This window comes from Akebia trifoliata, unplaced genomic scaffold (genome assembly GCF_017979445.1).
Source record: "Akebia trifoliata isolate Shusen 1 unplaced genomic scaffold, ASM1797944v1 Contig01006, whole genome shotgun sequence".
Classification (NCBI taxonomy): Eukaryota; Viridiplantae; Streptophyta; class Magnoliopsida; order Ranunculales; family Lardizabalaceae; genus Akebia; species Akebia trifoliata.
This window is the reverse complement of record NW_028237412.1, coordinates 692,293-836,471: the sequence shown is the minus strand read 5'-3', so window position 1 is coordinate 836,471 and position 144,179 is coordinate 692,293. Positions and strand designations below refer to the sequence as shown.

At 35.1% G+C, this 144,179-nt stretch overlaps 3 protein-coding genes and 1 pseudogene across 7 annotated transcripts in view; 3 read left to right on the top strand and 1 right to left on the bottom strand.

Annotated features, from left to right (window-relative positions):
* The window catches only part of LOC147380772 (eukaryotic translation initiation factor 3 subunit I-like), a 5,884-nt gene extending 5,336 nt beyond the window's left edge, over positions 1-548 (top strand). The window contains exon 5 of the mRNA XM_086431301.1: positions 278-548. Coding sequence (XP_086287427.1) covers positions 278-353 — 76 coding nt within the window. The 3' untranslated portion in view covers positions 354-548. The remainder of the gene's footprint in view (positions 1-277) is intronic.
* Positions 549-7,518: 6,970 nt separating this feature from the next.
* On the top strand, positions 7,519-35,429 carry LOC147380771 (protein RETICULATA, chloroplastic-like). 2 transcript variants are annotated; one of them, XM_086431259.1, is made up of 7 exons: positions 7,520-8,346; positions 8,456-8,554; positions 8,982-9,202; positions 10,331-10,400; positions 10,584-10,663; positions 31,395-31,459; positions 32,947-35,423. In XM_086431259.1, the coding sequence occupies exons 1-7, from the start codon at positions 7,765-7,767 to the stop codon at positions 33,138-33,140; spliced, it is 1,311 nt and encodes a 436-aa protein (XP_086287385.1). In that variant the 5' UTR covers positions 7,520-7,764; the 3' UTR covers positions 33,141-35,423. The 2 variants fall into 2 exon arrangements, with proteins under 2 accessions (XP_086287386.1, XP_086287385.1); XM_086431260.1 differs by lacking the exon at positions 8,456-8,554 and having other exon boundaries at positions 7,519-8,346; positions 32,947-35,429.
* Positions 35,430-47,074: 11,645 nt separating this feature from the next.
* Positions 47,075-76,633, bottom strand: LOC147380770 (serine/threonine-protein phosphatase PP1-like). Of its 3 annotated transcripts, XM_086431258.1 has the most exons (5): positions 76,027-76,132; positions 61,911-62,020; positions 58,909-59,468; positions 58,605-58,831; positions 47,075-47,514 (listed from the first exon to the last, which is right to left on the bottom strand). In XM_086431258.1, the coding sequence occupies exons 2-4, from the start codon at positions 61,987-61,989 to the stop codon at positions 58,640-58,642; spliced, it is 831 nt and encodes a 276-aa protein (XP_086287384.1). In that variant the 5' UTR covers positions 61,990-62,020; positions 76,027-76,132; the 3' UTR covers positions 47,075-47,514; positions 58,605-58,639. The 3 variants fall into 3 exon arrangements, with proteins under 3 accessions (XP_086287384.1, XP_086287382.1, XP_086287383.1); XM_086431256.1 differs by lacking the exon at positions 61,911-62,020 and having other exon boundaries at positions 76,027-76,633; XM_086431257.1 differs by lacking the exon at positions 61,911-62,020 and having other exon boundaries at positions 47,075-47,490; positions 76,027-76,633.
* Positions 76,634-100,870: 24,237 nt separating this feature from the next.
* LOC147380769 (protein TONSOKU-like) lies at positions 100,871-119,068 on the top strand (annotated as a pseudogene). The gene is made up of 17 exons (XR_015175122.1): positions 100,871-101,264; positions 103,447-103,559; positions 103,641-103,723; positions 103,827-103,913; positions 104,235-104,363; positions 105,595-105,829; positions 105,938-106,646; positions 106,759-106,802; positions 106,943-106,965; positions 107,072-107,171; positions 107,269-107,423; positions 108,077-108,196; positions 109,300-109,400; positions 109,474-109,579; positions 109,781-109,890; positions 118,546-118,582; positions 118,708-119,068. The product of XR_015175122.1 is annotated as a protein TONSOKU-like (transcript).
* The last annotated feature ends 25,111 nt before the right edge of the window (positions 119,069-144,179 follow it).

Sequence of the window (144,179 nt, the reverse complement as noted above, 5' to 3'; positions counted from 1 at the left end):
TCTTTGCTCTATTCTCTTCCTGCATGCCAGTGCTATTTTGGGTGCTTCTTCCGATTATTGGGAGATTAATTGTATATATCAATCAAAAACTATATTTGTATTTATCAAATATTTGCATTATACAGCAATACATTTTCTTTGTGAAGGTCTCAGCCCCCATCGTTGGCTTGATTAATAAAATTATCTTTATCGATCAAAATTTTTTTCTTTGTGAAGGTTTCATGATTGATGTCTATTTCGTAGAATTTGACATTTTGTATTTTGTTTCCTTGTGTAGTTTCTCTAGCGGAGGTGAGGATGGTTACGTCAGGTTACATCACTTCGATCCCGATTATTTCAATATCAAGATGTAGATCCAGAACCTTGTATTGATACTGATAACTGTTTTATTTTTATTTTTTTCCCGGAATTTAGTGATGTTACCGAGTTATCAAGCAACAATTTTGTGATGTTCTGTAGAATCTAGTACTCTTGACTGCAGGATAAGATTTTTAGATTCTTTTAACTCCGTATGAATTATGATTGATGGAAAATTTTATTTCAAGCCACTTCTCTCTGACTAGAGCTGGTAGTAGAACAATTTTAAATACTTAAAACTATTTTATGTGCCCCCGGTGTCATCGTCACTTAGATTGAGAAATTGTGCTTTTCATTGTGGTGATGTTCCATGGATTCTAGTATTCATGGAGTACTGAAATCTCAGAAAATTCATATTAATTTTACTCATATGGACATGACTCCTACTCTTATTGCAAGGTATGTGGTGTTCAAATATTTGAGACTCGTGGTTTTGTTGTATTTGTTGCTGAATGGCTTAAATTCGATTTAAGGTGAGAAAAAATGGTGGGCACATTTTCTCACTTTTCCAAATGGATTGGGTTTTCCCAAAATTTGTTATGTTCTTTATTCCTAAGGTGGAGTTGCACGTTATTTTTGGTCCATCGTTCTATTTGTAGTTTATTGGGGACTTTGGATGGAAAGGAATACAAGAGTCTTGTACACTCTGTTTGGATTGAGAGCAATGGAGAGGAGAAATGAATCAGTTTTCTCTCCATTTCTCTTGTTTTGAGGTTATATTTGAAGATTGAGAGAAGTGGAGAGAAGAGAATCTCAATCTCTCCACCATGTTTGATTGACAGGAGAGAACTTGGGACAACTTTGGAATCTTAAAATATCTTAAAAAAGATCTAGGGACGGAGTAAGAATTATAAAACATTTTAAAAGGATTTCTTTCCTGTCTCACCTTTTTTTCTCTCTTTTCTTCTCACTTAACAATCCGAAGAAGAGAAATAGAGAGAAATTCATTTATTTTCTCCTCTTCTCTCTATTTCTCTCAATTCAAACACAATGTAAGTGATGAGAGAAGAGAAAGTGGGAGAAAAATGCCAATTTTTGTTCTTCCCTCAAATCGAAAAGAAAGTTACTTTCTCTTCTCTCAATCCAAACAGGGTCAAGGGAAAGAGATTTCTTCTTATAATGTGATTTTGTACTTGTTATTTTGCTGGTGCAAATTAAGTAGGGATTTTAAATGATTGTTCTTTGCAGACCTTCTTTTCATATGGGATGAAGTATATATACTCTTTGTCTATGTGCTTAGTAGTCCTTGTATTTTCTTTGCTTTTTTTTTTTCATTGTTTAGCTACTTGTACTTAAAAAAGGGGTTCATCTCATCCTCCTGTTTTAAAATTATACTCATTAAAAAAATGTGGTTTAGAAGAATTTTGAACACACGTGCACGTACGGACTCAAACATGAGAGATCTCGATTCTCGACTGTGTGAACATGATATTCAACGGTTGAGATTCATACGTAACCTAATCACACACCTTAAGGATTTTATAATAATGAATTAAATTTTTTACATGGTTGGGATCTCATGTTTTTTTGCAAGGAAGACTAATGGTTGAAGGTTAGGGTTTTTAAGTCAAGATCAAGGGGTGCATCCTTTGAAACACAGGGACACACCAAATATTCCCCACGAGCGCCTGCTTCCAATAGTCAAAGAAACATTCTTCTTTGGGAAAATTACTTAAAGGATCCTTGCGGAAGGGTAGCTTGACAGGACATCTTAATAGTCCTTTGTTTGTATTATCGAGTTCAAAAATTTTATTGTTGAATTAGACACTTTTTTATTTAGTGTCGAGTGATGACCACTTTTTATTTACTGTCGAACTTGGCACATTTTAATTACTGTTGAGTTCACCACTTTTTTAAATAAAAAGTGAACTCAACACTAGTAAAACCAGTTTTTAATTTTTGAATTTTTTCCGACTAAAATACATTGAAAGATCAACTAAAAACTTGATATAACGACTTGTTTAAATGATTTCAACTCAAAAGAATCATATTCTTGATCAATTTTTATTCAAAAACTAAGAAAAAAAAGGAAGTGAAAAAACCCTTATTTTTTACATACATCTTCAAAATAGTTGAAAATATCTTTTTCTTCTTTTCTTAAATCCTTTCTGATAGAATGAAATCTCTGAAACTTGATTGAGATGTCAAAAATCCAATTTTTGGATGAAAATGATGAGTTTGAACTTTTAGTGCATTTAATCGTGACAAATGTGAGAGATGAGGTCCAGGGACCATTTAGAAACTAAAAGTTTACTAAATGTCAGGGAAAAAGTTTACTAAAGTAACTATTGGCAACATAGGAGACATTTAGAAAGAAACCCTTCCACAAGGGTCCTATAAGTAATTTTCCCTTCTTTACATGATACGTGACTCCATATATTCTCAATTGGTGAATAGTTGAGATTTTCAAAGTTCAAATGATCATTAACCATGGTCTTCTCTTGAGGATTAATGAAAAACCTACCATAAGTCACCATTACAAATAGCAAAGATATATCGTAACACTTTTTTTTTTTCCGATACCGTATGATATCCCACATCCCTTTTGGGATATGGATAAATTTAAATGATTGCATACCACAACACCATGGAAGTTTCTCAACATGAAACAAAATAAATCAAGAGGTCACCCAGTTTCGAATACACGATTAGAGGGAATCCCACATTTGATCAACTAGATTAATTTGTTTAGTTTGGATTTTGATTTCTTTTGCTTTACCAGCTAAGTTATCTGACACCAGCATTATACCTTCTAATCTTTCAACTTCATCTATAGTTATTATATAAGAAAAAAAAAAAAAAAGACTCATAAAATGTATATATATTGGACATGAATGAGGCAACCATATAAATGTCATGAAAGATAAGTTCATCCAACAGCAGTCTATATGAGGATCAAAACACAATCCTACTTAAACAAACTCAGAATCCTACTTAAATAAATGGAAAGGGGGGAGGGGAGGAGAATGAATCCCTAGAACTGGAAGTTAATCCAACACTACATCGACCACATAATGAACTAGCAAAGCTCTACCCAAGTAACAGATTACAGCTAAGATTTTGAACAGTTACTTACCCTTCAATACATACCCCATTTTTCTCTCATCAGTTTGATACCTATGTTGAAGAAGAGTTGATGTCTGGTGAACCATCTCTCTGGCTGGTCCAAAGGCATAGAACCTTTGATTTTCAAGTCTCCAGTTTGTTGTTGTTGGAGTTGTTGCTGCTGAGAGCGAATCTGGAGCTGTTGAAATTGATGGGCAGTTAAAAGATTATACATCGCATGATTGTTGGGATAAAATTGCTGATTGAATCCGAAGGACGACCCAAAGTTCATCATGGACCCACCATGATTGGGGTTTTGAACCCTTTTGAAATACACCTTAGGTCAAGCTCTTTTTTAAAAGGTTTTTTAATGCTCTCGGACTTGGTCTAGGTAAAAATGGGATGTCTACAACTACCTCTCTTTGTGAGAGTTGTGTGCAACGAATCACAAAGATGTGGACTCGAACTCCTTTAAAAAATTGGTTTTAAATTCTTTAGAAACTAAATCCTTTGATCACTTTTGATTTTTAGAGTTTGACACACTATCCATGTGAATTCGACCAGTAATTGCCTAGCACTTGAGGAAATTTTTATTTGTTTTTTGTTTTATGCATCAAGCTACACATATATGCGGCGAAAAAATTTGCGTCATTGTTGGGAAAGTGCCTTGAGCTCAAAATTAAGAGAGTATTCAATTTTTTTGTTTATATTCTGTTCTATCATGTTTTTGTTTTTGTTTTAAGAGCTTTCAATTGAGATCTGAAGACAACGAAATGGGAAGAAATAAGAGAAGGAATGATTGAGAGAGTAGAATTCTAAGGACGAGGAAGTGATGGAGCTCAAAGATTTTACATGTTTTCTGCTTACTTCTTACTTTGACTATATGTCTACTCAAACCCATGTGTACTGGGAGCAGCTCAAATTAGAAAATAAAACTTCTATTGACACCCCAACTTGTTCTTATTACACACCAATTAAATTTACAAATACAATAATTCATAGGTGCAGGGTGGACCTAAAAGAGTTCACTTGCGGGGGATAATTAAGTGTATATAAAATAAAATTACATATATAGATATATATGGGACAGTTCATGGGATAATAATTGTGACAAAATCTGTGATAATGATTTTTTATAAATCACTTTTAATGGGGTTAGAAGTTTAAGAATGGGCTGATTTTTTACGAGGATGATTTCTATTGTGAGGAAATCATCCTCACCAAAAATCATCACATTTTGAAACTTCATTCTAACCCTAATGTACAAGTTGAAGAATTGTGGACCGTCAATTTTTATGTGAACAAGTTTTGATGGGGTTAGAAATTTCGGAATAAGTTGATTTTTGGTGAGGATGATCTTTATGATGAGGATATCATCCTCACAAACAATTAGCCCATTCCAAAACTTCTAACCCATATAAGACAAAAACTACCGTCCCCATATCTATATATATATATATATGAGTAGCGTTTGGAGGCACTAAAGAGAGCTAACCATTTTTTTCAATGTATGAGTTAGAAGTTTTGAAATGGGCTGATTTTTTTTTTAGGATGATCTCTACGATGAGGAGATCCTCCTCTCCAAAATTAGTTCATTCCTAATCCCATCAAAAGTGATTTATAAAAATCAGACAGTCCACGATTCTTCAACTTGTAAACTATAAAAAATTCAGAATAGGCTGATTTTTTGTGAGGATGATCTCTATAAAAAATTAATGGGAAATTGTTTGGCTCTCTTTAGGGCCTTGGAAAGCTTCCCCATGTATATTATAGAAGTTGTATTACATATTCTTTTTTTTTTTTCTTCACAAAGTTTGTTTTTAATGAGTTCAATAAATTGGTGCTAGCGTGATTTGAACCCAGTTCTTTGGTATCATCACCCAACGACTTTACTAACTAAGGTTAGATTATATATAAGTTTAAGGTACTTTATAACCCATTAAATTCTTTACAAAAATATTTGTATCCAACTTTGGTATAGATATTTACAAAATTAAAAAAGAAGTATCTACTATCAAAGCTATAATCGACGCTCTTTAAAGAGACAAATCTGAGGGAAAATTGGGAAGTATGGGGTATTAAAAGTTAGGTAAAAAAATAATGACACCTCTCTCACCAATTAATAAAATACAATATTGTTCACTAGTTAATATAATATAACATCCTTATAGAGAAAGTAGAGTGGAAGGAGCTACTAAAATTCGGATCTCACCTTTCTATTTAAACAAGACCATTTTGGTAAAAAATCAAGAGAATTACAATCACATGACCCTGTGATTATGTTGGTTGTTTTCAAAATTACAAAACGAATCTTTTCACTATGTAATGTTAAAATCCCATCAATTAATATTTTAAATTAAAAATAAGTATATGCTTTTGCATATGATCAAAAACACTTTCCTTACTAACTTAGTAAGACTCTAAGGGTCGTTGAGCTCAAATCCTGTTTACAGCCTTCTAGATTTCATGGAAAAACTCAAATCTTAAAAAAAATCAAAATAAATAAAAATGTAATTTTTGTTTTTGTTTTGATCCAAGGTTTTGAAAACATATTGCTACTAAAAACATATGTGAGAAACTTATTTTAGTAGTAGTATGTTTTCATGAAAATCTAATTTGTTTACAGAAATATTTATAAAATAATATATTTTAAAAATTTTGTGGGGGCCATGACCCCCCTAGTCTATGTAATTTTGCCCATGATAAGGTGAGAATATCATTATCTCACTTTAGAAATAACGTTAGCTCTGGATACTTTCTTTCCTTCAATGGAAAAATATCAAAGAGTGAAGAGTTACGATGATCAACCTCAAGAGGTCATAGAAGATACCATCGTTGATGTCAACTTCATATTTTTAATTTTTATTTTTTGAGTCGATAGTAGTAATTTGCGGCCTTTACATCTTCTGTAAATATTATTAATAAAAATTTGATGTAAAAATGTTAACTCCTATTATAAATGGCATGCAATAACTTTTATTAGGGAAGTGATAAATTGTCAATTAAATTTCTCATTACGAAATTACCCTCATTAGGTTTAAATGGGGATGTTTGAAAAATAACTTCAGAGATTTGATTCCTCCATAATCCTCTGTAGGGCTTAAATGGGTTGGGTTTGAGCCGGATCTAAATATATCCATATCCTGATCTGAATTTTTTAATCATATATGTAGTCGATTCCAACTTAGATCCTACAAGCTAAACAAATATCCAAACCATTTTGCTTTCACTAAATCCAATCCGACCGAATTACTTAATTTGGTTCAGTCATGTTGGATAATTTTGGATCGTTCAACATTATTTTTGTTATATTTCTTTTTTAGTTGGTCTATTATTCTATTTTACAATTATAATTTAATTTAATTTATTTTATTAAAATTCATGTTACATTAAATATTATTAATAAAAATTTGATGTAAAAATGTTAATTCCTATTATAAATGGCATGCAATAACTTTTATTAGGGAAGTGATAAATTGCCAATTAAATTTCTAATTGCCAATTAAATTTCTCATTACCAAATTACCCTCATTAGGTTTAGTGTGATTGATCATCCACAAGCAAGCAAACACAAGTACATGACACTATGCTTTCCATCTTGTAGGGCTTAAATGGGTTGGGTTTGAGCCGGATCTAAATATATCCATATCCTGATCTGAATTTTTTAATCATAAATGTAGCCGATTCCAACTTAGATCCTACAAGCTAAACAAATATCCGAACCATTTTGCTTTCACTAAATCCAATCCAACCGAATTACTTAATTTGGTTCAATCATGTTGGATAATTTTGGATCGTTCAACATTATTTTTGTTATATTTCTTTTTTAGTTGGTCTACTATTCTATTTTACAATTATAATTTTTTTTTTTTATATTAAAATTCATGTTACGTTAAAGTAGTTAAAAAAAAAATATTTTGAATATCATTCGGATCTCGGCGGAGGGACGCCAACCCATATTTAGCCCATTTTTTTTTATGGGGTCTACTCTAAGGGTCCAAAGTCCAAACCTGCTAAATTCGGTTTCTGATCATTCGGATTTCGGATAAAATCCGAACCATTTTATGAAATACACTGCGCTGTTAGTTACACACTTTACACTCACTGACTCCATTAGTTCCGCCACATTTTCATGCCCACACTTTTCAGAAAATCGAATATGAAAGGTAGAATACCCATCAAATCGAACTAAAAAAAAGAAAAAAAACTTTTATATGATTCATTCCCCTGTTTCGTCGTAGATGTTTTTCTATCTTTTTACAGAGAATTACGGAGGAATCAAATATCTGAAGTCTTTGAGATTCAAATCTGTATTCTTAGCACCATTTGTCTTCTCAAAGGATCTAACAGTAAGGATTCGTAATGGCGATTCTTTCATTAAGATATGGTTTGTCAAACATCTCCAATTTATCATCTGATACTGATTCTGTGAGCAAAGATTTGATTTTTCACCTAAATACACTTCGATGTTCCACAAATCGTAAAATCGAGTTCAGAAATTCTGCAAATTCTTCTAGATACAATGGATTTACAAAGAGAGAAAAGCAGAAATTTAAGCTCTCGAGCATGTTAGAGCCAAATATCGAACCAGAGTATTATGATTCCGAAGTTGCTAAGTTACATAGTGAAGGAGAAATTTCCTTAGAAAATGATTCTAGGGTTCTTGAGGCTAGTTTTTTGCCTGATACTGACAGTGGAGGCGGTGATCGAGATTCTTTCGATGGCAGTGATGGTAATGGTGATGGGAAATTTCCATCTGGAGGAGATGGTGGTGGTGATGATGAAGATGGTGGAGAAGAAGAAGAGTTTGGGCCAATAATGAGGTTTGAAGAGGTGATTAAAGAGATGGAAGCTAAAGGGGTTAGTCTTCCTTCGGATATGTTAGAGGCGGCGAAGACTGTTGGAATTCGGAAAGTTCTTCTTCTTAGATACCTGGATTGGCAGGTACTTTTGATTATGATGAAACCCATTTTTTTTTTTTTTTTTAACTTTACTATTGCAAATAATTTGAGTTTTTTATATATATATATATATTTTTATAATTGAATTGTAGGGGGCAGTTTGGCCTTTGGGTGTTGGGATGAGGTCTTGTTCTTTGCTTCGTAATCGGATGCTCGCCGATCCTTCTTTCCTTTTTAAAGTTGGAACAGAGGTTTGTCAAGAAAACTGAATTTGATTACAGAAAGTAAATGTGGTAGAGTGAAGTTCTACAGAGTTTAATCATGCCCATGGTTCAAAATATCGTGTCGTATCTTGAATGTAGACTTGGTTGAGACTGATACAAAACATCAACTCTGATTGAAACAGTATTGTTTTGGTCAAGACAGAATTGTATTTTCTCTTGATTGAAACATTGCTTCGAGATGAGATTATAAACCTTGCTACTCATGGGTATGTTTTGGCCCAAAAATTTCACCACCCAGGAATTGAAAATCCACTAAAGGATGATCTAGAGCTAAAATTGAATGACTCATAAAAATGTGATCAACAGTCAACATGTACGGTGTAAATGAAGTCACTACCAACCTCTATGGTGATCAGGGCTCCCATCCATCTTAACTAATGTTTCAACGTTGCAGGTAGTTATTGATTCATGCTGTGCAACCTTTGCGGAAGTTCAAAAGAGGGGAAAAGATTTCTGGGCGGAATTTGAGTTGTATGCAGCGGACATTTTGGTTGGAGTGGTTGTTGACATTGCATTAGTTGGTCTATTAGCACCATATGCTCGCATTGGACAGCCATCTTTAGCAAAAGGATTGTTTGGACGCATCCAACATGCTTGTGGAGCTTTACCTAGCAGGTTACTATTTCATGCTCCTTGTGATAAGTTCATGAATTATTCACATACCTTACACAGTTTTTTTTTTTTCCTGATTTGAAGGAAACATATGATATGACAGTTCAATTTAAAGAAGTTTAGTTAAGGAGTTTTTGGACTTAGAAAAATAACTTTTCTATTATTCTTGAATTATTAAGATTTATATTTTTAATACAAACTGTAGAGGCATTTTCCTAAATATGCTTTGAACACCTCAAAGTTAGCTTTGATGGTGAATTTGCTTTCTTTCGCTGAGCTGGGGCACTGGTGTGGTACCTACCAAATACCCTCCGACACTTGAGTTAATATCAAAGTTGCAGAAAGTAATGGCTTAAAAGTTAGACAACCACCCAAAAGTCCTTTCCTGTGTGACCGCTTCTTCTATTTATAGGCTAATCCCTTTCCTTAACCCCCTCTCAATACACGTCACCCCTTTCCTTAAGGGGATTCTCGATGATCCCTTCGTGGATTTTCGGGTTCATTAAGGGAAAGCCTTTGCAAGTAGAAAGTTATCTATTTAGGAAAGAACGTGATTAATACGGTCAACCATTCCTAGATTCTTGGGATACTCTCCCATTCCGACTAGAGACATGGTTGAGCTCATCCCAACCACCTGTTTTGCTCATCCAAATAAGTAAGCAGCTCAGCTTAGCCAAGCTAAATTGATTTGGACCACAAGTACCCTGGGGTGGACTATACCGGACTATGATCTCTCCTGCCCTTCCAACTCCCTGCCATGTGTAGGGATATGATTCAATCTACATTCTATCCCATACACAAACATTACGAAGATACTCAATTTTTATCAACGTTTTTTTTTTTTTTTTGCTGAATTTTTTTTATAAAACCCAAATTGATCTTAAACTTTTTCCATTTAGAATTTTTGCTATATCTGATCCGATCAACTGGTTTGTGCCAAAAGGTATTCATTCTAATTGTAATCTTAATGAAGATAATTTGGTTCACTTGTTCTAGCTTGTTCTGAATCTGAAAATCCCCTTAGTTAGTGTGTCATGCTTCTTGGCCAGATTCATGTTGTGCTTGTGATTTACAATTTCATAAGATATTGAAGAAAGTTTGTTCAATGTTTCAAGTGCTCTTCCCATGCAGCGTCTTTGAAGCTGAAAGGCCAGGGTGTAGGTTTTCAATACAGCAAAGGGTTGCGACCTACTTCTATAAGGTAACTCATTTCCTTCTAACAGTTGGCTAGACTACAGGACCAACTTTAATTTCAGTTTCTAGTAGCATTTTTTATTATCAGTTTCTTGTAGCGTTTTAATGATCAATATGAGTTGTTGTTTATGTTTCTTAATGTTGAAAATTATTTCTTATCATGCATTATATTTACATATTCTGGATTCAGGGCGTGTTATATGGATCTGTTGGGTTTGTGTGTGGTCTTATTGGACAAGGCATTGCCAATTTAATCATGACTGCCAAACGGTACACTTCTATATTGACATATCCTGCATACGTTTTTTTTAGTTGCCACATTGCCTACTCCCTTAATGGTTTTGTACTGAAACACATTATTTAATTTGCTTATAATGTTATACATTTGAGCTTCAGCTATTTTCAGCCATTTTCTTGTAGCTCTTATGATTCGTTTGTCAGAATGGCCGTTGATCTATATTTCTATTGGTTGCTTTAACTTTAAATAAAGAATTGATAATTTACATGTTTTAAAGCGTAACCCTCAGTTCAGGTTTGCTTAAATTTCGTTCATATGAAATCATATGCGTGGTGAATTATGTTGAATGGAAAACTATTTTTCAGTGACAATATCTTCCTTTTCCTCTTTATGTTTAACCTAGAGAAATATGATACGTGGATTTTGAAAATCAAGATGTATTTTCTGTTCATAGTTTCTTAACATGACACATTGCCACTAAGGAAGAAATTATTTGTGCGGAAACAAGCTATCTTCTTAAATTTGATATTATTTTGGTAGGCCTCTGACCTTGAAGATCTTTGGTCTTTGTGGTTTATGGGTCTTCTTATTAATTGGAGGATAGTGAAAGATAATGTGGAAATTGGAATTATTGATACCACCTTTTGAGAAGATGAGCAAATGTATTGTTCTACTAGACTATATTTCTGTTGAATTGGTAATCTAGGTTCTGTTCAGTGATTGATGATTCTCCTCATTCTCTATAGAATTTCTAGAAGGCATAGGGCCTTTCAATGTTTGACAATTTGTAGCATCATCAATTCTTTGAGTTCACTATGGGCTTGGATGTCTCGTTTATATACACCTTCTGTATGTCGTGAGGGCAGCTTGGATGGAAATGAGCTGGCCATCCCTGTAGTGACAAGTTGGGGAGGCATTAGATGCCTAGCCCTTTTGGGAGGGCAGTTAGACTCGACCCACGGGCTTGATGAGATGGCAAACAGGATGGATGGGGCCATGTTGAAATTGTTTAGGTTTATGTCATCTTGGTTGCAGGAGGTGTGATGTTGCTATGGGTACTGGAGGGTTTAGTAGTTTCGGGAGTGTGGGAGGATGTTTCTTGTGAGTGACAGGAGAGCGTTTCTCAACCGGAGCTGCGGAAGTGGTTGCAGTATTGTTGATAGCTGTGAAAAAAGGATCAAAATTAACGTCATAGTAAAAAAGTGGCGATTGAAGGTAAATCAATTGTTGAAAAGAAAATTATTTACCATTGAAATCTATTTGGACAGCAGGGCCAACACACTTGGGACGAAAGCCAAGTTCCTAGTCCCCGAAAACAATAAATGGGTCTTTAAACTAGGTGTTATCAGAATTAGGAAGGCTTGTGACAAAGGTGTCTTGGCTGGAGTGAAGGGATAGAAGAAATGCTCAGGTCTTCTGACGCAATTTAAGAATGTACTGCAGTCCAATGTCTTGGCAGGAGATGTTTTGACAGGGACATCAGGTCCATGGGCCAGTTTTAGGCATTTAGGTTTTATTTTATTATTTTTCAGCTAGCGATATTTTTGTTATTTATTTTCCAGCTATAGGTTTATTTACTATTATGATAGTTTTAGTGGCTTAGAACTAATTTTTATTAGTTGTAGGGAGTTTTAATTAAATAATTTATTTTTTTAGTCATGTTATGCTTTAATTTTGGCCATAGATTAGTTTTAATGGTTGAGATTAGTCCTAGGGTTTTAGAAAACATATAAATATTGATTGTAGAGACTCTTTTTGCGGGAATGAATGAATGAATATGCAGGTTTTCTTGTGGGGGTACATGGTGTGAAACCATCACTTGTTCTTGGTGTGAAGCCAATGTAAGTTCAATACATATTATTCTCTTCCTCTTCCTCTTCCTCTTCCTCTTCCTCTTCACCTCCTTCATTTTCTAGTTTTGTTTTTACCAGCACAAACTGCTGAACCTAATAGCCAATCCATCCCCACATCTAAATTCCTTGCTGTTGTCCCTACACAATCACAAATCCAGACCACCCCAACAGTTCCTAGTGCTGCCAGACTGAACCAGGTCCATCTATTATGCTGCCAAACCAGACTCGATCCATCTACTATGTTGTCGAACCCTTTTATACTCTCCTTGTTGCTGCCTGACCTCAATAACAGAACCATACTGCAATTAGATTTAGTGTTGTAGCCCCTCTAAACCCCAACCGGCCCAAAATCTTACCCTAACCTATTCTACACCTAACCATAGACCAACCTACACCTTTTTAACCCAACCAAACCCTATCTAGGGTCCATTAAACCAACTAAAAATTGCAATCCGCACACCTAAGTTTTCCCTAATAGTTGGCCCCAACTTTTCTTCTCAAAATCCTTGAAAGATTAAGAGACACACTTGGATTAAAACTGAATTCTAATCGAATGGAGGTCCAATCTTCCATTGGCATCTCTCCTCTTCCTATTTGAAGGATTTTGTTTGTGGGATTGTGAGTGCCTTGGAAATTTTAATATAATTATTCATTTGATATTCTTGTGTTTTTAGGTGAATCAGGGTTACTTTATGTTTTCAATTGCTTTTCGGTAATCTTATCTGGATCTCTAATCATCCGTTTAGTTAGGCATCATGTCCTACGTCATGTTCACTCCTAACTGGTTCATTTCGATAATTTTGTTGGCATATCTGTAGAATTACCAGCCTTTTGTCTGGAAACATGGTTGTAATGACCAAAAAGCTCCCTGATAAAGAATGGGTAGGAAAGGACAAACCATCATTTAATTGGCTACCATAGAATTTGTTTGCCCCACATACCAATTGGCTAAAGGCCCACCAGAAATTTACTCCGATTGGACTATGGTACTTCATCGTAAGCTTTTCTAGTTTATTGTGGCTCATAGCAAAGGGAAATAACAATTACAAAAAGTTAGTTATCTGAGGACAAAGAACTAGAGCGGCAAAAGAGAACTATGAGAAATCGGATAAGAAGAAGAGAGAATGAGTATGGTGATGTAAAGAATGGAGAAGTCAGGTATTGACTCATCTATTTATAGAGGAGAATGGATAGGAAGTGAAAATGTCACCACATGGAAGGCATTCAGCCACGAAAATAAAGTCTCATCATGGAGACGATTTAGAAATCAGTGTGTTGAAAAACATGAAGATAGTTGTCACCTTGAAAGAAAATAATTGTTAAGGCGAGTGTCTGTAAGGATTCTCAAGGCCCTAGATATCTTCTGCCACCCTAAGAGAGGGTAGTTGAATGAACAAAAGTATACAATGTGCCTTAGCTGGACACATGTCTCTTAAAGACCTGTGTTTAATGGAGGTGGATAATTTCCCATATGTGACTAATGGTTTGGCATGGGAAACAAGTGGTACCTTGAGCTTAACGGCATTTAGGCACAACCCTTCGTATGTGATGCCTGGGGAAGCCCAACAAGATGTGTTGCTATCATCATCATTTTCTGAAGGCGATGAAGTACATAATAGATGGTGTGAATCTTATAAGAGGATAAATACAAATTATTAATATCGAAAGATGATCATGGGGAGAAATTTAATGGTAGGAAATTGCTAAATTCAGGTTAATGGAGTTGGGACCTATAAATAATGTAAATTGATGCTTGTTCAAAGAAATTGGATTTCTTATTGAAAAATTATGAATCTAACTTGAGCATTGGAGGATATTTACTAGGTACCGCTGATAATGACCAATTTTGTTCATATCATCCCAATTATCATAAGGGTATTGTCGGCATTCTCTTACATAAATCTTCCAAATTACATGAAAACCTATGCATCATCACATTGTAGACTCTTTTGCAGATTTTGAGGTGTATTTGGACATTTTCATGTAGGTTTCATGCAAAGTCTAATTATCCTAATTGAGGGTTTTAAAAAAAATAAAATAAAATAAAATGTGGAACATTAAGAGTCAAAGGATCAACCTTGATATACATTGAGGTAGGGATCATCTAGAGGACTTCATGAGCATCATCTCTAGCTATGTGGATTCATCTCATCCATTCATTTTGAGCAGATGTCACATTTTCTTTTATCTACCCATTATTCTCCTTTTAACTCCAGTTCATTATCTCTTTTGAGTTATGTTTTTTCCCCTAACATTATTTTGGGAAACTTTGGAGAACACCTTTGACTCTCCTTACCTATCTCTTGTTTTCTTTTCACCAACTCGTTTCTCACTTTTTACTTATCAAGCTTTTGGTAGGTTCTCATTTCCTTCTCCCCCTTTTGCCCTTCATTTTGAATTTTCCCTGCTTCTATCTATTTAATATCTTCTTCTCACCTCTTGAGGGAGCCATCTTTTCACATTTTTCTCTATAAATCTCTCTTCTTTTCAAGAGCATCTTCTTCTTCAGTTCTCTACTTGCTTCTATGGTTAGTTCTATCATGACTAGCTAAGCCTTTAGTTTGGATTTGAGAGGATGTCAATTCCCTTTTTTCCTTTTTGTGAGATTTTAAGTGTATTCATAACCATGGAGGTTTGATTATACAAGAATTTCTTCCACTTTATTGATGTTTTGAGGTATCTTTTACATTTTACATCATTTATGTTTTGTTATAAGAGATCTTGCACATTGATGGAATTTTGAGGTGTTTCATTTATTTCTCTTGTAAGTTTTTGTGTACCTAGTCTTTGACTTAGTCTATCAAGTATCATAAGTATTTAGAAAATACACAAAATACCTACACGCTAGATTTTTCTAATTTGGTCTTTATAGCTTAAAGTACCTTTGTGGAAGAAATTTACCTTGTTTATTCTTTTATGGGCTTAATGCTTATCTTTGGAAAGAGGACAACTCTTTAGTTGGTCCTTCCCCTTGTTATTTGTACTAAACAAGTATTAAAAGGAGAGTAGTTAGACTAATCTCAATGTCTTAACACCTCTCATCCTTAGTTTTATCCTTAAACTACTTCCATTTAATTTTTTACATTTTTTTTTTCGTTATTCCCATTCTCTCTTTTATATATATTTACATTTATATCATAGTTCACACCATTATTTTACACTTCACCCATATTCTTTTCCATTTCTTTATTTTTCACTTGTACAAATCCTTAATATCTTGTTTACCACCCCAATCCTTGTGGAAATGACATTGGGTACTCTCAAGTATTAATTGTCTATAACTTTACACCCTAGTTAGCATCCCCATACTTTGTTACATCGTCTTTTATTTATTGTTTAGGGAATTTAGTGTTTTATTCATAAGTTATTGAGTTGATAGATGCATACTTATATTTTTTTTTTGTCATTAAGAATGCGCACATTAAAGTTGTAACAAGTATTTACGCCCTCCAACTTGGATCTTACTCATCCTCAAGTAGGCAAAGTAACAATGAAATATGCATTGATTCCTCTTCAGAACACATCTTCATCTCAAACTCAGGAGAAGATCAAACACTAATAATTGAAAAGGAATTCTAACTAGGAAAAGAAAACAAACAAGTATGGAGGTATTGCTCTCAACTAGAAGTGAAGCTAAGTGTCCGATAAATCAATAAGATCCAAAACTTGGGGGGCACATTGTTATGAAATATTTTTTTGGCCAAGAATCCAATTCTCAATATTAGTAATCAAGGCAAATCCCACTCACTATTATACTTTACAAGATCTCAATAACTTTTTGAACTTGAGTGCATAGTGAATTGTAGGTTGACGTAGCGGAAGTGTGTGAATCAATAAATTTGGTTGATAAACAAGAAATAGCTTGAAAAAATATAAAGCAAAGAGCTAGAAAGGAATTAAGATAATGTAAAAGAGAATTAAATTGATTGAATTTCGTTTTGGAAGTTCCTTACGTAGATAACTTCATCATAACAACTTAGAAATTTTCTAAACTACTAAATATTTACATTCTTAATCTATCTATAACATAATAACAACTTCTAATTATAGCCTAAAGAAAAAAAAATGAAGTTAGACAAAAAAATAGAAACTTGAAAACAAATTAGAAATTTCCTACTAGAACTAGAAAATAGAAATCCTACTAGAACTAGAAAGTAGAAATCTTACTAGATCTAGAAAATAGAAACAAAAAATAGAAACAAATCCTAATAGAATTCGGAAACTTCTTAGATTGTAGATGTCTTACAACAAGCCCTTGTTCTTGAAGAGAACTCTTCCTAAGTTCAACATAGATAAAGAAACACCATCGTCAAGATAGTAAGGAAATATGTGCATATCTTCCGATAAGTCGACAATGTAATTATTATTGCTAATTTTCTTGAGGATGCAGAATGGATCTATCGTCTTGAACTTAGTTTGTTGTAAGTACCTATTGGAAAACAATCCTTACTATGGTAGACTATCGCCAAATCTCTTTCTTCATAGGATTTGGAACGCCTATGCTTTACTCCAAGAAACACTCCATAGTAAACTACCAATCAAGGAAATCCTCAATGTAGAGTTGGCCATTGAATTGTGGAATGTTCGTCTTAAGCCAATATTCGATCTGATGGATTCCGGTGAGACAGGGATCGTTTTCATCCAAAAATTAAAATATATTTTTGGATATTGATTTGTGGAGGATGTTGGGTGTTGGAAAAAATTCCGGAAGGGTGCACTAGATGGGGAAGGGTATGGGATGGTTGAGAAAGCATGTAGGAGTGTCATAGAGGTGAGACCGCAAGGTGGAGGGGTTGGGATATTTGTGTGAGGATTGCAACATAGTTGAATTGGCCTAATTGTGAGTTTGGCCAGGTGTTTTGGGGTTGGGAAATGGGATTATTGGAAGGATTTTTATGGGATGGTGATGGAGTATAGGTTTTAGGGTTTAGGGGAACATGGGATGCAACTTGAGAGGGTGCAATTTGAGCAAGATTGGAATTTTGGATAACGTCTAGGTTTTGAGGGAATTTGGCCTATTTAGAAGGGAATTCTATTTAGCCATAATTCTAGTCTCAAGCCTCTCAAATTGAGCTTCAAATTAAACTTCTAGATAAGATTTTGTGACAAAATCACCTTCACCATCTTTTGTGGATCTTAGAAAGAGCTCTGATACTTGACGTAGCGAAAGCGTATAAATCAATAGATTCAATTGATAAACAAACAATAGCTTGGAAGAAAATAAAGCAAAGAACTAGAAAGTAATTAACATAAGTAAAAGAGAATTGAATTGATTGAATTTTTTTTTTGAAGCTCCTTATATAGCTATCTTCATCATAACAATTTAGAAACTTTCTAAAATACTAAAATTAACATTCCCAATCTATCTATAATATAATAGAAACTTTCTAAACCTATTATAACTCAGTTAGGATACTTCTAATTATAGCCTAAAGTATAAAATGAATTTAGACAAAAATAAAAACTTGAAAACAAACTAGAAACTTCCTACTAAAATTAGAAAATAGAAATCCTACTAGAACTAGAAAATAGAAATCTTACTAGATCTAGAAAATAGAAACAAATCCTAATAGTATTAGGAAACTACTTAGAATTGTAGATATCCTGCGTCATGGGCTCACACGATCAAGGTTTGGTCCTCCTACCTTACTTCAAAAGTAACAACCACTAAGGATTGATTGGATTGACCAAAGGCATTGATTTAAAACCACTTTGATTTGTCCAAAATAACAAATAGTTTGGATGTTTGCTTTGATACCTCGCGGGTTTATTTGCGATATCCCAACTTGCCAACGTTTTTACAACGACTTTTATCCTACTTGTTTTTATTGGTCACAAACTAACACTAATCAACTTTGAGCATCTCATTCGATTCTTGTTTCTTTATTTCTTATCTTTCTTTATAAATGACCTATACAACGGTAACCCTTTTTGGTGTACTTGGTCAAATTATCTAGTTCCTTCTATTTTTCTAGTAATCCTAGTTCTGTTTTCTTCTCCGAGAACCAAGTGAACAAGACGGTCATGGTTCATTGGGCTTGGTGTCTCTTAACACTCTAGGTGATCATCAAATCGACAATTATGGTATTATACCTTGACCTACAAGCGTGAGCCACATGTGAAGTGTGAGTTTTCAAGATTCAAGAGTTTTTGCACATTGTCTAGTAGACAAGTAGTGAATTGGACTCATCCTGAAATTCACAAATTGAATTTTCTATATGCCTAATATTGATTTTTCACCACATGCCCTTTCTCATTATGGAATTCAATGACCTTTCAACAACTTAACAAATGAGTTTTTTTTTTTTCTTTTTTTTTTCAATTTTGAACACCAAAAAGAAAAAATTAAGGAAAAGTTTGGAATGGAAGATGAATCACTGCAAGAAGTGTCCCTCCTCCACCTATACTTGTTCCTTGTCCCCAATGAATGGACAAGGTAGGACTCATACACATTCATTAATAGATGGGATTTAAAGGACAACATTCATTCAAAAGGACTAGAGAATGGGAGAGACACAACCTAAGGTTTTCTTCAATATTAGCACATGTACGCATTCCAAAGAGATACAATAAGCCTCAAGGGATGCAAGAAAAAGGGCATGAATCTTGATAACAGGATCATAGAGTAACAATGAAACAAACTCAGAAGTGAAATCCTCTAAGTAGGGCTTCAAACATTTGCCTTTGACAGTGAAGGATTTGCTAGTCTTTGGGTTATCCACCTCCACAAAGCTATGTGAGAAAATAGTCTTGATAGTGAAGGGCCAATCCACTTCGATTTTGGCTTACCAGGGAATGGATGTAACCTTGAGTCATGAGTAGAACTCTATTTCCAACTTTGAATGACTTCCTGAGAATGTTCTTGTCATGACAATCTTTCATTCTATCTTTGAAATCCAGGCATTCTCATAAGAGTCATTTCTAATTTTTTCCAATTCATTTAGTAGGAGTTTCCTTTGAACTCCATATTGATCTGGGCTGAAATTGAGTGTCTTGATTGCCCAATAAGCTTTGGGCTCCAACTCAATTGGCAGATGACATGCTCTTCCAAAGACAAGGTGGTAAAGAGGCATCCCTAATGGAGTCTTATATGCAGTCTTGTGAGCCTACATCACTTCGAATAGTCTCATAGACCAATCCTTATGATCTGGGTTTACTGTCTTTTGAAGGATGTTCTTGATCTCTTTGTTAGAGATCTCGACTTGTCTGGTTCTCTGAGGTTGATAAGGGTGACTACATTCTGGGTAATGTCATACTTATGCATTAGACTTTTAAAGGGCCTGTTGCAAAAGTGAGTTCCCCCATGACTTATGATGGCTCTGGAGGTGCCAAATCTAGACAAAATGTTCTCTTTTAAGAACTTCAGGATAACCCAATGGTCGTTTGTTTTGCATGGAATGACCTCTATTCACTTGGATACATAGTCTACTTTCACAAGGATATATAAATATCCAAAGGTGGGAGGGAAAGGGCCCATCGAATTGATGCCTCAAACATAAACATTTCAATGAGTATTGGGTTTAGGGGCATCATGTTCCTACGACTTATACTTCTCAACTTATGGCATGTATTACATGAAGAACAAAACATCATGAAACAAAGTATGCCAATAAAATCCTAATTGTGAAATATTGAAAGTCGTCTTCTTGGTAGTGAAGTGGCCTCCACATGAAACAGAATGGCTAAAAGACAAAGTGGACTAGAACTCAGACTCAAGCACAAAACGTCTAATTATTTGGTCTGATGAGTATTTAAATAAATACGGTTATCCCAGAAAAATTTGTGCTCTTAAGAAAAAAGCTTCTTTTGATCTTCTGTAGTCTAGTGGGAGGGAATGTGACCAATGACAAGGTAATTGGCTATATCAGCATGCCACAATACTTAGGAGACTCATTTGGGAAGTCTCAGCCACAGAGGACGTCTCAAAGGAGGTACTAGGATTAGTCTAGAGAGATGGTTGGCTACTACATTCGCCATGGCCTTTTTGTTCTTGATCTTAATGTCAAATTCTTGCAAGAGTAGGATCCATCTACTGAGTTGCGGTGAAGCATTCTTGGATAGAAGGTACTTGAGAGCCTCATAATCAATATATATATTACTTTGGACCCTATGAGGTATGACCTAAATTTATCCAAGGCAAGACAAATCGCTAGCAACTCTTTTTCTATTGTGGAGTAGTTGAGTTGAGGGTTCGGCTAGCATAGTAGATCACATGGGGTAACTTGTTCCTTCGTTTTCCTAGGACTGCCCGTATGGCATAGTCACTAGCATCGCATATCACGTCAAATGGGATTGTCCAATTAGGGGGTTGGAAGATGGGTGTTGTGCTCAACAGGGTCTTCAACTTTTCAAAAGTTGTGATGATTCATCAAAGAGGAATCCAGTAACACACTATCCTTGGATAGAGGTTGCATAGGGCTTGGAGATCTTGCTAAAGCCCTTGGTGAATCTCCTACAGAACCCAACGTGCCCCCAAAAGGACCCAATGTCTCTAATATTCTTAGGGATTGGCATACGAGAGATGAGGTCGATTTCAGCTTTGTCTACCTCAAGCACTTGGAGGAGACGATGTGTCGGAGAACAATTCCCTTAGATACCATAAAATGGCATTTCTCCCAGCTCAACACCAGATTCTTCTCTTCAAGCTGAATCAAAACAAGTTCTAGATAATGCAAGCAATCATTAAAAGAATCACCAAAGATTGAGAAATCTTCCATGAATGCCTCCAGGAAACATTCAACCATATTAAAAAAGAGGCTCAACATACTTTTGGACCGAGGCGAGGGCATTGCAGAAAGGCATACTCCTATATGCAAAGGTTCCAAAGGGGCATATAAAGGTCTTATTTTCTTGGTCCTCAAGTGCAATCTCGATCTGGTTGTAACCTAAGTAACCATCCAAGAAACAGTAATGACCATGCCTAGCTGATAAGTCTAAGATCTGATCAATGAAGGGTAGGGGAAAATGGTCTTTCTCGTGACCGCATTCAATTTACTGTGGTCGATGCACATCCTCCAATCGATAGTATGCCGAGTTAGAACCAAGTCAATTGTGCTCATTTTTCATGACTGTTATCCCATACTTTTTTAGTGACAACTTGGGTTGGACTTACCCATTGACTGTTAGAGATGGGGTAGACATCTCAAAGCTTGAGGACCTCAGCCCTAACGACACCCTTTGTGTTTGGATTCAACCACCTTTTCTCTTCTTAGGTGGGTTTGACATTTTCTTCAAGGTGAATCCGATTTGTGCAAATTGTGGGGTTTATTCTCTTTAGGTCTGCTATAGTCCACCATAATCCGGTCTTGTGTTTTCTAAGGACATCTAACAATCTAGCTTCCTGGTCTTGAGTAATCTCAGATGAAATGATGACTGGAAAGGTCTCCTCTTGGCCCAAACAAGCATATTTCAGCTCAACAGGTAAGGGCTTAAGGTCAAGTTTTAGAAACTCGATAGAGGATAGATGCTTGGTCTCAGTTGTGGGTAATCGTTCAAACTTGGACCTCCACCTATTAGTATCCAGCAAGGGTGTAGATTCTAAGAGGGCAATCATGTCTCTCATGGACTCCTCATTATCAAAATCCTAGAAGTCCACCAGGCATACTTCTAAAGGGTCCATGGAACTTATTTGAGGAAGACTATCTTGGGCAAAAGACTTAAGTAGATTTATTTCTTGGATGTCCTCATGGTCATTGGGTAGCCTGCAACATGGAAATGTTTAACTCAACTGCCATATTCCCAAATGACAGTTTCATTATCGCATTCCGACAATTGATGAGGGCATTGGAGGTGGCAAGAAAAGGCCTACCCGAGATGACAGGAATTTGTGAACTAGCATTGTGCATCAGTTGAGTGTTCAGCACTATGAAGTCCATCAGAAAATACAACTTGTCAACTTGGATAAGTACATCCTGAACTATGCTTCTTGGGATCTTGACTGGTAAGTCTTCAATTTGCAAAGTCACCTTGGTTGTCTTCAATTCTCCCAATCCTAATTGCTCACTCAAAAAGTAAGGCAATAAGTGAACACTCACACCAAAATCAAGCAATGCTTTCTCAATCTGGTAATTCACCAATTACACAGGATGTGGTGGGTCAACCCGGATCCTTGTATTTTGGTGGGCGGTTGTGTTGAATTAGCACACTTACTTGTTCAGTTAGAAATGCTTTCTTCTGAGCATTCATCTTTATTTTGACGGTGCATAAGTCTTTCAAGAATTAGCATATGATGGTCCATGTTTGATTGCATCAATCATGGGGATGTTCACCTTGACTTGTTTGAAGTGCTCTAAGATCTCTTGATTTTGGATTGTTCTTTTCTCTTGGTACAATCTTTTGAGGAAATGGAACAATTATAGTGACTAATTTCACTTCCTCGAGGTTGGAAGTATTGGACTCATTGATTGAAGCTTCGTATTGACCTTTCTGAATTTGGGGTTTTTGGGTCAGGCAAGGGTTAGGCAGGAAATGTACCTTTTCAACCTTTTCCCAACTTTGGGCATTCTCCACAAATGGTTGAAAGAATTCCCAAGCTTCATCAGCTATTTGGTTAGGAATTCCTCATAGCACATGGTCTCAACCAATTGCAAGGTGGAAGATGCGAGTCCATTGTAGAAGAAGCCAAGGAAACTCCATTGGTTAAAGTTATGGTGGGGGCATTTTTGGAGAAGCTCTTTAAAGCTATCCCAACATTGGAAATATGACTCATGTTCCTTTTGGGTAAAAGTCACAAGTGCTCTCTTGAGGGCATTGGTCTTATGAGTGGGAAAAAACTTCTTTAGAAATTCTTTTGTCATATCTCCCCATACCAATTGATCTTGGTCTTAGGAAGTGAAGCCATGCTTTGCTTTCTCCTTTAAAGGAGAATGGGAAGAGTTTGAGGCAGATAAAGTAGTCAGTTATATTTTGAAAGTGCACGGTGGCACAAATCTCCTCAAACTCTTTAAGGTGGAGATAGGCATCTTCAAACTCAAGCCCATGAAATGTAGGGAATAAGTGGATTACTCCTGGTATAATATCAAAATTGTGACCTTGATTGAAGGGGGGAGGACAATGCATGATGGAGCACTAAACCTAGTGGGTAGTAGGTAGCAAGCATGGTTTAAAATCTCTTTTCAATCCTATGTTTTGAGCTTTTCAACAATCGAAACATTCCCGATACATTGCCGAAACATTAGATACGTTTGGCACATTAATTTTTAGGTTTTAATAGAATTCTTTTATAGAAGACTATGGTCAAGGGGTATGCAACAAGTTTGAAAACATTGGGTGTATCAAATATTTATTAAAATGGAGGGATTTCATTTAAATAGTGCAGTCTTTCATAATAGACAAAGGTTAAGGGCATTGAATTGTTCATCGTTCAAAAATCAAAACAGCCCAGCCCTTCATTTCTCTGAGAATGTAAGGAAAAATAGAAAAAACAGAGAAGAAGAAGAAAAAGGAGGAGGAGGAGGTAGCTAACACTGAGAAGAACTCGACGTGACTTCGGCGTGTCAAGGTATCTCTTTCTTTCTCTTTCCTTTCTTCTTCTCCCCTCTCCCTTTCCTTTTCCTTTTTGATTTCACACAAAAATCACCGAAACCACTTAATATTTCGTTTTCTCTGTTGTTTCGTCTCGGTATGCCAAAAAACTAAAATGTTTTGTACGAAACATTACGAAATGGGACGATATTTTGAACCATGGTAGCTAATGCGGAACACATATCAAGTCAACAATCAAGGGTTCTGATGAAAATTTTGTAATTATTTAGGTTTTCACTTATTTGGGTCTAGATTTATCATTTTATAGTTCTGGGTTATTTTAAATTAATTATTTATTTAATTTTCTGTTTTCGGGCTTTAATTTTATGTTTTTCGGGTTCTTTTGATATTTTATTGGCCCATGGTCTTAGTATAATATTGAGGAGCAATTTAGTAATTTAAGTTTGTCTTTTATTTAAGTTTATTACGATTGAAAATTTAGGAGAAAAAAATTGCGAAAATTAGGTTATTTATTTGGTGTTTTAGTTTGATTAGGACTCTTAAATTTATTTTCTTTATATAGATTGTATTAGTGTTTATTTATTTATTTATGAAGTATGATGAATAAAAAGAGAGCTTGAACTTTATCTTACCAACAATGAGTGTGGTGTGAGGCCATTTTGGAGTGAGGCCAATATAACACTCCTTTCTTTTAATCTTTATTTTTTATTTTTCTATTCTTTTGTTTTTTTATATTTTCTTTTAGTTCCTTGTTCTTCATTTTTGAAACCCCTTTCTAGATTCTTGAAACCTACAAACCTCGACCCTTAATTATTTCCTTACCTACAAACCTTTAATCATTTTCATTAGGATTGTGATCATACTTGCAAAAAGTAATAATTAAATTACACTAAACCTTACCTCCAACTAAATCTCTTAAACTTTATCCTAATCCCTAGACCTTCCCCTAATCGAAATTTCAAAATGTTGTAATTGGAAAACTTTGTGTTTTACATTTCAACATATAGCCAATTGAGATTTCGCTATTGTTGCCCAAATCCGAAACCAAATTCCCTAAGCCCTCTTATTTTTCCCCCCCTCACTATCTTGCATCAGTAGAAAAGTTTAAAATCTCGTTTCGTTGTTTCTATTTTTTTTAAAATCAAAACGATACCAAAATATTCCGAAGCATACGAAACATTCCGAGACATAAACTTAAGCATTTATAGTGGTCTTTCAGAAGATATCTAAGTCAAGGGGCATGCCATTCGTTTAAAAACATAGGGGTATCTTAAATATTTACAAAATGTGAAAGGGGGTTGTATAAATGAGTTAGTCTTCAAGAGAAAACCAATGTCAAAGGCACTTATAACCTTGAGAACACGGGTTTCACTCTCTGTAGACACCCCATTTTTGCGATTGTCTGATTCGACAACTCGTCACCCAATTGTCACAGATCCCTAATGATGAATGCATCATACATGCGAAGAGCTAAAAGCTCGTGATAAGTCCTTTCCCAGTCCTACCCTATTCTCTCTCTTCTCGGAACGCGCAACTTAGAAATTACGCACTCTTAGGATCACTGCAAATTCAAACTCGACGTAGAAAGTACGCTTAGGATCGTCACCCATTTCGATGACCTAGAAACCTCGCAATACTAGGAAAATACAACATTGAGACTTACAAAGAATCACATTGCGACCAAACAAAATTGTTCACCAAAATTCAGAAAAATTGACAAAATGATGTAAATACCCTTCGCGGGTCCCATAGGCCTGTTAATAGATATTCGAAAATCTGAATTCGATTCGAAAAATCGGATATTATTCGAATTTTTCGGATATCGAATTCGAATTCGGATGTTATTTTAAGATTCGAATGAGTTTCGGATACGAATTCGGATGTTATGAAATCTGATTCGATAGTATCCGCTCCGATTTAAATATATATGTTATGTATTAATGTTACACAACTAAACCTATCTTTCAAATCTTTATCTTCTCTCTCAACCAAAAACGCAAGAACCAGCAATGGTGGGTTTTGACTATGCGGGCTCCATTACCACCCTCTTCTTCGACCGGCGAGCATCCAGGTAGATACTTCCCCTCTCTCTCTCTTTCTTAAAGTAAAATTAAAACCCTATTTTTTCGATTGTGCGAGCTCCATAAGCATCATCTTCTCCGGCTTGTGAGCATCGATAGATACTTCCTCTCTCTCTCTCTCTTTCTCAAAGTAAAACCCTATTTTTTTCCCTTCAAAATCCATCGGCTTCAACCTCAAACCAAAATAATCTTGATTTATTTTTTGAAAATCCATATCGTCAATGTTGATGTAAAAAATACTTGATGTTTTGTTCGAATTTTTCATCATTTTTTTTCAAAAATCAAAGTTTATTTAATTTTAAGACTGAAATAGGTTGAAGATTACAACTTTTGAAGTTGAAAAGAATAGGAAAATCGATTTGTTTTTTACAGATTGAAGATGATGGTATAGATCGAATCAAAATTTTGTAGGTTTTTATCAGATTGGATATTATCGAATATTCGATATATTTTTCAAATTCGAATTCGAATCTTGGTTAGTGATATCCGATAGGATTTGAATTCGAATTTAGATAGTAATATTTTTTTCGGATTCGAATTCGGATATAGCACTATCCGATCAGATACCTATCTGTTGACAACCCTTGGGTCCCATACCCACAGGTGACTTCCCTTCCATCCTCCTTTATCTTCCATAACCCACACCTCAGCCTTTATTCTTCATGATTAACATCCCTCCATGACCCCCACATTCATCATCTCTATCTCCTTCCAGTGCTCCAGTAGCAGCCCCGACCTTTCATAGCTCCTTCTCACTCTCTTCCTTACAGTTTTGCAACCCCCCACTCACCTTATTTGACAACAATTAACGTTCCTCACAACTCCTTCTCAGACCCCACCTCCATTAGCAACCTTACCTTCGGCTACTCCTTTTGACAACAACCTACCTAGACACTCTATTCTCCCTTCTCCTTTCTCTTTTATTCCCATCTGAGCCAACCACATCTGACTTCACCTTTGCATAGCAGCCACAGACCTCCACTTAATTCTCTCAAATTTTTATACCCAACCGAACCTTCCCACCACAAAAAATCATAGTAACCATCATATGTACAGCAGCCCTTTCGACCATCATCAACTCTTACATCACCTCAACTTTTTAGCTTGGCCTTGCTCGGTTTTTGCACCCAAGCCATCGCAACGTTTTGCCTTGGCTTTTTCTAAAGGGATCCTCAATAATCGGACCTCAAGGTGAGTCACCTTTATTTTTATATTATTCAAGTTATTTTTACCGATTTAACTAGGTGCAAAAGATACCAAAAACACAAAAAAAGGGGGGAGGGAGTAAATTGTTTTTAAAACTTAGTGAGTCAACTCACTATTTTGATTCATATTCAAGATTTTTTTTATTTAGAATTTTTTTTCTCTTCTTAAACTCCAATATTTATCAAATCCAAAATCCCGAGTCAACTCCTTGACTTCAAAAAGTTTTTCAAAATTTCATCAAATCGTGTATTTCAAATTACGTTCGGTTTGATCCCAAAAGATATCTGGGGTATATAGGCAACCTGGGAAGTCACTCCAGGCCCGACCACACCAAAATCTTTTTTTTTTTTTTTCCATTAATTTTCTTTTTATTTTATTTTATTTATGAGTTAACTCGGTAGGTTTTTTCAGTTTAATTTGAATATCTCAATTAGACTTTGACCAAGGTCTTTCCAATTTGACCTGAACTTTTACTTTTAACTTTAGTTCCCCCGTTGACTATAGGATGGTCTTGGATAATAGTAGAGACCAATTTCTTGATCGGGCGGGTTCAATGCCTAACACCTTCTAAAGCCCGTAATCTGACCCTTTACCCATTGTCTTTATCATAGATCGACCTGAATTCCATTCAGAGTCATTTTATGGTTCCTAGACCTAAACTAGGTGATGACTCCAAAACACCGGGATTCGTGTTTTCTAACGGATTTTCCCTATGGGCACTTTCACTCTGAAGTCTCATTTCGCAAACATCAAACCAGAGAAGAGAAAACCAGAAAAAGAAAAGGAGGGAAAAAGCTTACCTGAATTTCGGTGATCCAGGTTTCTCTCTATATCTCTTTCTCTATAGATCTCTCTATCTCTGGATTTATCACTCTCAATTTTTTCTTTTTTTCTTATTTGGGTTTTTAGGTTTTGTTTCAAACGAAACATTTCGATACAAACAAAACAAATCGAACCATTGGCGGATCAATAGATTATTGCATGTTTCGTTTTGGTAAGTTGAAATTCCGAAATGTTTTGTACGAAAACGAGACGAAATTTAAAACCATGGTAGGTAGTCTCTCAATGTTTTAGGTTCATACCTTACAAATGAATTCTCCATTCTTGGCAGTGCTTGCCTTCTAATTTGGGGCCTAGCCTCCTCACCTTGGTTACTCTCATGGTACGACATTGTTGGAATATAAATTGAATCCCCACTTCCCGAAATAAACAAATTATCAAAGAGACCATCAATAGTTTTTTCTTGATTTCTTTGCAACCTATTTTTACAATCACGTACCCATATGTTCATCCAAATAGTGTTACAACCAAGCAAGTTCCGCTGCTTGCCAAATGGGCTATATATATAAGGTCAGGTTCGGCATCCAACATTAGGGAGCCAATTTTGTCCTATGTGGCCTAAGTTTCGGATTGAGCTGATTTTTTGTGAGGATGATCTCCTCACCATAGTGATCATCCTCACAAAAAATAAGCCCAATCGGAAACTTCTAAGTTGATCAAAAGTGGTTTACAAATTTTCAGTAAAAAATCTCCTCATCATAGAGATCATCCTCACAAAAAATCAGCTCAATCTGAAACTTTTTAGCCACATAGGACAAAATGTTGGCTCCCTATTGTTGGCTGCCGAACCTGATCCATATATATATATATGGGGTTGGGATCCGTTGACTCCTAAGAATGACTCATGAAAAAAATGCATGATCCCAAGTCCCAACCCTTTAAACACAAAATCCAATGGTTGAGATTTATGAGTATCTTGATAACAAAAATCTTGGAGATACTTATCCCGAGGATAAATCTCAACCATTGGATTTTGCATCTGAAGGGTTGGGATCATGTGTTTTTTCATGAGTCATTCTTAAGAGTCAAGGGATCCTGACCCATATATACATGTAAGTGGTGGATGTAGTAAACCCTTGTTCTTGAATACTTGATTGTCAATCCCCAGCAACAACGCCAAAAGCTTGTTACAACTTCAATGTGCACATTCTTAATGACAAAGAAATACAAGCATGTATCCCTCAACTCAATAAACCATGATTAAAACACTAAATTCCCTAGACACAAAATGATGATGTAATAAAGTCTGGGAGAGCTAACTATGGTGTCAAGTTGTAGACAAGTAATAACTTGGGGAGTGTTAACTATGTTGTCAAGTTGTAGACAAGTAATACTTGGGAGTACCCAAGGTCATTTCCACACGGATTGAGATGATAAATAAGATACTAAGGTTTCCTACAAGTATAAAACAAAGTGAAGTATAAAATGTTGGTGTGGGGTGTGCTATGAATGCAAATAGATAAGAGAGAATGAAATTAGTACAAAAAATGTAGTAAAAGTAAATGGAAGTAGTTTAAAGATAAAATCAAGGATATGAGGTGTTAGGATATTGAGATTAGTCTAACATTTCCTTTTTTAATACTTTTTGAGTGAAAATAACAAGGGGAAGGAGCAGCAAAAGAGACGTCTTCCCTCCAAAGATAAACATTAAGCCCATAAAAGTGTACGGTAAATTTCTTCCACAAAGGTATTTTAAGCTATAAAGATCAAACTAGAATATATATATATATATATATATATATATATATATATATATATATATATTTTGTTACAATGAGGGTGTCTGAACTCGTAAGTCTGACTACCAAGGGGAGGCAACTAGCCTCTTTGAGCATTATATCTTGCCCAAATCTCTTGAGTACATACAATACCCCACAAATCATACATGCTAGGTAAATCGGGATAGATTTCTGTGGGTACTCAAAACATCAATAAAGTGAAAGAAATTCTTGTACAATTAAACCTCCATGGTTGTGAATATACTCAAAATCTTATAAAAGTGAGAAGGAATGGTCATCATTTCAAGTCCCAATTAATAGGTTAACTAATCATGGTGGAACTAGTCGCGGAAGCAAGTGAAGAAGATGTTGTAGAAAAGAAAAAAGGAGATTTGTAGAGAAAAATGTGGAAAGATGGCTCCCTCAAGAGGTGAGAAGAAGAGATTAAATTAAGACAACTGGGAGAAATTCAAAATGGAAGACAAAAAAGAGAACTGGAAATGAAAACCAACCAAAAGCTTGGTAGGTAAAGAGTGAGAAAAAGGGTTTGTGAAAAGAAGACTAAAGAAGGGAAGAAATAGTCAAAGGTGTTTTCCCAAGTTTTTCAAAATAATGCTAGGGGAAAAAGAGAGCTCAAAAGAGATAATGAACTTGAACTAAAAGGGGAATAATGTGTAGGTAAAAAGAAAAAGTAATGTCTTCTCAAAATGAGTGGATGAAATGAATCCACATGGCTAGAAATGATGTTGATGAAGTCTTTTATATGATCCCTAGCTCCATGTATTGCAAGATTGATTGTTTGCCTCTTAGTGCTTCACATTCTCCATGCACCAAAGAAAATTTCTCAATTAAGATAATTAGGCTTTGCATAAAACCTACATGAAGTGCATAAGAATGCCTAAATATACCTCAAGATTTGCAAATAAGTCTGTAATGTGATGGTGCATGGGTTTACGTGTAACTTGGGAGACTTATGGAGAGAATATGCCATGTATCCATTCTTATTGGATTAGTCCTTAAGAACCACAAGCAACTAATAGCAGATAATTTTATCTTGTTTTGATTGATCGATCATTTTATTCTCTTCCTTAACGATATATCCGCAGGGAAATAGAACCGTAGATTTAGTTCTCTTGTTGCAAACTAATCACTTCAATGAGCTCTAGATCTTAGTTTCTTAGCATCTTCTCAAAGAAGATGACCTAAAATTGCCCACTGCACACCTTTTTTCTTATCATATCTTTTGATCAAATGGGGCAATTTTGGATGATTCTATCGTCAACTAGATTATTTGGATACTATTTGTGATTCAAATACAATGTCCTTATTGGTTGAAGAGGTTCCTGTACAATGTGATCCCAGTCATATAATTTTGACCATGAACGTATGATTTTTACCATAATTGAAAGTAACATCATTTGGTTTTCAAGATTAGAAGCTGATTGTGAAAGATTCATAAGACTTCGTATTTGTATTCAAATATACACACTGCAAAATTGTTTTTTTTCCTTTTTTTGATTTTCTGATTTTCTTTTTCGAGCACAGTTGATTCCTCACTATATTTCCTTTTTACGTTGTCAGGAACATAAAGAAATCAGAAGAAGACATACCTGTGCCACCTCTACTGAAAAGTGCAGCTCTTTGGGGTATGTTGACTCATTTTTAATGATAATTTGCATAGGTGTTACTTTTTTTATTTATTTAAATGTTAGGATAATCTTGAATCAAGTCTTAGTCAACGAGCTGATGTGGACATAATTTTTCTCATTACTCATCCGTCACTTTTCTAATGCTCTGTAAATAGTTGTAATAGTTTTGGGTCTATTTGATTAGGCTTTTTTACAATTGATAATTATGACCTTTTTACTGCTCACATTTCTAGATGTTGCATTAACTTCAACAAGACATAAAAAATAATCGTTTTTTGGGAATAAAAAAGATTAAAGAAAAAAAAAGGCAAATAACTGAGGAACTAAAAACTAAAAGATGGGTTCAATAATAATGTGTCAACTGATCTACAAATTAGATGGTTAGGTACTTAGGTTCATCCATTTATATCCAGAGAAAAAAAAATTCTACAAATTAGATGGTTACAAATAAGATCAACAGTTTGATTCTCTTCCACAGCATGGGAGACTCATAGAATGTAAGCCACATCCTGTAGAATGTAAGCCACATCCTGTTGAATGTGTGCCAAATGTATGGGACAAGCTGGAGTGGTGGACTTCATCTCCCCTGCTTGTCCTGAACCAAGTATTTCACATCTGATATATGTACTCGACATGAAACGTTTTAACTACCAAGTAATGAAGTGGGCTGCCTTCTGCTTCTCTACTCATTAGATAGCAAACAACAAAGATGGTGCTATTTACCTGGGGTTCCAGTTCTTCTGTCAATATGCTTTCTGGGTTTATAATATGACCGAGTCTTTTAGGTGCTTGGGATCATTGTCACCAAGTCGGGGTTTGGGAATAAGTCGGCAAGGGAAAATTTTGAAAAATACAGTAAAATTGGAAAAATCGAGCTAGGTTTAGGACCGTGTAATTGTTCCTACTAGGTTGTGTTCTCATATTATGTAATCAAATACCATGATAAATTACAACAATAAATCACTAAACCCCATATTAAATTAGAACAAGCAACCACAGGACACAATTAAGGTCTGTATTGTTCAAAATATAAAAAAGATTACAATAATGAGTGCAAGCTAAGATTCGTTAACCGTTCAAAATCAATGTTGTCTTCATTTGCATCCTTATTATCTAACACTACATCGGTAAAATGATCACCACCGTCTTTATCATGGTCATCTCTTACTAGTTGCATCAAAGGTCATCTGTTTTTTTTTTCTTTTTCCAATTTAGTCACAAAGTTCGTGATTTAATCGTGAAGTTTGTAAATGTCGAGACTTAATGAAAAAGACCTGTTTAAATCAGTGAACGAAAATCTCATGATTTAATCGTGACTTTTCAAAAAGTCGTAGATTTTGGCGACTTTGCTTAGATATGTTAAAGTAGTAATATTTAGCTAATTCAACCTTGGTGATCCATTTTATCTATTAGGTCCAATGCTGAAATAATATTTGTGGGTTTTTAAAGACATTTCTAACTCATTCTTTACTAATTGACTTCAGGTGTATTTCTCGCGGTTTCTTCAAACACTCGCTACCAGATTATAAATGGACTAGAACATGTTGTTGAATCATTGCCTTTGGCAAAACGGGTTCCTCCTGTTGCATTGGCATTTACTGTAGGTGTCCGATTTGCTAACAATATTTATGGTGGCATGCAATTTGTAGATTGGGCCAGGTGGAGCGGCTGTCAATAACAGTAAATATTTGCATTTCTAGTGAGGTTTGCAAAAAACTAAGAGAAGAAGTTGTATACTTAAGAGGGCTTAGTTTGTCTTAATTGATCATGCCTGCTTTTTAGTGGGCTTTCAATTAGTCCCATAGTATGAATCGTTCTAAAGAAGCAGGAATTTTTGAAGTTCTTTGGGGAGTGGTGTGAATTGTTTGCTATGTTGGTGAAAGACATGCTGAGATTAGGAGACGGTGCGAATTTGATGTTGTCTATGCGAGCAGCATGAGACACAATTTATGAGGTTTGGCAAGATGATGTTCTTTCACCATTACCCTGAGAATCAATTTTATTATCAGTCTCACTTCCTCAGAAAGAAATTTTATATTTTCCTCGTAGAATAATCGGAGTTTGTTATGAATATGTACATTATACAATTGTGAAACTTCCCCTAGGGTTGATGGTTGCAAATTTGAGTAAAAGAGTCCTCAAAAAATATGGATCAGGTATCCACCCCAACTTGGGCAAGGGCTGAGTCATTCCCCCACAACTTCTTAGTCGATTCAATGCAAAGTTATAACGGTAAGTATCACTCCTTGGTGTATGTTTCCTTTCTGCCAACACAAACATAATGTCACCCACTGACCCCATGCACATCTGGTCCACCTAATTCAGTTGATTGGTGATTTGTGGCCATAAATTCCGTCTTTTTTCATGGGTGTTCTTAGTAGGGGTGTACACGGTTTTGGGTTGTGGAAAATAGGTTTTTCCCCCAAAACTAATCGCCAAACCCATCATCCTCAACAGATTTTTCAAACACAGTTGGATAAAAACAATGAATTTTTTCGGATGATTTAGAAATTCCCTCCATGTTTTGCCAAGTATTAGAGATACTCATAAGTTTTAAAACTGATGACATACCACCCTTGACCTCATTCTCCTTTGAAATACTTTTATATAATGACTTAAGGCTCCCATCTTCAACTTCTAGCCACAAATCTTCAAGCGTCTGAACCTCATCTTCAATTTCTTTCACTTTCCCTTCAACCTCTTTTGGAAGACCCTTGATTTTTTTTCACCCAAAAATTCATCTTCTTTACTTTCCAAAAGCCCTATCCTTGTGTTGAGGCTTGAAGATTGAAGGGCATCCATGAGCATCCATTACAGCTCTCCAATTCCCAACCTTCTCTAAACTTAGTTTCATGTTGAGGATGCAAGCTCAAACCCTCTGGTTTGATCTACATCTGCAAGCCTTGCAATTACATTCTCCATATCTCATGATCTTAGATGCCTAAGATGATGGGTTTGGGAGAGGTTGAGGATGGTAGGTTTGGAGGGAAAATCTGCTGAGGACGGTTGGTTTGGTGACGAGTTTTGGGGAAAATTTTGTTAAAATCAGATCATCACCCTCTAAATATTATCATAGGAGGAAAAAATTGCATGCATCCTTGTGGATTGGTGTTAGTTACAGAGAGGACTTGAAGACGTATAAGATCTTTTGAAGACTCCACATTGGAAATTACATGTGGGTTGCATTTGGATAAAGCTGGGTTTGTTGGTTTAGTTAGAATGATCAACATGTGACCATTGTGTTATAATACTGGATTCATTTAATATTATGTTTTGGGCTTTACCGTGGATTTTTTTTATGTTTTGGATTTATTTTTATATTTTATTGGCATGGTTTTAGTATAAATGCTTGGGGTAGTTTAGTAACTCTAGTTTGTCTTTTATTTAAGTTTTAAAGTTTGAAATTTTATGAGAGAGAAAGTTACGAATATTGGAGAATTTTCGTAATTTATTTTTCACTTAAGGGTAGCTTAGGTCTTTTTGGGTTAGGGTTTTGTTTTACTATTTAAACACATCTTTATGTTATTTTATGAAGATTTTTAATGCAATTTATAGAATTTTTGGTTTTCCTAATTAAATGTTGGGGCATTCATCTTGGTGAGTAAGAATCATCAATATCTTCCATTTTCTTTTTGGTTTGCAGTTATAGTCTAATTTTCTTCTTTTTCTTCATCATTTTTTCGTAGTTTTTTGTAATTTTCTATTTCTAAACCCTAGGTCAGTCCTTACTAATCTCTTTTAGAGATCTTACACATAATGGAACCTATCAAATCCTCTCCCAAAACTACTATGTCACTGTGCTGTCCAAACTAGCCCCAAAACCCTAATCGAATCAACCTAAATCAGCACAAAATCATTTTTACTTACTGCCCAATAATTTACAGTAAGCTTAAACCATCCTAAAATTTTATTTTTATTAATCTAACCTTATTCCTACTCCAGATCTAACTTTAGGATTCCTAATTTTTTTTATATCTTCTCAAATTGTTAAATAAGTCTGTAGGGTTATTTTAGTCTTTTCACTTCATTCTCTTATGTAATACTTATATAGCCTAATTAGGGCTAATCAATCTAATAACTTTTTCTCTCTAATATTCAATTTGGTATCAGAGCAAGGCTCTCTCGATTTCAACTACTGCTTCATCTACTACACCTTCATCATCTTCCTCTTTCTTAAATCACCTCCACACTTCTCGTCTTCAATCCCCATCACCCCTACGGGGGTTCTCCTCCACTCTACACCTAATCGCATCATGCGATAGGGGTTCTAGATCTGTTTGAAGCCTGTGATCAGGCTGTTCTATCAGCAAGGTTGTTGTTTGGAGTTAACAATAACAACAACATGATAGTATAGTGTTTGTTTGTCATTCACGACAGCAGCAGAAGTGCTGTTTGGCTTCCACGAAAGCAGCAGCAGTGCTGTTTGACTTCCACGACAGCAGTAGAAGTGCTGTTTGACTTCCACGACATCAGCAACAGTGTTGTTTGACTTCCACAACAACTGCAGAGGTGCAGTTGGGTCTTACGATCACTATAGAGATGCAGTTTGGGTCTGGCGAATATAGCAGAATCCTTATTTGAGGTTTATCATCACTGCAGAGGTGCAGCTAGGTGTCCACGATCACAGCAGACCCTGTGTTGGAGGCTGCAAACACCTACAATCACTGCAGAGGTGCAGTTTGTGGTTTACGATCACAGCAGACCTTATTTTGGAGGCTGCGATCATTGCAGATTTATTCTCGGGAGGCTGCGATCACTCCAGATGCTGTTTATTGGATTGCAGCAACAGCAGTTGATTGGTTCTTTGGCTGCGGCAACAGCAGGTGCTGTTTAGGAGGCTGCAACAACGACAGTTGCTAGTTGTTTGTGGCTGTCAGGCCATCGTTAGTGGGGTACATCAACAGCAGGTTGCTGTTTGGGAAGTTCTGGGGCACATAACAGCACCTGGACCCCTAGTTGAGGCCTACGACAACGGCAGAACCACTCCTTGGTGTCCTACCATTGATTTGATGGTTGTTTGGGTCACATACAACAGTGTTTAATCATCTTTCACGCCTCTTACGATCGTGTATTGCACCTTTAGGGTGCTGCGATCAGTTTCTTTTTCAAACTAAAGCACATCTAGTCTTTGATGGCTTCCGAGACGTCTTCTTCTTCAATCACTGGTATTAGTAATGGATCGAGTGGTCTTCCCTCTAACTCAACTGATTTTCCAGGTATTCAGATCACTACCGTAAAATTAGATGGTCCTAATTATCTCCTTTGGGCAAGATCAGTTGAAATGTTCATCGGTGGAAAAGGGAAAATCGGCTACCTCACTGGGACAGACAAACAACCTGCACAGACTGACAGTTCTTACTCCCATTGGTTTGCTAATGATTCTATGGTCCGTTCTTGGTTGGTTACTTCTATGCAACCACACATTGCGGCTGGTTTTATGTTTTCTTCTACAGCAAAACAGATATGGGATTCCGCAAAGAGTATTTACTCACAACGTCAGAATAATGTCAGAATCTTCAATTTGGAGCGTGAGATTTCTCGTCTTTCCCAAGGAGACTCTTCAGTTACCACTTATATCTCACAGCTACGTGCTCGGTGGGAAGAGCTGACTTTCTATTTCTCATCCTATGCTTGGAAGGACCCCCTTGATGAGACATTATATTCGTCAATTCTGGATAAGAATCGGGTTTTTCAGTTTCAGTTTCTAGCGGGTCTCCGGGACGAATTTGAGTATGCGCGAGTTCATTTATTGGGTATGGATCCTTTTCCGTCGCTACAGACTGCTTATTCATATGTCTTAGCGGATGAGAGTCGTCGTGCAGCTGTCCTACCTCATTCTTCAGGGGATCATTCTGCTATGTTTACTCGCTTATCTTCTACACAACCCCCCAGTGGGTCTATGCCTACCCGTCAACGACATAAGTGTGATCATTGTGGAAAGTTAGGTCATGTGAAGGCTCGATGTTATGCACTTCATGGTCATCCTAATCAGCAACGTAAACAGTCTCAACGATCTTCAGCTCATATAGTTTCTCAGTCGACTACTGATTCAACACCTCTTTCAGTTACTACATCCTCATCAGACTCGGTATCTCTATCCCAAGCCGAGCTTGACAAGTTCAGAAAATTCTTCAATCAGATAGAGACTTCATCTCAGCCGGTTTCTACCTTTGCTCACTCAGGTACCTTTGCATCTGCACACAGTGTTTCCACCACTCCCTCACCATGGATCATTGATTCTGGTGCCTCAGATAACATGACCGGTATGTCCTCCCTATTTCAACCTATAGTGTTTGCTCTGGTCATCGCAAGGTTCGCCTGGCTGATGGTTCTTTGTCTTCCATAGCTGGTCAAGGTCTTTTACCTGTTACATCCTCTTTATCCTTAACTAACACACTACATGTTCCTCAACTTACTACTAACCTGGTATCCGTTAGTAGCCTTACCAAAAATTTGAACTGCAGTGTAACCTTTTATTCTTCTCATTGTGTCTTTCAGGATCTGGAGTCGAAGAGGACGATTGGCACTGGACGTGAAGTGAATGGATTGTATCTCCTGGATGTTCCCGATTCCCCTAGCACCCATTCTGCTCTTCAGCTTAGTAGTATTAGTAGTCAATCTAATAAGGCTCTTGTAATGCGTTGGCATTTACGCTTAGGTCATATTTCTTTTGGATATTTGAAACACATGTTCCCTAATTTATTTAATAATAACAATGTGCTTGATTTTTCTTGTGAAACTTGTCAATTAGCTAAACATGTGCGTTCTTCTTATCCTATTAGTATGAATCCTACTACACCTGCTATGTTTGACTTAATTCATTCTGATGTGTGGGGTCCTTCCCCCGTCATATCCACTCTTGGTTTTCGCTATTTTGTCTTGTTCATTGATGATCACAGTCGTACCACTTGGGTTTATCTTATGAAACACAAGAGTGAGGTTTATGGGATCTTTAAGCAATTTCTTGCTATGGTTCAAACCCAATTTGGTCGTACCATCAAGACCTTCCGTTCTGATCATGGTACTGAGTACACTTATAGTGAGGTCTTGAAACTTTGTTTAGAGTCTGGCATTGAGCATCAAATGTCCAATGTTAAGACCCCTCAGCAGAACGGCCGATCAGAAAGAAAAAATCGCCATATTCTAGAGTTAGCCCGTGCCATTTCGATTGGCATGAACGTGCCCCAATCCTATTGGGCTGATGCAGTTCTTACTGCTGTTTACCTTATTAATCGGACCCCCTCCAGTGTTCTTCAGTTTGTCACACCCCTCTTTAAGCTCTCTCCAGATCGTCCCGTGTTTCCACTTCCTCCGCGTGTTTTTGGGTGTGTCTGTTTTGTTCAAATTCTTGACCAAAATCGTTCTAAACTTGACCCTAAGGCCGTCAAATGTATCTTTTTGGGTTATTCCTCTACCCAGAAAGGCTACCGTTGTTACCATCCTCCTTCTCGACGACGTTTCATTTCTCGCGATGTTTCTTTTTTTGAGCATACTCCTTACTATAATGGGTCCGTTGGCATTCAATCTGAGTGGTTTCCTCTAGATTCACCTGATGATCATTTTCCTTCTTTATTTCCCCTTCCCATGCCTGTTCCTCCCTCTCCACCCCCCGTCAGTTCGTCCTCTCCTTCATTGCAGGTTTACACTCGACGTCCACGTGATACTACCATCACTTCTATGTCCGACCAGCTCGCCTCCTCGCCTCCAGCTCCGCCTCCGTCTGTTCCCTGTGATGATCGTCCTATTGCCACTCGTAAGGGTAAGCGCACTTGTACTTATCCCATTTCAAATTATATATCTGACTCTGCACTATCACCCTCCTATCGGAGTTTTCTTGCTTCTGTTTCCGCTGTTTCTCTTCCTACTACTGTTGCAGATGCTATTGCTCATCCTGAGTGGCGCGCAGCTATGATTGATGAGTTGACTGCTCTTGAAAAGACTCAAACTTGGGAAATTGTGCCTCTTCCGTCTGGAAGGAAAGCTGTGGGTTGTCGTTGGGTATTCACGCTTAAGCATAATCCGGATGGTTCCATTGCTCGTTATAAGGCCCGTCTGGTGGCCAAAGGTTATGCTCAGACTTATGGGATTGATTATCAGGAAACTTTTGCTCCGGTTGCCAAGATGACCACCATTCGCGTTCTCCTTTCTGTTGCTGCTATCGAGGATGGCCTCTTTTTCAGTTAGATGTCAAGAATGCTTTTCTCAATGGTGATCTTCAAGAAGAAGTCTATATGGTCCAACCTCCTGGTTTTCTTTCTTCTGCTTCTCCTGCACATGTTTGTCGTCTTCGCCGGTCTCTTTATGGTCTGAAGCAGTCTCCTCGTGCTTGGTCTGAGCGCTTCACTAAGGCCATGCATCAGTTTGGTTTCCATCAGAGTTCTGCTGATCACACCTTGTTCTTGCGTCACTCCCGAGGCAAAACTGTTGCTCTGATTGTGTATGTGGATGATATTGTTCTTACTGGAGATGATGCCGATGGCCTTACCGAGGTCAAAACTTACTTAGGACGTCAATTTGAGATTAAGGACCTTGGACATCTTCGCTATTTTCTGGGTATTGAGGTTGCCCGGTCCCGGTCTGGTATATTTATTTCTCAGCGTAAGTATGTTCTTGACTTACTCAGTGCCTCTGGTCAGCTTGGATCTCGTCCAGCTGATACTCCTATTGAGCAGAATCACAGGTTGGCTGATTCTGAGGGGGAGTGTGTGTCCGATATTGGCCAATATCAGCGTCTTGTGGGAAAATTGATCTACTTGTCTATGACTCGCCCTGACATTGCCTATGCTGTTAGTGTTGTAAGTCAGTTTATGCACTCGCCTCGAACATCTCATCTTGCTGCTGTTTATCGTATTCTTAGATACCTTAAGGGATGTCCTGGTCGAGGTATTTTATTCAACAATCATGGTCATCTTCGCATTGAGGCATGGACAGATGCAGATTATGCTGGTTCAGTGACTGATAGACGGTCTACTTCTGGGTATTGTACTAAAGTTGGTGGTAACTTGGTAACTTGGCGTAGTAAGAAGCAGGATGTGGTTTCTCGGTCAAGTGCTGAGTCAGAATACAGAGCCATGGCACTTGGAATATGCGAGTTGTTGTGGCTCAAAATCTTACTAGCTGATTTATGTCTTCCTGTGCCGGTCCCCTTCTTACTATATTGCGATAATAAATCAGCTATTAACATAGCTGCAAATCCGGTTCAGCATGACAGAACGAAGCACATAGAAGTTGATCGTCATTTCATTAGAGAAAAAATAGTTTCTGGACAGATTTGTACTCCCTTTGTCCCTACCTCTCAACAACTTGCTGATGTTCTTACTAAAGGTGTTAGTAAAACCTCATTTGAAGATGTCTTGTCCAAGTTGGGCATTGTTGATATCCACGCACCAACTTGAGGGGGAGTGTTAAATAAGTCTGTAGGGTTATTTTAGTCTTTTCACTTCTTTCTCTTATGTAATACTTATATAGCCTAATTAGGGCTAATCAATCTAATAACTTTTTCTCTCTAATATTCAATTCAAATATTATTAGATTAATGTCTAGGTTAGTTGGAAGTTCTACCTTCGATAAGATCCCTTAATTTCATATTTTAGATTCAAACATGAGCCACTTTTTTGAGTGGCATGAGATATTTGAAGGTCGAAGAGTGAGGTTTGCCAAGATGAAATTAATGGACCAAGCCAAACTCTTTTGGACTAGTGTTGAACGAAGAATTGAGAGAACTAATGAGTATATCCCATTGTCAATTGGGCTGAGATGAAAAAGAATCTCAAGGAAAAATATCTTCCCTTATACTATGAGACTTCTAGACCAATGGCAAATCCTTCCACAAGGATCTATGATTGCCAAGGATCACAAATTTTGATGAGTACATGATGTGTTGTGATGTCAATGAAAATCCTTGCGTGATCTTCTCTAGATTTAGGATGGACTTACGTCCAGAGCTTTAGAAAGAGCTCATACCCCATGATGTGAGTAGTTTAGACCATGCTTATCAAATTGTGCTAGAATTAGAATGGTACATAAAATAGCAATTCGTGAGGAGAGTTGACTCCTGTGAGACTATTGCCAAGTCTGTCCCTTTGAGGGTGAAACCTATTTTCGGAAATCAACTACCTCGAATGAATTCTAGTAATCCACCCAATGTTGGAGATATCAAAAGGAAGAGAATAACTAGTAGAAGTTTCAGGGAAAATGATCAGTTACAATGTTTTAATTATGGGGAGTTTGGATACTTTCAAAGCAAATTTCCCTTGAGAAGTCCCAACAAAGCGTTATTTGTTTAGGAGACAAAAGAAAATGACCAAGGAGAATTTGATGAAGTTTATGAGCCCACGGGAGGAGCTAGTGATGAGAATTGTGAGGACATTGAGGATCTCCTGGAAGACATGGCCATGGTTACAATTGTTGGGTTGAGCTAGGTCAGATTAGAGAAAATGATGATTGACGGAGGTCTTCTATCTTCCACAACTACGTCAAGTGTGGTGATAAGAATTGTAAGTTATTCATCGACAACGGGAGCTGCACAAATGTAGTAGCTTCCTCTACTATTTCCCATTTAGGATTGAAGCCAGTAGCTCACCCTCAGCCATATCGAGTTGCGTAGCTTGACACATCATCTGTCCCTGTTTCCCAACAGTGTCAGGTTCCTATTGAAATTGATTCTTACAAGGACACAGTGTGGTGTGATGTTGTGCCTATGGATGTGGGTCACATCATTTTGAGTAGGCCTTGGTTATATGGTAGAGATGTAATACTATTTGGCAGGAAGAATTCGTGTCCATTCATCTATGAGGGCAAAAGGATTAAATTGAATCCTCTCCAACCCAAACCAACCACTGTGGGAAAGAAGCACATGAATAAGGGGGAACAAAAATAATAATTCTAAAGCCCTTCATATTATTAGTACCACATAATTTGAGAGAGAGAAAGGATGAGGATACCATTTATGTTCTGGTCACCAAAAAAGTTTCACCAGATTCCCATTTGGAAGTACTGCCCACTTTACAAGACTTACAAGGTATCTTCTCTGGTGAGTTGCCTATGAACTCCCTCCCATGCGTGACATTCAACATGAAATTGATCTAATCCCTAGAGCAACTCTACTCAATTTACCACATTATAGGATGAATCATATTGAACATGTAGAGTTGAGGAAGCAAATCTGTGAACTCATACAAAAGGGATTTGTGAGAGAAAGTATGAGTCTTTGTGTCGTACCTGCTCTCCTTACACCAAAGAAAGATGGATCTTGTACGTGTATGGATAGTAGAGCAATTAATAAAATCACGGTCAAATATCGGTTTCTTATACAGAGACTAGACGATATATTGGATATGATGGCGGTTGCCACAATCTTTTCAAAGATTGATCTTAAAAGTGTAAACCACCAGATCTATATTCAACCTGGGGATGAATGGAAGACTACTTTTAAAATGAAGATGGTCTTTATGAGTGGTTAGTAATGCCCATCAGGTTAACCAATGTCCCAAGTACTTTTATGAAGATATTGACATAGGTGTTGAGGCCTTTCATGGGCAAGTTCTTGGTAGTTTACTTTGACGATATCTTGATTTACAATAAATCCAAATAACAACACCTAGACTACTCAAGGAAAATTTGTGAAGTTCTTTGAAAAGAAAAATTATTTGCAATCCGAAAGAAGTGTTTATTAATGTCCAATCAAGTTATCTTTTTATGTTTCATAGTTTCTTCTGAAGGAATGTGGCCATCATCACCTTCTAAATATTATCATAGGAGGAGAACATCACAAGCTTCTTTGTAGATTGGTAATAGCTATGGAGAGGACTTGAAGACCTCATGTGTAAAGATCTTTTGAAGACTCCATATTGAAGAGTGCATGTGGGTTGCATTTGGATCACGGAGGACTTGTTGTTTGAATTAAAATGACTAACATGTGACCATAGTGTTAGAATACTTAGGATTTATTTAATTTTTTGTTTAGGGCTTTATTTGGACTTTTTTATTTTTATTTATGTTTTTGACTTATTTTCATATTTATTGGCCCAAGGTCTTAGTATAAATGCTTGGGGTAATTTAGTAACTTTACTTTGTATTTTATTTAAGTTTTTAAAGGTTGAAATTTTATGAGAGAGAAAGTTACAAAAATTGGATAATTTTTGTAATTTATCTTTCACTTAAGGGTAGCTTAAGTCTTTTTTCTCTTTAGGGTTTGTTTTACTATTTAAGCACATCTTTATGTTATTTTATGAATTTTTTTAAAGCTAATTTAAAGTATTTATGATTTTTCTATCTTGAATGTTTGGGCATTCATCTTGGTGAGCAAGAATCATTGATATCTTCCATTTTCTTCTTGGTTTGAAGGTATAGTCTAATTTTCTTTTTTTTTAATCATTTTTTTCATAGTTTCCTGTTTCGGAACCCTAGGTCAGCTCTTACCAATCTCTTTTAGAGATCCTACACATAATAGAACCTACCAAATCCTCTCCCCAGACTACCATGTTGCTGTCCAACTTAAACCAGTCCCAAATCATAACTGAATCAACCTAAATTTACCCAAAATCATTCATACGTGTTGCTCAACAATTTACAGCAAGTTTAAACAATCCTAAAACTTTATTTTTATTAATCTAATCTTAGAAGTCTTAATTTTCTATATTTTCTCAAATATTGTTAAATTAATACCCTAGGCTAGTTGGAAGTTCTGTCTTCTATAAGATTCTTTAATTTAATATTTTAAATTCAGATCGATCGAACTAAAACATTGCTTAGAATTATTTGTTACTTATTTATTGGATTTTTTCTTATTTCTTTGAAGTAGAATCTAGTAATTTACAATATTCGTTGTCCTTGATAAGTTTTTTTTTCGTAATCTTAGAACCATCATTTTAATTAGTTGCACAAGTCTTGCATCATAGACTTTATTTAAATATTTAATATAATAAATAGATGTTCATTTCTCTATATGGTTTGATTCTAGGACATTCTTGAACTGAGAACTAAATTGGATCAATCGGTTTTTCAAATTTTCAACCCAGAACTGAATCAATTATCTATAAAATCGAAGCCAACTAACCCTAACGACACGGGATCAGTGTGGTTCTTGGTTTGGCCTGATCCAATGTGCACTGCTAGTTCTTAGCCATGGAATTTTGACATATGTATATCATATTTGATGGTTAAGAATCACCCATAGAGCTTTTTGTTTTTTGATAAAATAAAGAATTTATTGGTAAAAGCAGAGTAAGGTCAAGATGAAAAACTCAGGAAACAGGACTCAAAAGGACAGACAATTACATCGATTCAATTTGACAAACCCAGTCCCACCTTCAAAGAAATCCTCAAAAAATATCCATCTGAATGCATTATAAAAAAGTGCTCCTTTTCTTTGAAAATTCAGTTGCTTCTTTGTGTTTAGCTCAACCTAGTGGGAGGATTCGCATGTAAAGTTACTTTTCTGGGTTTACTGACAACAATCCAAAACTCAGCCTGATTAGTAGTTTTTAACCACTGAATTCAAGTTATTTTCTTCTCCCATCTTGTCACTATTGATTAGGGATGCAATTTGGTTCGGTTTGAGGCCAAATTGGAACCAAACCAACCTAGGTCAGTTCCAATAAATGAGAGTCAGAACCAAACCGAACCAAATTGCCATAGAACCAAACTAATCTGAACGAGTTAAGGTCGGTTTGGTTTGATTCGATTATATGAGTTGCCAATATCTTAAAAACATAGAATCAACATATTTTTAATAAAAATAAATAAATATGGATATGAAATCTCATATAATGAGTTATTAATCTATACATCCCTGGGTTACCTAATTCTCTATTAATATACTGAGTTGCTAATCGATTTGAACCGAACCAATTTGTGGTACGATTTGCTCAGCGTTCGTGTAGTTCAGCGAACGAATCCGGTTCCTATCCGTTTGGTTCCATTTTAGACCTGGCTCTAATGGATTCCAATAAAAAGGGAACCGGAACCGAGGTTTCAGTTCCGATTCATTTTCGGTTAAATGGGTACCCATTGACACCCCTGAATACCATCATCTTCAACATGTAAATGAATAAATAAAACCTTTATTTTTGTTTCTAAAATTTGCCATCTTCCAACTGTCTACCCCAACGAACCAGGTTCATTCTCAAGTGGTGAACTGCGTACCTGAATTCGTATTGAGCAAACCCATGAATCGGGTAACATAGATTCATCCATAGAAAAAAAATGTCATTAATCTATACATAAAAATAAAAATAAAAACAATTTATCCATAAAAATGCTTATAATATATTAAATAGATTAATATTCATAATTTTATTAATATAACGATTTTGTTCGATTCTATACAAGGCATGAACCAAGAACCGAACCAAATTGGTCGGTTCTCTACTTCATTAACCCAGAAGCGAACTGAAATTCATTGTAAACTAAACTAAACCAATTTGATTGAACCGGACTAAATTGCACCCCTACCATTGTTGACTGTTGAAGGGAAGTGCAAATTTAGATGCAATTTGAGCCAACTAATCCTGTAATATGTAAACAACTTCGTTAGATTTACATATATATGTGTAGCGGTCGGCAGCCAACGTTGGGAGCCGAACACCTTTGTCCTATATGGATTAGAAGTTTCGGATTGAGCTGACTTTTTATGAGAATAATCTTTATGGTGAGATCATCCTTAAAAAATAATAATAATAATAAAAATAATAATAATAGCGCAATCTAAAATTTCTAACCCAATCAAAAGCAGCTTAAAAATGTGGATTTTTGATTTTTTACCATTAATTCGCAAGTCACTTTTGATAGGGTGAGATCATCCTTACAAAAACTCACCCAATCCAAAACTTTTAGGCCATATTGGACAAATTTTAGCTCCCAATGTTGCTGCTGAACGCTACCCATATATATATTTCCCTATATATATATATATATATATATATATATATATATATATATATATATATATATATATTGTAGATTTGAATAACAAAAATTGAAAATTTATCAAATTTAGTAATTAGAAATCACCAATCAAATTAAATGTTTATCACGTAGAGATCCACCTAAAGATTCTATGAACACTCCACATGACTTCTCATTCTAGGAGCTCTCATCAAACTAAGACTCAAGTGATCCTTGGGGCAATAATTTTTTAATTCACCTTCTCTGCATCTCCAGAAAAATAAATTGAAAACCAAAGACTGCTATCTATCGCTGGCAAAGGTGCCTGGTAGCAGTGCAGCTTAAGAAAACAATCAGCATGTCTCTTGTGTTTTAAAATTTCCAAAAACTATTTTCCTGCAATCAGTGAAAGGTAGGTTCATCATCAAAACCTTATGCCATACATTACAAGGTTAGCTCTAAACATGATATAGATGGATAATTTTGGAGAGCACCAATACTCCACAAAAACCATGACTGACAACAAACGTGAGATTAATTCCTTCATCTCATGGAGTCCAGAGTACCAGGTCAAGGCATCCCCTAAGTAGGTCCCATCTCATGGGCCACCCCCATCACAGGGCTCCACCTTGTGGGTCACCACATCCAACATGGAGTTGCTCCTGGATCAGCCAGCTACCAGAATTGGTCGTATTCACTCTTCATGGGTAAAGAAAATCCCAAACACAAGAAAAAGAAAACCATATATTGCATGACGAAGAAAGTAGCTTTGACAATGTGAAATTTCCGACGACTGAACCAAGAATCCTTTAAGAAGAACCCATGAAGTTTCAGTCTGACTACATTGACCATTCAGTTAGAAATTGAACACTCCATTTGTCCAATCTACAATCGTGTGATCATTTGCAAGACCAAATGTATGTACACATGAGCATCATTTTCATACAAAAGGATACATTAAAAAAAAAAAAAATTAAAAAAAAGTAAAACACATTCGCAGCACCATACCAGAGTTGCCTCCAGACCCGTAATTCCTGAAACCTGTAACCTCACAAAACAACTGAAACAAGCAAAAGATGGTTGTGCTACGTACATCACTTGAATTCGAAGAAGCTTCAGAGGTCACATCTTGGGCAGGTGTTCTTTGGCAGACCACAGAAGAGAGGCTACACCAAAAGAGATCGTGTCAACACCAACAAAGATAAAATTTAAAAGGTATGCATAAGAATGAACAATACAAGACATACTTCAACTTTCACAGTTTAGATGCAAACTGAAGTTTGTGCCAAAGAAAAATAAAACTGAGCATAACAGCATTCATAGGTGATAAGTGGGAGAGCGATCAGAAAGATCATCTCAGGTACACCAATTAATAGATATGAGAGGATGAATGTCAGATTCCCAAGGAAATTGATTTACCCATGAAAAGGAATTTACATGAAGAATGGATGGGGCCAAAAGGGCTTTCTTTTTTAACCCCTTTGTGTCTGTATGAATCTGTGACTAGGGCAGAATGTCCATAGCCAATTTTGGATTCTGAAGTCAGAAGGTGCCTTTGGTACTACTTGGGTTACAGAAGTGGCAGAACCGTCACTATGAAATTCAGCTCTCTTATTTTCAAGTTATTACAATATATACTTTTTTCTATAAGTAGGTTACTACAATATATACTCAAACTTTGGTAAGTTCTTTTTCTTGATAAATACAAATTTTATTAAGAAAGGAGGACGAAATGACCTCCATAGATAACGCAAAACATGGATCAACTACTACCCTTATAAGCCAAGTCCCCACCAAAAAGATAATCGACCCAAAAATACAAGTCTAAAACTCAGGAAATAACTAGCACCAAAAGATCACTAACCCCAAGGTAGTAATAATGACCTCCAGAAGTGAATGCTCCTTCCCTTTGAAAGTCCTACGATTCCTCTCCTTCCAAAAACCCCATCAAAGGATAAAAGGAATAAATTTCCACAAAAACCTCCGTCAACCATAGCCATGGATCGCCAGGGAAACAATGTGGACTTCTTGTGATAACGCCAAACGATACTCATCTAGATAGGCCGGATCACTTTCAGATTCTTGATTTTAGTTATCAAGAATTTTCTTGAAACACATGTCGAGACTCGTCGGTCAAGACGAGAGAAGTAAGAACTTGTAATTTAACTATTTCATGTTACTTTATTGGTTATACAACTATTAGTCTCAACAGGTATGATTATACAATAATAACCATGTATTTCACTAATTCCTCGAGATACGCACTAAGATTAGATAAGGATTAAAGGTAACCAAGGAATTAATCAAGCGTACAAACATCTCCAATGATTACTCCTCAAATAAAGAAAAATAAATAAAACTACTTGGGATGGATTATAAGATCACGTAGATTGAAGTTGAAACGAATCTCAAGGAATTACCTCGAAATACGTACAACAACAAAAAATCTGATCTGATTGAGTATGACCAATAGAAAGATATAGAGAAATCTAGCAAGATAGAGTACTAGATCGCATAAATTGGATCTCAAGGCATTGCCTCGAGATTCGCATAACGTCTTATACAACGATCTTTGATCAGAGCATCATCGATGAGATCAAACTATACCATTGCGTAGATCTCATCGAATAGATGAGAATTGATTATTGAATTGCCAAAATCAGACTCAAAACAAGCCCGGAAGAGCGATCCAAAATCTCGTCCATCGGGAGTAACTTTGTATGTTACTACATGTAGCATACAATAGAAAAATCCGTCCCTAGTCACCTCAAAGCAACATCATTGTTGCAAATCATTACATATGATCTTGCATGCAAGACTTGGTTGTCATGTGTCCAACTCACCTACCATGCATCCAATCACACTAATCACTTAAAAATTTGACCCTCATTGCTATCCACCTCACCATAGCTACCACATCAAATTTTCACTCAAAGATACTATGTATTAGCTAAGCAACATGTGTCTAGTTAACCCGCACATATTACCCTAGTTAGAACTTAATTTGACCATGATTGCTTTAAACTTTAACCAACCCCAACCACCCATTAACTAACATGAAATTCTAACTAATCTTATTTAACTAATTTGACCCTAGTTAGTTTATCTCCACCCATGATTAAATCTCAGCCTATATGATCCTATGCAAGCTCTTCTAACAACTTGACCCCATCTACTTAGTCCATATGACTCCATATTGCCACCTCAACTCATAGTTCTCTCCATTATATAAAAATTAGGTAAATTTCTCTGTCTCTACTCTTTCATGCATTCTCCATTGCCTAAGCATCTCTAGAGACCTCTCATCTCCTTCAATATCCTCCACAAATCTTCATAACTCAAGTCTAGTGTATGACTCTTCTAAAGCTCTTTTCTCAACACCATTAAAAAGTTCTAAAGGATTCTTGAAGAAAAATCAGCAACCTTCTTGTGTCACCTAGTTTAGTATTTGAGAAAAACTCTTCATTCAATACTTATTAAGGTAAGTGGATTCTCACTGCTACATATTCTTCTATATTTTTTATTTTCTTTTAGCCAATTCTTATTCCTACACCATTCTTGCTTATTAGGTTCTCCCTTCACTTAGAAACTACAACATCAATTCTTCTAGGAGAGTCCACCTTCAAGCATTTTTGAAGAGGAACACATATAACTTTAGCTAAAATCTATTAGTAAAGGAAACTTTAGCTAGAATATGAACTATAGACATGCATACTTAATGAAGTCTGAAGTCTTTTTGTATTTAAGTCCAAAAAAAACTCAAGGTAGCGGAACCGGAACACGAAACCGAGACTGAGGAATGGGGTTTTTGCGATTTGAGAAGGTATGTACCTTCTCACTAGGTCGGCCACCCGGCATGTTTCTAAAATACTTATATTGCTGATTTTAAAACTAATAATTTTCAAAATCTACTTCACTCAACTTATTTGACATAAGAGGGAAAGGTAGTGTGCTTTATATTTCACTTGCCATATGTAGAATAATTTTCTTGGCTTAATTATACATGACTTGGTTATTTGATATGAATTATTAGAGAAGAAAGTTTCATCCTTAAATGTTTATATACTTCTAAATTATGGACTATTTTCATCATCTTGTTAGACACTAGGAACATAACTATTTGAAGAAAAAACATACCTAGAAATCTTACAACCTACCTCTCATAATTGTTATGTAATATTTCTATTTTATAACATAGAAAACTCTTATGTCATTCATGTAATATTTCTATTTTATAATATGGAAGTACATCATTGTTACCATGAAATGTTAATATGAAGTATATATGTATTATTATGTACAAAGTTCTCAATATTTTTGTTTTATAGACATTCATACTTAATGAAGTCTTTTTATATTTTAGCGCAAAAAGAACTCAAGGTAGCGGAACTGGAACATGGAACCGAGATTGAGGAATGGGGTTTTTGCGAGTTGTGTTTGCGGTTTGAGAAGGTATGCACCTTCTCACCCTAGGTCAGCCACCCGGCATGTTTCTAAAATACTTGTATTGCTGATTTTAAAACTAATAATTTTCAAAATCTACTTCATTCAACTTATTTGACATAGGAAGAAAAGATAGTGTATTTTATATTTCACTTGCCATTTGTAGAATAATTTTCTTGGCTTAATTATACATGACTTGGTTCTTTTTATAAGAATTATTAGAGAAGAAAGTTTCATCCTTAAATGTTTATATAATTCTAAATTATGGACTGTTTTCATCATCGTGTTAGACACTAGGAACATAACTATTTGAAGAAAGAACATCAGTAGGAATCTTACAACCTACCTCTCATAATTGTTATGTAATGTTTATGTTTTATAACATAGAAAACTCTTATGTCATTCATGTAATATTTCTGTTTTATAATATGGAAGTATATCATTGTTACCATGAAATGTTAATATGAAGTGTATGTTTAATTATCTACAAAGTTCTCAATATTTTTGTTTTGCTATATAAATACACATCACTTTACCATGAAATGGTTATGTTTTATTACCTAGAAAACTCTCAAATATTTCCATTTTTACATCAAACAAATACCTTATTTTTATAAAGAAAATTTTTGTTTTGTAACATTGATTTATAATCTAGAACCACCTTATCTCACCCATGAAAGGTTTTGTTTTGTAAATCGTAGTAATGTTTCCTATTTACCATAAGAAATTTATAATTTATAACTTAAAACCTTTTATCTTTGATAAATTTGGGGGTCCAACTCAAAACCAATTGGCAATGAGTGGAGAGGCCCAAGGTCTTATAACAAGAGAAACAAGGCAATTTGTATCCGATATGGGACTAAACTCAACAACTATGAGATATCATGTTTAGTAACTTAAAAATATCTCATTTTCTTATCAAATACTTATATTTTGGAAACAAAGAAACCTCTTCTATTTTCCAAGTTATCAATGATATAAGTATGTGCATTTACTATGTATAGCTGACTATTGTGAGGTGTCCTTGTCACATGAATACCCGGTGATGTAGTTTAAGAGTGATATGGTGGACGATCAATCTTGGATATGGATAATACATTGCTTATGATTATGGATGGATTATTTAATGAGTACATCGAGATGAAACATGACATTGGAATTGACGGGCAATTTCTAGGTATCCAGGGAACGACTTGTAATGTTTTGTTTTCATGTTTTGGTTTTCTTTTTAACAAACAGGAATTAAAACAATTATTATACCGATGATTTAACATCTCACCGATTTCTTCGAGATTTCTTGCAAATAAAACACATACTTATATTATTTTAGTATAATTGATGAGCCGGAAAAGGACCGTGAAACTACCTTGCGGGTAATTCCTTGGCTCTTCCAAAAATGAGGAATTACCTTAAGATGTTGATGGATTTGACTTACTCCCAATGGTATGGGAGGCCTTGGAAATAGTCACTCCCAATGAAGTCTGGAAAGTACTGGTTATATCTTTTTCCGATAAACCTTGATTTTGATTGTAAAGAGGTTGAGGTCAGTAGCTAGAAGGATTTGAGATTGCATATACGCTGATAGGCATTAGACGCGAGGTTCATACCTGGTTTAGACATGGATCCATCCTAGACTGTAATCATCGAATGGTTGACTACCATTAAGTTTAGTTGGGTCGTTAACCCTATTGTCAAACGACAACCTAGTACGAAAAAAATGGCATATTGCGAACGACCCCACACTCTCCATGGGAGCCACGATTACCACATCAAAAAATCAGGACAAGTGAATACGCCCGACCCATGTTAAAAAGCCAACGATGTTAGGATCCCTCATTAGTAAATTAATGGGACCTCAGTTCTATTCTACATAGGTACATAGTAGAACTCTGCACAACTGGACAGGCCAATCTTGATTGGAAGATCAGTCGCAAGTTTGGACCCACTAGAAATACCCCTCACCTCATGTATTGTAATGTGATATTGTATGTATATTTATTATGTCATTATATAACTATAACTGAACTAAAATCAATTGATTATCATTGCAATGCTTTAGATATGCGACTATCAGGAGATTTACTTGATTTTTTCTATTAGTAGATGACATATAGTAGATGCATTTAAACATAGTTAGATATAATTCTTGATTTTTGCATCATGATTTTCATAAATAAAACTCATTTCACACACCGTATTTTAAAAACACAAAACTTAGTAACTAAATTGTTTTCTTGCCCCTGGGAGACTAGCTTAGGGTTAGTCGAAACGTGCTGGGGCAACTTTGTCGCTCATACCATTTTTCCACCTTTCAAGTTTCCCTATAGAGGACACCTTCTTGGTGGAGGAATACGTTTAGGAGGAACCATATTGAGAGCCGGAGTCAAAGCCTGATCTTGATTCAGAGGTTATGCCTTGAGGAGTCATCTGTTTGTCGTTGCTACGATCTGCTTTCCCCGATAGTAAGTTTTTTATTAGATGTCAGGATGTCTTTTGTTTATTTATATCTATTGTCCTTCAGTACGTACTTGGTTTCTTACTTTTGTTATACCCAATGTACTATCGTTATGATATGTTATGTCAATGAACATCTTTATATAATAGTATCACCTATGCTTTAGATAAAATTCTTGTGTTACAAATTATTAGTTTGTAGAATAATTAATTCTTTCTATTGCTAAGAAATTTGAAATTTCTTTGGGTAGAAAGGTCTTTGAGTTACCTCAACTCTCGACTCATACCTTGGGAATCACAGGAGTCCCAAAGAGTTGTATTTAGACCAATAAGCTTTAGGTGTTAGCGGATCTCTCCCTCGCGTAGTATTTGAGGTTTATGCTCAAGTTTTGGGTTTGAGGCGGGGTCAAGTATCCCTTAGTCATGGTGTCAAGTCGACATATAGTTGGATTTGGGGCATGACACTTTTTTAGTACTAAGGAAATCTCATTGCCTAGCAGCGAAGATCCTATAGGTGTTCTTGAATGATAACTGGAAGAAACCACATACTAGTTTTATAAAAATAAATATTGGAGATATCCCATTCAGTAATACCAACTAGACGGCCTTTATGAGAATTTTCATGGACAGTAAGAAAATTAAATGAAGTGGGGAGTAAGAATCTTCTCAAAAGGCAATCAGTAAAATATTTTGTTCTTTCCTTACTATGAATTCAGTTTGATCTTATGCTTGACACCATATTATTACTTAATAAAGGGAATTTCTACTTTCTTTTATAACCAAAATCTTTTATTAAGGGAAGACAAGATATCCTTGAGAAGCAAAATAAACAACTAATTCCTCTTATCAATTACAACGTCCTGCCTAAAAAGAAAATTGGAGCAAAATAGCAAAATACACAACTTATTCCTCTTATCAATTACAATGTCCCACCTAAAAAGAAAATCCTCAAACAAGAAACCTCTTGAGTCCCTATTTTTTTAACACCAATTGTAGATAAAACCCAAATCCTCAAGAGTCTGCTCCTTCTCGTTGAAAATCTTCCTGTTCCTTTCCTTTAAAAGATGCCAGTAGACAATAAAAGGCGTAAGGTTCCACAGAAAAATTTCTCTACCAACGATGTCCAATGACCTCCAACTTCGGAAAACGCTAAGAACCGATCTAAGGAAACACCAATACACATGAAACAGGGAAGAACAAAAGACTACACATAATGGGAAAAACCACACTGAAGAAAAAAGTGGTCCACAAATTACCTCACTAGCTTTAAACATGAAACAAAAGTCCACATAGATAAATCCCCTACCACTAAGATTAGCAAGAGTAGGAAGTTTTGCCTAAAAAGCAAACCACACAAAGACCGAAGCTTTGGATGGAATCTTGGGATGCCAAATTGCTTTGGCTAGGAATGAAGGACCAACTTCACCCTCAAGAATGTGGCAGCAAGATCTCACTGAGAATTTACCGTCACAAGTACCTAAGAATTTCTACTTGCACATAATTGACGGTATATAAGGTGAACTCGGTATATGATTATACCATAGTATTGTGCAATGCACAGAGTCTACAAAACCATGCCATCAAAAACTTTGAAGACAAATCACTTAATCAATTTAAGACTAAGAATCAAAAGCATAAAGAAAATGATTCTTTACAAGTGGTAAGATGGAATTATCCCCATTATTTCAAGTCAACCACAAAAGTCAAACATTCCAAAAACATCCATCAAAACCAGCAATATTATAGACAAATATTAAAAAGTATGTTTAGGTTATTAAATGAATCTTAAAATCATTTATGTTAAATGTATCACAACTTTGTCAAATTGGTACTTGCTGCTAGATGCCGATATACCGAGGATAGGCAAAGTTAGATTGCTCAAAAGTGTCGTTAGATACTTATTTTACTCAGTCCCTATACATCTAGTCAAAAAAAAAACAAATGAATTGATTAACTCATGATAATAAGTTTAGTTAAACGTATAGGACAAGGCTTCAATTATGATGATTCAGAAGTAGTTCATAACCGCTTGTCATCATCCCACCACAAGGGTAAGTTTCAAGTGACTGTACATTTTATTAGTAAGCATAACTGGGTGCTTACCCAAGAAGAACTTATATTTGGTGTGAGGCAAATAGAAACCAAGTTTTACTTTTTGGTAGAGTATACCAACACTTACCAATTAAAAAAATGTATATAACATCACTTAAACTTACATTGTTCACTAAGTTGTCAATAGTTTTATCAAGGCGTGCGCCTTGCAGCAGAAGCACCTTAGTTTGGGTCAAGCAATGCAGGTTAATTGAGATGGAGTGAGGCGCATGCCTTGATTTCATCTCAGGCAAGGCTCAAAAGGCACAAACCTGGTTCAAATCCCCATTGAACCCACTTTCACATTGACGACTACCTACCTTGCTTGTCTAGCAAAAAAAAAAGTGGATGCCTCACTTCCATATTAAAAAGTAAATAATTTTTTTGGTTAATTTGTTTTGTTGGGGGAGTGGGATGTTGAGGGAAGCCAATGGATGCTGGGTGTGGAAAGATATCATGATGGTGTTGCTGCAATTCAAGGTTAGGATCCATTTCAAGGTGGGGAAGGGTAATAGAGTGAGATTCTGGGAGGATGTCTGGTGTGGGCATAGGTCGCTTATGGAGGAGTTTCCCACTTTGTGTTCCTTATCTTCGAAGAAAGGCCTCCTGCTGTCAAGGTTCAAGTGTTTGATAGATGGCGTTTGGAATTGGGACTTTGGTTTCCGTAAGGCATTCAATGATTGGGTAGTAGATGAGATTGGGAGGTTTATCACTTGCACGAGTTCCACTAATTGTGATCCGAATAGCGAGGATACTAGAGTGTGGCTAGAAAGCAAGGATGAGATTTTCTCCACCGGATATGCTCTTTGGAGAGCAGGGATACTTCTATATTTCCAGGGGTTGCTATTTGGGGGCTTCATGTGCCCTCCAAAATAGCTTTCTTTTCTTGGACAGCCTCGTTGAGGAGGGTCCAGACTATGAACTTGTTGATGTGGAGAGGGTTCGTGGGGCTATTGTTTGTGTTTTGTGCATAGGGATGGCGAATCAGCCGAGCATGTCCTCTTACACTGTAATATAGCAGTGGAGGTTTGGTCCCACTTTTTCAACGTCTTTGGTATCTTGACTTGCCTCCCTGGGTTGGTTTGAAATCTGTTGGAGTCATGGCTCACCTTAGGGAATTCTTTTTCGGGGATCAATAGGCTCTTGTGGAGTATTACTCACTGCGCAGTATGTCAGGATCATTGGCTGGAACGTAATAGGTGAATCTTTGAAGGAAAATCGTCAAACTCTCTAGATCTCATTAACTCTATTTTGGGTCTAGTTTTTCTGTGGTCTAAGGTCTTCAAAGAACTTACAGGTGTACGGTTTTAGGATTCCGTAGCTGATTGGACGGGTGTTTGTTGTATTTCGAGAGATTGATCATACATACTTGGCCACGTTTGGTTGGTCATCTCCACAGATCACGTTTTCATACTTCTGCTGAAATTTACTTATCGAAAAAAAGATGTCCAGACGCTCAAGGCGTTGATGAGACGTTATGAAGTGTTAAACGGTGTATGCCTCAGTTGAGGCATAGCTGAGGTATAGATTTTACAAGACACAAGCCTTTCTTGTAAATAGAAATTCCTTTTTTTAATCTATTTTTATTCCATTTTAAGTGTTTTATATACCATGTAGGCTGTTCATTAGTTGTAAGTCAGAAATTTCTGCTTTTAAACCTTATTTTTATTTCTATTTTGATATATTTTCTATAATTGTGAGTTAATTTTCTATTGTCATGGTTCCATTGCAATATGCATACATATTCTAAAGTCCTTCAAACTGATTTATAGAGCCAACAAGCAAGTCTTTGATATGGTGGAATATTGAGAGTGATTGGGTCTTCAAAGAGTATTTTTAAGGGGTGGATGAGGACTTTTTATTTTTATTTTTATAGTTGTAGATAGTGGACATGATTACTATGGAGTGGTAACAATTAACTCTTAATTATTACTTATAGGGGATTAAAGCTTGAATTTGATTGTGGATTGAAACTTGAAATTTCAAAATTAGAAATATGTGTTTGTTATCTAATTTTTAGTATAAACTATGTATATATTTTATATTATTTATTTAAAAATTTTATGCGCATAAATTTACATCTTACGCCTCAAGGCACTAAAGATCCCACACCTTGCCTTAAACCTCAACATCTGAAAACATTAGTAAATGGTAAGAAGGATGTGTTTGTCAAGCATCACTGTATCTTGGTCGTTGATTGGATTACAGTTGAGATTCTGAAGAGGGGATAAATGTTTCCTTAGATCATTGCTCACCATAAGTCAAACTCAAACAACGTGGAATAAACTTTGATCAAAAGGTAGACCCCCATTCTTAACCTTCAATGAAAACAATGGTCCTAGAGGTATTCAACGAAGTTGAACTTGATAAATTAAGAAAGAAATCAACAAACCGAAAAAGAAAATATATATATATGAGAATGTTATCGTCCAAAGACCTCATAGGGATGTTCAAATTCTCCACCACATTTTTTTCCAATAATACAGCGACCAATTTTGTCTTCTAGTGAAAAAGACAAGGGTATATTAGTCTTTTTACATAATAAATACTTATTTACATAATAAATGCCCGTCTTTTACATAATAATTGCTAAAGGCGTTTAGTATTTAGATTTAAATGTCTTGTTAGCATTAAATGTTTTGACAATCAGTGCAAAATGTAGTTAAGAATGTTAACGTCCCCATGAAGTCTTGGACGTTAGCATTCCATATATATATATGGAGGCCGAAGCCCTAAAGAAAGCCAAACATTGTGCCAAACATTTTTCAATATGTGGGTTAGAAGTTTCAGAATGGGCTGAGTTTTTGGGAGCATGATCTCTATGGCTAGGAGATCATCCTCACAAAAAATCAGCCCACTCTGAAACTTCTAACCCCAATTTACAAGTTGAAGAATCATGGACCGTCAATTATTTGTAAACCACTTTTGATGGGGTTAGAAGTTTCAGAATTGGCTGATTTTTTTGTGAGGATGATCTCCTCACCATAGAGACCATCCTCACAAAAAATCAGCCCATTTTGAGACTTCTGACCTATATATTGAAAAATGTTCAATGTTTGGCTTTCTTTAGGGCCTCTGAACACTTCCCTATATATACTTTCAAAAAGATGACCTATAGATTATTTTGATTAGCTACAAAATGGTGAATATTAAAAGTCAAATCAGCAATGACTATTAAAGAAATAGCAAACATGTAGTGAATCCATTTAGATCCCATATCATATGAACATTCAAGACAATCAAACTCAGGCAATAATGTAGAACTAACCTTAGGAACTCTAGGGAGTATTGAGGGGTTTGAAGTCATATTATTTTTGCAGATATCATGAATTTTGACTTTTTCTCTGCTGGCTTAAGAATTTGAAAAGAACACATTAAGCTTGCATCAACAGTCATCATTGCACCAGAATTATCAAATTCACCACAATAGTTGGGGGCCGAAAATATTGTAACAAGTTGTCTATCAGCGAAGAATTCATACCCATCCTCTACAACCTGGATAAAATGACATCTAATTAATAGCATGAGTGACAAAGAACAATCCATAATGTAGATTCTGGAAAGTTAATAACCTGATGAGCACGACAGATAAGGTCCAAATCATGCTTTATTAAGAATTCTGACAACTTATCAGTGCCAAAGGTGTATGAGACTCCTCTATCGTTCATTCCCCAACCTTTAACATCTCTACCAGGATCGGACCAGAGTAAATCACAGAGCAAACCGATGTCAGGAACATCAGTTGGACGGGCTATATTTTTTATTTGATCCAAGTTTGTCAAATCTGGGGAAAGGCCACCATGCATGCATAATATTTTGTTATCTATAAGAGCTGCCACAGGAAGGCAATTAAAACAATCGGTAAAGGTTTTCCAAAGTCTCACATTAAACCGACGTTTACATTCATCATAGAATCCATATATCCGATTAATAGAAGCACATTCATGATTTCCTCTTAGAAGAAAAAAGTTCTCTGGGTATTTGATTTTATATGCAAGAAGAAGGCATATGGTTTCCAAACTTTGTTTGCCACGATCCACATAATCCCCTAAGAATAAATAATTGGCATGGGGAGGAAAACCCCCATATTCAAAAAGCCTCAAGAGATCACCATATTGTCCATGAATGTCACCTGAAAATACAGAAGCAATGAAAAACCCAGGGTTACAAACTTTTTCCAGGACAATTATCCCAAGGACATGAAAAAGAATGATCATGGCATCTCTCTAACGTAACAAACCAGAGAATAAAGCTTAGAACAGTCGTCATATTGATTCTAGTTTAAATACCACCTTCACCCACTAACTATTAACCAATAACCTCCTTGGCTAAAAAAAAAATTAGAATTTATAACACCAGCTGCTGTTACTCATCTTAGTCATAACTCGAGTGTGACTATGCTGTTGTTACACTACAATGTCAGTCCCATAGATAAAGGATGCTTGCATCAAGTCCACAGCCAGTGTTAAGAAAAAAAAATCCACTCTCCTAACATGTTCCATTCCATTCATTATAGGGCATTCCTAGAGACGATGTTGCAAATGCAAAGGAGCCCGATTGTAGTGAGAAGTAGGCAAGAGATAGCTAGAGGATTGTTGTGAACCAACACTCACAACTAAAAGTGTCCAACAAGAACTCAAACAAAAATTATATTTCATTTAACTTAAGAAATGTGTCAGGTTGAGAGACTCATGATTCAGAACCGGAACAGGTATAACTTGGGATTTTGGGTTTAGGAGGAACCTCGGGGATTGGCAGCTAGAGTCCATCACTAACCCAATCAATGGCTTATCTGATGTGCATATTGAGCCAATGAATGACGATCGTAGGGTTTGGGATAGATCTTTGGATAGAATTTTCTTTTTCAAATCATTTTATCAAGCTTTATCTCCTCATCCTAGAGCTTCTTTTTCTCATATTGCAGTCTGGGGTCCTAAGATTCCATCCAAAGTAGACTTTTTCATTTGTTGTTGCATTGCACAACGTTGAATAGATGGATCATATCAGTTTCAGAGGAATTGTAGTTGTTAATCGGTGCTAAAAATTGACATGTGCTTTCCATTATCCATATCTTCATTGTTCCAATGATGGTATGACCTGGCATTTCTTTAGAGGGAAAGAATCCTTTGGAGTTTGACTCCATTCACTGTTTTTGTTCCATTTGGAAGGAAAGGAATAATAAAGTTTCTCAAAGGAAAGAGAGCTCAATTCAACAAATGATTGCATGTGCCTACTGTTCTTTTGATGCAAAGTATTCAGGAAGCTTAGAGGCATCTTTTTGAGGACCTGTTGTTTATATGGAATCAAATTTGTTTTATTGAGTTGCAGGGGGTGGTTTTGTGGTGCTCTAATTTTGTTGTTTTGCTTGTACTTCTTTTATTTTTGTTTTAGATAGGTGTATGAGTGTATCAACCCCCTTTCTTTTTTCAATAAATTCTTTACTCAACAAAAAAATTAATTGAAAGGCAAAGAAAGTAGCAAGTGATGGTTCACTATCTTCCTTGTAAGAGTACATATGAAAAAAGGAGAAGAGAAAGATGTTGGAGAGAAAAATAATTTTTTATTCTCTTTACATGACTTAACGTCTTAAATCCCTTTATATAGAAAGGGACCAATATAGAAATTGTACTTAATCAATGTGGGACTAAACTTACTACTAGTAGACTACTTAAGAAATAGTTAGTACAATCAAGCTATATGACACTCCCCCTCAAGCTGGAACGCAGATATCAGATATGCCCAGCTTAGACAGAATACTACCAAAAACATGACGACTAACTGCCTTGGTTACGGTGTCGGCGAGCTGTTGAGAGGTAGCCACATATGGAGTACAAATCTGCCAAGAAAGAATCTTCCCGTGGATGAAATGTCAATCAACCTCAATGTATTTGGTACGAGACTGTTGTACGGGATTGACTGAAATACTGATGGCAGACTTATTGTCGCAGTACAACGAAAAGGGAAAAGAGATTGGTATCTTGATAAGTGCAGTATCAAGATAGTCATAAGCCTTTGAAGATGAGCAACATCAACAAGAAAGAGCGGGCCAAAATCAGAAGAGGTATGTTGCAAGCACGAATCAGAGACAACTTGGGCAGAAGAATGTGAAAAATACTCAAGTGCTGGGTGTAGAGTTGTCTGTCAGAGAAGAGCCACTATTTGGCTTTAAAGGACACTCATGAAGAGACCAACAAATTTCCTTAGCATGGCCCCATCATCCACAATGATAACACCGCTTTCTATAGAGGACGAGATGACAGTTGACTAGATTGAGTCGAACGATCAGGGAGAGGTAGAAGGGGAGGGAAAATAGCCAGAGAGAATGGCCGAGAAAACTGAGTGGCCATAGCTTAAGCGTCTGGAATCCTAGAGTTAATCAATCATGAGATTGTAAAAGAGGTATCGACAAACAATTTTGGATATTTAGGATTATCTTGCTTAAGTTCTTTTACAGCCCTGATAAGGAATCCAACCTTCCCACGACCACAAATAGCCATTTTTGCCAATTGAACCCATGTAACATAATTCAAACCATCTAACTTTACCCATGTTATTTGGAGAACGAGATTCTCACCTTGATTGGATGGAGAAAGGCACATTTCCACCCATATCGTTACCACTATAATCAAAGAAGATGAGGAATAAGTAGACATCTCTTATTCGATAAAAGTCTCAAATCACAATCTGTTAAAGAACACAAAAAGACAGCTGATTTCTAATTTATTTCATAGAAAAAGATTGGAGAGAGAGGTTTCATACCAAAGGTACTAAAAAACATATGGTCTTGCCAGTCACCGGTGAGGTTGTTGGTTACCAGAAATGTCACCCAAGACTATTAGTTGATGGAAATGTCGACGAAGGAACTGCCAATTGTCGAAGATGTCGTCGGTTATCAACTATGTGACGACGGTGGTTGTCAATGTAGTCACAATAGGTGGTGACTTTGATACCAAGATGAAAAGGGAGAAGAAAAAGATATCGGAGAGAAAATTAATTTTTTATTCTTGTTAAATGACTATTAGACTTAATCACTTTATATAACAAGGGACCAAAGATGATTCTTTGTACTTGATCGATGTGGGACTAAACTTACTAATAGTAGACTACTTAATAAATATTAAGTACAATCAAGCTTCCATCTAGCAAAAAAAACGAAACAATCAAGCTATATAGGCTAAGAAGTACTTAGTTATTAAGCTAGAAGATAACTTCTTTCCTACTTACATATATACAGCCTTCTCCACTAAAACTTAAAGCAACTAAAACTTTTAATTAAATCAATTAAAACTTCTAATTTCCTAATACCATGAGATGCATCCAAAGTCACAACATCACTGTCAAATGTGATTGAATATTCGCAGATGCGAAAATCAATCTATAAACCACATATGTGACCCTAGCATATGCAGTTTATAGTCATTGAACTCCATATGTGATTGCATATGGTAATATGTGATGGCATAGTGCCAACACTCATAATTTTGACCGTTGGTCAGCAACTATTTTTTTCTTTTTTTATACACATTTTTTCTTAGAACTAACCCAATTACCCTACTTTTTTTACAACATACTCTCTCTATAAATTAAGCTTCAATACACTCAAAAGAATTAAAAATCTATATAAGGCTTCATTATATCAAGAACAACCTACATCTACTTCTTTCTTTTTATCCTTCCTCTTCTACAATGCTACAACACATTCTTTCTTCTTGTCCTTCCTCAAGCTCAAAGTACAAAGGACCAAGAATACAGGATTTAAGATTCAAATTCAAGAGAAAGCTCAAGACTCAAGATTCAACTTCTTTCTTTATCTAATTATATCGCAACTCTCAGATTGAGTCATTGAGATATTTATACCTTTAATTTATAGTTCACTTACTTTATTACGCGTTTTAAACTAACAAACCACTCAAGTTAGAAGTTTCCTAATTTTTTCTTCATAGTAGACTCCTAATAGTTATATTACTTAATAGATAACACTTATTACTTGATAGTCTAATACTAGTTTTTCTCTTTCTAGTTAGTAGTTATTAGTTAGTTTTCTATTTCTTAGATAGTATTATAGTAAATATTATTTTAGAAAGTAGAAATTTGGATAAACATCTTCTTTTTTTGTTACTTAAATTATAAATTTATAATAGTAAATAATATTTTGGAACTTTTTACTTGTTTGAACCTAATTTAATTTTTGTTACTTATTTGGAACCTTTTACTTATTACTAGTTAGAGAGGTAGACTTGTAAACTTCAATTAAGGTCTTGGTATTTAGAAACTCCATTCTTTAGCTAGAGTCGTAGAAACTTGAATAGTTAGTTAGAGACCTAGAATTTTCACATCTTCTTCGTTGGCCAACTCTTCTCTAAGGCCCAAATCGAATTATTTCAACTGGAAAGACGGTCATTACCGTAGTGGAACTAAAAATAGTCAAGAGGCATAAAAGTACAAAGACTCCAAGTAGAAAATATATTTTTTTGAGTATTTATTTTAGTTCAAAATACTAAATATAATACAAAATAAATGTGATGTACAATTGATTGGTGGCCATAAAATGGAGTTGATTCAATTATAAAGGATACATGTCTGAAGAGATGGCCTAACATGGTATGCATTGGGCTGCAAAAGTAATTAATTTTTTACACGGTAATTATTAATCAACAATTAAATAATGATGGTGACCATTTTACCTGATGAAGCGTTAGAGAATGATATGCAAATGAGGAGATATGGAATTTGATGGTTTTTTATCCATTGATGAATCTTAACTTGGACTCATGATTGCAATCTTTTTATATTTTGAACAATACCTTGAATGTGTTGTGGACCTGTGGTTATTTGGTATGGATGATATTGGTATTGGATTTGGTGATTTATTATTATAATTTAAAAAGGAATTTGATGATATAATATAGAACACAACTTAGTAGGAACAATTACACAACCCTAACTATGGTTATAGGAGGGAACCATTCTAGTATCCTCCTCCCTTTTGCTTTCTCACGTGTTACAAGTTAAAAATCTCGCTGCCAAGCTTCTTTCAAGAGCTTACTACGAGAAAGATTGTTGGTAGAGGTGTTGAGAAATGAGGATTGTATAGAAGCAGACTATGATTTCCTTACTATTGTTGCAATTGTTGCTAATACTATCACTAATGGATCTAGTCATCTTTTTTAATTTGTTTTTTCTTATCCTATTGTAGCAATTTATACTACCTTTTTTTGTGGCATGTTGGTTTTAATCATTTCATTATTGTTTTCCAAACATTTTGCAAGTCTAATAAATTTCAATATGATGTTTGTGAATTTTTTAAATGAGTTACGCATATTGATACTTCTAGCATGCAAAATGTTGTCTCTTTTTTAATTGTTCATTCCGATGCTTTTTGGGTCCTTATCCAATTACATTTCTTGTTGATTTTCAATATTTTGTTACACTAACAAATGATTATCCTCACGTTATTTGAATTTATATTCTGAAATCTAAATATGACATTACTTTAAGTTTTTAGGAATTTCAATCTTTGGTGCATACTCAGTATGGTGCTTCTCTCAAAGCTCTAACGATGAGTACTCTGATCTCCTTTCAATACCTCCAGGAGAATGGTAAGGTCAATCACTTTTTTTTTTCTTAGTCCTTACACTCCTTACCAGAATGGTGTGGTTTAGCACAAGAGTAAGCACCTCATTAGTGTTACTAGGTATTTGTTACGGGGTATGCATATGCCAAAGTCTTATTGATCAATGACTTTGCTCACTTCTTTTTTCTTGATTAACTGAACTCCTCGAATCTTAGATGAGAATACTCCCTGTCAAAATCCCATGTCCCAGGATCTTTTTTTTTATAGGAAAAACAAATGTATTAATAAGGAGGTCGAGGTGACCAATTACAAGACAAATACAAAAGAAACTTATCAAAAAACTTTATAGGGAGCAAAGGGCATCCAATCTAAAACAAATTTCTCAAAGAAAACTCCTCTGAAAGCGACATCCACCTTACACCAATAAAACAACAACCCTAAGATAAACAAAACCATCTCATGGTCAGGCCTTTCAACACCCGGAAACATTCTCCTATTTCTCTCCATCCAAGTGCCCCACAAATTGCAAAAGGGAGCAAGGCCCAAAGGGTTTTTTTCCTACTAGTGAAACCAACCGTATTCCAACTCGTAAAAAGAAACAAAGAGGAGTTTGGGAAGACCCAACTAGCTTTGAACAGCTGCAGAAAATAAAATCAAATCCTTGCCACAAAATGACAATGAAATAGAATATGATCAATGGATTCCCCACTGGCACAGCACAAGGTACAAAAATTTGGTGTTATAAGACCTCTACTAATTAGATGATCAAGAGTGAGTGGTTTACCAAACACCGCTAGCCAAACAAAGAAGGAGATTTTTGAAGGGACCTTCGCCCCCTTAGATGGTGGCCAGTGGAAAAAAACAACCCCATGGGGCTCTATGGTGGTTCTAAAAGCATTGACTGAGAAACATCTCTCCCTGTTGTAGGTCAAATCCCAACAATCACTCCTAGAAGGCAACACACAATTGATCCAGCTTAGAGGATAGATTTGCTATCTCTTGAATCTCCCAATCATCGGAGGCCCTCCTAAATACAAAATCCCAAGAGTTCCCAATCATCGAAAGTCCCAAGTTCTTTTGTTTTCAATTGAGCCTTGAGTTTTTGGGTGTACCTACTTTATTCAAAAACCTCATCCTCCTAGTCTCCAAAATTTGGAAAATAAAGTCATTCGTGTCTTCATTGATTATTCCAATATGTCCAAGGGCAATAGATGTTATAGTTTTTTTTTTATCGATAAAGATAAATTTATTAAAAAGAAAGCGAGGGGGTCGAGGTGACCAACCCAAACACAAAGAGAAACAACAAAGAAAAGACAACAACACAACAAAAGAAGAAAAACAAACAAAACGGGGCCGGCAAGTTAAACTCGCGGCAACGAACAAACCCTATCCCATCACACGAGAAAATCTTCAAAGAAAACCCCCTTGAATTCCTTGTAAAGTTTATTCCAAGAAAACAAGATCTCGAGAATAGAAAGAACTAATTCTTCCCTTGTAGAAATTCTCCCCTCAAAAGTGCAACGATTCCGATCCTTCCAGATACCCCAACAAATTGCAAAAGGGGTTAAGAACCAGAGAATCTGTTTAGAAGACGAGAAAGATGCACCCCAAGCCAACCACGATTCCAAAGCCAACTTGACCGAGCTAGGAAAACAACCCTCTATTCCGAATAGGGACAGGAAGTGCGGCCAAATATAATGAGCCGCCCGACAATGAATAAGTAAATGATCCACCGTTTCCGCCTGACTTCTGCACATACAACACTGATTCGGAGAAATAAAGCCTCTTCTGATCAACTAATCTAAAGTTGCGAGTCTCCCTAAAGCCGTCAGCCAAATAAAAATCGATATCTTAAGAGGTATCTTACCCCCCCAGACAAATATGTAAGGGAAGACCGCTAAACTACTTGGAACAATGCTATCGTACAAAGATTTAACCGTGAACTTCCCATCCCGAGTGCCTACCCACAATCTCTCGTCTTCTGCGGAATTCTGCACATAGTTACTCTCCACCCTGTGGATTAAGCTCCCTAACGTATCCAACTCCCAATCATTAAACTCTCTTCTAAACCCGAAATCCTAGTTTAATGTACCATTTTCGAAGATCTTGAACGCGGAAACGACTTGATTCTTTTTCAAAGATAACTCGAAAAGATCCGGAAATGAGTCCTTAAGAGAACCATTCCCACACCACCAGTCTTCCCAGAATCTCACCTTGATCCCACTCCCCACCTTAAATTTCACCCTATTCTTAAAAACCATAAGTCCTTTAAGAATGCCCTTCCACACCCCACACCCTAGCGCACTTCTCGCTGGACCACTCTCCCAGCCATTCTCTTTAACACCATACTTATCGACAACTACTTTCCTCCAAAGACTTTCCTTTTCCTCCCCAAACCTCCAAAGCCATTTTCCCAGCAACGCCGAGTTCATAGACTTAAAGTTGCGAATCCCCAAACCCCCAGTTCTCTTAGGTAAACATAACTTACTCCACCTCACCCAATGATGTTTTCTCGCACCGTCTTTACAATGCCACAGAAAATCTCGACAGATTCTTTCTAATTGTACTTCCACATTCCTTAGCAAGGAAAATATGGAGAGAGTGTAGATGGGAATGCTAGCCAACGCACTTTTAATAAGTATAATCTTCCCTCCTTTAGATAACAACTTTGCTTTCCACATACAAAGTTTCTTCCTCATCCTTTCTACCATCGGCTCCCAAATGTCCTTGCTAGTATAGCCCATCCCCAAAGGAAGTCTCAAGTATGTGGAAGGAAGGACCCCTGTTTGGAACCCAATCAAGGTCGTCGTTGCTTCCAACCCATCTACCTCACCTACCGCAAATAACTTGCTTTTGCGAAGGTTAACTAGGATACCAAAAATTGCCTCAAAACACCCAAGAATACCGCTTAAGAAACTCAATTGCCTCGGAGAATAATCCAGAAAGATTAAAGTGTCGTCTGCAAACTGTAGATGAGAGACCATATGACCACCCACCTTGGTAGAAAAACCGGTGAGCTCCCCCTCAACTACCACCTTGGATAACATCCTTCCCAAGGCCTCCATGACAATCACAAACAAAAAAGGCGACAGCGGGTCTCCCTGACGAAGACCTCTCGAGCTTCTAACATATCCAGTTGAAGATCCATTAATCAGAATCGAAAAAGTTGAAGTTTAAATGCATTTCATGACCCACCTATCCCCGAAGGCCATCCTCCTCAACAAATATTTTACCAAATTCCAGTTGACATGGTCGTAGGCTTTTTCTAAGTCAACTTTGCAGACTAAACCCGGAATTCGAGCTTTTCTACGCGAATCGATACACTCGTTGGCTATAAGCACCCCGTCCAGTATTTGTCTCCCTGCCACAAAAGCTCCTTGGGCCGGGCCCATGATACCACTTAGCACCGTTTTAAACCTGGAAGCTAAGCCCTTAGAGATAATTTTATAAACTGAGCTCACCAGACTAATCGGTTTAAAATGCTTGATCTCTTCTGTCCCCGACACCTTAGGAATCAAGGCAAGAAACGTACAATTAGACCCCAGATCTAAAAAACCTTCCCTGTAAAAATCTTCAATGGACGCCATCACATCTACCTTCACTGTCTCCCAACAAGCTTTGAAAAAGCCTTGGAAGAAACCATCCGACCTCGGAGCCTTATCACTAGCCAAACTACACACCATTCCCCAAACTTCATCTAAATCAAACGGTCTTTCGAGCCACCTCTGTTGTTCTGGAGTAATGATGTCAAAATGCAAAAAGTCGAGAGTAGGTCTGTCCACGTATTCCTCCGCATACAAATTGCTATAGAACTGCACCACCCCCTCACACACTTCCTCCTCCCCTATCTTCCACGAATCATTTACTTTAAGCTTTGAAATGAAGTTTACTCGACTGTTGAAGTTTGCCATACGATGGAAGAAAGCAGTATTTCTGTCCCCTTCATTTAACCACCGAACTCTCGAATTTTGTTTCCAGTAAATTTCCTCCATTGCGACAAATCTTTGGAACTCAATTTTAAGATTCACTCTTCTTAGCCTCTCCTCAACCCCCAAACCCCCTCTCTCCTCCTTCCCCTCAAGATCTTGCAATTCCGCCAACAAGTTTCTTTTCCTAACATCCACAGACCCAAAAGTTTCTTTGTTCCAGATTTTCAATTTTTCTTTAACAGCCTTCAATTTCAACCTCAATACTTTTCCTGAGCGACCATCGAAGGAGAGCTCGCTCCACCAAGTATCAATCATTTCCCCAAAACCTTGATGCTCTAACCACATGTTCTCAAATCTAAAAGGGGAAGGCCGATTTCTCGCCAACCCAGCCGCCAAAGAGATGGGACTATGATCCGACACAAGGTTTGGCCATTTATCCTGACTAAGCCTCCCAAAATGTTCTTCCCAACCCAACGAAACTAAAAATATGTCCAATCTGCAAAACTTCGGGTCCTCCTGGTTGTTTGACCACGTGGACCTTCCCCCACAAAGCGGAAGGTCTACTAGCTCATTGTGATCAATGAATTCCGAAAACTTGCGCATCTTCGGAGTGATTCTCGACCCCCCACTCTTCTTGAACGAAAAGCGAATCACATTGAAATCTCCTCCAAAAACCCAAGGTCTGTCCCAACGCTCCTTAATGTCATCTAATTCTTCCCAAAACTAATTTCGTTCCCTCTCTAAGGTTGGGACATAAACTCTTGAGAAGACCCAAGTAAAATCCTCTCCAATCAACCTACATAAGACGGAAACTGAAAATGCTCCAATGAGATTATCCTCTACCACCACTGCTTCCTGTTCCACATTAAAACGATGCCTCCCAAAGCCCCCCAAGAAGGAAGCGCACACCACCCAACTGATCTAATGCCCCAAAACTCCTTTATCACCCTGTCATCCACCTTGTCTAACTTCGATTCTTGAAGGACCAACATATGGGGTTTAATATGATGTAAAGTGGCCTTTATTGCTGCCCTTTTTGACGCCGCGTTAACCCCCCTAACATTCTAGGACAGAATTATAATCGACATTTGAACCTACAAAGCGCCTCTCGGCTTTCTTCCCTTTTGTGGCTATGAGTGGAAACTCCTCCACAGATCTCTTGAGTTGAATAATTTCCTTCTTCAACCTTTTATTCCTCTCCTTAACCCATTTATCACAGCCCAATAAGTGTCTCGTAATCTTTAGTCTGGAGAATTCGTACTGAAATCGTTCCCTCAGCGACATTTTTATTCCCCGATTAACTGTGAGGACATCCCCTGAAAGGGGCCATTGTCCCATCACTTTTTGCATGCAAAACTCCACTCCTATACTGGTTTTAAGAGCTACATTAACAAGTAATCGAGACATCTTACCTTCGTTCCTGATGGACATCCCCACTTTCAACCCAGCTTCCAACAAGTTAGCCAAAATTTGCTCAGTTAATTTTCGTATCTTATTCTGATACTCTTCACTGTCATTCCCCACCCTTTCTGGTGTCGCCGACTTTGACGGAAAACTCGCCTTTCCAGGCAAACACCTCAAAACTAGCCTTTCTTTAATAGACCCAGAGAAAAGGTTTTTCTCCACTCTCGTTTGATTGTCGCACCACAGATCATGCTTTTCTGCTATGGGTTCTGCGTTTCTGATCAGTAAGCTCAAGCCTGACATGGTCCCTGGCCCACTATTACCATGCATCGGGGAAAAGGACAAGCAAACCCATGGAATTCACAACCCTGTAGTTCCTTCCGTCAGAACAATTTTGAGACTCCCCCTATCCCGATGCAAAACTCTGCCTCCCAGCAATCAATCCATTGTGGAATTTTCCTTCTAGTATTCCCACTCCCTCCTTTTTTGAAACCTAGAGAGGAGGTAAAAAACCGGTGTCCATGAGTTGTCTCTGTCTGATTAAATCACCTTCGACTAACCCATCTGATACCGCTGTGGTCAGTCCTCGAGTATTCTACTCTTCCATACACTGATCGTCGGTTGCACTGCTTCTCCTCCCCACAGCTCCATCTGCGTTGTCCGGTACACTTCCGTTGCTCTTGGGTGTCTCACCCTCTGTCGCATTCCAACCCAACGAAGACTTCTCCAGAACTTCATTTTTGACTCGTCTGTTACCAGACCTCAACTTAAAAACCTTACTCCTTAGGACCAATCGTCGGGCTTTCTTGATCTTTAAACCAAGCCCCTTAGCAGGCCCGATTGGATTATCGCCCACTTTAGCCCAACTCTCCTTAGACTTTGGATTCTTATTCAACTTTGGGCCCCCATAGATTAAAGCCTCAGTTTCCTTCACCAAGCCAGGGCCGCCCATTCTCACATGGGCCTCACTATCTGGCCTAGACGTAACCCGTCCCTGGCATCTGTTACTTTTAATCCCTTCGTTGACTCTTTGGGCATCCCTACCCAGCCCAACTTCAGTACGATGGGCTTCGCTGCCCAGTCCAACTACACACCCATCCTGGATTTTGGCGTCACATTGTCCTGCCTCATGGAATTGGACCTCCAAGCCTAGCCCGACAGCCGTACAGTGGATCTCGTTGCCCAGCCCACCTGCGTCCTTAACCTGGGTTGTTACCTCAGAAAGTCCTGCGCTCGCAAGATAGGCCTCAATCCCTGGCCCATTATTGGTTGTACAGTGGGCTATTTTGTTGATATTAACTTCAACTCCAAATTTGGTCCCTGCTATCAAAGCCTCCAGATCGCATGCCTTAGGCTCACCCACCGCCCCAATCTTACGTAGCCACTTCTTATACCTTAAGTTTCTAGCTACTATTCCCAATACCTCCACCATATGCAAGTAATCCTTCTCCCATCTTCGAGATTTCCCGCATTTATGACTCTTGCCACGTGTTTTGCTATTGGTGTTTAGCTTATCAATCAAGAAGTTCAGACTTCTCTACCGCACGCCACCTCTTTCTACAGATGATACATTTCGATACGAATCGATAGCTCCAGGTACCTCTGCCACTCCTACCTCCTCCTCTGTCTGAGAATAACTATCCTCCATCGGAAACCAATTTTCCTCCACCTACGTTCCCCTTTCGACTGAGCTGCTAACCACCTTGTCTACACCCTTCTCCAATGTCTCTAAGGAATCTGGAACCACGGTTTCTAGCTTCTCGTCTTCATCTACTACCACCTCCACCCCTAGTGAATATTTACAACCTTTGACCCAAAGGTAGATGTTATAGTTCCAAGTCTCACAATTGTTTACCTCTATGAATATTACCATTTTTAACAAGTTCATCATTTCTCCATTGATCATTCTAAATTTGATTCCATACTTCCTATTCCTTTATCTATCCAACGAATACTCTTTCACCATAACAAAAGGATTATATCACCTATGCTTGCCAAAGACAACATGACCTCCACTATAACACCACAAACTCAATATCCTCCGTGTTGGTAGCTCCTATAGGCATTTCTAGTCTTGTGTTTCATGATACTTCTTCAAACCTTTCCTTACTCCTATTGTTATTTGCAATAGAGTTCGCAAGTGTATGACCCCTTACCCCCTTGCCAAGTACGTGTAATATCAGGTTGTGTCTTCTTCTAATAGGGCTTCTTTTTATTGTTGACATTTTTATTTTACCTCGTATTGTTCATTATGTTGTTCTCCAACCTGCCTAGAAAAGATGCTATAATGGAGGAACTTATTGCTCTTATGAGTAATCAAACTAGGGATATGGTCTTTTTTCCACTAGGGAAGAAAACAGGTGGATATTTGTGTTTCTACTGTGATTTATGATGGTAGTAGCATGATATAAGGCCCTCATATTCACACAAGGATTAACCCAGGCTTATGATTTGGATTATGATGCAACATTTACTCATGTGGCTAAGTTAACCTATGTTCATGTTCTCGTCTCTCTTACCTCCAATTAGGATTGCCCTCTTATCAATTGGATGTTAAGGCAATTGACATAGAAAATCAATAAGGATCCACCTTGCTTTCTACTTCAAAATTCCATCTCTGGTTTGAAGTAATCGCCTCGAGCTTGGTTCCATCGTTTCAACGAAATGATTACTAACATAAGTTTCCAGAGATGCCACTACGATCATAGGTTTTATTCACTTTAGTCCCACTAGCCATACAATCCTCCTTATTTATGTTGAGTATATTATTCCCATTGGAAACGACTCTTCCTTCATTTCCCATGTGAAGTATGAACTTGGCCATGTTTTTGAGGTAAAAGTTTTCGGTAGTTTGAACCTTTTTGAGGTTGCTCATTCCAGGAAAGGGATAATTATTTCTCAAACTATCAAGGAAGGTATTGCCAATGATGAAACTACCAAAAAAAGATGGGAATCAAATGAGAAAAGAGTTATCAAATTGCCTTTGAGAAGATTAAAAAACTAGTACAAGCTCTTACATTGATGTCACCCATAGAAGGAAAACCATTGTTGTCATACTTGTCATTTACTGAAGATGCCATGGGTGTGCTCTTAGCGTAAGATGATCAACAAAATGCCTACACACTACTTAAGCAAATGGTGACTCCTCGCAAACAACAGGTTATGATTGGCTTACATGATCTCATAGGGATTTGGGCATCTTGTCAAAGTTTCCCGATGCTTGTATGGCACACATCGGTCATTGGCAAAAAAGTCCCCTCCAATAAAGTTTTAAAACATGTTCTCCCCTGTATCAAAAGGTGAATTCTTCTTGGGTCACGTGCAATGTTGTTTTTCATCCATTGTCTCATGCACTGGGGCATTAGCCATCAAGTATGTTTCCCATTCTTGAGAGAATCCCAAGATGTCTCACGAGGAACCGAGATGGGAAGTTGGCTCTCCATATTAGTGCAGACTTGAAGTAGAGGATGTGAAAAGCATCAATTAGAATGATTATTTCCTATTTCGATCAAACATATTCAAGGTAATGTAGGAATAGATCAAATATTTAATTAATTAAGAGAAAGATGACAGATATGGTTTGGGCATGCTCAAAGATGGTCAATCATATTCCCTTTTTTAGAAGAATATTCAAGTTAAAGGTTCTAAACAACCAAGAAGACTCAAGATAACGTGGATTGAGATTGTGAAAGTAGATATGAACACTTTCAAAAACTAAGCCTTAGACATAATGGAATAGAGGAACAAAATTTATTTAGACATCCCTAAATCTTTGGTTTTGGATCCTTTAGTGCAAGGTTCCAGGACTTCATCTTCTTCTCAAAAGACTTCCTAGGGTTTCCTAGAAAACTCAAGGTTCTAGGATTAGGGTTTTGGAAAGTAGAACTTCTAGGATTTGGGGCTTTTGTATCTGGTACTAAACTTGAGGGTTGGAAGAGAATTGGATTTGGTTTTCCCTTAGTTAGAAGATTGCTTTGGACATCACAGGGGGTGGAGAGCTATTTATAGATGTTTGGAATGACTCGAATTAGTGATTTGAGTCCCAAATTGAATAAACATCAATATGGACCCTTGGCTTAAGCTTGGAACTTATCTAAATGGTCTAGATAAGACTTAGATCATTGATAAGGGTTTAGATTTGATTAGGAAGGGTTCTAAACCTCTAGATTGAGTTTGGCATAAGACCAAGCTCAAATATGGATAGATGATTATGGACCATCGGATGAAATATGTATTTTTTAAACCCTAAATCTACACACACACACACACACAAAAGTAATCTGGGATTGGATTAGGTGGGCCCCACATTAATTCTAAGTGAGTGGGATAGATCTTATTCGATCAAATCTCATTTGGGAAGGCCGAAGGCCAGTGAGGCAAGAATATAATTAGGGTTAAATGGCTTTGTCAAGACCACGTGCTAAGGGACTGACTACATGGTTGTGACTGGTAGTGTTGTGCCAAGGTTGTGCTTGGGGCTATTTTAGGTTTGCATACGGCTTTGTCAGGGCATGCTTAGGTGTCACGGTATTGTAGGTTCAACAATGAAGGGACAATGTGATACAAAAGACATGGTCCAACTATCGCAAGCCTTGAGTACCTTACTTAGTGCAATGCTTTAGTGCTCCCAACATAGACGCAAATGCCCAATTATGTTGAGGGTTCTCCACACCCACAGGCCACAACAGTGTCATTGGACCATAACTCAAGTGTCTCAAGGGAACATCGGTTCACATGACGCATACAAGGCACCTAATGTGGTCAACAGGCCATAAAAAATCTATCTTTAGCGTTCTGATGCACAAAATTGCCCATAGTGTGCACAATGTCACATGACACAGCACCACCCGACATGTGTCTCAATGTTGATTTCCCAATAGGGGCGATACGAGGGAAGGAACGATCATGACCCACAATGACGGCATAACGAACGCATGTGCCAATCCTCAAGGCCCAAACATGTGTCTCAATGTTGATTTCCCAATCTAACACCGTGTTGGGGCCTTCTCAAGTGCTCACAATACCCCAGGATGATCCCTTCTAGGATTGTTTCAAGCCAACCATGGCTTAAGCCAAGATGTTCCCAGGAACGATCATGACCCAGGATGCTAATTTTTTTATGAAATTAATTAAGGAAACATCAAAACTAGAGGCCAATTATATTATCTCATGAATTGCATTGGGTCATGTCAACATTGTGGGTCCAGCACTAAATACACCTGTTTTGGCCCTGTTGGACCAAACTGGAGGTCATAATCTTATAGCCCACATTAACATGAATTGTGCCAGGCTTTAATATGAGCTTAGGCCTCCAGAAATCACAATATAATTGTGCCAGGCTTTAATATGAGCTTAGGCCTCCCCATGACCGCAAAGGTCATCACATGGGATTTCCTGGTTCAACCTAGAGCCGGCTTGGGGCGAACCTGGAGTGGGGTCGTCTTACAAGGCCATCATGACTCCAAGGTACCTGCATTATCACTCACAATACAAATTTGCAAGAAAATTTTCTTTTAAGCACAAAACACACATACAATCTTAAAAACATCAATAAACAGTCAAACCATCATGTAACATACTTCAAAAATAATCAAGAATATTACGAAGAAAAAAAAACACACAAATGATCTACCAAATGATAAATTCAAATTCCAACAACAAAAAATAAAACAACCAAATCTTGCAGAAATCCCAAAACGAAAACTAAATGGAAACAACAAACAACTCATCCATGACCAGAATATTTTATTTAAAAATTTAAAAAAAAAAAAAAAAAATCGCACCACAGATCTTGATTGGCGCTTCGAGTTCTAACAGATTGGGCTGCTGGAGGAAGATTTCCCTAGAAGCAGTGCAAAGTTGCCGAATCTCAGCTTCCGAGACCTGAACCTGCTTGCCTGGCCTTAACGATCTGACCTCCAAAAGCCGCTTTATGATTTCGTCCAGAACGGCAGGATCGATTCCTTGGCCTGGTAAGGCCATAGATCTTCTACTACTGTTACTTGCTCAAAAAATCCCTCAGTTTCAAGGACCAGAACCCTAGAAACAAAAGAACAAGATTTCTCTACTTCTGTATCCAATTTGGTGAGAGGAGATCATAATAATATATAATAATTATACAAATATAAAAATGATAATTTAATTGAACAATATAAGCATTTTAGGGCAAATCATGAGATCGTGAGAGAGAGAGAGAGGATCGATGCCAACTCCAATGTGGCGACAGCACTATGTATATAATAATGGATCTTTCGTTATGTGCCGTCGTGTCGTCGTTGGAACTTGGAACATTCCAACAATCATTCATTTCATATGATGAATTGAAGGGGGCGAATACGTACACGCCAAAATGCTATCTATATGCATGCACAAACTGACACTAGTGGGCGCGTGGGTGGTTTTGTTTGTGCGTTTTGCACATGATCTACAAATTAAAAAATTAATAAGTAGGAAAGAGAATTATTTTTCATTTTCACGAAAAAGATATATTTAAAATATTAATTGCAAGATTTTTTAAGATTATAAGGATATTTTTATAATTAAAAAAAAAAAATCCTTACTAACTTAGTAAAATTTTAAATCTTATTAAAAATTGTTGAGATCAAATGAAAATATTTGGATAAAAAAATTCAAAAATATATTTTTTTTTCCAAACTTGATCCAAGGCTTTGAATTGACTATCAAATTTAAAATTAAAATTCAATAGTGAAAATATTGTTTCTTTAACATTTTTTTAAGTTAGTAATAAGATTCCAATCTTACTAAATTAGTAAAGTTGGTTGGATGTTATTGAAAACTAAGGGCCTATTTGGATTGACTTCTCTAAGTGCTTCTGACTCTGGCAGGGAGTTAAAAGCACTTGCTCTATCATTTGGACATCCAATGCTTTGAAAGAACAACTTTTTAAAAAAGTCAAAATAGTACTTTTATGAGAAGTACCGAAATTGGTACTTGTCAATTTAGTTTTTGCGGAGAGCAATTTTTCTGTCAAATTTTTACGTGCAATTCCAATTTTACCCTCAAGAGTAAAAAACTCTTTTATCATTTTTTTTATTTCCTAACCACACGAAATAGAAACACGACTCCACACGAAATAGATCGAGACTCCACATGAAACACGAAACAGATCAAGAGGAGATTCTCGTTCGACAGAGCCCTCGAGAGTGATCTCTTTCCCTCCGACAAGTCTTCTCCCTCGAGCGACTACGGTGACTAGTGCTCCATCAACGGAAACCCTTAAGGATCCTAAACAATTTCAAATAGGAGGGAGAGGCAGCAAGAGGAATTGGAATCGGAACTCAAAATAGAAACACCAAAAACAAAACTCTATTTCTCTCTCTCTCTCTATGGATTTGGATCCAGAAGACTTGCTTCGAGATGACGAAGACAACCTAGAAAATGAGTTATATCAGGTTTTTGGGTTCCTCTCTCTTCTCTCTGTATGTTTGTCTGTTTGTATGTCTCTCTCTAACTCCTTTTTGAACAAATCATCCGGAAAGAGATTACAACAAAGAGATGGTTGTGTACCTGATCGATGCATCACCTAAAATGTTCAACCACTCCAACAAATCAATGAGTTTATACTCTCCCCCACACAGTACCAATTATAAATTGAAATGTTTTTTGGAGTATTTATAAATAAAAAAAATGTTTTCTAGAGTGCCACTGCAAATCTCTCACCTACACTGCTACATTTTTCATTGCCACGTGGAGTATAGTTGCATCTGATTTAAATAGCTACATAGTTCCCTCTTCCAAACACCATTCAAGTTTTCCTAAAAAATGTGCTTCGATTGGTAAAGATAAGCCTAGGATTGGTGCTTCGATCATTTTAGTTGGAAATCTCCATCAACTTTGAGCAATATGTAAAAGGTGCAATTATTATTATAAAGAAACAACATTTATTAGTGCTCTGATATAGCTTCTATCTTATGAGAAATTAGAGTCAATCAATCACATCTCTCTTTTGTTGCTTATTCCGTGCATATTCCCACATCTTCAGTCAGTTCTTTCTTTGTTGATTACCCCAGCTAAGTTCTGAAATCAAAATACACTTTTCTTTGATGATTTTGATTTAGATGGAGTTATGGAGATCTATTATATGTTGGGGAGTTAAGTTTCATTTTTGTTTTGTAATCTCTTTAATTCTTTGTAGCTTTCCTTAACCTTTTTGGTTCTTGTATATATCCCGAGGTTCATCCATTTTAATAAAATCATACTTAGTACTTAAAAATGGATGTACTAAAGATCTCATTGACGTATTCGAAGATTGGATGGTTCACTGGCATGACATCAAAATAATATGCCCAATGGATCTAAGCAGAAAAACTATACCTTTAGATTGCTCTTTTGATGTAATTGGGTCAAACTACTCTAGTTGCTCAAATTTTTCGTAAAACTCATTAAGTAAATGCTCTTATTTATTTCCATTGTCCACACAATCTTATTAACATTATCTTGATTTGTCAATTTGTGTAGGAAGATCAGAAGAATGAAACTTATTTTCATAATGTTGTCAGTTGTATCTCCGAGTCATTGAGGACCCAAATTATTAATAGATCTAATGATGAAGTTGCAATATGTTTTTTCAACACTGTAAGATGTCATTGCTTTCTCCAATGTAACACTCTCAAACATGTTTCTTCAACACTCGAAAATGTCATTATAATCATGTAAAACCCCGAATTTTTTATTCGTATCTCGAGAAAAAATAAATAGTGAAAAATTGAGAAAATCTTAAAAATGGGACTTAGGGTAAACCTTTAGGATTATTTTGATCATATTTAATGAAATCTGACCTCACCAGTGGATTCAAGACGGTCATAAAACATAGTTTAGCCTATAAGCATGCTCAAATGCGAGTCCGAACAGAAAAGTTGAAAAATTCTCGATTACACATGGACCAATAGCAAACTCATATATAAAGGTTGGCTGGCTACATCTTCACTTTAAGAGTTGATAATTGGATAATTTCATAGTATCCCCATTGGCGATCACTCTAGCATCCACAAAACTATACATAGAATCAAAAGTTCCTTTTATTGGAAGGGACTACGGCATGGTATTTTTCGTCATATTGTTGAATGTAATGAGTGCCAATAGAATAAGGCTTAAATGGTGGCCACTCAAAGGCTGTTACAACATTTGCCCATCCTTACTTGGGTATTGTGGTGCCCCCAAATCCTAATATGAATCCTCATGATTTTGTGCTAGAATCCAAATGCACTAAATAATACTTCACATACATTATAATAATATAAATAAACAACACAAGTTTAAATGGTGATAGATAGCAACGGAAATAATATAAATTGATAATAAAGTATGTCCACAATCTCACATAAACAACAGAGTAACAAAGTGTACTCCATGATGAAACCGAAATAATAGTTGTAGATATGTGGGCTTCGAAACCTTTGGAGAGGTTTCAACTCATCTACGTGGGTTAAGAACTCTTCAACATTCAATTAAGTATGAATGAACACTATAAAAAGGTTTTTTAAAATCTATTTTTCTTGACTTGTAGTGATTCACATATCCGAAGGATAAAGGGAAAAGTCTACCTAGAAAACTAAGGTAAGGAGATTCGATTGAGGGACAAGGAAGGTGTTAGACAACTTATCCCTCCCATCCTAAGATGGTTACCAATTCTTAACCAAAGGTGAGATGAAAAACTCATTTTTTGGATTTTGAAAATAGAGGGAATTGTCGAGAAAATTTAAGAAAAAATGACTATAGTCTAATTTTAAGAAATAAAAGAAAAGAGGTAATGAGCAAGCTAAAAATGAAAAATGTTGCTTCTTGAAATTTCTTGTGTGCTTGGGATTTTAGTGGGAATCCACTTGAATTCCACCATTTTAATCCTTTAAACTTGAAAAGCCCCAAGTATGGGAACATTGCCCTTTAGACCTAGTTTTTTTTTTTATATATTTGTTTTATTTATTTTTAATTTATTTGATTCGTTTATTTTTGGGATAGTATTATGGTCTCTCGACATCATTATTTAGCGTATTATTATGGAATATTATTTGTTATGATTTAGGGTCATTTGGTATGACCCTAAATAATGCAAGATATTGAGAGGATGGTGATATGGAAAAATGGGTGTTGATCCATTTTTATTTGGATTCTTTTTTGGATTTGTATTATCCTTTATTGGTATTCTTTAGTTCAATTTTGGATACTTTGATTTAGCATATAAATTTTTTTTATGGTTTAATCAAGGGTCATTTGGGATGACCCTAAATAATGAAATATCCAAATTGACATATGAATTGAGGATGGGATGATACTGAAATTGGCTATAAAAGTTTGGAGAGCATATTCTTAGATGTTTTTTGTGTGATCCCAATTAAAGGTCGATTTAGAAGACTCCCAAATAATCTAATGGTTTAAAGAAAAATAAAGAGATAAAATGGAATGAAGGTTGTTGGATCATAAAGCTTTTTTTTTTTAAATAAAAATTTTTTTTTATTTATTTATATTTATATTTTTTAGTTTCTTTTATTTAATTTTTTTTAGGGTACATGCATTGATCTCTGATAGTAAATTTTTAAAAAAAAATGTTTTTTTAAAAAAAATTAAAAAAAAAAGTTTTAAAAAAATGTAAAAAAAATTTAAAAAAAAAAAAGAAAATTTTTTTTCTTTATTTCAAAATTTTTTATTTTAAACAATATTTGGTTTTTCTCTTTAAAAAAAAGGGAACAAATTTTTTTTTACTTAATTCAATTTTTCTTTATTTCTTAAAAAAAACGTTTAAAAAAAATCAATTTCTTTAAATAAGAGAGAAGTTTTTTGGTGTTGCTCAACAAAATAAAATTCAATTTGTTTTCTTAAAAGAAATAATAAAAAATAATTTTTTTTTAAGAATGATCATAATTTATTATCTCGACAATTATCATTTCATTCTTAACTTAATATATTCTTCGAAATCTCAACTTGTTTAAAGTCGCCCAAAATGATATTTGATTGGATCATAAAGATAAAAAAAAAAAAAAATTATTTTGATTCATGCTATGTCGGTTTCAATGTTAAATCTGATTGAATATTCTATGATTGCCTATTTGATATGCCATGATCTGATATATCTTTATGATGTGTATGCTTTGATCTTGAATTGAATATTATGGATGTTTTTTGTATTTTGTTTAATATTTGAAATCCATATTGTGATAATCTGAGTTGGCCCATAGGCCCATTCATATGAAAATGCCCCAGGCACACCCCATCCTACTTTGCACACACCACTAGCACGTTTATTTTGTTGCATTGCACGCTTGCATGTCCCTTCTAGCCAACGTGACACTAGTGCGTGGCCCAGTCTCTTCGGAGATGCTACGTCATTCATGAAAATCACAACTCCAATCACGTATCTTAGGGTATATAAAACTAGGGTACCGTTTGATCAGGTGACTCTGAAAGGTATATTGATGCACCCATGCTGGGATGACCAGAACCTTTTGTCCTATTGTAACCCGCACAGTCACATGTCCCGATTGCCAACGTAGTACTAGTACGTGGTTGGTCCCCTTGTGGGATGCTAAATCATTTATGAAAGCTACAACCCTAGACTTGTACCTATACGGAATATCAAAAATAATCCAAGTTCACCAATTGCACTTCTTGATCAAAATCAGTGTCTAAGCAAGATCCTGCTCCGCTATACCCTACTGTACGAGGGGGATAGACTACGTCTATTCTAGACGATAGGTATTTAAGAGGACTTTTGCTCAGCATTGTGCGCCACCTCTCAACTGGGGATTAAACTGGCTGCTTTTGACTACAGAGAAGTGGGTTTGAGTTTTAGATTATACGGTATATCAAATCAAGTCATCACGTACCGTCTGATTGAGTACGTTCGAGAGGTATATAGGTGCACTTGGGCAGGGTAGCTAGATAAATTGCATTACACGTAGTAAACCTAGAGTTTAAGAACATTCCTATAGGTCACGACCCGAACCGACTATGGGCGTTCCCGGGTTGCTTTAATCAATCCAACCAACAGGTAAGTGGGCGGACCAATCCAAATCATTCAAACTAGACCAGCAATATCGATCCGACCCAATGTGTGAAATGTAAGTCAATTAGCCTTATCGACAAATGGATCAAACTGATCAACATCAAACCGATTGGACTAATTGGTACCAAATAGATGCGATCCTAAGGCCAAAATTATTTCATCTGATCAAAAGTTCTATCTCAATTAGGGACAAACCCGTGGCTAACCTTTTTCAGTTTCTTGGTCACTATAGACTTATAATGCATTTGAATTTAATATTTCCCATTGGATTTGGGCTAATTTCAAAATTTTAATCATGTGGTTAAGAGTCAAATATTCAGAATTAATGGTTAATCTTGATGTACTTCCACTCAAGTAAGAATTGCTCCTAGATGTTTTAAACCCCTATCTATGCCACTTTGGATCAGTCAAAAGAGTCATCTAGGCAAAGTACTAATGTCAAGTCCAAGAAGTCTACCCTTGCACCATAGTATTGTGTCCATCTGCCCATAAGGATCTCCCCGCTTTGTAGATAAGCATCCCTGAGTTTTCTTTTAGTTTTAATTCAATCTTCGTCAGTTATTCAGTTAGTTATTTCAGTTACGTTAGTCTTTATTTAATTTTCGAGTTTCAGAGTTAAGAGTCTATGTTTTTTTTTTCTTCCAATAAATAAAGAAACTTCTGATTATCATGCGTGTAATAACGATTTGAGCATAATATCAAATATGAGGAATGACTCAAGGTTGACAAATCAAACTTGATAAATATTGGGATTAAAGAGTGCACTCAAAAAGTGCAAATTGATACAACATTATCCTCAGGGGAACATGAGAGAATAATGAACTTACTTGAGAAATTCAACAACGTTCCTACATGTTCTCATGATGATATATTAATAGATTACATCAAAATAGATCAAAACATAAAGTCAATGGTGACTTTCAAAGTCAAAGTTTATCGATTAATAATGATACAATTGAAATCATTGACAAATGTGCTGAGACCCACAAGAAGGGATCCATTATGTTTTTCACTAGAGGGAGAAGAGTTCTAATTCACAAAAGAATATGAGATCATTTTCGAAGTTTGGAAAAGGTTGAACGAGTCAATGTCAAATACAAATAACTCAATCACATTCAATTTCATGGAAGAAGACTGAAGATTACTCATTCTCAAAAGAAAACCTGTAGACACTCCATTTTTGCACTTGCCTGATTAATCAACTCGTCAACCCGATCGCAACGGTTCCCAATGATGGATGATTATTCCAATTCTTTATTTTGTTACTAGATATGTTTCAGAAATTCGGTTAAGGTATCTCGAATTGACAAAAAGTAGAAACCGCTCTACGATAGAAAAATATAGTCCCAAAAACTTAGAAATCATCATTTTTCAGACAAAAAGAAGTTTCATGATAAAAATCACTAAAAAATGACTAAATTATCAAAATACCCCTAACCTTAAAATATCCCTAGAGCTTACGTTACGCTTAAGAAAACTCATTCAAACACATAAAACAACAAATCAAAACCAAATAAATCATTTCACCAATTTTCACAAAATTTGACAAAATTACTAAAATACCCCTCATAAAGTCCACGATCATTCCACACAAATTTTTTTATAAATGACACATACCAATATTTCCATTGAATTCCTTATGAAAAATCGATTCTAAAACATCCTAGAACATCAAAAATCGACTTGAAACACAAAAAGTCCTCTCTAGGGGCAAAATGGTAATTTTACAATTTTTATAATTAAAATTTTTGAAATTAATAAATAAAATATTAAATAATTAAACTGAAATATTAATAAAATTAATTTAAAATTTTAAACCAAAAAAATCGATCAATTAGGCTCTCAAGCAAAATTGTTGATGGTTGCCAAGATATTTATTCAAGGACCCCTCCATTTGGGGGTCCAAAGAATTAAAGATATAATAGAAAGGAGTTCTCCAAAATATTAAACTCAATCAAGTAAGACTAAATTCAAAATATTAAAGTCAATCAAGTGAGACTAAAGTCAAAATTAAAGTCAATCAAGTAAGACCAAAGTCAAGATATTAAAGTCAATCAAGTAAGACTAAAGTCAAAATCTTAAAGTCAATCAAATAGGACCAAAAGTCAAAACCCTAATAGAGTTCTAATTAAATAATAACTCTATTTAATAGAGTTCTAATTAAAATATAACTCTACCTAAAACAATTCTAATTAAAATATAACTCTAACTAAACGAATTATAATTAAACACTAATTCTATCTAAACCAACCCTTAAAAAAATCTATAAATAGGGGTCCTCACACCCTATTTTCGTATTAAATAATAAATCCTAAAAGAAATAGGTTAAAAAACTTCCTTAGCCTTCCATAAATCCTAATTTTAAAGTCCCAACTCCTTACCTAACACCTATACTTCAATTTTAGCCTGAAAAACACCTAGAAGTCCTTCAAAAGTACCCAAAAATCCATAATTTTTTTTGAAGAATCCAGATCTAAGAAAAAGATACATTGCCTCGGAGATTAAAAATTAGATCCAGAGAAAGAACGAAACAAGAAGTACGGTACAATGAGCGATTTTATCAGATCTAAGGGAATAGAATCGTTGCGTTCGAAGGTAAAATTTCTTTTATTTTTTTTCTATCTAGGTTTTTTGTTAGCAATGTAATCTTATTTGGGATAAGTAGAGACTGGCATTGGCCGGGTGGGGTTGATGCCTAACACCTTCCAACCCCGTAATGTGATCCCTGAATTCAGTTTTTTTCGTAGATTAGTTTATTTATCTTTTAGAGTCAAAGTTCAGTTCCTAGACCGTAATAACTAGGTGGCAACTCCCAAACCTCAAAGGTCAAAAGCGGATCCGCGCACCTCGAGGATCAAGGGAGCTTTCAAGACCGTACTCAACAGAACAATCAAGACATCGAGTTCCTATAATCTTGATCAAATCAATTAGCATTTCACCAAAGGAAGCCTCCTTTGGTTAAACCATTTTCTTGTATTACTAAGAAGAAGATAACCTTCTTTAGCCCCTCGCAGTCTTTAAAAAAAAATCAATAGCCTCTTCTTTCTAAACCACACCGACCAACCTTGGGAGGGAATCTTAGTATGAACTACGTTTTGACCTGATCTCAAAAGAAAAAAGAAATATTTGGGATATGTAAGCAACCCGAAAAGTTACTTCAAGCCCGGTCACGCAAAAAAATGTGTTATCTTAAGAAAAGTGTCATCTAAAATGAAATCCCCTATTGAAATGTTCAAAAAAAAAGAATGCCAAACTAAAGGCATTAGAAAAAGAATCAAAAGAATTGATAAAAAGAAAAGAATGTCAAATTAGGAACATTTAGAAAAAATTAAAATAATTGATAGAAAATAGAGAATATCAAACTAGGGGCATTTTGGAAAGTTGAGCCTTATATCTTTTCTTTCTACATCATATCCTAAGCCCACCTATTAAGTTCTCCTGAATGCTAATTGACTCGGTTAAGGTGCAGGGAACCAAGAAGTTGTTAAGTTGGTTATTCAAGATCATCAAGAAGAAAGAAAGCCCGCTAAGTCAAAAATCCAAAAGGGCGACTTTGACAAAAATTAGAGTATAACTATAAAAAAAATGGCCTGCTATGTTGAAAATCTGAAAAAAGACCTAAGCAAAAATTAAGGCATCATCAAAAAAAGAAAAACAAAGCTCGTTAGATTAAAAACCTATAGAGGCGATCTAGGAAAAAATTATGACATTATCAAATTAGGGGAAAGGTCTCATCAAAAAGAAAAATTCAGAAGGAAGCTTGTGTAGAAATTAGGAAATGCAGAACCATTCAAGTCACAACATTCGATGAAAACAATGTTGAAGTCGAAGAAACTTAGAAGTCATTTTTAACATTGTTTAGGAATATGTTTACTTGTTCAAATGTTCGCCAAAGGAAAATGTAGAATCATCGACCACTTTGAAGAGAAAGATATTTTATTCTAATAATTATCAAGATTTTAAGTTCAGCTTAAACATTTCTCAAAAGAAAATAATCAATCCCTTATTACACATATGATAATCTTAAGAGTCTTAAATTTAAGGGAATGTCAGTTCTTCTATCTGTCATACATTAGAGTCCATATTTTTCAAGTGTAATCCATTCCATCAATCTCGTAGTCAAGTTCCAGTTAAAGTCAACCTTGAAACTAGGGACATTTTCGAAAGTCATTTAATTTCAAAGTTTTATTCTTAATCACATGGTAAAAAGAAAAATCTTACTTAAAAGTCCGATGAAGTCCAATGATAATTATGCATCTAGATGCATGATGAGCCAATAAAGGCCCGATCTTTCAAACTTTGAGCTCGATTTTAAATCATATAATGAATTAATAGGTTTTTTTAAGTTCCTATAAATTTAAGCCCGAGAAACGTTACTTAGTAAATTCGAGTCCGAGAAACTAGACTCCAACTTTTTTTGAATCATAGAATGAATTAATAGGATTGTTTAAGTTCCTATAAATCTGAGCTCGAAAAACATGGCTTAGTGAGTTCAAGTTCGAGAAACGAGACTCCAACTTTTTTTGAATCATAAAATAAATTAATAGGATTGTTTAACTTCCTATAAACCTTAGTTCGAGTCCGAGAAACGATACTCCAACTATTAACATGATTATTTAAGTTCTTGTAAATCTAAGCCCGAGAAACGTGGCTTAGTAAGTTCGAGTCTGATAAACGAGACTCCAACTTTTTTTTTGAATCATAGAATGAATTAACAGGATTGTTTAAGTTCCTATAAACATTAGTTTGAGTCCGAGAAGCGACACTCCAACTATTAACATAATTGTTTAAGTTCCTATAAACTAAGACCAGGGTCGAGAAACGAGACTCCAACTTTAACAAGATTGTTTAAGTTCCTATAAATCTTAGCTAGAGTTCAAGAAACGAGACTCTAGCTTTGTTTGAATCATATAATGAATTAACAAGATTGTTTAAGTTCCTGTAAATCTTAGTTCGAATCCGAGAAACGAGACTCCAATTTTAATAGGATTGTTTAAGTTCCTGTAAACTTTAGTCAGAGTCTGAGAAACGAGACTCTAACTTTGTTTGAATCATATATTGAATTAACAGGATTGTTTAAGTTCCTACAAACCTCAGCTTAAGAAGCGTAGTTCCAGTAAGCATGAGTCCGATAAACGAGACTCAAACTCTTCGAACTTTGAAAAAAGAATTTAATGAAGTTCCTACAATATCGTATGATTGTTTTCATTGCATAAAATGCATTTCAATTTGAATCATTATTGTCAGTGAGAGAAGATCTCTAGGACCTGACACATAGAATACTCAGTAAACATCATACCATTACACACACGTGCATTTTTTGATTAGTCAAGGAGAATTTTCTAAAATTCTAGGATCTGACATCGTTAGTGAGAGTTCAAGCTCGAGGACCTAACAAACTTGTTCGGGGAGAGTTTTATCCTCAAGGATCTGAACGTCCCGACGAATTGTTAAATCAGATTGCAAAATGAACTGTCACTAGCTTTGGCATTCAGATATCGCATTATCTACCAAAATAGATTTGCTATCTAGTTTGCTTCAATTCACTGTCAAAGAGGGGCATCTGTAGACACCCCATTTTCGTACTTGCTTGATTAATCAACTCGTCAACCTGATCGCGACGATTCCCAATGATGGATATTTATTCCAATGTTTTATTTGTTACTAGATATATTTCAAAAATTCAAATGAGGTATCTCAAACTAACAAAACTGTAGAAACCACACTATATACTAGGAAAATATAACTCAAAAAATATAGAAATCATTTCTCTTGCAGATAAAAAGAAGTTTTACGATAAAAATCACTAAAAAATGACCAAATTATCAAAATACCCCTAACCTCAAAACATCCCTAGAGCCTACATTACGCTTAGGAAAACCCTTTCAAGCACATAAAATAACAAATCGAAACCAAATAAATCATTTCACCAATTTTCACAAAATTTGACAAAATTATGAAAATGTCCCTCATAAAGTTCACAACCATTACGCACAAATTTTTTTTATAAATGACACAAACCAATATTCTCATTGAATTCTTTTCGAAAAATCGATTCCAAAACATCTTGGAACATTGAAAAATGACTTAAAACGTAAAAAATCATTTTCGAGGGTAAAATGATAATTTTATAATTTTAATAATTAAAAATTTTGAAATTAATAATTAAAAAATTAATTAATGTAAAGTGAAATCATAATTAAAATTAAAGTTAATCAAGTAAGACTTATGTCAAAATCCTAAAATCTAGTCAATCAAGTGAGACTTAAGTCAAAATTCTAAAATTAAGTCAATCAAGTAAGACTTAAGTCAAAACCCAAATTTCTAGTCAATCAAGTGAGACTTAAGTTAAAACCCTAATCAATCTAATAAGATCGAAGTCAAACCCTAACCCTAATAGAATTCTAATTAAACTCTAAAACTATCTAAAAGAAACATAATTAAATTTTAAAACTATATAAAAGAAACATAATTAAACTCTAAAACTATCTAAAAGAAACATAATCTAACTCTAACTCTATCTAAAAAGCTCTTAAAAAAAATTTATAAATAGGGGTCTCTACAATGTATTTTAGTATCCAAGAGAAAATCCTATAAAAAGTAGGTTAAGGAATCTCCCCAACCTTCCTAAAATCCTAATTTTGAAGTCCTAAACCCTTACTTATTATCTAACCCTCAACTTTTGCTCAAAAAACACCCAGAAACCCTTCAAAAACACTCAGAATTCCATCAAAAATTAGGAAGCACTTAGATCTAAGGAGAAGATATTTTATCTTGGAGATCCGAAACGGATCTAGTAACGAAAACGAAGCAAGGAATCATAAGCAAGAAATCTCTCCGCCAACTCTGAGGGAACTATCGTTGTGATCATCTAGGTATTTTTCATTCTTATTTTTTATTTATTTATTTAGGTTTTTAAGCAATGTAATTTTATTGGGGAAAAGTAGAGGCGTTTGTCGGGTGGGGTTGGTACCTAATACCTTCCAACCCCGTAACGTGATCTCCAGGCCCGTATTTTCTTTCGTAGATTAATGTTATTTGCCTTTTAGAGTCAGTGTTCGATTCCTAAATCGTAATAACTAGGTGGCGACTCCCAAACCTCAAAAATCAAAAGCGGATCCCGGCACCCCGCGGATTGAAGGCGCTTTCAACCACTGATAAATAGCTACTTTGGATACTAACCAACTCGTGTGTATAAATCTTTCACTACGCAACGCTTCTAGCTAGTTGGCATTGTCTGCCCCTGAGCACTACTGATAAGCAGCTACTTTGGAGACTAGCCAGTCGACGTGTACAATTCTTTCATCACGTGGTGCTTCTAGCCAGTTGGCATTGTCAATCCTCGAGCACCATTAATAAATAATTGCTTTGGAGAATGACCAACCAACATGTGCATATTTCTCATCATGCGGTATCTTCAAAAAATTAGAATTCTTCACCCCCGAGCATGACTAACAAATATAATCGTTGTAAAGACTAATTAACAAGCATGGGTTCCAAATGTCTTAATATACACTTCCTATTATAAGTCATCATATATAAAAAGGAATATACCAAGATAATTAAGTTAAAAAAAATCTTTTTTTACTTTCTTCGTATAGTTGTCGAGAGGTGATAACGAAAACTGAAGTTGCTCATTGTCAAGATAAAAGCTACTGCACAAAAATGTGTATGTTAGATACCAGATTGAGTAATGTACGAAAAGAATCTAAGGAGCTAGAAAAATTACTAATCAAATGTTGAATCATATACCACCCTAGTATGTTAGTGAAATATCACGAGACTTCCAAGAAGTGGTGATTGAAGATGTGCTCGAAATCCAAAGCTGTTTTTTTCAAGAATTTGACACATGTAAACTCATCTTTGAGCTTAAATGATGTGTTTACCCTACAAAAAAAGTGAGAGAAGTCAAAAATAGAATAAATAAGGTAAATAAAAAATGCAATAAAAAAGGGGAGCCACAAGTTTATCAATCAAACTCAAACGTAGAGTAATGAAAAAGGTTTTCTACACTTGCTGGTTTATTTCACTACTTCACGTTGACTCTCAAAAGGTAATTCCAATTTGCGTTAGCTCCCTGAAGTAAACCAAGCTGACCACAAAAAACACCATCAATCAAAGACAACTAAGACGTTAAATTCATAACTTTGAGTGAACTAATTAATTTCCTAATGGGCAAGGAATTAGTAATGAAATCTAATCCTTATTTTTTAATATGTCATCCCCGTAAGGGTGTCTTTTTACTGACAATATTGAGTCTAATTGTGTAAAGAAATTAACAAACAAAGACAACATAGTAAACTACTTGTAGTAGATTCGTGGATGAAAGAAATACCTACCTCCCATCTAGTTATAGGGGATGATTGATCTAAGTCAGCTTGGGCCACCAATACCAAACTTAGTATACAAACCTAAGAGGTCGCGAAGGTATCGTCCACCCGTCCTCCTTCCCTAATTCTATTAAAAATTGAGCATTCCCGATTAAAATTAAATTAAATAAGGAAATGAGAGTTATGAATTTGAAACCTACTATAAAGTATTAAAAATAATCATGAAAATAAAAAAAATTAAACCTAACTAAATTAAATTAATCTAAATTAGATTTTGCAAGAATCTCTCTTCGTCTTCTTTTTCACTCCGCATTCAAGATCTGATGCTGACAAAGATAGACAAAAAATTAGGTATCAAAAAATAAAAATAAAAATAAAGAAAAAGAAAAGAAAAAAATCTTGATTTCTTCAATCCGTAAAATGGGTTACGCCAATCCCCCACAATGGCGCCAATTTATTCGTGCTCTTATATGATTTTCTTTAGAAAAATTAAACAAATAATTAGAAATCTTTTTGTTTTGGCAAGTAGGGTCGATATAGAGAGATTGAGAACTAGTTATCCAAATTAAAGAAAATTAGAGGAAAAAAATTTAAAATTAATTTTAGAAAAGAATTATGTAACTAAAAGTTAATTAAAAACTAAGAAAATTCTACAATTAAAAAAGTTTAAGGAAATTGAATCCAAAAAAAATAATCTAATTAAAATCTAATTTCTAATTTATAATTTCAAGTTCTTTTGGATAACTCAAATCAAATTCTAGCAAAAGTTCATTGATTTTGAAGATTTTGTGATAAAAATAAACTTGATTTTTAATTAATATTTTACCAATATCTCCTTCCTTTTAGAAGTGTTATCGATCAATGATCAACCATAAGGTGACTTAAACCAATCATGGAAGATAAGGAAATATCCCTAAAATTTGTTGAAGAACCAAGGTTGATTTGAAGAGAAATCTATTATACATGTAAGAACATTCATGACTTAAAAATAAAAACTAAATTCTAATTAAACTATTATGGCTTTATTAATCTCCTTAAACTGGGAGATTAGTCAGAATAATTGTAAAAATCATAAAAAACAAATTAAAATAAGCAAATTTATATTTATTGATCTTGAAGTATTCTTGATAATAATCCACTCTGTCTTCTCCAATTTACAATAAAAACAAAAATAAAATCTAAAATTACTGAAAAAAAAAATGTGATAAACATGATAAGGATCAAAAAGAGAAAAGAAAACTAAGGACTTAAGGTTTTTTTTTTATAGAAGAAATTGAGGTTGTTTTAACAACACATTTTCAACTACAAAACGTCTGAATTAGTCTTGATATCCACTTTTATTCCTTTCTTAGTTAGGTTTTCAAAACATCCAATCTTGTCCCAATCCAAGATCAGAGTCAAACTCTATGTATATAATGGTGAAACGTGACATATTAGGAGTCTTTGACTTGTCCTTCGCTTTTGACCCATTAAAAATCTAAATTGGCCTTTGTTCATGAAATAAATTTTTTTTCTCTTCTAAATCAATTTTCCAACGCATCTAACCTCGACTTAAATCAATTAGTGAGTCCAAAGTTATGAGCAAAATTGCATGACGTGATATATTAACATTCATGGAACCTTGCTTCTATTAATCTGGGACTATTTGATCTCTTAAACCGTATTTTGATCTTGACTTTTACGTTAGACCATGCTTTGACTTTGGTAGTTTTTCTATTTTTATCTTCTAGTCTTAGTTTGATGTATCTACAAAAATACAATGCATAATTGGAATCCTCAATAATTGTAAACTTCATGGAATTAACTAATAAAATATGATATGTAATGATTTAAGTGACATAAATGATTTTATAATCAAAACCGATGTTATGAATTAAAAAATATGTTTAGTGCCTAAGAAGATGACGGGAAAATATGAAATTTTCGGCACTTGTCATAATTCACTAATCAAACCATATAAAATCAAATAAAAATAACAGTATAAAACATGATTTTGCACATATAACATATGGCAATATCATCTCATTAGAAATCACAAGATCATCATTTTACATATTCTTTTTGCAATTTAATCACAATTATTTAGCCATTAAATCACCGGTGTGGCTAAACCAAATTATCCCATTCCTAGATCTTCTTCGAAGGATTTTGAAATTTTCACCCAAGAGCCAATGCCCTACTTGCTCCACATTTCATTTTTTTTCCACATCAAATAATCATCAAACATACATGTCATAATTATAGCCTAAAATATATCTTGTACAAATACATATGCATATTAATTTTTCATAATAAAAATTCTTCAAACACTTATAAAATCATCATTTAACAATTTGTTTGGTGATTAATAGATCAAAAAAAGGTACTACATCTATCTAAAAAATTTCAGCAAGTCTTTTAAACTTCGTTTTTCTTTACACCACCTTATTCTCTTCTTCACCTTTTTATAAAAGAAATCCAATGAATCCCACTTTTTCCATCTCTTTTCCCTTCTCCTTCACTATACCTCTCTCCCTAAATCTCCATCATAAATGAAAAGATTGGAGTGGAAATGATAGTTTTCAACCTTAAAGTTTCTCTCATAGAAAATTTCTTAATCTCTATTGGCTAAGAGACAATATATATATATATATATATATATATATATATATATATATATATATATATATATATATATATTTGAATTTCAAATCCTTAGATACAAAACATAGAAGGAAGAATGTAAAGTTAAATAATTTGGTTGAATATTCCCATCCCAAGGTGTTTTTAATTTTATCTCCCCCCCCCCTCTTTCTTTATTGCATTAATAAAACTTGTTTGATTGGGAAAAAAAATAGATATGTACATGGGCTGATTTTCATACATATGGATTTTTTTATGTTTATGCTCTATAAGGTTAATGTTTGTTCATTTTCTTTAAAATCTTTGATGGATACTTGTTATTTTATCAAAAATTATATTTGTTGCACATATTTATAAAAAGATAAAAGGGACATTTATGAGGTATGGGAAGGGGAGTTACAAAACCTACTTTGCACCATTCAACTCTTATTAAAAAAAATTTAAATGAGTTGAAAAACAAGTTGTTCGTTGTGACTAAAGAATTGCAAATAGTAAAAGAGAAATTGGCTTATTGGCCATAACTATTCTCATGGCAATAATCTCAATTCGAAGTTGGGACTACTTCAAAGGTATAAATTTTTGTTACTTAAATCTTATAATGTATGAATATTTATATATTTTAGATTTTTATTAGTTATCAATTTTAATCAATTCAAATATGCAACTTAATAGGTAAGACATGTTTTCTCGACTCTTGGGACTCAGGCACACAAAACAATGTCACCCTCTCCCAACTAACTCTAGAAGTGTCTTTTGAAGAACGGTTGGATGACGAAGACCTATTTTCCAAGCATGTCAGTTGATGCAGAGAATTCAGAGCCACTGTATTATAGTGTATGTGTTGAGAAGATCTTTGATAAAGATGTGGAGCTTAAAAAAAAGAATTCTCCCGCCAAGACATTTGGAAATATAAATATAGGATAAGTGATGAGTTTTAACTTAACAAAATACTCATCATTACCCAAATCTGTCAAATTTCTAAAATAATAAATTTTATTTCTATTCTATAGGGTTTGTGGCGCCCCGTCAAATGCTAACACAAAACCCCATGTCAGATCTCGAGGTACTAGGTGGCACCTCGAAATTCCGGCATGGTTTCCTCTGTTTATATTAGCATTCCAAGGCGTTCAACCTGTTTCACCTGATAAACAACATTCATAATATCCTGTATATATGTACAAAATATAATAACTAGCGGAAGTTTATATACATCTAATAACGTATGAAATATCAGATTGCGGAAGGATAAATAGAATACAGGATTATATAAAGCATTCCTCACTCTAACAAAAATCCTAACGCTTAGTATAAGGCCCATAATACTACCTTAACGAATTAACACTATTAGAGGGTATAGCCCCAATACTCACCAGGTAACGAACTCTGGTCGTCTATCTGACCTACCAGATAGTCCTCACTCATTTTCTACACCTGCATCGCCAAGCTTCAAATCTGAAACTAAAAAAAAATGGAGAAGAAAAGGGTGAGTAACAATGGTTACCCGGTAAGGAAGCAAACAATTTCTACCAATAACCTCTCTTAACATGAACGAATAAACATACTGAATCATTTTCGCATATACAAATTTTTACAAAAGAAACTACGATTAACTAGTACATATATCTAGAGATGAGCAACTAAACATTTTAAAACTGATATTACATCAATCAACAGTACTTACTATAACATTTTCTTTTTATACAAATCTAATTGATCAAATGGAAACATTAAACATGTATTTCATTTTATATATCAAAATAAGGTAACATTTACATAATACACATGGTGGACTAGTGGAATTAGAGAGTTGGTATTCACGACTAGATCAATCCTAGTCGAGACATGATATTACAATTCTTTACTGGCTTCTAGTTCCTGATTTTGTGGTCGGTCGCTGCATTTACCACGTTTGATTGACTATCTATTCGGTTTAGGCTGACCGTTTGATATGACCGTAAGCAATGGGTCTCTTTTCGATGTGTCAGAACGTTCAACTACTATAGATTGTTAGTGATCACTGACTAATCATCTTCGTCTATGCCTATCAAGCGTGCATGTGATTCCCAAATATATAATCCATTCGTATACGACCATCTTTACCTTACAAGTTCACTGGTAAAGATAGAGAGGAATGAATCTGGATTCCAGTTGTGACTCCACTCTTATACGCGTCCCATACCACGTATGAGCTTGGTGGTCCCTATCGTACATCCCAGAATAGTATACTACTCCGGATGATATGACGCACTATCTCTTCAGACAGTCACAAGTTCTTTAACAGTTCACAAAGTAGCTACAAATATATATTATTTTCATTTGAAAATAAAAGAGAAATTAATAATACAAGGTTGAGAATGGATATCCAGTTTCCTACTATGCAACTGTGGCCAATCAGCCTAAAATAAATCATATAACTCAGAGCCTCTGCCTCAACAGAATTTAAATAAACATGCAACCAATCATTATCCCTGGATATCCCTTCACTAACCTATACACAACATTACAATGTAAAATACAGACATCACCCATCGGGTATAACTCTTACATTTTACCGTTTATTCCATTTTTTCCTTTTTCCAATTTTTGTAATTCTCAATCTTTTAAATGAAATATCCACTTTTTGATATTCGTCAACTCAATATGAGTTCATTGAATATTAAATCATTTTTTCAACTATGAGATTCATATTTATCAATAATATTAAAAAAATACAAAACTTAGATCAAAACGGGGTCCAAGCGATGCACATGACCCAACTAATAAAAATAACCTAGTAAAATATCCTACCATATATAATTTGTTATAAAATGCAATTAAACATATCAAATATGAGAGTCCTTACTATCTCTAGGTGACGAAATTGAAGCACGTGTGCGAAAATCGAGGTGATCGACTTGGAAATTGAGGCGATTGACACAGAAATTGAGGCAATTGGCACAAAAATTGAAGTGATCGGACTTCGAGGTGGTTGATTTTCGAAACTGGTCCGATGGTTTCGAAGATCTCGATGCCGTCGTCTTTTTTTCCTTCTGCGACGGAGGACGGTTTGACCCCGAAACGGATGAAATTCGAGGTCGAAGTTTCGAAACTTTCGTATATATATACGGCTATTTTTTTATGATATGGGGCAAAAACGAAAAGAAAACAAAAGAAAATTGGGTGGATTTTATAGATGTCAAGGCTGCGGATGTTTCTCCCTTCTACGTTGGACATCGACGATGAACGGTTCACGACGAATTGGAGGTTAAAAATCGAAGAAAAAAATATTAAAAAAAAATAAGTCGGCTGGTTTTGATTCGTTTAAAACGAAAGTGAATAGTAAAAAAATTATAAAAAATTTATTTATATAAAATTTTTGGACAATTTCGGTATTTTGCCTATTGTTTCGTTCGACGATAACTTGACCATCCGAGTTCCAAAAGTAACGAGTGAATACTCTATTTTACATAATTTTTTGTTTCAAATCTAATGGTGTGGTCAATTTATAAAAATTCTATCTCTATAAAAAATTTACATTTTTGGCCCGATGAGTCCTTAAAATTGACGTCGTTTTCGTTTTCGACGATAATTTGACTTTTTGTACTCCAAAAAAGACAAGTAAATAGTCCATTTTCTATAATTTTTTATTTTGAATCCAATGGTATGATCAAATTTTAAAAATTCTTTCTCTAGTAAAAAGTCTTTATTTTGGCCTGGTTTGACCTAAAAATCGAAGATTTTGCCACTTTTCTGTTCGGACTAGTAGTTGAGCGTGCTTACAGGCTAAAATATGTTTTTCAATCATTTTAAATCCAATGATGAGGTCAGATTTCTTTAAAAATTATTAGAAAAAGATTCTAAAATTTTACCCTAAGTCTCACTTTCAAGATTTTCTCAAATTTTCAGTATTTATTTTTCCTCAAGATACGAATAAAAAATTCAAGATTTTACAGGGTTATTCCTTGTGTTGTAGTTTCAAATAACCTGTAATCTGCAACTACATTATCTATATAGTTCAATACAAAACACATTCATCACCTATAATATCTATATAGTTCAATACAAAAAAACATTCATCGTCGATTTATTCATATAGATCCAACTCAATCTATCAATGTTCATCTATTAATACACTACAAGACACACACACACACACACACACACACACATCTATATATATATATATATATATATATATATATCATCTAATGTATTAAAAGATGGTGTCAATATGTCATATAAATATAGTCATATGCTTAGACAACATAATTACTTGTCTTACATTTGTATCTCAGAATACCTCGTAGGAAGATTTTTTATTTTGAAGCTCAGTAGTCTTGTCAAAGATCTCCTTGGCACATACTCTATAGTAGACTAGATCCAAATCCTCTGCATCAATCAACATGCCTAGAATGTAGGTCTTGGTCATCCTAGCGTTCTTCAAAAAATACCTCCTACGTCGATTGAGAGAAAGTGATGGTGCATATTTTGCCTAGAACTAATCAATTTGGTTCAGTTATCAATTCATTATGGATTGGAGTATGAAGGAAGGTGGATGATGATTGATTTGTTTTTATTGTGCTTACTTCTTATGAGTTAGGACATAGATTAATGGATTTTATATGAAATAATTGATGTTTATTATTATTATTATTATCATTATTCATTAAATTATATGTTGCTTCCAAGCAAGTTTATAGGATATATATTGGCAACTAATAGAACCAAATCAATTTGGTTTGATTCAATTCTATGAGCAATGTGATTCAGTCCTGGTTCTTGTTTTATGGAACTGACCTAGCTGAATTTGATTTCAATTTGGCCCCAAATTGAACAAGTTGCACCCCCTAATTTCACATAGGACAACAAAAAGAAAGTTGGTTTTCAAAATATATAGTTGGTAATTTACCCTATTTTAAAACTTGTCAAATCAACTTGAAGGATGAATTGACAATTGGATCGCGAGGTGAATAGGCTTCTCTGAAAATTGATGAAACTAACTTTTCAAATCAACTTGAAATTGCACTAAGTTAATTAGCTCAGAAACTTTGACCAAGTTATTATGCATTATGTATATACTAGAGTTTTCTCGTCCTTACAACACGACTATCCTCTTCGAGGTTAAATGTGTAAAAGAGAAAAATTAGAAAGGTATTATTGAAAGGGGATTAGGAAACAAAAGACAATAAAGTTGAATGTGAATTAGATGAAAAGCAAAAGAGAGGGGTTGTGTGGATCCCACTCCTTTGTCTCGATCTTTATACCCCACAAAATTGTAGCTGGGTGGGGTCCATCATTGCGTTTCATCATATATATATGGGTCGGGCTCTAGTAACTCATGAAGAATGACTCATGAGAAAATACATGTAAACATGAATCCAATAGTCAAAATATATATGCATGCAAATAAAACAAATCTTGAGGATCACTAATACAAAAAACACTTTAGACAACACTCATGGGTTTTAAATAAATATCGATTCTGATAAAAAAAAATGGCATCTCACGTCTAATTTTCGCAGGGTGGTAAGATTTTGTGGGACTTGAGACATCAGTTTGGACAAAACCGTTGTTTAATGTTGGGTGTAATAAGTAAGTATTGGAGTGCCAATAAAAGCTATGCATTTCGATCAATTTTTACAGAATAGAGTCCTGCTTATAGTGTTTAGTTATTTACAATGACCTCCCTCACTTAGAACGCACAGACGAAACTACTATCACTTCTTTTTCTCATCTTTGAGACAAATAACACCTAACCCTAACTCACCTCTCATCTCTCTTTTCTATCTTTCACTCTTTCTCTCTTTCGACCTTCTTGATTTCTAAAACGAAGATGAACGAAGCTCTCCCTCTCGAATGAAACACTCCAACAAAATGAAACCTTAACTTAAACACTTGAACAAAGACAAATGAAGCTCTCCCTATTTGGACACTATATTTGGATTTGGAGAATTAGAGAGAAGATAAGAGAAAATATGCAAGTTTATCTCCATTTCTCTGGTTTGGATTGTTAAGTAGAGAGAAAAGAAAAAAAAAAGGGAGAGGAAAAATGCCCAGTTTTGTTTCTCTCCAAGCGTAGAGAGATTTGAAGAGAAGAGAAAGAAGTTCACATTCCAACTTTGCTCTTGACCCATTTCAAAAATTCCAAAGAGAGATAATATTGGCATGCCAACTTTTGCTATTTACACCCCAAGTAAACACACAAACTTTAATTTGATTCAGAAATCCTAAAGTTGTCAAACGAAATAGGTGAACTGAGTAGGAGGTCTAAGGTCTCTTTCTCATTCTTTTGTAATTTTTTTCAAGAAACCCTCTTTAACTCGCACACACCTTTCTCTTTTTCTTTTTCCATGAACCCTATATATTTCACACACTTTTTGCTTTTTTTACAACAGTAGGAAGGTCATCATCTTCGTCTTCAAGATTATCATTTGATAGAGAATCCATATTCTTCAAGGTCTTTATCATCAAGAAGTTAATGCTTATAAAAACCTAGATCTATTTTTTCGTAAACAAGTTCTGATTTGAACTGTGTCAAGCTTTTGTACTGATGTTATTATGTTATTTTTATGAAAATTCATCTATCATCTTTTTATTAGCCTATGATAATTCATGATTCTCAAACCCACTGCTGAAATGCGAGATAAAAACCCAGGTTTTTGTTGGTCCATGGTTTCCATTTGTGTTTCTCTCAATTTTTGTATTGGTTTTGATTAGCATTGCTTTTTATCAACTTTATTCATCAAAGAGTAGAACAAAACAAAATATATAAAAAAAAAAGTTTGTTGGGTGGTTGATGTGTGTACCCTTATATTCTGATTATTATTATTATTTTTTTTTCCTTTTCTTTGAAGCAATCTCGAGTATCAATAAGAAGAAGTAAAAAATATAAAAAAACAAGAAAAAAAGGATAAAGAACAAAACTATATACCATGATACATTGATCAATATCACATATAATGCTATGTTGCTGCTCTAATTGCATAACATTGTTATAATATGTTAATGGTATGATTAATGAGGAATATCATTCTAGTATTTTTTTTTTCCCTTTTCACTTTTCTTAATTGTCAACTACTACAAGAAAATTGATTTTTAGTGACGAATTTTTTAGTCGCAATTTATATCTTATCACTAAAATGCAAATTTTAGTGGAAAAATTAATATCTTGTCACTAAAAATATTATAACATCAACATTTAGTGACAACTCAAAAATATGCGGTACTAATGTCATAGATGTAAATTTTGATGTCCTTAAAAGTGATCACATCAAGATATTTAGTGGCAACATATATTTCGTACCAATAAATATTTAGAATTTTAGTGACAAGATATTTTTTTTTGTCACTGATGGTCAGTCATTAACTACGATTATAGATTGCCACTAAAAACATACTTTTAGCCGTGATGTATATTTTACCACTAAATATTAATTTTTAGTAGCGAAAATAAAATGTTATCACTATAGGTATTATACTAATAATATTTAATGATAATTTAAATGTAATGACTAAAATGTATGGTCATATAAAAAGATTTAGTCACAAATTTTATTTTATTGTCATTAAAGGAGTAAGGTGTTACGATAACAATATTTTTTTTTCGTCACTAATATTTAATTTTCGTGACACGTTGGTGCAAAATAATACAGAATAAAACAATAAAATAGACTTGGGAATCCAATTTGTCAGCTACGAAGTAGCTCAAGAGTCTCTCTTCTTCATCTTGAAAAGGTGCAAAACAACACAGAATAAAACAATAAAATAGCGTTGGGAATCCAAATTGGCAGGGACGAAGTAGCTCAAGAGTCTCTCTTCTTCATCTTGAAACCCAAGTACGTCTCTTTTTCGGCTTCCATCTCATTGTATCTCAAAGGATTTTCTGCGGCGTTGATGGATTCAAGATGCAAATGTTCATCTTCTTCGTCGATCTTCACCCATCAACCGTTGCTTCTTCTTCTGATTCTTGTTTCTGACCCGTACGATCTCTGTTTCTCGACTCGATTGCTGCCTTGGTTTCGAGATCTCTGGCTTAGCGTTCTGAAATAGCAAATAATCGAAGATTAAGAAGGTATCGTGAACTTGATTTGTTTGGTTGCAAGTTTTGATTATTATTTTTTTGTGATGGAGTTGCATAATTTGATGGTTTTAGTCTAGAATCATATCGACATTCTCTTATTTGAAGGTATTTAGTTTCAGGGATAGCTTATCCCGGAATAGGTTTGTAAAATAATTTTTTATGGGATATCAGCTCTATTTTGATGGTAGTTTATTTTAGGCAGACTTATAACTGCAGCCACACACATTTGCTTTTATTTTCTTGTATGGAGTTGCAGACTTTGTTGTTGAAAGTTTGGTAAAATTTTCATAATTAAAGATTTTTTAATGGGAAACGTAATGTATTGAATAATTAATAAAACTAAAGAGAAATTTAGACTTCTCCAGCCATGGATGGTTAGTTGGGGTTAGATTCTCAGTAGAGGTTTACATGATCTATTCACAAAACAAGTAACAAACCCAAAAGGTTCTTGTCTTGTTGTTTCAAGTTTGCATTTGAGTAATGAGGTATAAAGTTCTCAAACAATGCTGGGGTTTGTATTGTGTCCTTAAATTAAAATGAGGAATAGTTGTTTTAGATCATCCTGTGATGTATATGTGGCATATGCCTGGTGCTTTAAGCTTTGTTCATTGGTTTCTTTATTTATAGTTCCCCCCAAGGCCAAATCTCTCTCTCTCTCTCTCTCTCTCTCTTTCTCTTCTACTGGTGGTTGGCATCGGATTATATTTGAATTAGAGGTAGGACATAAAATTAATATTTGTGGAGTTTTGGGGGATTCAAAGTAAGTAGAATTTATATTTGTGGAGTTCCGAGAGATTCTTTGCGTAGTAGGTAATTTTTTTTATTGGACGTGGATTGTAAATTTAGTACTGATTGTGTTCTCTTGGGCCTGTTCTGTTGGGTCTATATCCTATAGATAGTAGGATTTCAATTGAGGAAAATGTTGCCCATAGAATGAGAGGTAGGTGATTAAATTTTTTGAGTTTTGGATTGCTATGTGATGGTTCTACAAAAGTGGAATTGTACCTTATGGAGCTGAATGTTTGGATATGGGTCTATATCCTATACATATTAGGATTTCCTTTGAGGAAAATGTTGCCCATAGAATGAGAGGTAGGTGATTAAAATGCTTGAGTTTTCGATTGCTATGTGATGGTTTACAAAAGTGGAATTATACCTTTTGGAGCTGAATGTTTGGCTATGGAAAGAAAAAATTATTAAGTTAGAAGGGTGGGGAAACTACAAGTGAAAAACTAAAATGATGGGAAAAGGAGATGTAGATAGGTGAGGCGATGGGGGCGGGTAGAACTATTGAAGAAAATTGATCATATGGTGACAAATGATGATATCTTTTTGGAGAACTTTCAGGCTACACATTCATGACCAAAGCCAACCAAAACAACTCCTTGTGAAACATCTTTTAACAAGTTTGCAACCTCCTCACACACCAAAAAAAAGAAAGGTATCATCTTCAATAGATTACTTGGGAACGGAGGATTCAATGAGAGGTTGCACTGGCAACCAATGAAGGAAATGAAATTCTTCAGAAAGGAGTTGAAGTTCTTCAGAGGAGTCGAGCACGTGTTTACACGGAGGAAGATATTTTTGATGAGTTTGTAAGGTTAGGAGTTGATTCAAAATTAATTGATCATGCCTACTCTTTCCTCGTCAAAAAACCAGGAAGGATGAGGGCGTTTTTTGGTATCACATATGAGAGGCATGTGTGATACTTGATGATGATGCTGAATTGTGTTAGAGATTTTTGATTTGTTTGCTTATGTCATTGATATGATATATTAGATGTTTTTGGTGATGTAACTTTGTTTGCTTATGTCACTGAATTATAACATTGGAGATGTTACTTTGGGGATGCTTTTTTGGACATATAGACTACTTTTTGAAATAGTTGGAAGTCAACATATATGTTACGTTTTCTTTATTGGAAGCCATCATATAAGTTTTAAATTTTTTTTTTCACTTATGTTCGTATGATATTTGGTTGGAAGATGAATTATAAATGACTTTAGGTGTTTATATTTTATATCATTGTACAGGTAGAACTTTGTTTTCTTTGGACTATGAAGGGTATAATAGTCATTTGACTAAAAATAGTTTCTCTTCTCTTCTCTTATGACTGCTAACCAAACATAAGAAACTTAAATTATTTTGTTATTTCTCTTGTCAATCCAAATAGGGTGGAAAGAAACTAGGTACCTCTGATTCCTCTTGTCAAATCTCGTTCTCTTGAGTCCCCTCTCTTTGCGATTTCTCATCTAAGGCATTGGAGGAAGTCTTGATTTGTTTTAGGTATGAACTCTGCAATCTCTCTCTCTCTCTCTCTTAATCTACGATGACAGATTATTTCAATTTTTGTTGGTGATTGGTTAGGGTTCTATTTCTGGTCTGCAATCTTCCATAGAAGAAGACAAAGTAACTCCATTAACATTTTGATCTCTCAAGCTCGATTTCTGGTATGTGATCTTTCATTTCGATCTCTAATTTTGATCTTTCTTTGATATCAAAATCTGGAATCTTAATCTGTCAATCTTTACCATCTCATTGATTTTAATATAGTGGAACGGTATACTAGATTTTGGCAGAAGAGGAGACAGAAGTTGTGCTAAAATTCATCCATCTGATCTGAATTTATTCTTTAATGAGGTAAATTTTTCTTTTTGTATTGGTGATTTTCTATTTAGTTTGAAGGAAATAATGATTTTTATATTTATTTTGTTGGTTCAAGCAGCATCAGAGCTTATAAGACCTTGTTGGCACTGTTGACATTGCTCCTTCATTTAAAAGTTAATGTGTTTCTTTTATTATTATTATTATTAATTTTTTTTTATAGTTGAGCAATCAACAAATGTTTGTATCTTTGGTTTTGATAGAGCTCTGTTTCATTTTAGCCTAAGGAGGTATAGTGATATATGCTTCAGTGTCATGTAGATCTCTATTTTTATTACTAACCATAAATCTTCGTAGATGGTGGAACTATGGGAACTCTACAGTTGATTTAACTCTAGACTATGGTCATCCATCTTCAAAAAGCTGTTGGATTGCAAAACCGTGGTTAGGGGTATGCACTACTTAGTAATTCATCTGATTTCACAGGTAGTATGCTAAAATAACTTTTAAAATTTGATATTTTGGATATCTTTAGAAAACAATGCAAACTTTAGGCCTTGCTGGTATGACAACAAAGTCCGAATTAGGCATATTTGATCAAAATTCTTACTTTCTTCTAACATCTATGTATAAGATTGAAAGTGACCTCTTCAATCTTATCAAGCTTCTCCACCCATGTGATATAGTCACTGTTCTTCCTGCATGCATGTAGGGCAAAAAACAGAATAATTCTTTATTTCTAATTATTTGAAAGTAAAAAAATATAGATAAAGAAGATGCCAATTTACTAAGTTGTTAAAGCCTGTGAGTGTTGATACCATAACTTGGGTTCAAAACCAGCATCCACCCACTAATTACTAACCTCTAATCTGCTTGCTTTTAAAAAAAATTAGAAATGAAAAAGGATAAAGGATGCATGCATTCAATAGTTTATAGTCTAATAAAAGTGGATAAAGGATGCATGCATTCAATAGTTTGTAGTCTAATAAAAGTGAGATTACAAATTCATAATATGAGCGGTTTAGAAAGGAGGTTGAGTTTTATAACATAGGTGGTTCATCAATTTCCAGCGTTATAAGGAAAAAGTAGGTCTATTTATTTTCATGTTATCCACATTTAACCTTTATTTATTTAAAATAACATGTTATAATTATTTTTATGTGTAAACAGTTAGTTTTAATTGTTAAGTTCTTAGATACATGAGCTAGCATGTTACAGGACCTTATGGACATTCATCTCTTAGTGTGCTTGTGCTTGACACTTCGTCCCTATTTAAAGAATAATTTCTATGAAGTGTTACTCTCGACGTTGGCCATGTGTGTAACATTGATCCTATAAATGATAACTCATGGATGCCTTACAAACTTGAATAATGTATATATTTTGTATGATCATTGAGTACACATTACAAAACTGCCATGTTGGCCCATGGTTGTCTTACTGTTCACTTGAACAATAAGTTCTTTCTACCCTTAACTTAAGTAAACGATGATTTTAGGTGAAGGTGTTAAATAAATTCATCTATATTATGTCATTTTGTAACTACTTAGCTAAGTGACAAGAAATATAAGGAAATTTTTAAGAAAAAATAGAAGGCATAGATTATACTGGTCACTTTGTTACACTAGAATGAGCTTTATTTGTTTGTTTGTGTGACATTTATTTGTTGATGGTTCTCTCTCTCTCTCTTTCTTAATTTTTTTATTTCGATTTTCAGATATGTTTTTCGCATGTACCAACAACTCGAGTGAACTCATGCAACCTAGTAATGATATTGATGTCTACCTAGCCTCACTCGTTGATGATTTGAAATATCTATGGGAAAGTGGCATTGTTGCTTATGATGCATACCGAAGAGAATCATTTACGTTGAAAGCTGTATTGTTATGGACGATAAGTGATTTGTCAGCCTATGGAAACTTGTGCGGTTGCCAATTCCAGAGATAACCATTGTAAACAAGAAAACTCTTCTATTCAATTGCTTGAAATTCATAAACAATAGTGAAAATAATGTGATCCGGTACCTATTTATTTATCTCACGTGATTTACGTACTTTCAGGGCCAAGTGTTAGCCAAGGTTAACATTGGAGCTGTCTTTTATTCAGATGGTGGTTGGACTGGTGCACTGGAGGCATTTGAGGAGGTTTACAGGCAATTATCTTCTTTTGTGGAACTTACTTTGTTAAAGCAAACTTACCTTCTGTCCAGATTTCTGCACTTGACAATATGCATTTTTGCCCTATGATAAGGTTTGACAATATTGAAGGGGCTGGGAGGTTGCAGCACATAATTAGTGATTTGAAATGCTCAAGAAATACCAAACTTGAAGTGCAGAATCTGATGAGGGAGTGCTGCTCCGAAAACGAAAGCAAAAGCGAAAGTGAAATCGAAGTTGATGATGACTTACCAGATAATAGGTCTAATGCATACAATTCACCGAAGATAACTGAATCTGCTTCTACAAGATCAAGATTAAATAATTTTGAAGAAGTCAAGGATGGATGTATCTCTAATTTCACTTCTTCGGTCCATAAAAACTTTTTCCAAGCCAAAAACATCTGAACTTGAGAAACCTAGTGCATCTAAGCTAACTGAAGCATCCCCAACAGGTTTGAGCAAATAAATTGATAATCAGCATCGATTGACTGGTCGTAAACGTGTTCGTGTAGTCCTTTCTGATGATGAAAGTGATGGGCATGAAGAATCTGATTTGTCCATAGGAAGGATTCATAAATACCAACCAGAGAATGTCACTACTTTCTCTGAATGTGAGTTCTAATGCTCAAGTGATTTTGGGTTTATATTTCCATAATTAAATAATTCTATTATTTTTGAAATTAATATCTCCCCCCCCCCCCCCCCCCCTACTGATTCTTACAGTTAGGTTGAGTGACGGGCCAAATAGTTTTGCGAATGAATTTCAGGTAGCTTATATCACCACATTGTTAATCAAAGTTATTGAATGTTGCCATTTTTTTTTCTCTTTCTTCGTAAATGGATTACCTGCTTAATTCTTTAGGACCTTGGTTTGCTAGGATGTCTCACTTTCGTTGCCCTGTGCCAGCACACCCATAAATCTTGAAGAAGGTAATTGCTCCTACAAATCAGGGAGCCCTAAAATAGCTGCTGAGAATGGTACATATTTCAGATCTTTAAGTGCTGGGGAAGTTGCTAATGCTTCAATTTTTGCCGGTAGTGGATCTAAAACCGATGGTGATCATGCACCTGATAATCTTCTGCAAAACCAAAATGGTGCTGGTTTCAATCTGCATAATTCTGATGATAAATATGGTGTAAGTTTTACTCGTTTCAATAGCTTGCAAATTGTCCTATAATATTTTCATGTATTTATTAGATTTCTCTAACTCTGCTCTTTGGTACTGATTGCAGCATCATCTCGCATGGATTCAAAATTGATGATAACATAATACATATAGATGCATGCTCTTGCATGGTTGGTGATATGCTAAACATTGAGTGTATGAAGGTTGAAGTGGCATGCTTATACTTGTTATAGCTCTCTGAAGAGAAGAGGTCAAAAAGAGGTTGTCACCTATCTTTAGATTTCTAAGCTTTTTCACCAATGGAGTTTTGTAAAGTCACTGGAAATTGGTTAGAAAATAAATTTTTTTCTTTTAAAATGGGCTAGGTACATTTGAAACAAGCGCGGTCATGGATGTATTAGACCTAGAGACAATAGATTGAAGAAAATCTAGGGAAATGGTGAGAATAAGAGAGTATGAGGAGTGACTAAAGATGGATCTGGTGAGCTAAGGACAAAGAATAGTGTGATCATCACTAGGTTGCTTTTTTGGAAGCAACTTCAACACTTTTAAGTTTTAACTGGAACTATGGAAGATCTAAAGTTGACATGATGGTACCATTATTCATCAGCATCACAAAGAATATTGTGAATTGGCAAATGGAAGGGTGGGGTAGTGATGATGGATTGAGAACCGATCTATGAAGTCCTCCTTCCACAATCCAAGTAACCTAAAAATATGAGCAGAATTCAAATGTTTTTACGTTTTAGTTTCCACTAGTCATTTTCACCATTTTTGCAACTGGGTATTGGTTTCAAATTAACTTGATTTTTGTACATATCTGATCATCAGCTTTAATGTGCTATTCTCATTCTTACCAATTATTCGTGAAAATACATTTTTATTCTACTAATAAGCAGGACATGCCTTATCAGGTTTGTTGCCAATCATTCGACATCTGAATTGTGGTCATAAAGCTCTAGAATCCTTGGAAGTAGTCGAAACTTTAAAGGATAATATATGGGAAAAGGGATGGATTGAAGTATCTATTGATGGTATGATCTAATTCGGTGACTAATTTCAGCTTACATTATATTGATGTGTTAGCAAGCCTTTAATTTCTCAAGTACTTCTTTATGAAGAGTACTTGTTTATAGACAGCATACTTTAATGTTTTGGGACACAATTAATGTTATCATATACCAGATGCAAAATTGTTGAAGTTTGTGTGTGTTCACCACTGACCGGTATAAAATTCGGCTTCATCCCAGTAATTGCTTTCCTGCCAAAAAAAAAACAAAGACACCCCATTTTCTGAAAATTTGCTCATGCATGTCTATTGCTTTCACCTGCAGAATGCATGATCATGGACATAGTTTCTCAATGAGTCGTGTCTGAAGAGATTCAATGGAACTCCTATGACTCATTTTGGAGGTTTACTAAGGATACATCTGACGATTAGCTTGAGTGCCCTATGGGTGCTATGTGAAGCTAGGTCTACGATAGATGCTGGCACATATATCAATTTATCATATATCTTTCTTTAAACTGCTACTTGTATGGTATTCTTACGATTCACACACACAAAATTCTATAATCTCTAGTCCTGTAAACTAAGTTGTTTCAAAAGTATATTCTCAAGATATAAAATTAACTGTACAGACCAGTTGATCTATATCAGATATATGAGGTCATTGTGTCTTAAACTTTTATTCATTATATGCATCGATGTAGGTGACTTTTGTCAATTTTACGTTAATGTTATTTTATTTTTCATCAAATTTTCCTTTCGCATGTAATATGCATGTCCTCCTTTGTTACATGCCTATCTGAATTTCTTCCTGATGTTGAGTAATTATTTTATTTTTTGGATGCCATTTGTGTGCTTCCCAATTCCATGGGAAGGGAATTTGACTTATACTATCATTACCTGGTAAAGTACCCGAATCCTTAAATGCTTTACAATTCCTTTGTGCCATCTAAAGTCTCTGTTGGACTGAGCCATGCAATAGTGTTGCGGTACCCTTTCCCATTGTTACATTGTAGAATCATATTGGATAATGTTATTAATCCGGCTGTCTTTAACGACTATAACTACTAAATCTTTCATAGTTGAAATACTAAACATTTGCTGATTATTTTATTTATTTATCTACAGGATGGGTTCAAAAGTGTTTGATGAAGTCTTATATTGATTCTTGCAAGAAGTTGTTAGAGCCACCCAATATGAAGTTGCTTAAGAGATTATACGACTTGGAGGTTATTATCAACTTGTTGTCTTACTTTCTAATTCAAACGTTATCATGTGGTTTTATGCTGTTCTGTTTATTAGGTTTCGTCTGAATGTGAATTGCAAGATAGATCAATAATTCCATTAGTAAAGGCATTGCATGAGCACAAGACAATTGCGATGCTGGACCTTTCTCATAGTATGTAAGGTAAATATCCCTTTTTGTGCAATCTTTGATCTGATTCTGATACATCGCTTGAATACTCTACTACATATACACATTAGCCATTTTTTCGCTTTTTTTTAATGCTATAGTGTCCTTTATTCCTGTTTCATTTCCCTTGAATTCTCTATTGTCCTGTAAAGTTTAAGTTTGCAGTAAATTGTAAATTGATTTTCCATCTTTTAGGAAACGAAACAATGGAGATGCTTCAACAAATACTTGTCTTCAAGTCAAAATATGGTGGCTTGACATTGGACTTGCATTGCAATCGATTTGGTCCAATTGCTTTATTCCAGGTTCTAAACATGTTCTTTAAAATATTCTATTTCAATGTTAAAGGTTTTTTTATTGCATCTTTTAAATCCTTTTTTCATTATGAAATCTGTTTAGAGTCCCAAAATTTTGGCATGTAAAATACATTGAGTTATGGTGAGAGAATTATATAAATTGCAACGAAGACACATTGGATTATCAATGGTAAAATAAGAATCTAGTCAGATTTACGTCTTTGTGGAGAGACTAAGATTTTTTGCATTTATATGATACTAATACCAAATTATTATTGATTTTCATTTACTATTATAAAGAAAACTTTTTAGATTGCGTTATAATTGGATTCATGTCATATCTTAGTAGTTTGTGAATGCCCTCTACTATTTGCTTGATTGGAATGCTTAATATCTCCGGAAATTGTCTAACCAATGCATGTGGATCTTATCTTCCAACTATATTGAGAAATTGCAAAAATACGTTTTTTGTACTTTTTATTTACTTTAATATTTATTCATTAGTTAATATTGAACAAACAATCGTTTGTAGTATCAGAATAAATAGTGCATAATACGTTTATTATCTTTTACTATTCATTAGAATATTAGTTTTCCATTGCAGATATATTCATGTCATGTTTCATGTATTCAAATATATTTGTTCTGCAGTCCTTTATAGTTTGAACATAGAACGATATTCTATAATATCTAGAACAATACAATAGATTGTTGATGTAATGGATTTTAGATCTGTACTTGCATAATTTTGCTTAGGATTCTTCAGTCCTTCATCAATGATTGGAGCATGTTGGTTGAAAATTAGTTATTTACGTTTAATTGGTTTTCTCATCTCATATTTTTCAAATAGGACATAACAACCCTATCTCTAAAAGTGTTGTGGTTATTTTATTGGTTAACTTTGCTACTTTAAAAAGATAGTCTTTTTTTCTATCTAATTCTTTTTCTTTCCTTAAAATATGTTTTTGACTTTGACTAAAATGGCTTAATTTATATTTATTATGAATGTTGTTATAGGTTTTATGAATTAAATTTAAATGATACAAAACTAAACAAACCCGCAGTTGATAGCATTTGTCAACTTGTTAAATTGCTTGTTTGTTAGGATTAATGTTGGGTGGTTTGCACTAATATCAGTGCTGTTAGTGAATTTTTCGTGTTTATAAATCTTTTTCTTTCTGGATAGATTTTACTTTGAAAGTACAATTAGAGAATGCTTTCTTTCAATTTGATCAGATATAATATTATAGTAGGACGAATCACTAGAGTTAATTAAAGTGTTGTCCAGTGAACTTCAAAAGTTTGTGAAATTTGATCTATCATATCGTGGATTGACATCTCACTATTTTGTGAGACTATGTGCTGATATTACTTCGATTAATAGTATTCTTAAGTTGAAATTTTGTGAAAATTCCATTGGACAAGATGTATGATTTTTCTATCATGAAGATGGAATGATTACATTGACTTTCTATCTTATTGAAATTTGATTGATTACACACTGATACAGTTATTACATTTTTATTAAAAGAAGCTGCAGAGAATGAAGAAGATGGTGAAGTCATCAAAGAGGGATAATTATTGTTAGATACCTCAAATCAGTGTGGAATTGAAGAAGCTTGGGATAACAAATCTTAGCTCATAAGGGGTCAGTTTAGATTTGAAAGCCTTGGTTCCTAAGGGGAGCCAAGCTCGACCATATTGGGTTGGTTTATACTTGAAAGCTTTGGCTCATAAAGGGAGTCAGGTCCAACTGTATGGGGTCGACTCACATCAAAAGCCTTGGCTCACAAAGGGAGCCAAACACGATTGTATGAGATCGGTTTACAACAAAAGCATTGTCTCGTAAGGGGAGCCAAGCTTGACCGTTGAGGTTGGTTTACTTCGAAAAGTCTTGGTTCATAAAAAGAGCCAAGACTGACTGTTGGGGGTATATAACAAAATGCCTTGGCTAAAAAAGGAGAGCCAAATTCGACAATTGGGGGTTGGTATATAATGAAAAGCCCTTGCTTGTAAAGAGGAGTCAAACTTGATCGATTTGGGGTCGATTTACTTCGAAAAGCCTTGGCTCATAAGGGGAGCGAAGCCTGATTGTTAAGGATCAATTTAATTGTTTATCCAAGTTTTGTTTATAAGGGGAATCATACCCCCTCGTTGGGGGTTGGTTCATTCTTTTTTGCTTTTAATACTTGATTTGTGGGAGAATCAAACCTGATCGTTGGGGTTTTGTACATTTATTCACACAAAAGCCTTAGTTCTTTAGGTAACCAAACTCAATTGATGAGGGTCGATTCTTTTCAAAATTTAAGTGTTGGTTCATTGGTTGGAACCAAATCCAACCATTGGGGTCAGTTCGTTTATTTTTATTTGGGACTTTGTTCATAAAGGAACCAAGCGCAAGTATTGGAGATTGGTTCATTTATGTTGTTCAAGACTTAGTTCGTAAGGGAACTAAGTCTGACCTTTGGGGGTCAGATCTATTGGATTAAGAGCTTTGGTTTATTGAGAAATCAAGGTCGACTGCTAGGGGTCCATAAGAGAATATTTTTATTACTATAAAAAGGGAAATGACAAAAAGGGGGAGATGAACAAAGGTATTTATAGGGAAAAATGCTTTGGGCTATGTAACGAGATCAATGGTTACAATTACATTTAAAATCGAGGCAATCATAGTCGCCACACTTTCAAAGGTAAAATGGTTGGATGACGCATGTCATGAACATTACTAAACGAACCTCGAAATGAGAATTTAAAGTAGTACGTGATCTAGTAGTGACAGGCCATGTGTTACATGGTACACTGTTCATTTCTTCTTTGGTGTTTAGACTAAAAGTCCAAACCCGCGAAGGGGGTATTGTAGAGGATATTTTTTGTTGGGTATCAAGGGGCGACACATGGCACATAGGGATTAGGGTTAGGCATGAAGATTCAAGGTAAGCTCGGTGGTTTGGTCATAAATCAATCATGGGCTTAGGTCTCGGTTGGTTGGGGGGAATATCGAGACAAGATTACATGACAGAATGACTTAATCAATCCAAATCCCAACAAAATTAGGGATTAGGCGTGGCTAAACATAGTTAGAATCTTTATTGAAGGAAAATTCCTATTTAGCCCCTTAGCTTGATCGATTTCTCAAATTATTCATGATTCGATCAAGTAGCTTAATTTAGTTAAATCCCAAAATAATATAGTTGACTCGATCAAATCGGTCTCGGATTGAACTCTCAAGTTCTAAGTGGGGTTCCAAATTGGATATCGAATCGGGTAAGTTAGGATTGGATCGAACTGCCATTTCCTTATCTAACTCATTGAGTCGGGCTTATTTGATTACTAAAGACTTAGTGGTGTGCACCATATAAAGAATGATGTACTAGCCTAACACACTAACTCATTTTTTATGGTTAGTTTCCTGGTGTCTTTTGCAAAGGTGATTGGGGTCAATTGATGTAGGATGGTGAGCGAAGAAAAGAAAATTTGGGGAATTTAGGAAAATTGGTTTAGAATTGGGTTAAATATTTGGGCTAGGATAGGGTAAACCCTAAAGTAACATAATTATGACGAGATACATGAATAGGGTTAAAGGTTAAGGTTTATATGATAATGATTAAAGGTTAAGAGAATGGAGGTTGTGGTTTGTAGGTTTCAAGAATCAAGAAATAGATTTTGAGAACCAAGAAACTTAAATAAAATCAAGAAAAAAAAAAAATAAAAGAATAGAAAAAAAAAAAAGAGAAAGGGATAGAATGATAGAATCTTAGAATTACACCAAGGGTTTCTTGGAATCACACCAAATGGTGGAGAATTCACTTCACTCCATGAAATAAACTCATTCTTTATTCACCAAAATCTGTTCATTGTTCATTATTAAAAAAACTCTAATACAACCTATATAAAGAAAATAAATCAAGAATTTTAGTCAAACTAAAATACCAAATAAGTAACCTTCTTTTCGTAATTTTCTCTCATAATATTCAAATCCTAATAAACTAAATATTGTACTAAGACCATGGGTTAATAAAACATCAAAATAAGCCTAAAAAATATGAAAATAAAATCCTAAAACAAAAATCTACTCTTCAGATTTGGTGTTCCCATCAATTCCCCTGGTTGGAAAGATTTCACCACTGGTGAAATAAAATTATAGTAATTATCATCATCGATTGCATTCCACATTATCAATATAACCAATTGTGTACAATTTCAGATTTACCTTTCCTTAAACAAAAAGTACTTCCATACATCAAGAATGTTTTATATGAAATACAACCAAGTTTACTTTTCAACTTACCCTTTTGTTATGTTTTTATATTAGAAAGAGGTTTTAATATACATCAAAACTCGATGTGACGAGAGTTATTCAATCTCCTTTTGTTGTTCCTTATATGCATCTTGTATGATAATTTTGCTCGAAAAGGTAAAGTTATTTGACTCGATCGAGTCAAGTCACTCAACAAATACTAAGTTTAGGGTTTAAGAAAATAGAGCACCTTGTTGCGTATTGTGCGAGGAATAGATCATCAAGATTGCACAGAAATCTCCTCATTACCATCTTTCAAATCTTTTTTTGTACCTCCATGGATGAGCATCCATGAAATTATCCCCCACGAAATACCTCATTTTTTCTGCAAGTACCTCCTTCGACACTATTGAATCTATCATCACCTCATCATTACTTCCATGGATGAACCCCATGAAATACTCTCCTTTAGGACCTCCATTAATAATCGACATAGGAGTTTGGTATGTTTGGTCAAGGCAATATTTCCCTGGCATTAACCCTACTCAAGTGAAGGATGCCCTTGGCAAACGTCATTAATGAGGGATCATCCTTGCTTTATCGAGAGAACTCTGGTTCTTTCAAAGCCCTCAACTCTACATAATACTTGGTTTTGTTTTACCTGATTTACCTTTGATGAGGTTATCTTACCAAGGTTGCCATCGATTGCAGCACTATTGTGCTTGTATTTGCACTATTCCCATATAAACCGTAATTACTACTCTTGTTCTTTGACCTCAAAGATTTGCGATTGCAAGAGCACTAAAATATACTAAAGGCTACTAAATCAACATGACTCACCCTGAATAGCTTTGTCGTGCCAACATCCATAATTAATATCATCAATATAAATATGCAAAATACAGATTTGCGAAACTTGAACCATTGAAAAATCCAGTTGGAAAATTACGCTCTGTTCTTTAACGAAGTCAGATCAAGAATCCTAAACCCGCAATTGATCTTGGGAGTTTTTTGTTTCTACCCTTTGGTTGTTTCTCCTTATAAAATTCCCACAGATGACTTGTGTTAATGTCTCGTGATCTCTACTCCACGTGCCCCTAGGTGTGCCTGCAACACCACCTCTCCGACGCCCAAGTAAGAACTTTAGTATAAAAAATAGTGTAAGGTTTAAGGAGGGAGAATCTCATCTCTTAGTGCCTCTGTCCATGTATTTATAGATGTGAAATCCTAAGATCCTTTTTAATCATTTTTTCAATTTTGCCCTTATCTATTTTAGTATGTGGATATCGATTAGGAATGTCTTAATCGATATCATTTCCTTGTTCAACTCTTCCCTTTCAGGATTTTCTTTTAATAAAGATTCAAATTACGTTTAATCATGTCTAATCCTCAATTTTGTTGGGATTTTGATTGATTAAGCAATTCTGCCACGTAATCTTGTGCCGATATTCCCTCAATCAATTGAGAGTTGAGTACATGATTGGTTTGTGTTGCGATCGAGTTACCGAGCTTACCCTCGGATCTCCATACCTAACTCAAATCTATGTGTGCCACGTGTCGCCCTTTGATACCCAACAAAAAATATCCTCCACCATGTATATATAGTGAGAGAGATAGAAGAGTTTATTTCTTTACCGTAGCAAAGATATGGTTCAATTCCTCATGTTTGTTATCCCAAGTTTATTCAATTCCTCCTTTAGCAATTTGAGGTATTTAACATAAACAATTATCCTTCTCTAGTGCTTTTATCATTTTCTTCATTCTCTGCAATTTCCTTTAATAGAAGTGTAACAACTGCAACAATGTGTGATTAGTCAAAAATCAACATGAGAGAAAGCCAATATAACCATTCCATCTTCATGAAAGAAATCAAATCTCTTGTCTAATGGAATTTCCATAAAGGTTCAGCTCAAGAATACTACCAATTGAAGTGATATCAGCACATAGTCTCACGAAATAATGAGATGTCAGTCTACAATAGGATAGATCAAGTTTTATAAGCTCTTGAGGTCCACTGGACAACACTTTAGTTTACTCTAGTGCTCCATCTTACTATAACATTATATTTGATTAAATTGAAAGAAAGTATTCTTTAATCGTGCTTCTAAAGTAAAATCTATCTAAAAAGGAAAAGATACATAAACACGAAGAATTCACTCACAACATTGATATTAGTACCACCCAGCATTAACCTTGACAAACATGTTATTTCGGCAAGTTGATAACGGCTCTCAACTATGGGCTTGCTAAGCTTTATACCATTTAAATTTAATTCTTAAAATCTATAACAATATTCATAGTAAATATAAATTAGGCAATTGCAGTTAAAGCCATAAGCATATTTTAAGGAAAGAAGAAAAAAATTAGATAGAAAAAAAAATTACCGTTTTAAAGTTGCAAGTTTAGCTAATAAATTAACCATAACACTTCCAGAGATAGGGTTGTTATATCCTGTTTAAAATATGTGAAATGAAGAAACCAATTAAACGCAAATAACTAATTTTCGACCAACCTACTCAAGTCTGTGATGAAAGATTGATGAATATCTAAGCAAAGTTGTGCAAATACAGATCCAAAATCCATTGCATTAGCAATCTTTGGTATTGTTGTAGATATTATAAAACATCGTTCTACGTTCAAGTTATAAAGGATTGCAGAAAAATATATTTTAGTACATAAAATATGAATATATCTACAATGATGAACTAATATTCAAACGAATGACAAAAGATAATAAAGGTATTATTTACTCTTTATTCTGATATTACAAACCACTGTTTGTTTGATATTAACTAATGAATAAATATTAAAGTAAATATGAAGCATAAAAAGCATACCTTTGCAATTTTCGAATATATTTAAAAGATAAGATTCACTGCATTGGTTAGACAATTTCCTGAGATATTAAGCACTCCAATCGAGCAAATAGTAGAGGGTATTCACAAACCTGCTAAGATATTGCATGAATCCAATTATGATGCAATCTAAAAAGTTCTCCTCGTAGTAATAAATAAAAATCAATAATAATTTGGTATTAGTATCATATAATGTAGAAGATCTTGATCTCTCCACAAAGATGTGAATCTGATGATATTCTTATTTTACCATTAATAATCCAATGTGTCTTCGTTGCAATTTATATATGATTCTCCAACCATATCTCAGTGTATTTTACATGCCAAAATTTTGGGATTTTAAACAGATATCATAATGCAAAAAAGATGTAAAAGATGCAAAAAAAAAAAAAAAAAATGGCTAACGTGTATATATACTAGTATTCAAGTGCTTGATCGGAATCAGATCAAAGATTGGACAAAAATGGATATTTACCTAACATACAATGAGAAAGGTCCAACATGGCAATTGTCTTTAAAAGAGCATCATATAACCACACGACGACCTTTGAATTAGAAGGTAAGACAAGAAGTTGATACTAACCTCCAAGTAGTATAATCTCTTAAGCAACTTCATATTGGGTGCCTTTGACAACTTCTTGCAAGAATCAATATAAAGACTTCATCAAGCGCTTTTGAACCCATCATGTAGATAAATAAATAAAATAATCAGCAAATGTTTTGTATTTCAACTATGAAAGATTTAGTAGTTATAGTTGTTAAAGACGACTGGATTAACAACATTATCCAATATGATTCTACGATGTAACAATGGGAAAGGGTATTGTAACACCATGGCATAGCTCAGTCCAATTGAGACTTTAGATGGCGCAAAGGAATTGTAAAGCACTCAAGGATTCGGGTACTTTACCAGGTTATGATAGAGTATAGGTCCAATTCCCTTCTCATGGAATTAGGAAGCACACAAATGCATCCAAACAATAAAATAATTTCTTGACATCAGAAAAGAAATTCAGATAGGCATGTAATAAAGTAGGATATGCATATTACATACGAAAGGAAAATTTGATGAAAAATAAAATAACATTAATGTAAAATTGACAAAGTCACCTACATCGACACATATAATGAAAAAAAGTTTAAGACACAATGACCTTATATATCTTATAAATAGATCAAATGGTGTATACAGTTAATTTTATATGTTAAGAATATACTTTTGGAACAACTTAGATCATAGTACTAGAGAATAGAGTATAGAATTTTTTGTGGGAATAGTACAAATACCATACAAGTAGCAGTTTAAAGAAAGATATATGATAAACTGATATGTGCCAGCATCTGTCATGGGCCTAGCTTTACATAGCACCCATAGGGCACTCAAGCTAATCTTCCGATGTATATCGTAAGTAAACCTCCAAAATGAGTCATAGGAGTTCCCTTGAATCTCTTAAGACACGACTCATTGAGAGACCATGTCCATGTCACGCGTTCTGCAGGTGAAAGCAATAGAGATGCATGAGCAAATTTTCATAAAATGGGGTGCGTTTTTTTGTGTGTGTGTGTGTGCAGGAAAGCAATTACTGTGATGAAGCTGGATTTAATATCGGTTAGTGGTGAACACTCACAAACTTCAATTATAGGACAATTTGCAAGCTATTGAAACTAGTAAAACTTAACATATTCATCCTCAGAATTACACCGATTGAAACTCACCCCATTTTGGTTTTGCAGAAGATTATCAGATACATGATCACCATCGATTTTAGATCCGCTACCAGCAAAAATTGAAGCATTAGCAACTTCCCCGGCACTTAAAGATCTGAAATATGTACCGTTCTCAGCAGCTATTTTAGGGCTCCCTGATTTGTAGGAGCAATTACTTTCTTCAAGATTTATGGTTGTGCTGGCATGGGGCAACGAAAGTGAGACATCCTAACAAACCAAGGTCCCAAAGAATTTAGCAGGTAATCCGTTTACGAAGAAAGAGAAAAAAATGGCAACATTCAATAACTTTGATTAATTTAAAAAATAATAGAATTTTTTGTACTTTAAAATAATTAGTATATAAAGAATTATTCTGTTTTTTTCGCCATACATGCATGCAGGAAGAACAATAACTATATCACATGGGTGCACCCTAGTTGCATTGTGGAGAAGCTTGATATAATTGAAGTGGTAACTTTCAATCTTATACATAGATATTAGGAGAAAGTAAGAATTTTGATCAAAATATGCCTAATTCAGACTTTGTCGTCATACCAGTAAGGCCTAAAGTTTGCATTCTTTTCTAAAGATATTCTAAACATAAAATTTTAAAAGTTATTTTAATGTACTACCTGTGAAATCATATGAATTACAAAGTAGTGTATGCCCTTAACCGCCAAATCAACTGTATAGTTTCTATAATTCCACTATCCACGAAGATGCATGGTTAGTAAAAATAAATAGAGATCTACATGGAACTGAAGCATATATCCATACCTACTTATGCTAAAATGAAACAAAGCTTAATCAAAACCAAAGATACAAACCATTTGTTGATTGCTCAACTATATAAAAAATAACAGTGGCCTTTAAATTGAGGAGCAATGTTAACAGTGGCAGCATGGTCTTATAAGCTCTGATGCTGCCTGAAACAAAAAACAAAAAACAAAAAAAAAATTAAATCATTATTTCCTTTCAACTAAACAAAAAATCACTAATACACTAGGAAATTTTTACCTCATTAAAGAATAAATCCAGGCTAGATGGATGGATTTTAGCACAACTTCTGTCTCCTTTCCAGCTAAAATTAAGTATACCTTTCCACTAAATTAAAATAAATGAGATGGTAAAGATTGATAGATTTTGAGATCAAAGAAAGATCAAAATTAGAGATCTAAATGAAAGACCGCATGCTAGAAATCGAGCTAGAGAGATCGAAATGTTAATGGAGCTTCTTTCGTCTTTGTCTAGTGGAAAATTGTATACCAGTAATAGAACCCTAACCAATCATCAACAAAAATCAAAATAATCTCAGTTGTCTTAGATTAAGAGAGAGAGAGAGAGAGATTGCAGAGTTCATACCTAAAACAAATTGAGACTTCCTCCAATGCCTCAAATAAGAAATTGCAAAGAGAGGGAGCTCAAGAGAGAGATTTCAGAGAGGGAGAGTTTCGTTCGTCTTCGTTTGAGAAATCGAGAAGGTCGAGGGAGAATGAGAGATAGAAAGAGTGAAAGAGAGATAAGAGAAGTGAGATGTAAGTTAGGGTTATGTGTTGTTTGTCTAAGAGAGAAGGAGAAGAAGTAATAGTAGTTTCGTTCGTGAGGGAGGCAATTGTAAATAACTAAACACTGTTGGGAGGGATTTGTAAATATCAAACAATATTGGGGTTCTGTAAAAATCGAATGAAATACATAGTTGCTATTGGCACTCCAATACTTATTACTCCGAACATTAGACAACGGTTTTGTCCAAACCGATGTATCAAGTCTTGCAAAATCTTACCATGGCGGAATTAGACGTGACGTGTCATTTTTTGGGTAAGAACCCATGTCTATTTAAAAATCATGAGTTTGTATAAAGTGCTTTTTGTAGTATTGACAACCAAAGTTTTGTCTTATATGAGCTAAAAGTTTGAGAATTGACTGTTTTTTTTTTTTTTGTGAGGGTGTTCTCTATGGCGAAGAGATCATTCTCATAAAAAATCATCAGGCCATTCCAAAACTAGTAACCCCATCAAAAGTGATTTATAAACTGATGGAAAAAGTTGACGATCCACAATTCTTCAACTTATAAACTTGGATTAGAAGTTTTAGAATTGGCTAATTTTTTTGATGATGATCTCCTTACCATAGAGATCATCCTCATTAAAAATGAGCTGATTCAGATACTTTTAGCCTATATAGGTTAAAATACTTTGATTAGGAATTTAGCAACCGAACGCAACCCATATATATATATATATATTAAAAATTATTTTGTAAATACTTATAAATTAAAATATTTTGATTTGATTAGTCAAGTCAACCTGTGAATTGTCGACTTGATTTGATTGGATGGACATCTTGGTTGAGTATTAAAACTATGGTTTTTCATTTTATGGAGATACTACAAACTCATTTTCTGGGTATGATGGGGAAAAAAAAATTCCTTTGCATGCATAGAAAACGAAATGTAATCATACAGTTAACAATTGTATTTTCCGAGACGAATAATCATTTCTCACCCATTTTCCATGCGTAATCATACAAACCCTAAATGCTGTTTCTGTGTTGCATTGTAGGAAGGAAGAGGTAACCTGTACCCTGAGGATTAGCTATTATTATAATTCTAAACCTCAGGATGCAGATTACCCACTCCTAACTCAATATCTTCTATCAATCATAAAACATGTACAAATAATATCTCGCTATATAGCCATATAATAAGGTAAAGCTTTGCTACATATCTGTAGTACTAATAAATCAAACATTTATAATGGTTTATAAAGTTAGTAGGATAATTCTTCAGCTTAAAGGTTGGTATATATGGTGTAAAGGTGTGCATAAAGTAAGGTGCTCCTACTACCACGAATCATCGTCGATTCTGTTCTACATCAACCAATCATAGTTTGGGTACATCTTTTTCTGTTAATAAGCATGTCTTGTCTCTATCATATTCTTGATTGGATGAAAAAAAAAAAATGGTCACAACTAATTACCATTGCCAATGAAACTTTTAAGAACTTCATTGGTACATCAATTTTAACAAACCAGTAATAAAATTATACATAACACCTCAAATAAGATTAAAAAGACACCAAAGTTTTCTTCTACGATCTCTAAAGAGAAGAAACCCTAAAAAGAAAAAGGGAGGGAACATGCAAAAGGTTAATTTAGAGGTAGAGATGGAGGAAAGTAGAGAAAAAAAAAAATTACAAAAATCCTAAATTAAAAAAAAAAATTAAAATTTAAAAATATCGTTCAAGAAATCCTAGATTTCAAAAAATGAAACATTTAAAATAAAAACCATATATTTATCTTTCTTTGAAGATTGTATTTGGAGGAGAAGAAATGGGTTCAATCCCTCTCCCTAGATTTCAAAAATCCTTTGTGAATAGAATTCATAAAAATTTATCCATTGCTCTTTATTTGAAGAGTGCATTTGCATGAGAAATGGCAAGTAACTTTTAGGAGAAAAAAAAGGGTTGTCATAATAATAAATAAATAAATAAATAAATAAATAAAGTACGGCTATTTACATCTTGGCAAATCAATTATTTTAATAAAGTTGCCATGTTATAAGTAAACATTGGTGTGCCAATAGAATTCTGATATTTATAAACAAGTCTTAAAATTCGTGGAATTGCCTCCAGACTTGGCCGATTTGATGTTTTATAAATTTAATATGTTATTATTTGACACCTCCAAGTCGACTTGAGTTTTAAAACTATGTTATTCACATGACGATCGAAACCTTAGTTGATTACTTTGGATACAATAAAGGTTCGGAGGAAAAGTTACTAGCACAAGGTTTCCCTTTAAAATCTCCATAATCCCGACCACCATAACACAAATCAAGAATAATTACTATTTTCTCTCAAGTTTTACAGCCTTAGAGACTCTATTAATAAAATCGATGGAGTTACTAAAACTCGTTTATGTCCCAAACAATTAAAAATAGAAAATTTTAAGGCTGTGTTTGGATTCAAAGAAACTCATTAAGAGAAGAGAAATTCAATTTCTCTTCACCATGTTTTTATTGATGGGGAAAGAACTTAGGAAACTTTTGGAATTTTAAAATACCTTAAAAGAGATTTAGGGGCAGAGTTGGCATTATAAAATATTTTAAAAGAGTTTCTCTCCATTTCTCTAATCTTCTCTCCACTTTTGGAGAGAATGAAAACTCACATTTTTTTCTCTCATCTTCTCTATGATTCTTTTCTCTTTTCACCCCATTTAGCAATCCAAATCGGAGAAATGGAGAGATACTCATTTATTTTCTCTTCTCTCCATTTCTCTCAATCCAAACACAACATAAAAAAAATATTACACAATTGCTCTTTTCATAATCTTAAAAAATTTAGACTTGGGGCATTGTCCCTTTCACCCTCACAACTCTATGTACAGCCAACAGAATACAAGACATTTACACATCAAAACCATAATCACTAAGTTTGGATTCAACAATTATTTAGCAGGGGATTTAGTTCAGTTAATTTGTATTAGTTCAAGAAAGTTTCATAAAAAATCAAGAAATAAGTTTTGGGATTTTACAAATGATGGTTTTGAGTTTCTTTCCAAAACTAATTTCTCAAGCCTCCTGCTTAGCTAAAAAAATTTCTTAAGCCTCCTTAAAACTCTATCTTGTTCTTTAGATTAATTTAAAGGTTGTAGAAGATAAATTTTTGAGTTGAATATAAATGTTATATATTTTGTGATTAATCGATAAAATCAATTAATCTTACAAATCTTTAGAAATATTCGGAGAATTTTGTGAGTATGCCTTCAGCAGGTTGGCACTAAAAGAAAACAAGGACAGTAACAATGATAATAACGAAGGAATAAATAGATTATGAGTTGTTCCATGTACCCTGATGAGCAACATCATGATTTGTGTGTGTCATGCTCTCATCTTCACCTTATAGAATATGTTGCTTTGTGCGCTCTTTTATTCTTGACAGCTAATCTACCCCTCCCTCTTCTTCATAGATATGAATTGAACTTGAACGAAAAACTAAGTGACACCGTTATAGATTAGGAATTCAAGGGTCTTAATCAGCTTTTATGACAATATATATATTCTATTCCTTTAAGAAGCCGAAGGGCACCTTATTTCCCACCTCAATGATGTAGACATATGTGATTAGGGTGGATCCAATGCTCGTTTCGACATCAAAGCGTGGGCCTAAGAAGAAAATAAGAAGTAAAGGTTAGAATACAGATATTCTGGAATGGTGGGTTAGTTTTGACAAATCTACCCAGTTTGGATCAATCGTTTTAGGATCCCAATTATACATTTTTATACCATTTTGTTGAATTCTTGAAGCAACCCTTTTTTTGTATCATATAGGCCTTCATTATGATGTTAATATCATCCACAACTATGTTTTTTTTCCTTGAATGTTGCTTAAAAAGTGTTATTATTATTATTATTATGACAGAGGTTTAGGCACTATGTGCAAACTTAAAATTTTGACAAGAAAATTTGATGGGCAAAGCCCACAAATTTTAGAAAACTAATTTTGACGGCCTATGGCCATTGAAATTTTTTATGATCCCCAGTTCGAGCTTAGAGCCATCAAATATCTCTCATCTTTCATTAATTTAACACTTTCGGTCTGTCGAAATTTTTTTTTTGACACTTTAGTCCATCAAATATAAGCCTTTTTCACATTGTGAGGCCTGACTAGTAAGGGCAAGGCAACTGGCCTCTTAGAGCACCATATCTCTCCCAAATCCCCCAAGTACACCCATTGCCCCACAAACCACACATAGTAGGTAAGCAAGGATAAATCCTCGTGGGTGGCCAACAAGAGAGCTTGAATTCAAGGCCTCTCCATTATTAGAGGGATGCCTTGACCACTGCGCCCAACAAATTTTTTTTTTTTTGGTGACCTAGGGAGTATCCCCACATTGGTGAGACTAAGTCTCCCTAGGGGCCTACGTTGAACCCGCAACCCCAGGTGCCAATTATATCTAAAGGCTGCACTCAGTTTTGAACTCATGATAAAGAGGATCATACTCTTGTCGCTATGTCTTACCGTCGAGCCACACCTTGATGGGTACTGCGCCCAATGCTCGTTGGTTAAAAAGTGTTTTTTTTTTTTTTTTTCGGCCTTTTAATTCTGAAACAAAGATTTTGTTGTCATTGTAAAATGAAATTTCTCTAAATATCAGTCCTCTTTTTTTTTTTTTTGGAAATACAAAAAGGCCATTGAGTAATGGCAACAAAATCTTTACATTTTAGATTAAAAGATAAAATAAAAAACTTTCAAAGGGGCATTTATGCTAGAAACATGGTTGCGGAGGACGCTAAAATCCCATTGAAGGCCTGAGCGTTAGCATTCTTCTCAAGATATTAGCAAGTTCCATAGCCTTTGATTTTTCATAAATATCCTTATAATGCATTTATTATTATGTCATTTAAAAGTATCATCATCATGTGCAGTGGCATCTTTGTAAATTATCAAGAACTTGTAAAATATTATTTTATAAATACTTCTTAAAGAAATTTATAGAAAATCAAGGGCTATGAAGGTTGTTAACGTCTCCAAGAGTTTTTGGACATTTACATTCCCCCTATATATGTATATGCAATTTTTTATTCACACCAAACTAATTAGTATCTTATGTGTGGATGTAAAAATGTTTGTGCTAATGAAAAGTTAAAGATTACTTTAGACCAATTCACATGCGTTAATGACATATAAAATAGCTATCTTATTAGTTATTTGCTTTTCACATAGATTGGAAACTTAGGCCCTGTTCTTTTGAGTTTCAGGAGCCAAATTTTTTTTTTTCTTTTAAGTCAAAAATATCAGATAAATGATGTTCGTTTGGACTTTTTCGACTCTAGTGGATTTCAATTAAAGCCCAAAAGTAGCTCCTAAAAGAAGTCGTCCAAAAAGGACTTCTTCAAATGGCTTTTGTGAGAAGTTAAAAACATAAAACAGTTCAAGTGTAGTTACCAAAATACCCTTTATCTTTAATCAAATTTCCAACTAAACTTAACCTTAAAAAATGAAATGAGATTATTAAATTATCCTTCATCTTCCAAAATACCCTTCATCTTTACCAAAATACCCTTCATCTTTAATCAAATTTTCAACCAAACTTAACCTTAAAAAATAAAAGGGAATTATCAAAATACCATTCATCTTTACTTAAATACCCTTTATCTTAAATCAAAATTTCAACCAAACTTAACCTTAAAAAATAAAATGAAATTATCAAAATACCCTTCATCTTTACCAAAATATCATTCATCTTTCAAAATACCCTTCATCTTTATCAAAATGCCCTTCATCTTTACTAATTACCAAAATTCCCTTCATATTCCAAAATACCCTTCATCTTTAATCAAATTTTCAACAAAACTTAACTTAAAAAATAAAAAAGAATTATCAAAATATCTTTCATCTTTAATCAAATTTTCAACCAAACTTAACTTTAAAAATAAAATGGAATTACAAAAATACCCTTCGTCTTCCAAAATACCCCTCATCTTTAATCAAATTTTCAATCAAACTTAATCTTAAAAAATAAAAGAAAATTATTAAAAAATCTTTATTAATTACCAAAATACTCTTCATATTTACCAAAATACCCTTCATCTTTACCAAAATACCTTTTATCTTTAATCAAATTTTCAATCAAACTTAACCTTAAAAACTAAAATGAAATTATCAAAATACCCTTCATTTTTACTACCAAGATCAAAAACAATTCATCATCACTACTTTATTATCGAAACACCCTTCATCTTTATGTGGATGTTGGATTGTGTATTATGTAGTATTTTATTTATCATATGTTCATTTTTAAGAGGAGGTACTACCAAAATTTTGATAGAATTATAAAATTTATAAAATTAAAAATAATTATTTTTTAATTTTTTAATGTAAATTTATTATATATATGCTTATTAAGGTATTATGCTCATTTTTTGTGCATTATCAACATTAAAGGTATTCTGGTCATTTGATCAGAATCCAATAATAAAAAGCTGTCAAACGATCATCAATTTCTGGCTTATGTGTTTTTGTAACGAACAAGCTTCTGCTGGATGTGATTTTTCAGGCTATGGGTTTCTGCTTCTTCCAGAAGCCAGCTTGTGGAGTTGGAGCTGACTTCTGTAAAGAACAGACCCTTAGCTTTTGAGAATGTTTTTTCTCTTGACTCAACTTTTTTACGTAGATTATGAAATTGGATTAGAAAAATTTGAAATGTTAAATTCGTTTTGGAGGAAAATTGGTTTCTATATAAAGAAGTTCCATTTTTTGTCATTCTCACACCAAATATCTTTCTTTGAGAGCATTTAATGGCTTTCTAGGGTGTAGTGGAGCCCCTCCAAAATGCATCGAATGTGATGTATGAGCATCCACTCCAAACCCAATGATCATGGACCCAATCAAATGAAATCTAAGGATCCACATAAATTGATGGAGCATAGGGATTGATGAAATATGATAAATTCTATGGATGTAAATAAAAATAATAAGATCTCAGGGTATGGGATTAACTAGAAAATCTTAAGGATTAGAAATGTCACTAACAATCATGATCGATCGAGCCATGTACAAGACATCCCCAAGCACTTGAGCCTCTGAATAACCCGATAATGAAATTGAATAAGGCACTAATGGCACCATGTAATGTTCAAATATTAATGGTATTAATGTGCATAAGTTTTATAATAGTCATTTCTTCTTTGTGATAGGACCCAAATTCATATACCTTTGTATAGGTTATGGCTAGATTGAGAGGTGGTGGTGCAATATGTCCGACTCTCTCTATACTTCGAGTTCTGCGAGGCATGCAAAAGTCAAAGAGGCAATATGATAGTAAATAACAATGAGGGCTCTAGAGGTTTTAACTACTGTGGGACAACATGCTCCAAAGGTCCTAGCTAGTATCAAATTAAATGTTAGGGCAACAACATTAAGGGAGTTCATCAAGAGGATGAACCCCACGCCAATATTTATAAAGAGTACAACCTTGTAGATATAAACAAATGGTTCAAGCAAATTTAGGAGATTCTGAATGTTCTAGGAACAACCAATTAGCAAGGCTATGCCTGGTTATTGGTGGGAGTCAGTTAAGAGGACCAAGAATGTGGGCTAGATGTTTTGAGCTCAACTTGATGAAGTATTCCTAGGGAAGTATTTCTCCAGCGGTGGATCGGTTATCCATCATGAGCTTCAGGCAATCAAGAAGAGCCTAATAGGCTAGTTGTTAAGTTTTGTTCCAAGAAAATTAAAGTGGCAATTCAAAGATTGAATGGAAGAGCTGTTATAAAATTTATGCATTCAAATCTTAAACTTAACTTTTAGTTGTCCCAATATAATCTAATTAATTGCATATCTCAAACATACCATTTGTGTTAAATTAAAAAATAAGTTATAGTTACTTACTTTGTGCCATCGCAAAAACCATTGATTTAATATATTGGAGGTGTGTCATTCAATCTGCATTCCTTGTAACCTTCGAAACCCCAATCAAGTTGATCTTTTCTTATTAGACTCACCTTGCCTTTTCTCTTTATGTGGATCGGCTGAATTTGTGATTGATGGATATTACTTCTTTTATAACTCCCTTTTTTTGTGCATTCTATACAAATTGTTATCTATTCAACAACTTCAATATGGGGTAGCCGACCCCTTTTATAGATGAAGGTTGAGGGCCTAGAATCATTCTTTTAGTAGGTTTCCTATCCATCAAGGTTTTCTACTAATCTTTAAAGAATATAATAGTTTTAATTATATTGAATTTCTATTAATATTGATCTTCATTATTTTTATAGAATTCATGTGTAATTTGGAAACCAAAGCCGTAGAGGTTAACTGACCTCAATAAGGCTACAACGTTACATAGGATTTTAACATTATCTCATTTAGCCCATTAGACCGATTGTGTTTATAGTAAATTTCAAAACATTTAAAAAAATGACTCAATTTTAGGATTCTATAATAAAAAATATTTTATATGTGAACATGACTTCTAAAATCATCAATATTCTCAATATGTTATTAGATTTCTTAATGTCATATTTCGATTAAATATTAATGTATGGCGATTGTATGTCATTTATGCCATACTTCTTTCCATATATCACATCATCAGTACCCTATCTGATATAGTCTTTAATTGTGTCCCTTTCATTTGTTTTGTCAAGACATTTTCTATTTTACTTAATCTAAATAAAATATGTATAATATAATTGAAAACAGAAAATAAGCATAAATAAACTTTATTTAGTATTAACGTTAATGTCAATTACATAGCCACTTCAAAGTAATCTATTTCATATACATAAAAGATTTTCCCAAAAGACCCATCCTAGTAACATGTTCTTTATAAACTTTTGGTGATAACCTTTTTGTCAATGGATCAACTATCATTTGAGTGGTACTAATATTTTCTAATGATACTAACTATTTCTGGACTCTTTCTCTAACTACCAAGTACTTGACTTCCATATGTTTCGCATCATTCGAGTACTTTTCATTTTTAGAAAAAAAAACATAGCTGCGGTATTGTCACAATATATTTTCAACGATTTGGCTATAGAGTCGATAACCCCAACTCTTGAGATAAAATTCTACAATCAAAGAGCATAACTTGTGGCTTCAAAGCATTCCACGAATTCATCTGCCATAGTAGATAAAGCAATAATGTTTTACTTCACACTCTCCCACAAGATAACTCCTCTTATTAGTAAAAATATGAAACCCGATGTAAACTTTCTTCTATCAAAGCATTAGGTAAAATCTGAATTTGAGTACCTAGTCACCTTTAGATGATCTAATCTCCTATAAGTGAGTATAAAGTCCTTCATTCCTTGTAAATACCTCATAACCTTATTTGCAGCTTTCCAATGATCTATTCTCGGATTACTTTGATATCTTCATAACATTCTACTAAAAATTTGATATCTGGTCTAGTACAGGTTGGAGCATACATCAAACTCCTAATAGCTAAAGCGTATGAAATATACTTCATTTGCACCATTTTTAAATCATTCTATGGACATTACCTATAGTTGAACTTGTCTCCTTTCACGATAAGCACGTTACCATTAGAACAATATTGTATATTATATCTCTTTAAGATTTTGTTGATATAACCTTTCTAAGACATTCCTAATAATCATTGAGATCGATTTTTAAGGATTTTTATGCTAATGACATATGTTGCCTTACTCATATCAACCATCTTAAAATTTGTAGTGAGATAATTCTTGATTTTGTACAACAAACCAAGATCACTACTAGCTAATAAAATGTCATCCACATACAAAACCAACATAGTAAACTTGCTCTCATTGATCTTCAGATATATACACTGGTTAATAGTATTTTTCTTAAATCTGAAATAGGTAATGATTTCGTTAAACTTTAAGTATCATTGCATTGAAGCTTATTTAAGTCCGTAAATAGATTTCTTAAGTTTATAGGCTAAACTTTCCTTTTTCTTTTCTATGAACTCTTTAGGTTGTTCCATGTAGATTTCTTCATTTAAACTCTCATTTAAAAAGGGTGTTTTCACATCCATCTAATATAACTCCAAATCATAATGAGCCACCAATACTATAATGATTTTAAGTGAGTCTTTCGTTAAAACTGGAGAGAAAGTCTTATTGTAATCAATGCCTTCTTTCTGAGTAAAACCTTTGGTTACAAATCTAGCTTTAAATCGTTCAACATTGTCTTTTACGTCGTGCTTAGTCTTAAAGACTCACTTGCAATCGATTTTCTTACATTTAGGAGGTAATTCAACAAGATCCCAAACACAATTCTGGTCCATAGATTTTAACCCTTCTTTCATGACATCTATCCACTTGATAGAATCATTACCTTTTATTGCTTGTGAAAACGTAATCAGATCTTTATTAATCCCAATATTAAAATTAAATTCTTGTAGATACACCACGTAATCATCTAAAATAATAGGTTTTCTTACTTTGAAAGATCTTCTCAGAACTACCAGTGCTAAATTTTCAATTACAATGGTTGAGTCTTGGTGGAGTGGTGAACTAACTTGCTCTAACTGTTGTCACTTTTCTTCAAGTTATTGAACATCTTGAGAATTAATAGTTTCATGAAGATTAAGACGTGGTATGATATCTACGCTTATTTTTTTGAGAATTATTTTACATGGTTCGATACTCCCATTAATCTCACCATTTTTCAAGAATCTGACATTTTCGATTTCAACTATTCTTGTATTGTAGTTAAGACAATAGAACTTGTATCTTTTAGACTTTTTTGGATAACCAATGAAATATCCAAATATGATTTCGGAATCCAATTTTCTTTCTTGTGGGTTATAAATCTTTACTTCCATTAGGCAGTCCCAAATATGTAAGTGTCTTAAACTAGGTTTCCTACCAGTCCATACCTCGAAGGGAATTTTAGGAACTACTTTACTAGGAACTCTATTTAAGATGTAGATTGCGATATTTAATACTTCTCCCTACAAGAATTCTGAAATTATTGAATGACTTAACATACTTCTAACCATATCCATAAGTGTACAATTACAACTTTCATGCTCTATTTGAAAAAATTATATATAAAGTTGTTGATGTTGAATTAAGTAGTTGAAACTGAAAAAAAGTTGTTGTTACTGTTGCTGAATTTAGTATATTATTTGGTAACATGCTATCTAATTGTGTTGTTAAGATGTTGAACTGTTTGGTAACCTGTTGTCTAAAAATTACTGGATGAAATTAAAAATAATATTAAAAAATGATATTATTTATTTGATATAAGTACTAATATGTTAACAATAAGTATAAATATAGGATTTAATATTAAAAAATAAAAATAAAAATTCAATTTTATTTTTTCTATACTAACATACTTAATGTCTTCAAATAAATAATAACTAATTAAATAAAATTTTACATCATATATATGACATTATAAATTTGTTGAGCAATCTCATCTCGTACAATATTCATATCAGCAACCAATTCATTATCAACTTCATTTGATGTCATATTAGATGTGCCTCCTCTATCAATGTCAACATTTTTATCCTCATATTATGTAAACCAACTATCAGTAACTGATTATTGTCGGATGAAATTATGTAAGGTCATGTACACACATGTAATATATATCTGAGTCACAAAAAAATATGAAGCCATCCGTTTCAAAATTGGGAATCGTTTCTTCAACACATCGAAACAACGATCAATAAAGTTTCTACATGAAGAGTGATAATAATTGAACCACTCCTCCTTCGTTCTTGGTTCATTTTCTTTACGAAAATCGTGAATGTGATACCGTATATTACGATATGGTGCAAGATATCCTCGCATATTTTGGTAACCCACATCAATTATGTAATATTTTCCTAAGACAATTAAGATATTTTTTTTCAGTAAATTTAAATTACCTTAATGGATATAAAAAATATTAAAAATAAGAAAATAAAATAACATTTCATTACTAGTAGGAGGATGTGGAAAATTCAAACTCGGATCGCTAAGTGTAGATTGAAAAACTCACCAATCGTATGTCGAACCTTCCCATCCAGCTAAAACAAAAATAAATTGCATGCCAAATGAACAAATATCCAAGACATTCTATGTACATTCGATCTTTCTTCCTGATCGAAATGGTATTTGTTTGTCAAATGGTATGACTGTAGGTATATGAGTCCCGTCAATTGCACCCATGCAATCCTATTTCATTTAAATTAAACATTAAACAATTATTATGCTATTTATTATATTAATTCAAATATTAAATAATTAATTACCTTAAACTATGAAAAAATCGTCGATTTACTAATATTTTTGGCGGTGTGATGCTCAAGTCAGGTGCTTTTATTAAGTTATGGGCAAAACTATATAATGCTTGCAACACGTGATGAAAATATCGACTTATCATTTCACTAGAATGTTAGAATCTATCTTGATTATTTCTATTCCTAACATTATGCCCAACTATATAAAAAAAAATTATAACTTGTTCTTCAACCCTCACTGCTCTACTATCTTGAAGTAATCCTCTATCTCTCATAAAATAACATAATCTATTGAAGACATACTTATCCATACGAAAATTGTCGTAAAAAGGCACTAGGTTGTTTGAATCAAGTATTTCTCTAACATATGAATCACCAAAAAGTAGTGAAGTTCAACATGGTTGCTTCATGCATTGATTCCTTGACGGTAGTAATGCCATAGTAAAATAAAAAATAAATTTTTTTTCTCTGTACTATCATCCATCTGTTATTGCATATATGCAAATCACATGATTATAAACATATAACAATTCATAATCATCTAATCATGTAGAGTTTAAATGAAAAATAAAAAAGTTAAACACAAACATTTCTACCAATCATAACGTAAAACTATTAAGTGAAAAATGCATGTAAAACTTTAATTAACTAAAATAATATCTTCTAACAATTATGGTAATAAAAAAATAATAAATAATATCACATTCTATTATAGTATTTAATAGAATTTGTAATCATAAATTTACCCTATCCTTTGAAGATTGTCCATCACGAGATCCCATGAGCCTTTTTAAACTTCATTTTAATCCACTCTGATGCATACATAAGATCAATATCCATAAATTCAACAATAATCTCTCTGTTAGAAGATTCTTTGAACAATTTGTTAACTAAAAACATCCATACTAATCCACACCGATCCATGTCATGAAAAGTACTCAACAGGTTGATGTATGAGATAATAGAAGTGCATTTTTTTGCGTTCTGCGTCATTTATTATTTTTTCAAATTCGCCTTTATACTGCCAGCTATTACACAAAACATTCTATGGACTTCAACATCACTCATTTTTACATTCTTTTTCGCATTCGCACTTGTGATAGAAGAGGGGTTATGAAAGCGCCCTCGATCCGCGGGGTGCATGGATCCGCTTTTGACCCTTGAGGTTTGGGAGTCGCCACCTAGTTGTTAAGGTCTAGGAACCAAACTGACTCTAAAAAAAAACAAACTAATCTACGAAAGAGAAAAATAGTCCGGGGATCACGTTACGGGGTTGGAAGGTGTTAGGCACCAACCCCGCCCGGCCAAAGCCAGTCTTTACTAACTTCTCAAATAAATCACATTGCTAAAAACCTAGATAAAAATAAAAGTAAAAATTTTTATACCTTTCCGATAGCAAGGATTTTGCTCCCTCAGATCTGACAAAAATAGCTGCTTGTGCCGTACTCCCTTGCTTCGCTTTGTCTCCAGATTTGATTTCGGATCTCCGAGGCAAGGTATCTCATTATTTTTGGATCTGAACTCTTCAAGTTTATTATGGATTTTGAGATATTTTTGGAAGGCTTTTCAGCGTTTCTTAGGCTAAAATCGAAGGAGGGATGTTAGATAAGGAGTTGGGGCTCCAAAACTAGGGTTTATGGGAGGCTAGGGGGGCTTCTAAACCTACTTCTCTTAGGGTTTATGATTTGATACGAAAATAGGGTGTGAGCACCTCTATTTATAGATTTTTTTAGGGGTTGATTTTGATAGAGTTAGTACTTAATTAGAGTTCTTTTAATTAGAGTTGTGTTTTAGTTAGAATTGTTTTAGGTAGAATTGTGTTTTAATTAGAATTTTTTTAGGTAGAATTATTTTTTAGTTAGAACTCTATTAGATAGAGTTATTATTTAATTAGAATTCTATTATGATTTTGACTTTTGGTCTTATTTGATTGACTTTTAATATTTTGACTTTAGTCTTAATTGATTGACTTTTAATATCTTGACTTTAGTCTTGCTTAATTGACTTTAATTTTGACTTTAGTCTCACTTGATTGACTTTAATACCTTGACTTTAGTCTTGCTTGATTGGCTTTAAATTTTTGGAGAACCCCCCTATTATATCTTTAATTCTTTGGACCCCCAAATGGAGGGGTCCTTAAAGAAATATCCCACGAACCCTCAACAATTTTACTTGAAAGTCCGATTGATCGATTTTTTTAGGTCCAATTTTTAAATTAATTTCATTAATATTTCACTTTAATTATTTAATGTTTTATTTATTAATTTCAAAATTTTTAATTATGAAAATTGTGAAATTATCGCTTTGCCCCCAGAGAGGACTTTTCACGTTTTAAGTCGATTTTTAATGTTCTAGGATGTATTAGAATCGATTTTTCGTAAGGAATTCAATGGAAATATTAATTTGTGTCATTTATGAAAATTTTTGTGTGAAATGGTTGTGAACTTTATGAGGGGTATTTTCGTAATTTTGTCGAATTCTGTTAAAATTAACGAAATGATTTATTTGGTTTCGATTTGGTATTTTATGTGTTTTAATGAGTTTTCCTAATCGTAACGTAGGCTCTAGGATTATTTTGATGTTAGGGGTATTTTGATAATTTGGTCATTTTTAATGATTTTTATCGTGAAGCTTCTTTTTGGTCTACAAAATGATGATTTCTATGTTTCTGGGGTCATATTTTCCTAGCGTAGCATGGTTTCTAAGGTTTTGTCAATTCGAGATACCTCATCCGGATTTCTGAAACACATCTGGTAACAACATAAAGTAATGGAATACACATCCATCATTGGGAATCATTGCGATCGGATTGACGATTTGATTAATCAGGCGAGTGCAAAAATTGGGTGTCTACAGATGCCCCTCTTTGGCAGAGGGTTGAAGCAAACTAGATAGCAAATCTATTTTGGTAGATAGTGCGATATCTGAATGCCAAAGTTAGTGACAGTTCATTTTGCAGCCTGATTTAGCAATTCGTCATGGTGTTCGGATCCTTGAGGGTAAAACTCTCCCCGAATTAAAAAATTGTCAGGTCCTTGAGCGCAAACTCTCACTGACGGTGTCAAATCCTTGAATTTTAGAAAATTCTCCTTGACTGATGAGTACAAATGTGTGCATTGTGTGAAACTGAGTAAAATCTGAGTATAATTTTAGCATAATTTGAGTAATAATTCCGAGCACAACTGAGCAAAATCCAAGATAACCCTTGGCGGCATCTGAGCACAATCCAAGATAACCCTTGGCGAAAACTGAGCAAAATCCAAGATAACCCTTGGCGGCATCCGAGCAAAATCCAAGATAACCCTTGGCGGAAACTGAGCAAAATCCAAGATAACCCTTGGCAGAAACTGAGCAAAACCCAAGTTAACCCTTGGTGGAAACTGAGTAAAATCCAAGATAACCCTTGGCGGCAACTGAGCAAAATCCAAGATAACCCTTAGCAGAAACTGAGCAAAATCCTAGATAACCCTTGGCGGCGACTGAGCAAAATCCTAGATAACCCTTGGCGGTGACTGAGCAAAATCCTGGCGGAAACTGAGCAAAATCCAAGATAACCCTTGGCGGCAACTGAGCAAAATCCAAGATAACCCTTGGCAGAAACTGAGCAAAATCCAAGATAACCCTTGGCGGCAATTGAGCAAAATCCAAGATAACCCTTGGCGGAAACTGAGCAAAATCCAAGATAATCCTTGACGGCAACTGAGCAAAATCCAAGATAACCCTTGGCAGAAACTGAGCAAAATCCAAGATAACCCTTGGCGGCAACTGAGCAAAATCCAAGTTAACCCTTGGCGGAAACTGAGCAAAATCCAAGATAACTCTTGGCGAAAGCTGAGCAAAATCCAAGATAACCCTTGGCGGCAACTGAGCAAAACTGGCAGAGGAATGAATGAATTTTGGGAAAGAATGAACGAATTTGGAGAAAACTAATTAGAACGAACTGGAGAACGAATAAATCTGGAAGACAATGAATCTGGAAGAAAAATGATCGATTCCAAAAAATGATCGGATCTGAAAAGAATCTGGAGAACGAAAGAATGCCATATCTCCTTATGTGAGATCCAAAATGCTTTTGTTTGAACCTCAAGGATTTATCAAAAAGTTTTAAAACCTGAGTTTTTATTTCTTTTGAACCTCAAGAGTTTTTCGAAAAACTGTTATCAAGAAGGTAACCTTAAGTTTGGGGTTCTCATTATCTTTTAGGATTAACATTGCTAAAAAACAAATCGCTTCTAGTTTGACAATGAACATGGCCTTGAAAATAATTGAACACATCATAAAAAAAATGCGCCTAGTATAAGAGGGAAAAGTTACATTAAAAAATAAAGAAAATGCCCCTTGTATGAAGGTTTGAAATAATTGATTACCACAAACGCAATAAAGACTCAACTTTTAATTTTGATTAATTTTATTGAAGGTTTTTGAGTCAGGCTCAAGAGTACAAAATTATTTCCTTTCGAGTTTCATCATAGAATTCACCCTTATCTCCCTTGGTTCACTTGGGGGAAGTAAGAATTTTCAGATCGATCGTAGACAAGATACTTGTGGCTTCTGAGTCTATTCCTGATTTAAGCTAAGTATTGAACTTGATTATTCGGACTTCTGATGTTTCAGCTCGGACCACTCTCAGCTTGGGATTTTTTTCTTCTATTTTTCTTTGTTGCTCTAACTTTTGCCTAGATCGCCTTTTCATGTTTTCAATCTATCGAGCTTGCTCTAGCTTTTGCCTAGATCGCCTTTTCAGGTTTTCCATCTAGCGAGCTTTTTCTTTTTTTCTTGGCTCTGATTGTTGCCAAAGTTGTCATTTCAGATTTTCAACCTTGCGAGCTTGCCTTAATTTTTGCCTAAGTCGCCTTTTTCGGGTTTTCAACTTAGCAGGTATCATTTTTTTTAATCTTTTTCTTCTCCTCTGAACTTCTAGAGTTACTGTCTGATCATGCTTTGCTATCTTCCTTGACTTTTCATGCGGTACTTAGGAGGACTTTCATGGGTAGGCTTAGGACTGGGTATAAAAAGAAAGGGATTTTGATGCTCAAAAACCCAAATGCCCCTTGTGTGGCATTTCATTTAAATTGTTTTCTTTTTCCTTAAATTTTCTTCTCCATTTTGGATTTCTTTTCCTTTGGAATTTTTTTTTCACTTTTTATTGTGTGGGGAAATAGCTTTTTTTTTGTTTTGATGTGGTCGGGCCTGAAGTAACTTCTCAGGTTGCCTACGTACCCCAGAATTTTGGGATCAGACCAAAACGTAGTTCGAAGCTTCCCTCCCCTAGGTTAGGTGATCGGGCTGAGAAAGAAAAAGGCATAATTTTTCTTTTTGAAAAGGTTGCAAAGGGGTTGAGAAAGGATATGTTGGACTGGGTAACTGGATAATATGAGGATTGATTCGGCCAAAGATGGCCTCCTTAAATGTAGTACCGTTTGATTTGGTCAAGGTTGGTTGGTTCTGGTAATTCGATTCCATCATGATCTTGAAGTCTGACAGCTTTTCCTGGTAATATTTCCTTGACGATGAATGGACCTCCCCAATTTGGTTTGAACTTCCCCCTGGGGTCAAAAATAGGTGCCCTGTTCTCTTTGAGTACTAAATCCCCGACTTGTAAGTGACGGGCCTTGATTTTCTTGTCAAACGCACGAGCGACTCTTCTTTGATAAGCTTGCACGTGATACAATGCTCTTAGTCATTTTTCTTCGATCAAATTCAATTATTCATACCGTTGGCGAACCCAGTCTGCTTCTGACAACTGACTTTCTAAGAGAACCCTGAGAGACGAAATCTCCATTTCAACTGGCAAGACTGCTTCCATGCCATACACTAAGGAGTAGGGAGTAGCTCTGGTGGAGGATCGAATTGAGGTTCGATATGCCCATAATGCAAATGGCAGTTTTTCTGACCAATCTCGATGTGATTGACACATTTTTCTAAGGATAGTCTTAATATTCTTATTAGCCGCTTCAACTGCTCCGTTAGTCTGAGGGCGGTAAGGAGATGATTTATGGTGTGAGATTTTGAACTTTGAATACAATTTGATAACCTCAGCTTTGAAGTACGACCCGTTATCAGAGATCAATTCTGAAGGTACCCCGTATCAACTGATGATGTTTGTTTGAATGAACTTTGCAACTCGAGACGCTGTGAGGACAGCATAAGAGGCAGCTTCGACCCATTTGGTAAAATAATCGATGGCAACTAGAATGTATTCGTGCTCGTTTGATGCCTTAGGCGATATTTTACCAATAATGTCAATTCCCCAGACTGAGAATGGCCATGGTGAAGTCAGACCCACTAGGTTCGCATGTATTTGGCACTTATGACAGGTTTTGACCATGTGATGACAATCTGTTTCCATCGTGGGCCAATAGTATCCTTGTCTCATAATCTTCTTAGCTAACATTTTCCCACTCATGTGAGGGCCACATTCTCCTGAATGTAGTTCAATCATTATCTGTTCAGCTTGATCTTCATCAACACACGACAAGTGAATCCCATCATAAGACCTTTTGTATAAACTTCCTGCGCACATGATAAATTGAGATGCTAATCTTAGTAGGGTTTGTCGTTCTTTCCTCGATGCTTCTTCCAGGAATTCTTATTTTTCCAACACTTTCTTTATGTCTGTGTGCCATGGCTTTCCATCGGGTAGTCGAGTAGCAATGTTGATCTGATGGCAGTATGCAGGTCTGTCTTTGACTTCAACAATGATCGGTCTCAATTCCATGCCAGGGGGTAAATGGATCATTGAAGATAAAGTTGCTAAGGATCAGCAAATCTGTTATCTTCCCTTGACAAGTGCTGGAACAGGATAGCTTTAAACTTACTGACTAAGTTTAGCAAATACTCATGATAGGGTTTCAACTTTTCATCCCTAGTCTTCCATTCTTCCAATGACTGATGTATGACCAAGGCTGAATCCCCAAAAACTTCAATTTCTGAAATGCCCAGGTTCAAAGCAGCTTCGAGCCCCGCGATGCACGCCTCATATTCAGCCGTGTTGTTAGTGTTCGAAAAGGCTAACTTAATAGTGATAGGAATATGGCACCCTTCCGGAGAAAATAGGACTGCCCCTATTCCATTCCCATTTTGATTTGCGACTCCATCAAAGTACAACTGCCATGTTTGGTTCTGCGGTTCTTCTTTAATGTGCAAGATGTTCTCATCTGGGAATTGATCGACAGGCCTTATTCCTTCTATTACAGGGTGATCTGCCAAGTATTCTGTTATAGCTTTCCCTTTGATAGATTTCTGCGTAACATGCGTGATGTCAAACTCTGATAGCAACAATAACCATCGTGCGGTTATCCCTGTCAATGCCGATTTCTCAAAAAGATACTTAAGAGGATCCATCCGAGATAACAGGATAATTGAGTTAGACAACATATAGTGCCGGAGTCTCTGAGTGGCCCATACCAGTGCTAAGCAGGTTTTCTCCAAGGATGAATATTTTCGTTCATACTCTAACATCTTCTTATTGATGTAGTAGATGGCCCTTTCTTTGCGAGTATCTTTGTCATACTGTGCAAGCATGCATCCCATAGCTTCTTCTGTGACTGACAGATAAAGAAGAAGTGGTTCACCCGGTGTAGGTGGAACCAAAATAGGTGGGTTTGAAAGATACTCCTTGACTTGGTCGAAAGCCTTTTGACATTGCTCATTCCAAACTGTTGGTTCATTCTTTTTGAGAAGCTTGAAAATAGGTTCGTAGACATTGGTGAGTTGAGCGATGAACCTGCTAACATACTGGATTCTGCCCAGAAAACCTCGAATCTGTTTTTCAGTCTCGGGTGGCGGCATATCTTGGATAGCTTTAATCTTTACAGGGTTTACTTCGATTCCTCTCTGACTGACTATAAATCCCAACAGCTTTCCAGAAGTTACTCCGAATACACATTTCTGTGGGTTGAGACGGAGTTGATACTTTTGAATCCTTGTGAGAAACTTTTCTAACGCAGTAACATGCCCTAGTCGTTCTTTGGATTTGACTATCATATCATCAACATAGACTTTGACTTCCTTGTGTATCATGTCATGTAGTAAAGTCGTGGCTGCTCTTTGATAGGTAGCTCCAGCGTTCTTCAAACCAAAAGGCATGACCTTGTAGCCAAAGGTCCCCCACTGCGTGATGAACGACATTTTTTGCATATCTCGATGATCCATTTTTATCTGATTGTACCCTGAAAATCCATCCATGAAGGATAACAAAGCGTGTCCTGCTGTACTGTCCACTAGAACATCTATGTGTGGTAAAGGGAAACTATCCTTTGGGCTTGCTTTATTTAAGTCTCTAAAATCCACACACATTCTAACTTTTCCATCCTTTTTCGGCACCGGGACGACATTGGCAATCCACTCAGGGTATTCTACTACTTCCAAAAATCCAGCGTTAATCTGCTTCGTAACTTCTTCTTTGATTTTCAAAGTCCATTCCGGCTTCATACGTCGAAGTTTCTGTTTGATTGGTCGAGCATCAGGATATAACGGAATCCGATGTTGGACAATATCTGTGCTTACCCCCGGCATATCCTCGTAAGACCACGCGAACACGTCTTTGAACTTTCTGAGCAAGTCTACTATCCCTTTGCGTTCATCAGGAGATAAAGTGACCCCTATACGAATTTCTTGAGGACTTTCTTTTGTTCCGAGGTTGATAACCTCTACTTCCTCTATTAGAGGTTGAGCCCGACGTTCCTCTTCTTGTTCAAGTAATTTGATTATTTCAGGGGGAAGTTCTTCGTCAGAAGACTCTCCCTCCGAAGCCAGATTATTAGTTGAATTATTATTGCGCTCGGGGTAATAAAAAATTTCTTTCATTTTATTAAAAATAGATGGGGTAACAGGACTCATTGCAGACTTGACAGACTCACTTGACTCAGCAGGAAAAATAGACTCCCTAGAAGCAACAGACTCAGTAACTAACTTACTCGACTCAAAAGAAATAAATGACTCAACTGGCATGTCAGACTGAACAGGACTAATGGGACCGACAGACCCAGCCTTGACATGCAACATATGATTGATTACATGATAATTTGATAGAGCCTCAACAACGGGTTTGATTACAGACTGAGGATTTGGGATCCCTTTCTCAACCGACAACACTAAAACACTATGGTCTTCAATGAATAGCTGATCGATGTTAATGGAGTCCAGATCGAGCTGCCAGTCTTCAACTCTTTTCTCTTTAACTTCTGTGCTTGCTTCCTTTTCAGGCCATTCCATGCCAAAGAAGATTTCAAACCCCGACAGTCGAGTACCAGTGATGTGATCGATGAAAGGCTCTGGGAACCCACAGTAACGGAAGTCTTCTCCTTCTTTCACAAAATAACCATTGAGAGTCTTTCGATAGGGCTTCATTTTGATGAGATCTGCGGTACGCCTTTGCCTTTTAGCGATGGCCTTATCCCGTTTTGTCTTCCAGTATTGGGCCCAATCTTCCTTAGTAGGCTTATATCCTAGTCCGAATGTGCCGATGGCCTCTTTAATCACTGGTGCCTCTTTAATACCTTGCTGCTTGCGACCTAAGCCCATACCAGGGAAGAATCTCATTTTCTTGAATATATTGGCCATGCAGCAATTAGAGGTATTTTCCATTGGAAAATACTCTTTCATGGCTTGATCCCATTGGACTGAGCATATCTTTTCAAATTCGAACCCACTGAGCTCTACTCCCTGTTGTTCTGGTTGAATCTCAAGCAACGGCTTATCCTTAGCCTCAGTATTATTTATGATCCCTACAATTTCAGCATCTCCATGAAGAGTAATTACTAGCCCATCCTTGATAAATTTGACCTTCTGGTGTAGCGTAGAAGGGATGGCTTTGATCTGGTGTAACCATGGTCTCCCTAACAGTAAATTGAAAGAAGACTGGATGTCAATGACCTGAAATTCTACAGGAAATTCAGCTATGCCTGTGGACAGTCGAAGGTGCAAAATTCCCAGTACATCCCTCTTGGTGTTATCATAGGCTCTAACACCTTGATTAGTAGGTTTGAGATCTTCAGCCTTAAATCCGAGACAAGTAGTATGGCTTGCCCCTTCTTTTGGGAGATCTGAGTCCGAGAAGGATAGGATATTCTCCACGTAAGTTGCCCCCACTATACTGGCCAGCCGATCTGGAGAAGTATCAAGGGAGACTTGGGCTGCGTTTAGTGCTTTGAGAACAGCCTCCCTATGAGCAGTGGAAGCCATGAGTAAACCCCATACTGAGATATTGGCCCCTGATTTTTTCAACTGTTTGATCATGGAGTTATCTTCTTCGATACTTTCCTTAGTGGGATCTTCTCCTTCTTTTCTTGCCAGGGCTGTAGGATTTTCAACACAAAGTTCTTGTGGCTTAAAAACTCTTCCCCCTCGAGTCATATGTCTAACTTCATCACAGGAAAGGGGGAAAGACTCATCTTCCTCAGTCAACAAGTATGGATCTTTGGCTGTCAAAGGTTCAGGATTTTTCAGATTCATTTAGGCCAACAAGTAACTAGTGAACGCGGGACTATCGTAACGAGGCGGGGATAAACAATAGGTATCATCCGAGGTTAAATCAAATGGTTCATAATTTGTGGTGAAAACCTCATCAGTGAGGGCTATCCCGGCAAGGGGGTAACTGGGCGGTTTAACTTGGATTGGATGGATGAGAGAAACAGGGTTGAATGGTAACGGGGTGTGAGAAACCATGTTCAGGGTCGGTGGAGGTTGATAGGTAGGTAGTGGATTAGTGGTGACATTTGGTGGGCTAGGGATCGTGATCTTTTTGTTATCAATAAGGTTTTGAATGGCATGGCGCAGGGTGATACATCGATCCGTGTGATGGCCAGGATTTTGATGAAATTCACAGAATAAGTTGGGGTTGTGTTCGGCTGGCAAGGGATTTGGTAAAGGTCGGGGTTGGATCGGGGTAAGCAACCCTTTTTTCAACATTTTTGCAAAGCTACGGTAAGGGTCATCCCAAAATTGGTAAATTGGCGTGGAGTTCGAGGTTGACTTGGGTGAACCTGGTTATTAGTTCGGGCTGGGGGTTGAGCTGGGGTAACTGAGGTATTGGCGATGTAAGTATGGTTGATGTTGGGTTTGGGAACATATGGTTTCTTAGGCTTGTTATCTGAGGGGTTAGAAAGGATCCCAGAGGCAAATGCATCCTCAAGTTGGCTCCCGGCTTGCAACAAGGATTCAAAAGTAGGGAGGTATTGGGCCACTAGGTGTTGAGCATATCCTTGAGAGAGGTTCTTTAGGATAATTACTACTTGTTCCTTCTCCGAAGGTCTATCCCACATTTGAGAAGCCTTGGCCCTCCAGCGACCAATGAAATCAATGAATGTCTCCCCATTTTTTTGTTTAGTTGCTTCCAAATCCTTTCTTGAAGTCTCAATCTCGGTACTGTACTTATACTGATGCCAGAAGGCCTTTGACATGTTTTCCCACGTACCCACAGTAACTGGATCTTGAGACATTAACCAACGTAGTGCTGATCCTGATAAAGTTCTTTGGAACAACAATGTCATCTGTTCGTCGCTGAGCCCCATAGTGCGCATGTTGGTAACATACACCTTAAGATGTGTTTTCGCACACCCTGTCCCACTGAACTTGTCCATTTCAGGCATCACAAACTTTTCTGGCAAATGGATTCTAGGGATGCGATTCAAAGCTTCAATGCCTGCTGCAATTTCATCAATACCCTTTATACTCTTCATCGCTGACTCCAATTGAGACATTCTATTAGATAATACCGGATTTTCATCAACATACTCTTCATCTCCGTCGAGCTCGAAGAC

Excerpts from the sequence above, each read along its gene's own strand:
- LOC147380771 (XM_086431259.1), top strand. The coding sequence starts at position 7,765 with ATGGCGATTCTTTCATTAAGATATGGTTTGTCAAACATCTCCAATTTA. Across the intron at positions 10,664-31,394 it reads TTAATCATGACTGCCAAACG|GAACATAAAGAAATCAGAAG; the intron begins GTACACTTCTAT and ends TTACGTTGTCAG. Across the intron at positions 31,460-32,946 it reads GAAAAGTGCAGCTCTTTGGG|GTGTATTTCTCGCGGTTTCT; the intron begins GTATGTTGACTC and ends AATTGACTTCAG.
- LOC147380770 (XM_086431256.1), bottom strand. The coding sequence starts at position 76,225 with ATGGCCTTACCAGGCCAAGGAATCGATCCTGCCGTTCTGGACGAAATC. Across the intron at positions 59,469-76,026 it reads AGCGCCAATCAAGATCTGTG|GTGACATTCATGGACAATAT; the intron begins GTGCGATTTTTT and ends CTGTATTTTCAG. Across the intron at positions 58,832-58,908 it reads TTATCTGTCGTGCTCATCAG|GTTGTAGAGGATGGGTATGA; the intron begins GTTATTAACTTT and ends CATTTTATCCAG.